This window comes from Populus alba, chromosome 14 (assembly GCF_005239225.2).
Source record: "Populus alba chromosome 14, ASM523922v2, whole genome shotgun sequence".
Lineage (NCBI taxonomy): Eukaryota > Viridiplantae > Streptophyta > Magnoliopsida > Malpighiales > Salicaceae > Populus > Populus alba.
In genome coordinates this window covers 628,392-760,034 of record NC_133297.1, presented here as the reverse complement: position 1 = coordinate 760,034, position 131,643 = coordinate 628,392, and the positions used below count along the sequence as shown (strand labels likewise).

General features: G+C 34.8%; 11 protein-coding genes, 2 long non-coding RNA genes and 1 pseudogene across 28 annotated transcripts; 5 read left to right on the top strand and 9 right to left on the bottom strand.

Annotated features, from left to right (window-relative positions):
* Positions 1–19,352: 19,352 nt before the first annotated feature.
* On the bottom strand, positions 19,353–20,030 carry LOC140954502 (uncharacterized). Its single transcript, XR_012167832.1, has 2 exons — positions 19,684–20,030; positions 19,353–19,544 (listed from the first exon to the last, which is right to left on the bottom strand). It is a non-coding gene; the product is annotated as an uncharacterized lncRNA (long non-coding RNA).
* A 642-nt stretch (positions 20,031–20,672) lies between these two features.
* On the bottom strand, positions 20,673–24,143 carry LOC118035519 (U-box domain-containing protein 34-like; annotated as a pseudogene).
* Positions 24,144–26,798: 2,655 nt separating this feature from the next.
* On the bottom strand, positions 26,799–29,545 carry LOC118037645 (pollen receptor-like kinase 4). The gene is made up of 3 exons (XM_035043694.2): positions 28,432–29,545; positions 27,707–28,324; positions 26,799–27,622 (listed from the first exon to the last, which is right to left on the bottom strand). Exons 1-3 carry the CDS (start codon positions 29,114–29,116, stop codon positions 26,961–26,963), a joined length of 1,965 nt encoding a protein of 654 aa, XP_034899585.1. The 5' UTR covers positions 29,117–29,545; the 3' UTR covers positions 26,799–26,960.
* A 134-nt stretch (positions 29,546–29,679) lies between these two features.
* Positions 29,680–35,651, bottom strand: LOC118037554 (beta-amyrin synthase). Its single transcript, XM_073404555.1, has 13 exons — positions 35,242–35,651; positions 33,190–33,375; positions 32,985–33,074; positions 32,688–32,876; positions 32,427–32,511; positions 31,602–32,317; positions 31,408–31,506; positions 31,218–31,274; positions 31,064–31,110; positions 30,637–30,958; positions 30,467–30,547; positions 30,256–30,339; positions 29,680–30,139 (listed from the first exon to the last, which is right to left on the bottom strand). Exons 1-13 carry the CDS (start codon positions 35,440–35,442, stop codon positions 30,017–30,019), a joined length of 2,280 nt encoding a protein of 759 aa, XP_073260656.1. The 5' UTR covers positions 35,443–35,651; the 3' UTR covers positions 29,680–30,016.
* A 10,395-nt stretch (positions 35,652–46,046) lies between these two features.
* Positions 46,047–48,111, bottom strand: LOC140954585 (uncharacterized). The gene is made up of 3 exons (XR_012167960.1): positions 47,875–48,111; positions 46,879–46,960; positions 46,047–46,288 (listed from the first exon to the last, which is right to left on the bottom strand). It is a non-coding gene; the product is annotated as an uncharacterized lncRNA (long non-coding RNA).
* Positions 48,112–50,633: 2,522 nt separating this feature from the next.
* LOC118037653 (beta-amyrin synthase) lies at positions 50,634–56,036 on the bottom strand. The gene is made up of 16 exons (XM_035043704.2): positions 55,560–56,036; positions 54,427–54,612; positions 54,180–54,269; positions 53,883–54,080; positions 53,712–53,796; positions 53,459–53,625; positions 53,151–53,342; positions 52,943–53,056; positions 52,730–52,849; positions 52,506–52,628; positions 52,289–52,387; positions 52,109–52,165; positions 51,824–52,014; positions 51,473–51,731; positions 51,235–51,318; positions 50,634–51,015 (listed from the first exon to the last, which is right to left on the bottom strand). Exons 1-16 carry the CDS (start codon positions 55,758–55,760, stop codon positions 50,893–50,895), a joined length of 2,289 nt encoding a protein of 762 aa, XP_034899595.1. The 5' UTR covers positions 55,761–56,036; the 3' UTR covers positions 50,634–50,892.
* A 6,356-nt stretch (positions 56,037–62,392) lies between these two features.
* Positions 62,393–68,603, bottom strand: LOC118037562 (protein STRUBBELIG-RECEPTOR FAMILY 5-like). Of its 2 annotated transcripts, none has more exons than XM_073404588.1 (16): positions 67,317–68,603; positions 66,267–66,399; positions 66,079–66,150; positions 65,915–65,980; positions 65,683–65,754; positions 65,530–65,601; positions 65,374–65,445; positions 65,240–65,305; positions 64,902–64,967; positions 64,523–64,812; positions 64,089–64,363; positions 63,691–63,962; positions 63,398–63,518; positions 63,141–63,277; positions 62,870–63,026; positions 62,393–62,791 (listed from the first exon to the last, which is right to left on the bottom strand). In XM_073404588.1, exons 1-16 carry the CDS (start codon positions 67,417–67,419, stop codon positions 62,687–62,689), a joined length of 2,079 nt encoding a protein of 692 aa, XP_073260689.1. In that variant the 5' UTR covers positions 67,420–68,603; the 3' UTR covers positions 62,393–62,686. The 2 variants fall into 2 exon arrangements, with proteins under 2 accessions (XP_073260689.1, XP_034899456.1); XM_035043565.2 differs by having other exon boundaries at positions 62,393–62,723.
* Positions 68,604–68,747: 144 nt separating this feature from the next.
* Positions 68,748–71,902, bottom strand: LOC118035367 (uncharacterized). The gene is made up of 6 exons (XM_035040921.2): positions 71,498–71,902; positions 71,138–71,282; positions 70,603–70,863; positions 70,375–70,456; positions 69,518–69,714; positions 68,748–69,262 (listed from the first exon to the last, which is right to left on the bottom strand). Exons 1-6 carry the CDS (start codon positions 71,758–71,760, stop codon positions 68,987–68,989), a joined length of 1,224 nt encoding a protein of 407 aa, XP_034896812.1. The 5' UTR covers positions 71,761–71,902; the 3' UTR covers positions 68,748–68,986.
* Positions 71,903–73,470: 1,568 nt separating this feature from the next.
* Positions 73,471–78,328, bottom strand: LOC118035313 (YTH domain-containing protein ECT4). 10 transcript variants are annotated; one of them, XM_073404589.1, is made up of 8 exons: positions 78,161–78,328; positions 77,196–77,272; positions 76,932–77,106; positions 76,655–76,731; positions 76,062–76,568; positions 74,952–75,491; positions 74,370–74,582; positions 73,471–74,058 (listed from the first exon to the last, which is right to left on the bottom strand). In XM_073404589.1, the coding sequence occupies exons 1-8, from the start codon at positions 78,207–78,209 to the stop codon at positions 73,690–73,692; spliced, it is 2,007 nt and encodes a 668-aa protein (XP_073260690.1). In that variant the 5' UTR covers positions 78,210–78,328; the 3' UTR covers positions 73,471–73,689. The 10 variants fall into 10 exon arrangements, with proteins under 10 accessions (XP_073260690.1, XP_034896735.1, XP_034896744.1 ...); XM_035040844.2 differs by having other exon boundaries at positions 77,199–77,272; positions 78,161–78,327; XM_035040853.2 differs by having other exon boundaries at positions 76,932–77,058; positions 77,199–77,272; positions 78,161–78,327.
* Positions 78,329–78,401: 73 nt separating this feature from the next.
* Positions 78,402–80,508, top strand: LOC118035361 (uncharacterized). The gene is made up of 3 exons (XM_035040908.2): positions 78,402–78,545; positions 78,811–79,128; positions 79,611–80,508. The coding sequence occupies exons 2-3, from the start codon at positions 78,813–78,815 to the stop codon at positions 80,339–80,341; spliced, it is 1,047 nt and encodes a 348-aa protein (XP_034896799.1). The 5' UTR covers positions 78,402–78,545; positions 78,811–78,812; the 3' UTR covers positions 80,342–80,508.
* Positions 80,509–88,770: 8,262 nt separating this feature from the next.
* On the top strand, positions 88,771–93,170 carry LOC118037583 (myb family transcription factor PHL6). 3 transcript variants are annotated; one of them, XM_035043629.2, is made up of 8 exons: positions 88,779–89,189; positions 90,167–90,893; positions 91,032–91,108; positions 91,231–91,270; positions 91,836–91,908; positions 92,010–92,079; positions 92,325–92,460; positions 92,581–93,170. In XM_035043629.2, the coding sequence occupies exons 2-8, from the start codon at positions 90,812–90,814 to the stop codon at positions 92,679–92,681; spliced, it is 579 nt and encodes a 192-aa protein (XP_034899520.1). In that variant the 5' UTR covers positions 88,779–89,189; positions 90,167–90,811; the 3' UTR covers positions 92,682–93,170. The 3 variants fall into 3 exon arrangements, with proteins under 3 accessions (XP_034899527.1, XP_034899512.1, XP_034899520.1); XM_035043636.2 differs by lacking the exon at positions 90,167–90,893 and having other exon boundaries at positions 88,771–89,189; positions 92,385–92,460; XM_035043621.2 differs by lacking the exon at positions 90,167–90,893 and having other exon boundaries at positions 88,773–89,189.
* A 714-nt stretch (positions 93,171–93,884) lies between these two features.
* On the top strand, positions 93,885–99,439 carry LOC118037520 (uncharacterized). The gene is made up of 11 exons (XM_035043519.2): positions 93,885–94,548; positions 94,635–94,740; positions 94,830–94,953; positions 95,261–95,338; positions 95,519–95,557; positions 96,099–96,179; positions 96,308–96,355; positions 98,093–98,143; positions 98,253–98,321; positions 98,478–98,717; positions 98,945–99,439. Exons 1-11 carry the CDS (start codon positions 94,209–94,211, stop codon positions 99,194–99,196), a joined length of 1,428 nt encoding a protein of 475 aa, XP_034899410.1. The 5' UTR covers positions 93,885–94,208; the 3' UTR covers positions 99,197–99,439.
* A 1,490-nt stretch (positions 99,440–100,929) lies between these two features.
* On the top strand, positions 100,930–111,641 carry LOC118037664 (histone acetyltransferase HAC1). 3 transcript variants are annotated; one of them, XM_035043726.2, is made up of 17 exons: positions 100,930–101,194; positions 101,571–101,809; positions 102,130–102,244; positions 102,567–102,864; positions 102,955–103,446; positions 103,572–105,403; positions 106,030–106,326; positions 106,416–106,694; positions 107,571–107,699; positions 107,798–107,998; positions 108,114–108,256; positions 108,359–108,671; positions 108,853–108,992; positions 109,392–109,470; positions 109,605–109,997; positions 110,525–110,742; positions 110,844–111,641. In XM_035043726.2, the coding sequence occupies exons 2-17, from the start codon at positions 101,643–101,645 to the stop codon at positions 110,956–110,958; spliced, it is 5,211 nt and encodes a 1,736-aa protein (XP_034899617.1). In that variant the 5' UTR covers positions 100,930–101,194; positions 101,571–101,642; the 3' UTR covers positions 110,959–111,641. The 3 variants fall into 3 exon arrangements, with proteins under 3 accessions (XP_034899617.1, XP_034899607.1, XP_073260740.1); XM_035043716.2 differs by having other exon boundaries at positions 100,930–101,334; XM_073404639.1 differs by lacking the exons at positions 100,930–101,194; positions 101,571–101,809; positions 102,130–102,244 and adding an exon at positions 102,379–102,439.
* Positions 111,642–111,983: 342 nt separating this feature from the next.
* On the top strand, positions 111,984–122,208 carry LOC118037673 (protein HIGH CHLOROPHYLL FLUORESCENCE PHENOTYPE 173, chloroplastic). Of its 2 annotated transcripts, XM_035043737.2 has the most exons (13): positions 111,985–112,849; positions 112,935–113,147; positions 113,226–113,430; positions 113,558–113,633; positions 113,770–113,905; positions 113,996–114,100; positions 120,297–120,377; positions 120,496–120,585; positions 120,662–120,727; positions 121,286–121,342; positions 121,423–121,500; positions 121,570–121,617; positions 121,793–122,208. In XM_035043737.2, exons 1-13 carry the CDS (start codon positions 112,304–112,306, stop codon positions 121,862–121,864), a joined length of 1,773 nt encoding a protein of 590 aa, XP_034899628.1. In that variant the 5' UTR covers positions 111,985–112,303; the 3' UTR covers positions 121,865–122,208. The 2 variants fall into 2 exon arrangements, with proteins under 2 accessions (XP_034899637.1, XP_034899628.1); XM_035043746.2 differs by lacking the exon at positions 120,662–120,727 and having other exon boundaries at positions 111,984–112,849.
* Positions 122,209–131,643: the final 9,435 nt, after the last annotated feature.

Here is a 131,643-nt window from a genome sequence, read left to right as displayed (position 1 = left end):
AAGATCTCTCAAATCTCTGCAGATCCAAATTAATCTGTCGGTTCCCACAAAAATAAAACGATGTCATTTGATACAGTGATTGCCATTCAATTGTCATTAATTTGGTGCTCCTCTCTTTATTCTTTGCTGTAACTTTCTTTTGCCTGATATTTGGTCCTATGGGTTTGTCTCAACATGATGATCCATGTTCTTGAACTTACATCTGAAATTATTTGCTAACAAAAGTAGAAATCAAATGAGAATAAAATAATTATATAAAAAAATTTAAATATATATATAATTGAATCTCAAAAGCATAAGACAAAAATAGTTAATTATTGTTAATTTTTTAAACCGTAACCCAAGTTATAAGACCAAAATTATTATATATGAAAAAGTATTAGGGTTAAACTTATATAAATTAACAATACAAAAATATCCAAAATAAAAAAAATACAATAAAACTAATAAGTATTAAAAGTGCAATAAAAAATAAATCAAAGGGCAACAACATGTTTTAAATTTGAAAGTTAAATTAAAAAGAATAAAAAATATTAACAAAACAAAAAAAATTAAAAGAAAGAAGATTAAAATTAAAAAAAAAATAGTATTACACTATAAACTTAGATTGATAGGTGAAATTAAAAACAATGAAACTTTTACAAAAGATGTCATGACTCGATTTCCGGATTCATAACCGGCACATATACAAAATTCATGTTCAAGGTTTCATATCTATACAAACTCAAATTTACATACAAACTTATCCTTCAAATAAGTTAATCAGAATTCCACGCAACAGTAAAAATAAAACTAACTTCATAATAATTTAATTGTCTTAATAATACAAGAGTTAGTGAATACATACACATATACATACACTACTGTGTGGAAAAGCAAAGATCCTTCATTGCTTCCTTTAGTGGATGACATCTTTTCTCTTTTCTTCCCTTCCCTTCTCTTCTTTCTATAAAGCAAAGCAACAGCATTTGCCTCTCTGAAAAGAAAGAAACTCCCTTTAATGGTTCTGTTTGTTCACCCAAAAACAATTTTTGCTCAACTAACTATATCTTCTTAATATCATACCTATCTAATCCAACTATACTTTTTTTTTTTAAATTACAACTATAAAAATTACTTTAAAAACAAATAAAATCTTTGAAGATAAAGTGAAATGTGTTTCATTTGGAATGATGAGATACGATTTCAAATTCAAAACAGAGGGTCCCTCCCTCTTTGATTGATTACAGCTGGTAGCATCTTCCAGTACATAGACTTTATTTATTAATATAAATAAATGAACTTAAACGAGGCAGAAAAAAAATGTAATAATAAACCATGCTATTGTTAAAAAATATAATAAATCTCATAGTTAATTCTTCAATAATTAATAAATATTAAAATTTGAAAAAAGTAAAATATAGATATTTATTGTTTATTATTATTTTATTATTTATATTTTATTTAATTTTAAGAGTAAAAGTTAAAATTAAAATTAAGAGGTAAGGAAATAAAGAGAGAAAAAAGAACCTGTGGAATTGAAAGCAGAGGGTCCCTCCCTCTTGACACGCGCAATGAATCTAAGAAAGTAGTGTTTTCTAGGATTTTACTTTTTGAATTTCCCCTCTAAAATGTGGAATTTTCTGTTATTTTTTTTTAATTTCCTGTAAATATTGACGATGCAATGGATGCTATTTTTTCTGGTTTATAAATTTGCTGGGCCATTTATTATGTTACAGCTCTGATTGCTTTAGGGATAATTAATATAATTTGTGAACTCATTGATTGCTCGTTTCCTTCCTTTTAAAAAAGGAGAAAATTACTCTATTCATTTTGAAGTTTTGCATGCTATTTATTGCTTCCTCTTCTTTTCCCCGTAGTTTTCAAGTATCTTAATACTAACTTGAACACCCCAACAATTAGTCAATAAAAACTTTTTTTAAAAAAGAGGATTGTTATTATAATTGATTTAATAACTAAAAAGTCCTTATAAGTTAATGTTACAACTAAAAAGAAATTTCAGAAAGTCCAGTCAACCCTATGGAACCAAAAACTTTTAACAATAAAAACTTGTTTTATATCATTTTTATTTTTATTTTTACATAAAAAGGTAAAAAAAAAAAATTGAAATAAATGATAATAAAAATAAAATTTTAATTTTTTTTAAAACACTTTTTGTTTTTTTTTTTAAAAGAAGCACTGTCATGCATGGCTAAAACAATTCCACATAACATTAGCTTCTGGCAGCGTTCTAAATATTTAAAATAAGTTTTTGCGCATTTTTATTAGTGATTAATTATTTTATCATAAATCACGACTGATTATAACCCAAGACTGAGCATGCCTTTTGTCTTCTTGATTTGAGACTTTCATGTGAGTAAATTGTTTCTGAAGATTTGAGACTTTCAAGCTTGCACTTCTTGGCAAGTTTCGTTTAGAAGAACAAACGAGGGAAAAGAAATATGAGTTGGGTGCATGATACACACACACATTGAAAACCCGAAGCAACACAAAATTCCCAACTTCATGTTTCTGCTGTCAGGGGCTAAAATTGCTTCATGTATGATATATTTAGGAGTGTAATTACAGTTATTTTTAAAGTATTTTTATTTTGAAAATATATTAAAATAATATTTTTTTTAATTTTTTAAAAGTTATTTTTGATATCAGCATATTAAAATTAATTAAAAATACTAAAAAAATATTAATTCAAAGTAAAGAAAAAAATAAAAATATTTAAATTTTTTTAAAATATTTTTAAAACAGAAAAATAAACAGGCTTGGATTCTCTGTAAAATGGTGGCCGCAAGAGAACTATCTCTGGCCTTCTTTTAGCTTTCTTGTGTTGGCTCTGAGAGTAAGATTTTTTTGAACAAGGTAATAATAATCAAGGTGACCTTTAATTTCCATGTAATAACATAATAGTTTTTAGTAACTGCTTCTGGTTTTGTTTGCAGTGGTGTTTGATTGTATTTTAGAAATGTTTTTTTTTTTTTAATTTAATTTTTTAATTTTTATTTTATTTTAAATTAATATATTTTTGATATTTTCAATGATTTTGATATGCTGATGTTAAAAATTATTTTTTAAAAATAAAAAATTATATATATTATTTTAACATATTTTAAAATAAAAAATAACTTAAAAAGCAATTATTACTAAAATTTCAAATACATTCTTATGCTCTGTTTGTTTCAAGGAAAACGAATTCCTGGAATTCGTTTTCCTGACTTTCCCATGTTTGGGAACAAATGTTAAACAGTAAGTCAACGGAAACTTAATTCCGGTCAACGTAAAATCGTTACTTGAGAAAGGAAAGTGTTTTCCTTCGGTTAAAGAAAGGAAAACACTTTCCGCACGCCTGTTAGTGAATTTTAATTCACAACTACAGTATCATCGCATTTTAATTCACTGCTACAAGTAGCAGCGAATTATAATTCAATGATACTGTAGCAGCGAATTATAATTCACTGCTACTGTAGCATTGAATTATAATTCGCTGCTACTGTAGCAGCGAATTAAAATGCAAAGAGTTGGTTTATTTTATTTAAGTAATGAGTTTTTTTATTAAATCAAAGTTTAATTAACTTTTCAATTAAACTTTTGATTTTATTAATTAAAATAATCTAAAATTTAATTAAATCAATTCTCCAATTAAACCCTTGATTTAATTAATTAAAACTAGTCAAGAGTTTAATTAAACTTTTAAACTTCCAATCATGTTGCCCTTAACCCAAATTTTAATTCATCCTTCATTTATTTTATTTTTATTTTTTCATCATCTTTTTTTTTTTAAATAATAAAAATAAAAAGATCAAAATTGGGTTATGACAATTGTAAGTGATTAAATATTTTATATTAAATATTTTATATATATTAGATAAATTTGAAAAAAAAATTTAATTCATTAATAAATTATTTTCCAGCTCATTTTCCATAACACAACCAAACACTGGAAAGTGTTTTCCAGTTCATTTTCCATAACACTACCAAACATCGGAAAATACTTTCCCGGAATTCACTTTCCAGGAATTCATTTTCCCCGGAATTCACTTTCCAAAAGGAAACCACTTTCCTGCAAACAAACGGAGCCTTAAGTGCTTGATCGGCTTTTCGGGCTTCCTAGATTTCGACTACTGTATTGCTCATCGCTTCTTGCAGAATGTTTATCAACAATATTTAGAATGAAATCTAATATCCCCAGTTGAGTTGGGAAAATGGAGAATTTATGTGCTTGCTACTACAATTATATTCTCAATACCTCCCTTTTTTTTTTTATCTTTTATAACTTCTTTCTTTTACTTTTTTTTTTATTAAAATATTTTTATTTTAAATTAATATTTTTAAATATTTTAATCAACTAATATCAAAAATATTTTTTTAAAAATAAAAAAAATATATTATTTTAATATATTTCTAAATAAAAAATATTTAAAAAATTAACCAATGCATACTCAAATTTATAAACGTTTTGAACTGATGAGATGCGTTTACTTAAAAGCTGAGGGTCCCTCCCTCACTATATTGATTGATTGATGGCAGCTGGCAGCATCTTCCACGAAGCACTTCAGTCAAACTTGGCATGCTGAAGCTCCTTTGAAAACATGAGTTTTTTTAAAAATATATTTTTTTATTAACAATTTTAATATATAAATATCAAAAATAATTTTTTTAAAAATAAAAAAAATATTATTTTAATATATTTATAAATAAAAAATATTTTAAAAAATAACCGTAGTTATATTTTAATATTTTAAAAGGACCTTCATTCCAAAATTTTTATAAAATTAATTGTGAAGAATTTTAAAAATAAAATGAAATGTTATTTTGAAATGAAAAGAACATTAAAGCAAAGAAAGTTGCATGAGGGTCCCTTCCTCCCTATACTAAATTGATGGCTGTCGGCAGCATTTTCCGTGAACCACCACTGTTAATTTATTAGGGTATTTAAAAATATGATTATAGTTATTTATTAAAGTAATTTTTATTTAAAAATCTATTAAATTAATATTTTTTTTATTTTTAAATTTTTTTTTTTGATATTAATACATTAAAAATATTAATTTTTTAAAAAATATTTTTAAAACATAAAAATAAATATATGTACACATTAGTCTCTGTCGGTGTTATATATATTTAGGATAACTATTTGCGTATTTTTATTTACATTTTTCGTAAATTTCTCACTAGATTTTTTTCCACATAACATCTTGGAAAGGCCTAACATGCATTTCCCACCTAATCTCATTTGATTTCTCATCAAAATTATAAAAGTGGTTTGAATTTAGTTTGACACAAACTCACCTCTTAATTAATAATCTTATTTTGATGGTTTTGTTTTTGAATTATTAACTTTAGTGATTTTCACAATTTTTACTTCCCTCATGTTGTGGAATTTATACTTTCCAGCCTCATGCAACTATTCGTAATTAGGTTATCACAAAAATCACTAAACATTCAATTATGAGCCTCTAATAATAATTAATATAGATTACAAATAAAAAATGACCCAAGAATGGAAAAATACTAAATGTCCAATTCCAAACTCATGGCTAAATAATAATGAAAAAAAAAACTATTAATGAATATGGATGTCTGGTTAAATAAATAAATAAATAAATACTATTAATGAATATTAAAGTCTAAAAATAAAGAAAAAAATATTTAGCATGAGCTAGAGAGAAGTATAGTGTGAACTGGTTATTTGAGAATAAATAAGGTTGTTTTTTAAAGTATATATTATTTATAATTATTTTAGATGAAATACCGTGTGTTTTGAAATGATGAGATATAATTTCAAATTCAAAACAAGGGGTCCCTCCGTCTTTGATTAATTGCAGCTGGCAGCATCTTCCACGAACCAAGGCAAAGAAAATGACCTTTCCTTCTTAGCATACTTTTAAGACCGGTTCCGGGTTTTAATCTAATTATCGGATTGGTTGGTTCAATTTTTTTATAAATTAAAATAAAATTATTTTAATAAGAAAAACAAATATCAACGGGTATGTAATCGAATCTTATCAGGTCAATCAGGTTGCCGGGTAGACCCACCGAGTCAGTCAAGTTACACCGGATTTTTTCTTCAACCTGGCCCAGTTCCAGCCCCAAGTCATCCGGGTTGACCTGCCGTGTCGGACAGGGTTTCAAAACTATGCTTCTTAGAGCATCTTGATGTGCTAAATGAAAAATTAAAAATTAAAAAAATATTATTTATATTTCTTTTACATGTAAGTTTTAAATAAAATACTAAAATATCTTTTCTCTTTCACAAATATTATTTCTATTTATCTTTTAAAAAAACCAAAACCAATAAAATTGGTTATTTGAGAATATATAATGTTGTTTTTTAAAATATTTATTATTTATAATTATTTAAAATAACAACTATGTGTAAACATAAAAAATTATTATATTAAAAATATCTAATTTTTTTTTAAAATGATTTCAACATTCATTTAGACTGCATTTGCATCTGTTTTTGTGTTTGTAGTGAAACAAACGTAGCAAAGTGTTTGGTAACAAATTAAACTGAGTTTTGTACCGCATGACTTAGGCCTTGTTTGTTTCTCGGAAAGTAGTTTCCGGGAAACTATTTTCCAAACTTTCCTGTGTTTGTTTGTCATTAGGAAAGTTGGTCAACGGAAAACAATTTCCGGTCAGCGGAAAACACTTTCTAGTCAACGGAAAATACTTTCCGGTCAACGGAAAACACTTTCCGGTCAATTTTAGTCAAAAAAAAATTTGACTTGGTTTTCAGGAAAGTGTTTTCCTTTTAGCTGTGTTTGTTTTCCGGAAAGTGGTTTCCGGGAAATCACTTTTCAAACTTTCTTGTGTTTGTTTGCCAGTAGCAAAGTTGGTCAATGGAAAACACTTTCCAGTAAAAGGAAAATTTGGCTTGGTTTTCTGGAAAGTGTTTTCCTGAAAAATTTGAGGGGAAAACACTTTCCGGAAGTTGTGAAAAATTTAGAAATGTCATTATTTGTTGATTATATCAAATTTGATCCTCAAATTTTTGATTGCTATATATATTTTGTTTTGAATATTTATTTTTCAATTTCATCTCTTAAAATTTTATTTGTATATTAACTTTGGTCCTTATTTTTATAATTGCTATTTGCTTTTTCCTTATCATTTTTTTATTGAAATTTTTTTATTTATCAAATTTGATCTTCATTCTTTTGATTGTTACTTATTTTATTTGAAATAATTTATGAAATGTTGATTATTATTATTTTAATTTCTTTATTTTTCATTTTTTTTTAATTTTTTAGATTTGATCCCTATTATTTTGATTATTATTTTTTTTATTTGAGATAATTTATGAAATTATATATTTTTTTCAATTTCATTCTCATTTAATTTTTTAATTTGTAAGATTTGTTTCTCATTATTTTAATAAACTTGAGAAAAATAAAATATTAATAAGTTATTTTCCAGCTCATTTTCCATGACATAACCAAACACTGGAAAGTGTTTTCCAGTTCATTTTTCATAACACTACCAAACATCGGAAAATACTTTCTCGGAATTCACTTTCCAGGAATTCACTTTCCCCGGAATTCACTTTCCAAAAGGAATTCACTTTCCTGCAAACAAACGGAGCCTTACTAAAAAATTGAGTTTGAAATGTAGTTTTTGTAATGCAGTTTTACATATGTTTTTAACTGAGTTTCGTAAAACTCTGTTTATTTTTGCATTTCAAAATCGTTTTTGAAAAAAATTAAATTTTCTTTTCTTTTCTTCAAATTGATATATTTTTTATGTTTTCAGATCATTTTGATGTGCTGATATCAAAAATAATTTTTAAAAAATAAAAAATATTATTTTGATGCATATCCAAATACAAAACATGTTAAAAAGCAATCACAACTATACTTCTATCGATCCTATTTTTCATTGGAGATGCTCTAATGTATTTAGTTTAACTTTTTGCAGATTTTTCGTTTCACATTTTTCGTAAATTTCTCACAACATTTTTAGCTAAGGATATTGCTAGACCTTTTGTCGTCTGCTGCATATGTAGCCAGCGAACTCCCTCAATCCTTTGTTCACATTAAACCTAGGACAGATTCAAAGATGAAGCAACTTTGTAATCTATATATATTGAATTTCCGTAATTACTCTTTCTAGAACACAATAACTCACAAGAAAAATTAAAAAATTACACTGTACGCACTATCTGTCTAATGTTATTTAAAAAATAATAATTTATAAGTCTTCTTCCAAGTCTTTCTTTCTTTTTGATGCAGCAAGTTGTTAAGGACATGATTTAAAAAAAAACAAACATATTTAATTGCATTTCCAAATCTTACGTACAGTCTTCTGCCAAGTCTTTCTTTATATAAACATATGCTTGAGTTAAAGTATTCTAATGGCCGGCCAGTTGCTTTCTAGGATTCGACTTTTTCAATCAATATGATGAGATTTGTCATTAGTGCAGTATGAAGTCATACATTCACTACTTGTTCAAGGCCCTCAATTATATTTCTCAAATGGGACAAAACAAATGGCAGACAAGAGAGCTTGCGACCTGCGCATCCGATGTGATCACCCCCTAACACATTAATTGTCAATAATCAGATTAATTATTATTGATCCATTTTTATTTAAACTTATTTGATTTCATATAAAAGAAAAACACTCAAGGTGACTGCGTTTTCCTGAATCACATGATCTAACCCCTGTTTTTAGCTGGTTTTCTTTGCCGATGGACTTTTGTTCGAGTGTTGTGATAATACATAGGTAGCACCGCTCCCTGATGTGCCTGACCATATTAATAGTTCACAGAAGTGTTTGCCATGTGATACTACGAGATGCCCCCTTGCTTTCTGCTGCAATTCTTTTTTTTCTTTTTTTTGGTCTGGCTAAACGATGGATATTCATGAACATCATTAGAAAACTAAAATAATTACTGAAATTGACATTAATCACCGTGCACCCCAACCTATATCAGAAAACTGATTTATGATATTCTTAACATAGTCTACCTAATAATGATTTTGTCTTAATTGGGTGGTCACAACTGGCAATTAGGTTTCACACTAATTATCTGTCTTGTTCTTGTGCGAACCCACCTATTGCTCGGGTCCTTCATTTTAAAATGAAGTGTGTTTTGGAATGATGAGATACATTCAACTTGATACCATAGTGGCATGAGGTCCCTTCCTCCCTATACTAATTGATTGATGGCTATTAGCAGCATCTTCCACGAACCACCGTTGTCAATCTGTCATGCCATGGCTAATAAAATCCCACAGACGCCTCTGTCGGCATATTGTATTTAGTTTAACTTTTTGCAGATTAATAAATATTAGAATTTGAAAAGTAAAATATATATATATATATATATATATTATTAGTTTATTATTTATATTTTAATTAATTTAAGAGTAAAAATTAAAAATTAAAAATAAGAGGTAAAGTAATAAAGAAGAGAAAAAAGAACCTAACAACCGTAATCTTGTTTGCTTATAATATATAAAATTAATTTTATATTTTTTTGCTGACCAGATTTGTCGCTTGAAGTCAGGTGTCAACTACTCCTTCAAGGCTCTCAATTTATATTAGTGAAACTAAAGCAGATTTTTACACAAGAAAATGGTGTAAGCACATATTATAATATATTTTTTAATTCTAATATATAAACAAAACCTGAATAGAAAGAAAAACATTTCTTTCATGTTAAGCAATGATTTACATTTGATTTCTCATCAAAATTATCAAACTTGTTTGAATTTAGTTTGACACAAACTCACCTCTTAATTAATAATTAATCTCATAAATACTAATCTCATTTTGATCAGGTAAATGGTTTTGTTTTTGAATTATTAACTTTAGTGATTTTCACAATTTTTACTCCTCCCCTCATGTGGAATTTATACTTTACAGCCTCATGCAACCATTCCTGGTTAAATTATCACAAATCACTAGACATTCATTCAGTTATTAGCCTCTAATAATAATTAAAATAAATTACAAATAAAAAATTACCCAAGAATGGAAAAATATTAAATGTTCAATTACCATGAGTTTCACAGCCATGCCTAAATAACAATGAAAAAAAACTATTAATGAATATAAATGTCTAGTTAAATTAAAAAAAATTTAATGAATATTGATGTCTAAAAATAAAGAAACAATATAAATTCCAGGGTTTTTCTTTTTTCTTTTTTTATTTTCAAAAATTATATTTGTCGATTTTATTTTTTTAATATTGAGTTGATTGAGAATTTAGTTTTGTAATTTTTTTCTTCAAAACATTGTTGATTGCTTAGTGTTTCTAAACATGGTTTTTTTTATGATTTTCTCCTAAATTATCTTATTTTATTTTATTTTTTAATATTGAGCTGGTTAAGAATTACAATTACAATATGTGAGGGAAGCACTGTAGCTTTCCTCGCAAATTACTGTGGATTGCTATAGTGTTTTTTCCCACAATTTTTTTTTTGTTTTTTTTTTAAATTGTCTTTGTCAATTTTATTTTTTTATTATTAAGCTGTTTAAAAATTACAATTACAAGTAAATACAAGTAAGACTAAATCATATGAGGAAAACACTGTAACTTTCATCACAAAACACTATGGTTGATACAGTTTTTCCTCACAAGGTTTTTTTTCCAGTTTCTTTTGCGTTTTCTTTTTTTGTAATATTTTTTTCCAAAATTATCTTATTCGATATATTTTTTTTTAATATTGAGCTAGTTAGAATTTAACTTTGTAATAAAGCTTAATCATGTGGGCAAGCACTGTAGCTTTCCTCCCAAAACACTGTGGATTGCTATAGTGTCTCTCCACATAGATTTTTTTTCTTATGATTTTTTCAAAATTACCTTTGTCAATTTTATTTTTTTAATATTGAGCTAGTTGAGAATTACAATTATAAGTCATTACAAATAAGGCTAAATCATGCGGGGAAGCACTGTAGCTTTCATCACAAAACACTGTAAATTGTTATAGTGTTTCCAGCATGATTTTTTTTTATCCCTGTTCTTTTTTGTTTTTTTAATTCAAAAATTTTCTTTGTCGATTTTATTTTTTAATATTGATATGATTGAGAATTTAGTTTTGTAATTTTTTTCCTTTAAAACACTATGAATTGCTGCAGTGTTTTCCCACATGATTTTTTTATGATTTTTTCCAAAATTATCTTTGTCGATTTTGTTGTTTTCCTCACAAAACACTGTCAGTATTTCTCTAAATGGCTTTTTTTATGATTCTTTCTAAAAGTGTCTTTGTCGATTGTATTGAGGAAAACATTATAGTTTTCCTCATAAAACATTGTCAATTGCTACAACGTTTTTTCTCATTGGTTTTTTTCCTTCCAAAATTATATTTGTCAATTTTTTTTAATATTAAGTTGGTAGAGAATTTTCATCACAAAACACTCATTTTGTTCAGTCTCTAATTTTTTTATCACCAACACAACCTCTTTTTTTTCCGTCATGAAATATTGGCTCCATCATACCTTTAGTTTCTATTTCTTATCTAGCGCTGGTTCGCAATTATAACAATATCAAGTACATTTATTTTATAAGCCTGCAGTGGCGCGTGGGCATGCCATCTCGTATTAGTTAAACTAGGGCTGAACATTTTCGGTTCGGTTCGGTTTTGGACCAAAATAAACAATCAAATCGATTTTATTTTATTTTTTTATTTTTTCAACCAAACCGAACCGAAAACCGATTCAAACCAATTAATTTCGGTTCGGTTCGGTTCGGTTTTCTCCCTTCCAAACCGGTTCAAATTGAAATTATTGACCACATTTTTCAGCACTTTCATTTTTAAAACTGAACAAACACAACACAAGGGATTTGAGAGATGAAACCCTTAAGCAAGGGATTGAATCCCCATCGAAAGATCTTGAAACCCTTAAACATATCCTCGAAGCTCTCCAACTCAAAGGCCTTTTGCGTTCTAAGAAGCCAACAAATCAAACTAACCAAAGAAACTTTGTTTTCAAAGAAACTCTAGTTGTCCTAATGAAGCCAGCTTTAATGAACTGGCCTGATGGAAGATTGGAAAATTAAAAGAGAAGAAGATAGAATCGTGGGGTCAATATTCATAATGGTTAGAATTTAGAAAGCCAGTCAATAAGACCAAGATCTACTCCACCTTTTGAAACTACAAAGTCATTCCATTCACGAAGCAAAGACTACTAGAAGGGCTCAAGCTAAAGTTCAAGGCATGTCCGTGAGATGAGTGGCTGACTTCCTTAAATATTGAGCTGGTTGAGAATTACAATTATAAGTCATTACAAATAAGGCTAAATCATGTGGGGAAGCACTGTAGCTTTCATCACAAAACACTGTGAATTGCTATAGTGTTTCCAACATGATTTTTTTATTCCTGTTTTTTTTTTTCCTTTTTTTAATTTTATTTTTTCAAAAATTATCTTTGTCGATTTTATTTTTTTAATGTTGATATGATTGAGAATTTAGTTTTGTAGTTTTTTTCTTTAAAACACTATGAATTGCTGCAGTGATTTTTCACATGATTTTTTTATGATTTTTTCCAAAATTATCTTTGTCGATTTTGTTGTTTTCCTCACGAAATACTGTCAGTATTTCTCTAAATGGCTTTTTTTATGATTTTTTCTAAAAGTGTCTTTGTCGATTGTATTGGGGAAAACACTGTAGTTTTCCTCACAAAACATTGTTAATTGCTACAATATTTTTCCTCATTCATTTTTTTCCTTCCAAAATTATATTTGTTAATTTTTTTTTAATATTAAGTTGGTAGAGAATTTTCATCACAAAACACTCATTTGGTTCAGTTTCTAAGTTTTTTTTTTATCACCAACACAACTTTTTTTTCCGTCATGAAATATTGGCTCCATCATACCTTTAGTTTCTATTTCTTATCTAGCGCTGATTCACAATTATAACAATATCAAGTACATTTATTTTATAAGCCTGCAGTGGCGCGCGGCCATGCCATCTCGTATTAGTAAAATTAGGGATGAGCATTTTTGGTTCGGTCCGGTTTTGGACCAAAATAAACAATCAAACCAATTTTATTTTATTTTTTTAGTTTTGAACCGAACCAAATCGAAAACCGGTTCAAACCGATTAATTTTGTTTCGGTTCGGTTTGGTTTTTCTTCCTTCCAAACCGGTTCAAATCGAAATTATTGACCACATTTTTCAGTACTTTCATTTTTAAAACTGAACAAACACAACAAAAGGGATTTGAGAGATGAAACCCTTAAGTAAGGGATTGAATCCCCATCGAAAGATCTTGAAACCCTTAAACATATCCTCGAAGCTCTCCAACTCAAAGGCCTTTTGTGTTCCAAGAAGCCAACAAATCAAACTAACCAAAGAAACTTTGTTTTCAAAGAAACTCTAGTAGTCCTAATGAAGCCAACTTTAATGAACTGGCCAGATGGAAGATTGGAAAATTAAAAGAGAAGAAGACAAAATCGTGGGGGTCAATATTCAGGATGGTAGTCCATAAGACCAAGATTTGCTCCACCTTTTGAAACTACAAAGTCATTCCATTCATGAAGCAAAGACTACTAGAAGGGCTCAAGCTATAGTTCAAGGCATGTCCGTGAGATGAGTGGTTGACTTCCTTAATGAAAGGCCTTGATTTTCATTTTAAAATGGCCAGGTAGAAAGAAGTGAAGATTTGAAAGCATGGAAGATTTGTCATTTGAGAGATGAAAGACAGAGATGTGGTGGCTGAGCGGTGAGAATGTATTTAGGTTTAGGTTTAGGTTTAGGGTTAGAAGCTATTTATACTTGTTTTTTTTTTTTTTAAGTGTTGTCTGGTTAAACCGGTTCGGTTCGATTCAATTCGATTTAATCGGTTTCATACTTTAGAAACCGAAACCGAACCAACTGGAATTTTTTTTGTGATTTTATAATCGGTTAATTTGGTTTTTTTTCGGTTTAGTTTTTCGGTTTTTTTTTCAATTTTCTTAATTTAATCGGTTATTTGATTTTTTTGCTCGCTCCTAAGTGAAACGGTGTATCCTAGCTAGGTAAATTGATCTGCTATTCTTTCTGCTTTATAATTTTTTTAAGCCTTACTCTATAGGAATACATTTGTTTTGTTACGTTCCAACTGCTCTAATTACTTTAGGATGATTAATATAATTTATAGATATTAATTTGAAAAACAGAAATTTATGGAAATACAATGTTTTTATTTTTGTATTAAAAATTGTTTTTAAAATCATTTTATTTGAAAAACCACACTTCTTCTAATAAAAAAGATATATTTTTATTAAAACAAAAAATATATAAATAAAGAATGAAAGTTTTGATTAAAGAGATATATTTTTTCCCTTTTAATTTAAATAATTAAAAATTCTTGAATACTTATTTAAATTACAAAGTTTTTTTATTTATTAAAACAACTATGTTGCTAATTAAAAAAAAATATATTTTTTTGTAAAATAAATAATAAATAATAGAAGAGAATTTTGACTTTTTTTTTACAAATACTTATTTTAATTATCTTAAAATTAAATACCAATAAATTTCCAAAAACACATCGTGACGCAGTAACAGAGGAAAAAGACATCTGACCGCGTGGAAAAGCTTGAAGATACAGAGGAAGTCGCAGTAAATAACCTGTTCTTAGTGGATGACATCTTTTCTCTTTTCTCTTTTTTTTCAGCTAACTTCTTACCAAGATATCAATCCATCATACATAACACTATGGTTTCATTCATGAAGTTTTTATATGAAAATTACATTATATTTTTACCGGTTATCTAAGTTGTTTTTAAATTTATTAAATTAAATAATTTATTTTGGATTAATTTTCACGCAGTTTAATTCAAAATTTGAGCTACATAAAAAAGTCGGGTTGATAAGTTTCGAAATCAAACTGTTTAATTGGATTTAATGATATTGTTAAAAAAATCTTCATGCTCAATATTTTTTTAAATTTAGAAAAACAAAATAGTCCGAACTTTAATAGAAAAAATATTATTCCTTTAATATTAGATAATGATCTACATTTCATAGCAAAACTTGATTTCTCATCAAATTCATGTGAACTCTTAATTAGTAATTTCTTTTTTGAATTGTTGATTTATATAAATGAATTTAAAGATTGGAATTTTTTTTATTATTATTATTGTAAGAATATCAATGTAGCTAAATTGTTTCCCCTTATTTGTTTTTCCCAAAAAACTATACAAAACAATAAACAATTTTTTTTTTCTTTTACCAGAGTTTGTATTTACTACATATTTTCATGTAAACTAAGCAATACGTATATCATAACACAGGAGGGAGAGATAACACATAGAAACAATCAATGTAATCGATCATACTACATCGTTATATATTATTTTAAAAAATTAATTATTCTGTGTTACTTTCCTGGAAGCAATAGAATTTTATTGTTGACTTTTATTCTGCATCCTGACCAGCCTATGATTTATTATGATCAACAAATAGCTCATTCTCTAGTCTACATTTAATTCTGTCATGGATAGATGAACGTCTTCCCATCATTATTTGTGTGCACTCTGAACTTGTAAGGTTGTAGTCTAGATTTATTTCTTTTTTTTATTATTATTATTTTGTTGCTGTTCTATTTAGCTTCTGCCTGCAATATCAGCACCTTAACTCAAAGATGTAGTTCTGCCAGGTTGGGTTGCTGAAATCAAGGCTATTTCTGCCCCCATATAAAGTCTCTTATTTATGGACTTCTCTTCTCCTGTTACTTGTAGAACTCTTCTTCTTTCTTTCTGTCCAATTATCACTGGAAAACTCCCTCTGGTTGCCGACTTATAGCAGCTGCATATCCACCCTTACAAATCTTATAATCAGTGGAGAAATACTTAATAGAGAGTGGGTAATGCCTTGCTCAGATCACAGCAACACTGCAATTTAGACTTGAATAACATTACTATTGGGATCAAACAGGCTCTATTATTCTCAGCAGCCACTATTATTCTCAGCAAATCAGAATTTGTTTTTCCCCATACAAATGCTTCTTCAGTGAAAATCTTGAGAAAGTCCCAACTTTCTGTGTATCTTAATCAAAATGATTCAACTAGACATCAAAAAGTGACATCTGAGCTTCATTTTGAGACAGTTGAATCATCAACTGTGAACGAATGGTAATTAACATGTCAAATTAGATTTATCCAAGGTAAAAATCTTCACCATCCAAGCAATAAGTTTGATTTCTCAAACTTTCTGCCCTTAAAACTGGGTTGAGGTCAACATTATAATGTAGAAGAAATGTTTTAGCAGAAACTAAATTATTGTTAATTTTTTAAACCGTAACCCAAGTTATAAGACCGAAAGTATTATATATGAAAAAGTCATGAGAGTTAAACTTATATAAATTAACAATACAAAAAAATCCAAAAATAAAAAAAAACAATAAACTAATAAGGATTAAAAGTGCAATAAAAAATAAATCAAAGTGCAACAACATGTTTTAAATTTAAAAGTTAAATTAAAAAGAATAAAAAATATTAACAAAATGAAAAAAAATCAAAAGAAAGAAGATTAAAATAAAAAAAATAGTATTACACTATAAAATTAGATTGATAGGTGAAATTAAAAACAATGAAACTTTTATAAAAGGTGTCACGACTCGATTCCCGGATCCATGACCGGCACATAAACAAGGTTCTTGTTCAAAGTTTCATACCTATACAAATCTAAATTTACATACAAACTTATCTTTCAAATAAGTTAATCAGAGTTCAACGCAACAGTAACAACAAAACTAACTTTATAATAATTTAATTGTCTTAATACAATTAATATAAATTCATAGTCGTGGAGTAAGATATAAAGAAAAAAGTGCAAATTAAAAAAAAAAACAGATTTTTTTTAGCAAAAAAGAAATTTTGAGAGAGAGAAAGAGAAAAGTATGGTGTGAAATATTAAAAGATGAAATGAAGTGTGTTTTTGAATGATGAGATACATTCAACTTTAGACCATAGTGACATGAGGGTCCCTTCCTTCCTATACTAATTGATTGATGGCTATTAGCAGCATCTTCCACGAACCACCGCTGTCAAGTTGTCATGCCATGGCTAATAAAATTCCACTTTTGCCTCTGTGGGAGGAACCGATTCAAAGCTATTGATCATGAGCATGAGGAATCGATTCAAAGCTGAATACTTTCATTATTGAGAATATGAAAGTGATAAGCAATAAACAAAAAGTGGTAGAACACTTTGCCCATTATTGCAGTAAACAAAAAGTGATAAGCAAGTAGCATCAATCCACCGACACATGAAATAGATGGAGCAGGCAAACCCATAAACGTACCCCACAGCAAACAAAGAAGGGAAAGTCACGTTCCATATAGATTTGCTCCACTGAAAGCCAGATTTAAAGGTAGATACAGTTCAAATTTCATATCTTTACAAGGGATACAAAGCTAACCTCCCACTCTGAAGTTGTAAGAGGGATGGTTGGATCAAGCATCGTAGTCAAAGCATCTACCAAAGATACTCCAGCAATTCGGATTTAATTTGGACTAAAAGGACCAAATCATACAAAATAAAAGTTCAAATTAAAAAAAAAAATACAGTGTTACATGAGTGTGATGTTTTGAAAATGAAAGAAAATAGGAAAAGGCAACAAAGGATTAAAAGCTTAAAAGTGGGTATAAATGAATAAAAGGTATTTTGGTAATGGAATAACAATTGATAAGTGTAAATAGAATAAAAAAATTAAAGATGAATTATGCATAAAATTCCAGTATAATTATGAAATTATGATATTTTTAGTTTGGTCTTCCAATTTGATAAAATTACAATTTGACCCTTAAAAATATGCTAAAATTCTAGATTAGTTCCTAGAATATAATTTGAGATTCTAGACAGAACTGAGGATGGATTTTGAAAAAAATTCCAGTATAGTTAGAATTTATGACATTTTTATTTTGGTCCTCCAATTTGGCAAATTTGCAATTTGACCCTTGAAATTTTGCCAAAATTCTAGATTGGTCCCTAGTTGTAATATTAGCTTTTTCAAACTGTTTTGATGAATAATTGAGGGTTATCTAGTGAATTATTATCAAGTCTTATTATTTTTTAGGCTTATATCTTGTTAGCAGGTCGCTTTTATTGAACCTTCATAACTTGCTCTCTTGGTTGAAATTTGTACTTTTTTTTTATGTCTAGTTAATGCTCCACAACTATGAATTTATATTAACTATTGCATTAAGATAATTAAATTATATTATGAAGTTAGTTTTGTTATTACTGTTGCGTGAATTCTGATTGAGTTATTTAAAGGTTAAGTTTGTATGTGAGTTTGGATTCATATAAGTATGGAACCTTGAAGAGAGACCTTATTTATATGTCCGTCATGAATCCGAAAATCAGGTCATGACAATGAGATAGTCCATAATAAACAAAACAAAAACTGATCTTTTTTTTTTGTATATTGTATAATATATGCCACAAACCATAAAAATAAAATAAAACATGTTTGGATCATTCAAAACATAAATTTAAAAAAAGATGAGGAGACTAAAATGAATGTTTTAACAAAATTTGCAACTTGCCCTCTAATTTGAGCTCAAAAAATCAAATCATGTAAAATAAAAGTTCGAAGATCAAAAGTGAAAACTTTTAAAAAATACAATGCTTCAATCCACAATGTTACATGAGAGAGTGCATAATAAATAAAAAAGATTAATCTTTTTTAATATATTGTATATAGTGAATTTTAACTCACGGTCAACTAATCTTGCCTGGCTTTTTTTTCCATCTGTTGGGGTGATGTTGGTGGGCTTTGGGCTGGGAGATGATTGTTTTTGTTCTTGGGCTATTGTTTTCTTTTGCTTGGGCCTGCTACCTATTGCGTTAGACTCATCCACTCATTTTGCATCTGCCTTTGACTCTGCCTCTCTTCGCCTGGTTTCCCGCCCTGCCCTTCCCTCTCAATTGAAGCCACCAATGGGAGTGCGTTTTGCATCAACTTTGATCGATGAGAATTTAGGTATTAATTTTCAGCTTGATTTGAGTCTGATTGGGAAACCTATAAAGGATTCGCTATGATAATCTATCTCTTTTCTTTACATGGTTTTGCATTCCTGCTTTCTCTCTTCTGCACAGTGGTGTAGCTCTATTGGAATTCAATTTACCGTCGTTGGTTTTTTATCATCTTCCAGGTTTCCATTTTTTTTCTCACCCATTGTCATTTGACGGTTTTTTCCCCATGTATTGTCCCGAATTTATTCATTTATTTAGAGTTGGTTTTAGCTCCGTGGTGTTATTTTCTGCTTTCTTTCTCAGGATTTCGGCTCTTTTGACGACCTTTTGCTGGCGCAACCACCTGATGTTCCATGGCTTAGGTTGCGTGATGCTGCTCCGGTTCGTGATTTGCGATTTTTCTCTATGATTCGTAGTTTTGTTTCTTTTCAGAGATCCTGCTGGTTTCTTTCTTTTTTTTGGAAGCACTTTTTGATTAGGTTTAAGAGCATGTCTGAGCTTCCTCCTATTTTTGATTAGTGGTTTTATGATGTGTATGTTGAGGAATGTTGTCTGTCACCAGACTCTGGCCCTAGCACCAAGTACAAACGTTGAACATCATCTGGGCTATGAACTTCTTCTTTCTCGACTTTCGGCCTATAGAAGAAGAATACAACTTTTCAGTTTTTCCATAAATAAAACCACTCGTGAGTGCGTAATTACATAATTTTCCATAATTTTTCCTACGCGCGTAACAATAAGTTCCATAAATAATAAAAGAGAAAGAGAGACAAACCTGAATCTCAACCTAGGCCTCACTTTTAGACTTGACTTCTTCACCTTGACCCTTTATTTTATCCGTTTCCTTATCTTGATTTCAAGTATCAGAAGAAGCTGATGAGTGCAAGACTGAGAAGTGCTGGTGTTGTTTCTTGCTCACTTTCTCTTTTCATGGCCAGTTTGGTTAAGAACAAACGAGGGAAAAGAAAAATGGGGTTTTCTTGCTCTTTTCTAGTTTACTGACGGAGAATTGAAAGGGAAAAAATAAGATCAAGTTCATTAAAATGTATGGATTGGTATAGTTTAGGACTTCTGGTGCTATGATAAATGTGTGTAAGTGAGAATTTTGATTTTTCCCATTGTTTGCCAGATTTTCAAAGTAGAGTAAAATTACAGCATTTGAGTTATGCCAGGTATATATATGGTTTGAAACCTTTTACTGATAGCAGAAAAGGTACATGTCTGAAAAAGTTGTAAAATAACAGCATTTGAGTTATGTGCATCATATATATATACATTGAAAACCCAAAGCAACACATAATTCCCAACTTCATGTTTCTGCTGTCAGGGGCTAAAATTGCTTATTGGATGGATTCTCTGTAAAATTGTCGCTGCAAGAAAACTGCCATTGGCCTTCTTTTAGCTTTCTTGTGTTGGCTCTGAGAGAAATTTTTCGAACAAGTTAATAATAATTAAGGTGACCTTTAATTTCCATGTAATAACATAATCGTTTTTAGTACCTGCTTCTGCTTTTGTTTGCCATTAAGTGCTTGATTGGCTCTTTGGGCTTCCTAGATTTCCAACTACTGTGTTGCTAATCGCTTCCTGCAGAATGTTTATCAAAAATATTTAGAATTAAATCTAATATCCCCAGTTTAGTTGGGAAAATGGAGAATTTATATGCTTGCTACTACAAAACAATGATCATGTCAAATCTTGTGATGGCATTTGTTTAATACTTCTTTCTTGAAATTTCATGTAACAGTCCCTTTTCTTCCTCATTCTTTAAGAGTGTTGCCTGGGTTTAACTTTCAGTGAGCTCATAAGCAAAGGAATTGTGTCAGTACTAACCTGAGTTATTGAAACTTGACTGAGGTTGGTGGGAGTTGCAGAAGTTTGGCTAAGGTTGGTGGGAGTTGTTGAGATTTGGCTGATGGGAGGAGTTATTGAAACTAGGCTGTGGTTGGGAGAGGGGCCGAAACCTTTAGCTAAGAAAAGGTAGTTCATCTTTTCTTCAGCAAAATCTCTCAGTCTGTTGAGCTCTGGCAAGACTTCCGTGCCAAGATCTGGCCTGTCTCAGTTCTGCACATTGGAGTGCAAGCTTTGCAAAACATAAAGTCTCTTCAATTGGCCAATCAGGCACATCTGAGTCTAGAACTTCTTTGAGCGACTCATTTTCAATTGCTTGTTCAACAATGTGAGTCAAGCCCATTGGTGGCTTGGCTGTTATGACTTGCAGAAGCAAGATCCCTAAGGAATATACATCAGATTCCACACCAAGCATTCCAGTTTGTTGATACTCTGGATCAATACAGCAGAAAGTTCCAGCAGCTGATGTCATGTGGTATTGTGTTACATTCTCAGAAGTAGTAGGAACAAGCCTGGCCAATCCAACATCACTAATCTTACTGGTGTAATTGCTGTCTAGCAAAATGTTTCCTGGCTTGAGGTCACGGTGAACCAGTGGCTCTGGCTTGGTCTGATGGAGAAAGAGCAGACCTATGGCTATCTCAGCTGCAATTCGGAACCTGATTTGCCAAGAAAGAGCTGGTGTATTCCCTCTCTTGAAGAGACAGTCTTCTAAGCTTCCTTTTGCCATGTATTCATAGACTAGAATACCATACTCTGGGCAGGCTCCTAGAAGCAGTACCATGTTTGGATGCCGTATTAAGCTAAGCACTTCAACCTGCAAGGTACAGACTAGATTTTCAATTCCATAATGCTCATTTTCTTCTCTTAAAAAATTGTCTACATAACTTCGATTCATATGCTTTGAAAATGTTATGCTCATTGTTGTTTTTCTCTTTCAATTTAGAACACTCGAGGCACTGCAGGTCAGGTGATTTTCAATAAGGTTTTGGTTGAGAAAACATCCATCTGATGCATTTACTGGTGCTTTTTAATGGTTTTGATATGTCAAAGTCAAAATCATTCAAAAGCATCTAAAAATCACCAATCTGGTACCTTTTAGACAAAAAAGCACTTTGGAAAAGCATTTCAATCGCATTATTAATCAGTTTTCTTTGTTTCTCACCTCTCTTTGAAATTGAGACCTTCCTTGGGCTGCATCAGGACGTAAAACCTTGACTGCAACTGGTGTATGATCAAGATAACAGTTGTAAACTGGGCCATAACCTCCTTCCCCAATCTTCTTTGATTCCGAAAAGTATTGTGTTGCTACTTCAATCTCCTCAATACTGTATCTCCTGTATCTGATACCATGATAAGATAGATTATCCTTTGCTCTTTTCGTTTTTGCAGCTTCTTTGAGGGTTTTCTCTATGTTGAGTCTCCTTTGCGCTTCTATTTTAGCTCTCTTCTCAGCTTCTTCAGCAGCGTCTATGGCTTCTCTGCACCTGGGTTTCTCTTGCTCTATAATCGACAGTGCAGCTTCTTCAGAAAACCTAGACTCTTCCAATCTTCGTTCTTCTTCTATTCTCCAGCGATTCAGCTCTGTTGCCTATACACATACCATTTTAGAACCTACTGGGAATCTTACTAGTGCACGTAGAAAACATGAATTCTCTGTACCTTCCGTTTTGCTGTAAGTGCTTCTCTACATGCTGCGTTGTACAAGTCCATTGTTTGCTTCAACTCTAGTTTTAGCCTCCTCATCTCAGACTCCATGTCATCCTATATGTTTCAATTACAGATTAGGAGAAAGCATTTAGATCATGCATCTGTGCTTTATTATCACACTTTGCGCAGTCTTATTGACTTTAAAGTTAAAACAACAAATGAAAGGCTAAAGAAATCAAAATATAAAATTGCTTTTTCCAATCATGGAAAGATCGATGTAAGATTATGCTACAAGCCATCATAGGATGTTACTCTATCTAAATGGACCGAATAATCTTAGCTATTTTGCAGAATTCAGTGTATAACCCAAGAGAAAAACGAAGAAAAACTTAAATTGCATGTTCTTGACAATATTCACAGTATAACCTGAATCAAACAACTTGAGGATATGATCTAACTAGATTAATTTTCCTGTTAACAGGAAAAAAATGATTAAAATAATAAATCTATTATTAAACATCCTTTATTTCCTTAGGTGTTTACAGTGTTTGATGGTTAGGTTAGCTTATTTACCTAATCATGCTATTGTCAAACGGTTAATTGCTTACCAGGCTGTGTGTTGAACCGCTATCTTGTGAAATTGATGAAAATCCGTGATGGTAATTGGAGCTAAAGAACTTTGGTCCTGAGTGTATAGATGCAAAGCTAGTGTCTGAGCTAGTTGAAAACCGAGGGGTTGCTCCAGAATCCATGAAATCATAGGTTACAGAAGACATGCCGTCTGTGCTTGGCCTGCTGGAGCTGACAAATGATATGTCAGTTTCTGACATGAGATCTGCAAATGATTTTACACTATGACCCTGTCCTCCTCTTCCAAGTAAATGATGTATCTGTTCAATGATTTGCTTATCAGATATTGCCAATCAAAGTTCAGAGTTAAGGAGAATATATAAAATTCTGCTAGTATTCTGAAAGTTGACCTGTGTGAAAACAAAGTGCTTTTCATCTGAAATAGGACCAAAACTGATGCTGTTTTGAATGCTTTTCAACGTTTTTGATGTGAGGATCTCGAAACCATAAGAGAGGACCTAAAACAGCATCAATCCAAATGCATTTTGAAACACACCCGAACCACAATACCAAAAGGTGTACACTTCAAGTAAAACTGAGTTCCTTTTGTTGGAAATAGTCTGCTCTTCCTGTTTTTACACAGATTGAAGGTAGCCTGAATTTAAATTCTGGTGGGGTGTGTGCAGGTAGAGTTGCCAAGTCAGGAGAGGGCTAGGGACTGCAAAAATACCTCATAAATCCACTCCGTGATGGGGTTCCGAGAACTACAGTCTCGATTGCTGCATGGGAAACATATTCTGTTATTGCTTTTGCTATATCTGTGCTTTCAAGTGCAACATCAAGGCAATGTACCTGATACAAAAAAAAAAAAAAAATCTGTATGTTGAAATTGAAAGGAGAAAACAAGGTACATGTGCACATCTATCTGCATAAAGGCATGAGACATTGAAAAATGATGGTTTTCTTCCATCATTTTGGATGCTTGTGTTTATAAGAGAGATTCCTATAGATTTTAACTTCTTTTATTCTTCTCATGTTCTAGACATTTTCCATGCCTAAAGGTGCATATTTATATCGTGGAAAGGAGGAATAACAATGAAAGGCTCAGAAACGTACATATTTGGGAGTACAATAGCATCGAAATGTAAGGAAGAGATCCTTTGCCATCTTAATGTAATACTTATATATAAGTAATGAGTCAACACATTTGTAATATTTTTTTATTACATTATAATCTTTTTTTTTTAAATACACAGAATATAATGAACTATACAGTACCAGTGATCAGTCACTTCTAACAATTAAACTACCAAAGAGAGTTCATCGATACAATATCTACACCCTCATTCACTCCTTTACCGCTTGACTACTAGGTGCTTAATAAATTAACTTGTAACTTGTTCATTCATTGCAAATTCTATACACTGTGGGTCGAATTAATTTTTATTTAAATGTTAAAAAAGATTAAAAGTATTAAAATTTTTTTTTGACAATATTATTAAATTTGATTGAATGGATGAATTTTTAAATCTTCCGACTCAATTCTTTACCTAACTAAAGTTACCAATTAAATCACTTGGGAGCTAACTTGAATTAAATCAATTAATTTCATGGTTTTAAATGCAATCTTGATAATTAGTAAGAACATGGTTTAGATTTTTTTAAAAAATAAACTTAAAGATGACAACTTAATTTTTTTTTTTTATTGAGATAGTGACAAATTAGATTGATCCTGGTCCCTCTACGACCCGGATTATGGACTCTACCAAGTTTAATAAATAAATATTTTAATCAATAATTTTTACTTAATTATATGATAAAAATAGATGCTCGTAAAATTAAATACCAATATAAAATAAACACCTATTTAATACGATGATAACACTATAGAAAACAAACATGAATAAATTATTTTGTTTATTTCTCAACCAGTTAAGTAAACTCTCCAAACCTGCAAACAGGGTTATGGACTCTAGTGAGATTGTAATTTATTTTTTTAAAAACTATTTTTTATTTAATTATACGATAAAAAAAATAAACAATCAAAAAATTGAACACCAACTCCAATAATAAAGGAAGAAATTGAAAAAATAAATAAATTTAGAACAATTAAAGAAAAAAAAGCATATCCGGACAGTAAGTAAACCCTCGAAACCTACAAACAGGGTTATGAACGCTAATGAGATTATAATTTATTTTTTAAAAATTATTTTTTATTTAATTATATGATAACAAAAATAAACAATAAAAAAATTGAACACCAACTCCAATAGTAAAGAAAGAAATTGAAAAAATAAATAAATTTAGAACAATTAAAGAAAAAAAAGCATATCCTGACAATAAGTAAACTCTCGAAACCTACAAACATGGTTATTAACTCTAGTGAGATTATAATTTATTTTTTAAAAAACTATTTTTTATTTAAATAAATAAATAAATTTTGAACAATTAAAGAAAAAAAGCATATTCGGACAATACCAGTGAGATTATAATTTATTTTTTAAATTATTTTTTATTTAATTATATGATAATAAAATTAAACACCAACCCAATACTGAGATTTTTCTTAGACCATGATAACCTCATAGAAAGCAAAACAAAATCAATTATGAAATTGAATTATCAATTAACTCAATATCTAAGGATAAAATAAAATAAAATTGAAAAAAAAAATTTAACTTGTCAAACTCACGAACCAGGTTAACCAACCAAACTTGTAAACATGTCTATGGATTTTATAAAAGTTTAATAACATGACTTTTATCTAAATTATTTTTTTTAATTATGAGAAAAAAAATATACACGGTAAAAAAAATCAAGGTCAATTAAAAAGATACCTTATCAAACCCTTATATTGAAGCAATCTGAGTTATTCTAGAAAATTTATAAACCATGTTAATCCTATAAAAAAGATAAAATAAAATAAAATACAAAACTAAATTCTTAATTACCTAATATTTAAAAATAAAATCAACAAAAAAAAATAAACAAATTATAATCTGCAATGAATGTGGGTGAAAGTTAATTTACCCCACCCTTTAGTTTTTGTTAATTAATGTTATTTTTCACCCACATGAATTATCATCAAGTGTATATATTTCCACCTTCAACTAGATACGCCCTGCTGGTCAAGGTGATCTCTGTAATTTAATTAAATGTGCTAATTCTTGTTCCAAATGTAATCATCAGTCTGAAAAGCATAAAGTTCTCAGTAAATAAAATTGTGACTTTTTAAATCTTCATGAAGAAATTTTTTTTTTTTTTTCATTCCTTTTTGAGGAATATCTGGTGATAAAGATTGCAACATTGACTATCCATTTGATCAAGCCCTCAAGGGCGAGAAAACCTTAACAGCATGTCATTGGAAGACTTCCCTGTGGAAAAATACTACCTCCGACTCTAGTTTGAGTTTAAGAATGATAGCAAAGCTTGAGCCTATGATGCCTTATGACAGGAGCATACACTGCAGGGAGAATTCAAATGCATCATAAACTTACCGAGAAAAGAGACAGAAAATATATGGGAGGACGAGGACATGCGTGTGAATTCTAGCAGCTGGAAATAAATTGCTAAGTTTACAAAAATCTGCCGTAGTCAGGAGTGAAGAATAACAAGGATTGTTACAAATCAGACCTGGTTTACTGTGATGCTATGAATCAGGCGTACCTATTAGTATTACTTTTCATGCGGGGAAGATAACACAAATGATGACCAAAATGATTTGAATGGAAGAAGAAAAAATATTCTTACAGGTTTCCTTTTTTCCTCTTTCCCTCTAAAACCCAAAAACATAAAATTAAAATTCTATCAGCTAATCAACCCCCATTGTTGCTTTACAACATTTTCTACAGTTAACAGAGAAAGCTAACCCTCATAACAGATCACTCCACTCTTCATGTTCTTCTTCACTGTGTGGGAGTCAGGAAACCCGTCATCCCTTGTGATATTGTTCTATATGCCTTTTACTTCATGCTCCTCCGACAATCATCGATCCAATGTGAAGGAATATCCTTCCTGGTCATTCCCTCTAACACTATATGCATTCCCTTCACTCCCGTAAAGTTCTTCATCTTCGTCTCCTTCTTTCAGTACATAAATCTTCTCGACAACTTCCTTAATGTCCAACCTTCTCTCTACATCCTCTTCACAGCAACTTAATCCAATCTTCAAAAGCTTTATCATTTCTCCTTTGCTATTTTTTGTTCCCACTATTTCCTTATCAAACACTTCACTTGTTCGCTTTTCCTTCACCATGTTATTAACCCAAGTTGCTAAGTCTGCATCACTGTTATAACATGGTGTTAGATAGTTCTCAGGGAACTTGCCAGTTAACATCTCCAGTATTAAAATGCCAAAACTCCATATATCTGTCTTGTTTGATGTCCGGCTTTGCTGTGCATACTCAGGTGACTTGTAAGCCATCATGAACATGTGGGCATGTTCAGGGTTGACCACGGGTCTTAGAGCATAATCTGTCAAGAGAGGCTCGAATGACTCGTCTAGGAGCACGTTGGAAGATTTTAGGTGTCCATGAGGAGCAATTATAGGAAGCTCATTGTAGAGAAAAGCCAAACCCCTGGCTACTCCTTTGACGATTTTCAAGCGGATGTGCCAATGAAGTCCATCTTCTTCCGGTGAATGATTTCCTGTAGAAGACAGGCAGAATGGCTGTAAGAACACAAAGACTTGACGATTTCAGAAAAAGTACAGTTGATGCATCATGAACTTACCATGAAGGTGACTAGCCAGGCTACCATTCTCAGCGAACTCCGTAACCAAAAGCTTGTCATCCCTCCTATTGTAATAAGCCGCAAGAGGCAGCAAGTTGGGATGTTTCAACCTCCCTAACCTTCTCATGTGCTCATGGAACTCTTCTCTCCCCACATTGCTCATATGCCGATACCTCTTAACAACCACAGGTTGTCCAACGACAACTGCCTTATATGAAGATCCAAATGTCCCACTCCCCAAAACTTCTGCTGAGGCTGTAAGCAAGTCTTGCAAATCAAACTTCTCAATGTCATCCTTCAGGAATGTCAACTTTCCATGATCAGCCTTCTTTGCATGAGAACTAGTCTCTGACAATTCACGATGTACATCTCTATAGTAAGAAGCCACCATTTTGTTGGAGTTCTCCTCTGGTGATGATGCTGTCCTCTGTATTCGACTTTTACATTTTTTTCGGGAAAACAAAAGGAAAGCAAAAGCAATGGCTGCTAGCATTAGCAGCACAATCAATACAATGATTACAATGTATAGAATGCTAAATTTCTTCCCATTGGATTTGGGGGTAGAAGGTGGAGAGGGTATGCATGGCCCTAACGGGGGTCCACATAGTCCTTTATTGCCTGAAAATGATTTAGTTAAGAAAGGTTTTCTCAGGAAAATGCTGCTGAAAGGTTAAAGATACATCATAAAGTCGCATAAGTAATCTGTGCTTGGATAGAAAGATTACCCGCAAATGAATGTGGACTCAATCTGCTTAGGGCTTCTGGGATTGGACCCTCCAGTTCATTGCTGGCTACATTTACTGTCTTCATACTCTTCTGTTGAAAATTAGGTATTTGGCCTTGAAATTGGTTTCCTTCAAGTTTCAATTCCATCAACTTAGACAAGGTAGCAAGTGACGAAGGAATCTTGCCTGTAAGAAGATTATTTGCCAGATACAGTCTCTTTAATGAACCCATGCCTTCAAATGCTTTGTCAGGAATGTCTCCTGAGAATCGGTTATTTGACAAATACAACGCTTTCAACTTCCCTAGTTTCCTGAAATCAGGCAACGGACCATCAAAATTGTTGTCCATAAGGCTTAGTGTTCTAAACGAATGCAAGGGAGCAAGTGCATCCAAATCAATATCGCCGGATAGTGCCATATGTTCAAGCTGCAAACCCCGAATGCTTCCATTCAAACACAGCACACCGACCCAATTTGATCTCTCCCATTCACATGGTTTCACAGAGGGATTCCAGCTATTAATAGCCTCGTTGTTCGCTAGCTGGTCCTTGAACTTTAAAAGAGCGTCGGAATCTGGTGAACCAAAGGATGTAACCACAATGGATAACACAAAAGCAAGAACAAGGGGGACTAATGATGAGGTGGTTGCGCGCGCAAACTTTGCTACGTGCGCAGCCATAACCATTAGTACAGTGCTCAAGAATTCTCAAATGTTTACTATTCTCTCCAGAATTATCAATTGTCGGAAGTTTTCATTGGCATATTTTTGTCTTAATTTCTTCGTCTTTCAGAAATGGAGAACGCAATAACCTGGACACCAACACAGTTGATGTGCAATTCCAGGAATAGTAAAGATGACCAGGATGCAGAGATAACAATGGAAAATAAAAATGGAAGTTGGTCAAGCAACTAAGATTTGCCTGCGTGACAGCGTAGAAGGGAGAGGTGAGTACAGGAGAGATCCAAGGCCAGCCTTCGATTTTATTATGATGATTAGTTGTTAGTGCTGTTATATTAGGCAGCTATGCTAATTTTAGCTTATGTCTAATGTTGGATTAATAGGTATCCTGTCTGCTATATCTATGCAGTTAATGTCTGATATATATTTTTATTTTTTCAGTTTTAAACTTGCCTTGGTTGGCTTCTAAGGCCCTAACAACAAACAAAAAGAAAACAAACCACCAAAATCCCTATTGACAGATGAAACTAGCTGGAATTGTAGGCTATTCATGCCTAGAAATGATGATCAGTCGCATCAAAATATTGAGTAGTTACATGTAGAAGATCATCCATTCTAATTTACAGGATCAGAAGACTGTATTTCTTTGATTAATATAATAAATACATGTGATTACGAGAAACTTAGTTTTTGGTTCAACTTTATACAAGCTTCTGTGAGCATATATTTATTGACTTAAAATAAGCCTGCCCCCCGCCCCATATATGCATATGGGGTCTGTGCAGTTTCAACACTCACAATTTTCCTGCTTCTCAGCACAAACAGCTATATATATATATATATATATATATATATATATATATATATATATATATATATCTTGTTGAACAAAATCCGTAGGTTGATTCAAAGCTTCTTGGAAGGAAATGGAAATTTTTTTCGGTATTCTGCCAGAGCCCATAAGGGGAAAACATTCTTATGGATAGGGTAGTGTAACATGCAGTTATTCTTGAAAACTCCAGTAATTTCCTGCCGAAAAATTCAGATAATGATAAAACAAATTCAAGTGGAAAATTCAAGGAAATGGGAGGAACCATATCCATATCAGTATAGATTGTTACAATGGCTAGGTCATGACAAGATACCTGCTGCGGATAGCTACCATCTTCAGCTTGAGAATTGATCAACAACTTAGCGGCACGGTGAAGTGGAGTTGGATCCCTGTCCGCCTATTTCAAACAAAAATAATGACAAAAATATTAATACACGAATTGAAATTCGGAAAGAAGATTAGCATAATGTATATGCAGAACCAAAGCAACTGGGAAAAGATCAACTAGTACATAAGGAACTGACCTGGCCAGCATGAATCAAACCAAGCATAGCCCAGGCTGATTGTACATAAGTTGATCGGTTTTCTTCTAGAGATGTGTATATCTGATAAATGAAGCTCAACATTAATCTTTATTCAAAGTGTTTTCCCTCTTGTCTCGGAATAATTGGATTGCAGAAGTAAAGTTAATTACCTTGTTTGGGCAAGATAGGTAGCTCTCACCCCAGCCACCATCTGGAGACTGTACCCTGAGTAGAAAATCGACGCCTCTACGCATTGCTTGGTTGTTATAGTAGGTTTTTCCAGCAGCTGCTAGACCAACAAGTGCATACCATGTGCTGTAAATGAAGCAAACTCCCCAGTTTCCATACCATGAACCATCTGGCATTTGAATCATTTTGAGATATTCGACAGCTCTTGCAACAGAAGTCTCAATTTCTTTCTTCCTATGTCCTGGGTACATCTTCATAAACATCACAAATACTTGGATTGCAGATGATGTGCACTCAGTATAGCTGCATTGTATGACAACATATTCATAATCAGAACCAGAGAAATTTAATATTTATGGTACAAAATAAATAAATATATATATAGGAAGATTGTATGAAAATTCCCACTCATGCTCGATGACTATGTTCTCCGCAAATTCCAGAGGATTGAGTTTCTAAGAACACAAAAGACAAAAAAAGGTATTCAGTTGATATGATGGTGTTAGTTAAAGACATTTTTTATTTTAAAACGAAAAGGAAAAGATGTTAGCATACAAGTTACCTCTAACCACATTTCACCTCGAATAGTCTCCCAGCCTGATAGGCCACCTCTTGGTCCCTGAATGTAATTATAGAATGAAGATCAAAATTCTGATACCATTCTAGATGCATTTCTTTGGAAGAAAAAAAAAGTGCAGAACAGAACAGAACAGTTCGTAAGATAAAGCAGCTAAACCCAATCACTAACTCACCTGTAGTGAAAGAATGATATTGACAGCTTCAAAAATCATCCGAGGATCCAATTTCTCACCAACGTATTCAGAAGGCAACATTTGAGCAAAGAGAACACACTGCACAACACAACAGAGGATAACAATCAGTGCTACTTCATTTTATAAAATGTTTTCAAAAAAGAAAATTTTAATATAGTTGATGTCATGTTAACCTTTAAAGCTTCTGCAGTACAATCAGAAACTTGCCAGCCATGATCTTGATCAGAGAAAGTCCATGATCCTCTAGAAATGTGACGATACATGCCTCTGAAGTCACCTGCTGGATTATCCACAACTTGACATTTCTTGATGAAATCAAATGCTTTGGCAAGTGTAGGCTTGATTTCTTCACCAAGATCACTACTATACAAAGCTTGAAAACTAAATGTAGCATCCCACAACTGACTACCAAATGTCTGAACCTTCATTCCATCTTCTCCAACCCACAAGAAATCAGGAACCCTAGCAAGATGCCTCTTGAAAGCAACACCATCTGGATCCTCAACCCAACATGAAAGCATGCACAGCACCTTCTCTATACATCCAATAGTAATGTATCTACTGCTCTCATCTTCATAATGAATGTGCTTCATTGTCACTTCAAGAGCCTTCTTTCTGATCAATTGGTTAAAGGGCCAGCGAGTAAGAAGGGGTTCAGACATCAAATACAGACTATCCCAAAGGAAGTCCTGAATCAAGGTATGTGGATAGTAAAGATCCTCCTTTGCACATAAATGTCTGACATGCTTCCACTTGACACTTTCGTAAGGCTGAAGGTACAGTTCTTCTCTCAGTGATAGAATCAGAGGTGTAATTGGCCCTACAAATCTTTTTCCATAGAGATATGACATTGGCATGTAAACCAATCGAGTATAGCACCACATTTTTGCTGCATTTTATCATGGGGATCAAACTAATTATAAGCATTATTAATTATATACTTACATATTAATTAACTTCCAAATCAAGCTAAGAAAACTGTACTAACAAATAAATACCTGGATGAATAGGAAGGGTTGAAGGAAGAATCCAAAACTCTGGGGGCATTGGGTTACATCCAAGCCAGTCAAAAAGACCAAGAATCTACAACGAATCAAATTAAGAAGAAACATTAACACACTCACTTAAAGTACCTTGCTTAAATCACAGATTGTACAACTCTGCATACGTCTAAAAAATAAATAAACAAATAAAAACCATCTTAGTTTTGTGAGATAAAAGCGTGTATTGTTATATGCATGATGGCAATTACAAAATACCGAAAGCCAAGTCTTGCCCCAAGAGGGAATGGAAGTGACACCACCACGGTCAAGAATCCATTTTCTTCCTCTTGCACAAGCTTCCTCATCTGTCCCTACCCCAAGCATACGTAGACAAATGTAGCTGAATGTTGTGCAAAACATATTGCTGTGACTTTCTATGTGCAGGCCCCACCCACCATCTTCATTCTGCAACATATCATGTTAATTAATATTTTAAAACTGCATAATTAATTCGATTTCTGATCAAGAAATTATTTTTTACTTCAAGTGATAAGAAATTAATTAATTAATTACCTGATGATTGTAGATGTAACGAAAGATTTCTTTGCGGTACTCTGGAGGGAACATGGTGTTGAGATGCCCAGTAATGTAGAAGCAAAACACCTACAATATGATTTGTCCTGGATAATTATTTCTCAATTGCCAAAGTCCATCCATATATAGTATTACTCTATTAAAATATGAATGAGCATAATGATATTAAAAAAAAGATACTTACAAAAGGAGGAAGGAAAAAAAGGACCCCAGAATTTTCAGCAGGCCAGTGGCCATCGCTTGCTTGCAAAGCTGAAAGAAAGTTGGCTGACCTCCTTAATGCTGTTGTGGTCTTTTCATATGTCACCTCCTCACCATCCTCAACTCTCACTGCAGGAATTGTTTGCTTGAAATTTTTCTCCCTCAGAATCTGCATGGATCATTCATGTTTTTTACTTTCACTTAATAGCCCTTTTTTGCAAAATGTTACCATAGCATATTTTTACTGCAGTTAATTATTGGTCAACTTCAGCAAGTTCCTACTTTACATCTTACCTAGCTAGGGCTGGAGTCATAGGAAAAATGACCACAGATATTACATTACATTACCAAAAGAAAAAACCACCTAAAAGAGATATAGAATTCTTTGTTCACTGTCTAACAAAATATTATGGGGTTATCGCGATTTTTCCTGACTTGATTTTGAGTTTTAAAACTTATTTGATATCATGAGATTTTAATTGTGTTTATTAAATATTTATTGGTAAAAATAAATTGAAAATGGTTTTTCGGATAAGAAAACTCCAGCCTAATTTTTTGGTCATCTCTCCGGTGACTGGAATTCAATCTAGCAGAAGATTCCTAATCCACCCATCATTTAAAAAAAAAAGGCTACATTTTACTCTTGAAGTTTTTATTTTTATTTCCTTCTATTTAAATTTAATTCCTTTAAAATTAAATGATTCAAAATATATTAGATTTATTATTTTATTAAGTTCTTAAATTAATTAAGAAAATATTTGAGATATTATTTTATTAAATATCATTGATCTTTTACTCGAATTGGATTATAACATTTATATTATAACATTAGAAAACGCTTTTTTTATACGGTCCATCATGATTGTCCTTTCATGCGACTTTCCTACAAACATCTATTTTTATAATCATATAATAATCATATAATCTAAAAAAAAATAGTTTTAAAAAGCAAAATTATTAAACTCAGTCAGGTCAATAACAAAATCATGACTGTGTGGGTTAATCTGAGTTGATTCGAGTTGATATAAGATGTCATTGTCTTAATATTATATAAAAAAACATGGCATCAAGAATTATTTTTTTAAAAAAATCAGGTTTTGACCAATAATCTATGTTGTTTTTTAATCTGCAAAGTTAATCAAGTCACATTAAATCAACTTTACATGATTAAGTTAGACAAGGAGCTAAGTTGGGAAGTCTCCAGATGGAACCATTAGCTAGATTTATTGAAACTAAGACTTTCTTGCAACAACGCGCTAGCATTATAGTATTCCTATGTTTTTTATTACACGTGTATGGAAATTGTAAGAACATTATATTTTTAGAATTAAGACTTGTGTTTAGAATAATGATAAAATATTTTTCTAAAACATTAATATTGGTTAAAAAATTTCCAAAAAAAATTAATGTTTATTAGACAAAGAAGTTTTAATTAGAGGGATTTTTTATCATTATTTTAAATTGTTTATTTTTTTTGTATTTGTTCTCATTGTTTTTATTTTTATTAAATGAATGACAAAGAATAAAAAAAAAAAGATGTTTTAAATGAAAAATATTAATAAGAAAAAGAAGAATTATATTAGGAAATTAGTTTGTCTTAATTGAATTTAAATTATTATGTTTTAAAAAATAATTATTTCCATGAAATTAAATAAAAGTGTTGAATGGGTCCATGCATATCATCAATAGTCATTCTATACCCTACTTAATTTGGAGGTTTAATGTTAATTAATTAACTAGGTTGATTAATTTAATCCTGCACAGAATCTACAAGTCAGGCCAGTAATTAAGAGGGAAAAAAATGAATGCGATGAGACTTGTATAAAGCTGTTTCGCTGTCCCCTAAAACTCTTTTTTTTTTTTATTTGATCGTAAGCCACAATATATATATATATATATATATATATATATATATATATATATATATATATATATATATATATATTGTAAGAAAGAAGAAACTCATCATATAATATCTATGGTTAAAAAATAAATATTGTTGTTGTTGTTGTTAATGGATACATGGAGTTCGTACCTGATATTGACAAAGAAGGTCAGAGCTGGGCTTGACCTTAGAGCGGTTTTTGGTAAAATTCCGGCGAGCCTCTTCCACTTGTTCACGCTCTTCAGGAGTTCCAGCATTCGGATCATACGCCCATATCTGCCTTCCAACAAAATCATTTGTGCTGAATATGTAAGGGTTGCTCCCTTTCTCTGCGATCTTTAGCCTCCACATTCTCTCTCTCTCTCTCTCTCTCTCTCTCTTTAAGACTATATATCTATCTATATAAACTAGCGACTGAAAAAATATTTTTAGCAGTGTCGGCCGTGACTGTGCAAATGCACAGTGATCTTTTTTTTTTTCTTTTAATTATTAGTTTTATTAATATAATTAATTAAATTTAAAATAAATAAAGAAAGGTTTTATTGTATCCTACTATTCATTATAATAATTTTTTTTAACTTTTTTTCATTCAATGTTTTTTTAGTACTATCTTCTAATATTAAATTTATTTTTTATTATGATAGTTTATCATCATGAAACGAACCAGAGGGATTTAGTGGGTTAATTCATTTTTTTTTTTTTTTATGGGAGATGGTTGATAGTTTGTAGGATTAAATTTTTATTTTTTTTTATGTACTATCAATATTGTTTCTAAGCCTATTTTTTATTTTTTTTAATTTCTAATTATTTTGTCGTAAGGTTGATATAATTTTTAGATATGACATAAAAAAAATATAAATCTCTGAAAAAGTACTCATCAAATATATTAATATTAAGTTTTAAAAAGGAATTTTCACATAAATTTTTAAATGGGATATTTAATTTTAAAATCTGAATATTAATCTATTTAAAAGAAGATGTGTTAATTAAATTGTTTTTTTTTTTAAGTGAAAGTTGAACCTCTGAGGATGCTAAAGCTTGAAGGTCAGCATTATTATTCTATAGGTTTTAATAGAATTACGATGATCAAGCATTAAATCCTATGGTCAGAAAATATTACGGAATAATAAATGAATCATTTTATTATCTTCTCTTTTTACAATTCTTTTTAATTTTTTTATGAAAATATCACTACCACCAATTAATAAATAAAAAATCAGACTTTCCCAATAATAAAACAAAAATATCAATATACATGAAATTTAAAACACAAATAACAAAACACCAGAAAATGCTGAAGAAGCCTCCAAGGCCACGTGGGCGAATGTACATCACGCTCTGATCAATTGACTATCTTGGACTTACTCGCGCGTGTAAACACGTGCCAAATAAAAGACCTGCAAAAAGACAGAGAAATCGTAATTTTTGGGAGAAAAGCCTTTAATTTTTTCTGTAATTTTGATTCCCCAAACCTAAGTGCCTCTTCCTTAATTTCATTTTCTTTTTTTTATTACTGGAGTTAGGGCTGGTGGCTAGATGGTGAGGGAGAGGGAGGCGATTCGGGTCTGTGGGCGTGGCTTCTGTATTTCGTGGAGGAGGTCAGACCAGTTCACGGCTGGGTTGGTTCGGGTGGTGGCTGGTCTGTATCGTTGGCTGAGGTCGGTGCTGTCGTGGGCGTGGGCTTGGAGGGAGTGGCAACCGTGGGTGTTTGGGGTTACTGTCGTGGGTATCTGTGGAGAAGGAGGCAACAGTAACAGGTTTTGTTTGGGTGATTTGTTGTTTGGGTATGTGTGGTCAAAAGGGAGATTTGGTGGTTGTGGGTAAAAGAGAGGTTGATGATGGTGGCCGGTTCGGTGGTTCAGTGGTGGCTATTTAATGGTAAGAGAAAGGAGGGTGGCTGGGCAGTAGAGGTTAGGGGGAGTGGAGATGATTTGCTGGGTTTGTTGGCTGTTGGAAGGCGACGAGAGGGCTGCTGTTGTAGTGATTCAGTGGCCAGCGGTCTATTAGGATGAGAAAGTGAGGACAATAGCGGCAGGGGAGAGGGGTTTCGGTTTGGTTTTTTTCACTAGTGATTGGCTGGGTTAAGGAGCACCGTGGGTCACGGTTGGTGGAAATGAAGGGTAGGCACTGGGTTCCAGGCACGGAGGAGATTGAATGAGAGAAGGGACGGGTGGGGGAGAAACTGGAGAAATTTCCAGTACTCGTTCATGAGGAATAGAGGATTAAGACTTTTTATCCTCTCCCTGGTGCTGTTTGTTTTGGGTTGATGGAAGGTAAGGAAGACGATGATGTTTATAAAGGCTGGGATATGGTGGAGATAGCTCATAAAGCCTGGGAGTTTGACCCCGACAATTAAACAAAATACCTATATCAAAGTACAGAAATACCTCAAATGTTATGTTTATGTTTTCTGTCTTTAAAGGTTAAAAATGTAATTATACTATACATTAAAATTTAAAAACTCCAAAACAATACCCTTATCTAGCAACACAATAATTTTTTAATTTTAAAAATAAATATGTATTTTTATTATTAAGAAACTTATGCAAAATAAAAAAAACTCTTTATTTTGTTGATTTTGGGGTAAATAAGTATTTTTTATTGTTCAAAATAAATAAATAAAAAAAACTTAATATTTTTGGATCAAAAGACACAAAGATAACTTTACTGTAGCTTAAAATATATTTTAAAGCCTTTAAATTTTTTAGGTAATAATATTGATAATGAGTAATTTAAATTACTATATAGTTGTCTTTTCCTCTTTCAATTCTGTGATTGATGACGGATTAATTAGCTAGATCTTCTAACTAATACATGTAAAGCATCAAGTTCACATATATTATCAGTCAAGTGATGCTTAAATTATGGTATGAATCCTGGAGATTGTGGCTGCGTTTTATAAACTGGATGGGTACCAGTTAATGTATGGCGCCAAACAATACAGATAAAGTCATTCTACATTGAAAAATGTTAGAGATAATATAAAATTATTACCTTATTCATTAGTTTAAACTCCTAAATTAAAATAATGTTTTTACATTATATTAATGATTAATAAAATACAAGTTGAAATCTTAGTGCTATTCTTTTAATTAAGATGAAAGGAGAAAATTAGCACAAGTTTATAATAAAATTATAAATGTTTTAAGTCTAAAAAACTAGTTTTATTTCACAAAATGTGATAAAGTTAATATAAATTATTTTTGAATTTTATCTAACAACTTCAATGCTGTCATAACCAAAATGTTTACCCCATATTTGTATATATATTAAAAAATAAATGCCAAAAAAAAAATGTATTTAGTCAATTAATTTAATCATTTAATTTTTTTTTCATGTTTGTGTAATTTTGTTTGTCAAATTGGGCTAGGAATAATCAAGAAATATCACAAAATGATTAAAAAAAAAAACAAGAAATAGTCGGGGGGGGGGGGGTGGCGGGAATGGGACCAATAATTGAGTTTCGCTTAAGTTTGGGAAGTGCAGTTAAATTCAACAATGGCATGGGTTGCAATGAGGGATTCATTTAAAGAGAAAAAATAAAAATAAAAAACTGTATTTCACTTCCTGATCATGACTCACTCTCCATGGGGATGTTAAATTGTATTTTCATTCCTTGATTTTCTCCTAAAAATCAAGCGAAGGGGGCATAAGATCAGGCCAACACCTTACCTAATTTCAAGCCCAAGTTCATCCCAATCTTCAAAAATCAATTTTGCAAGATTGGCAGCATTAAGAAAGTAACGCAAGAAAAAGAGAGAAGAACGAGTGAGAAAGGGAAGAAAAACCGAGAACCAAACCATTATAGATCAGAGAGAAACAAGAGACGCAAAACCTTAGAGCCCCCCGATCTCTCTCCTGGAACAATATATGGTGACTGATCCCATGCATTCTCTTGTTTTCTTAAAAGAAAATTAAGAAGAAACTATACAAGTATATGAACATGTTCATCCAAGAGGACCTCTCTCTGTATACTGTCTGTGTGATAATGGCCATATGGTCTGCTGTTCATGACTTCATGATCATAGTCTATGATAGTTTTTGCTTGTATAGAAAGCTACCATATAATTACAGTCTGTTATTTTCTGTCTCCAAACTTACCGATCTAATTTCTCTCTCTCTTTCTATATCTTTTCATCGTATCAACGAGTGTTAGTTGATGGTTTTCATACGAGGATGTTTCCATAGAGATTCCTCAATTTGGGGTTCAGTATCATCCATAGAAGGAGACAAGAAGGATTGGTAGGATATTAAAAAGGATCGGTATGCTCTGATACCATGACAGAATGGAGGAACAAATAGAGAGAAATCCTTCTCTGTTTTCAATATCTTTATTTACATGAATAAGGGAATATATATAACAGAATGTTGTCATAACGTAAATAACGTAAACTTTCAATTATAGCTATACATTTATGGGCTTAATTCGCTAATGAATATATTGCTGATCTTCCTCCTTTAATCTCGTAGAGGACAACTCATGCAAACACTCCCCCTCAAGTTAGTGCATATATATCTTGGATGCCCAACTTGCCAAGTGAGTTGTAGAAGCTTCTACTGCATACAACTTTTGTAAGTATGTCTGCCAACTGGTCTTTAGATTTAACAAACGGAAATCGAATTATCTTGGCTTCAAGATTTTGTTTGATGAAGTGTCGGTCTACTTCCACATGTTTGGTCCAGTCATGCTGGACTGGATTGTGAGAGATATCAATTGCAGCTTTGTTATCACAAAATTGATTCATTTCTCCCTTAGGAGTAAGGCCAATTTCAATTAATAGCCTTCAGAGCCAGAGAAGTTCACAAAGACCTTTGGCCATCCCACGAAACTCAGCTTCAGCACTTGATAATGCTACCACCTTTTGCTTCTTACTTCTCCAAGTAACTAAGTTTCCTCCAACCAACGTGAAATAACCTGAAGTTGATTTTCTATCAGAAATATTTCCTGCCCAGTCAGCATTTGTGTAGCCTTCCACTCGTAAGTGATTGTTTCTTGTAAACATAAGTCCTTTTCCAGGAGAGAACTTTAGGTATCTGAGAATCTGAATCATTGTATTCATATGATCTTCACTCGGACAGGGCATGAATTGGCTTACCACACTTACTGCATAAGCGATGTCCGGCCGTGTATGAGAGAGATAAATCAGTTTTCCTACCATTCTCTGATACCTTCCTTTATATGTTGGCACTTGGTCTGGGCATGCTCCAAGTCTGTGATTTTGAATTATCGGTGTATCTGTAGGCTTACAATCTAGTAATCTTACCTCTGATAATAAATCCAGGATATATTTTCGTTGGGAAAGGAATATGCCGTGTTTTAACCTAGCAACTTCAATTCCTAAAAAATATTTGAGTCCTCCTAGATTTTTCATCTAAAATTCTGTGGCCAATTGCTCTTGAAGTCTTGTTATTTCCTCTGAGTCATCTCTTGTAATGATCATATCATCTACATATACTATCAAAGCTGTTAGCTTACCCCGGTGATGTTTTAAGAATAAAGTATGATCCGAGTTGCTTTGTTGGAAGCCATATTTCCTCATTGTTGAGTTCAAGCGCCCAAACCATGCTCTAGGAGACTGCTTCAGGCCGTATAAAGTTCTTTGTAGTTTGCACAGGATCTTAGCTTCAGAGTTTGCTATATATCCTGGAGGGACATCCATGTAGATTTCTTCTTCAAGATCTCCATGTAAAAACGCGTTTTTAACATCAAACTGGTATAATGGCCAATCAAGATTTGCTGCTAGAGATAGTAGAACTCTGACAGTACTCAATTTTGCAACAGGTGAGAATGTTTCTTGATAATCTATGCCATAGGTTTGCGTATAGCCCTTTGCCACTAGCCTTGCTTTGTACCTTTCAACTGACCCATCGACTTTGTACTTGATGGAGAATACCCACTTACATCCCATTGTTTTTTGACCTTCTGGTAGAGAAATAAGAGTCCATGTTTTATTTTTCAGCAAAGCTTCCATTTCCTCCTTTATAGCTTGGATTTACCTGGAGTCATCCAAAGCTTCGTCAACACTCGTGGGAATATGATGTGAGGAGAGTTCATTCACAAAGTTCTTGAGAGGTTCAGATAGTTTCTTTGTCGAAACATAATTAGCAATTGGATATCTTGATCTTTGATCCTCTAGTTCTGGAGAATATCTGTTTGGTGGTTTTCCTTGATTTTGCCTGAAAGGTAACTCATAGCCAACAAGGGTATCCATATCATCAGGAATGTGAGGTGGGATAGGAGAGCTTACCTCAATAATATTCTCAGGAGATGGTTGGATACTAAAGAGTGGGGAGGTATTATTACTACTTCTGGAGATGTTACCTCAGCTTCCGGAGATGTTACTTCAGCTTCCGGAGATGTTACTATTACTGCTTCTAGAGATGTTACTTCAGCTTCCGGAGATGTCAACTCTTGATTAGATTCCTGACTGATAATAGGCTGAGTTGTATTCGGTGTCATATCAGTATCTTTGAACCAGTCAAATGTCAACCAATTCATTTCTTCTACTTGTGTCTCCCCCTGAAGAGAAGAATGGGATGCAGTAGGAGAGTAGAAATTATCAGATTCAAGGAACGAGACATCTATAGTCACATATGTGTGCCTAGTAATTGGGTCATAGCATCGGTACCCCTTTTGGTGTGTAGCATACCCCAAAAAAAGACAACGAACGACACATGGATCAAGTTTTGTGCGTTGATTCTTGTGGAGGTGAACATACGCAACACAACCAAAGATACGTGGCGGAAGCATCAATATTGTGGGTAATGACATATAGGTTGACAAGACCTGTAGCAGAGTCTTAAACTCAAGAACTTTTGAAGGCATGCGATTAATGAGATGGACAGTCGTGGCAACAACATCACCCTAGTAGTGATTAGGTACGTGAGCTCCAAGTAACAGAGCTCGAGCAGTTTCAAGAATGTGACGATTCTTGCGTTCTGCAATACCATTTTGTTGCGGATTCTGAGGACATGAGGTCTCATGAATTAGTCCGTAGTGGTGGAAATAATTACAAAACTGTTGATTCATATACTCGCCACCATTATCTAATCGAAACGTTTGGAGCTTAGCTGTGAACTGAGTCTGAATCATTTTGTGAAATGATTTAAATACATGAAAAACCTCATTTTTATGTTTCAATAGATAAATCCAAGTCATCCAAGTATAGTCATCAACAAATATCACAAACCAGCGAAAACCAGACAGAGTAGATTTTGGGGAAGTACCCCATACGTCAGAGTGAATCAAGGCAAAAGTAATATCACTCTTATTCATACTCAATGGATAAGTAACTCGATGACTTTTAGCTAAAATGCATGTCTCACATTTAATATCCAAATTCGACAAACCCGGAAATAAATCAGGAAACACATGTTGCAAATAACCAAACGACGGATGGCCTAACCGATGGTGCCAGAGCAAAATTTGTTTCATTTTGAGGTCGCTTGAATGATGCATGTGATGTGCTCGTCCAATACTGATATCTTCCATATAATAGAGCCCCCCCTCTCAGTACCACGCCCAATAATCTCTTTGGTGAGAATATCCTGAATAAGGCAAAACATAGGGTAAATGAGCACAACACAGTTCAAGGCTGTAGTAATCTGACTCACAGACAATAGCTTTTGAGATAAAGAAGGCACAAGTAATGTATGAGACAATGATAGGGCTGGTGATATCATTATTGTCTCAGCCCTTATTACCGAAGAAATATCTCCATTGGCATTTGCAATGCTAGTTCGCCTTGGAGGGGATTGCTGGGAGAAATCACCGGAATAAAAAATCATGTGGTTTGTTGCTCTTGAATCAAGTATCCAGTCATTGCAGTCAGCTTCCTGATTAGAACCAAGTAGAGCATTACCTGAGTGTGGGTCTGCTGCAGCCACTACAGCTTGTCCAGTGGTACCACCAACGATCTTAGCTGCTGGAATAAAGGAGAGATGTGGTTCTGCTGCCATTGCCACTGCAGTATGTCCTATGTTGCCACCATTTCCATCACGATGCTTCCGAGCCTGAAGCTCATGCCACCAATCAGGATACCCATGAAGTTTGAAACAGATCTCATGAGTATGTTTTGCCCCCCCCCCCACAGTGAGAGCATTTAGTGCCATTAGAGGTGGCTCGGGATTTAGAGTTGGAAGCATATTTGTTACCATGAAAAGAGAGAGAATGTGAGCTGTGTTTGAAACTTTTGGATGCCAAGCCTGCTCCAGGTAGATCATCAACGCCTGTGGTCATTACTGCTTGACGAAGAGCTTCCCTCCTAACGTGTGCATAGGCTTGCTCCACTGTTGAGAATGGTTTTATCTGCAAAACATCACACCTGATATGATCTAAATGGTCATCAAGACCATCCAAGAATACATACACTTGTTCTTCTTGAATAAGAGAATTGTAATGTTGAATATCTGTTGGGCATTCCATCGGGTTTGGACGACGAAAGTCGATTTCACGCCAAAGACCTTGAAGTTCATTATAGAACTTTTCCAGTGAACCGCCAGCTTGTTTAAGGTGTGTCACACGTCGCCGGAGGTCATACACCTAGGAGGTGTCACTGCCATCAAAACATGTAGTAGCAATTGCATCCCACACCAATTTAGCTGTAGGGAAGCGAATGAAATTACTGACAAGAGAGGGATGCATGGAATTTATCAGCCACCCTTTAACAATTGCATTGTCAGTACGCCATCGTCGAAAAGTAGAATCTGTTTGAGGAGGTTGAGATAGGTCGCCATTTATATATCCCAGTTTGTCCTTGCCTGAGATATACATCTCAACCACCTAGGACCAAAGTACATAGTTGGTGCCATCCAACTTGATGCCGATTGGTGCAGTTGCACCATCAAAAGTCTGGGTTGGGGCTGAAGTTTTGCTCAAAACTTCAGTAATTCTCGTAGTTAATTCGGCTAGGATGGAGGAAGATAGAGATTCCTCAGTTTGGGGTTCAGTATCAGCTATAGAAGGAGACAAGAAGGATTGGTAGGATATTAAAAAGGATCGGTATGCTTTGATACCATGACAGAATGGAGGAACAAATAGAGAGAAATCCTTCTCTGTTTTCAATATCTTTATTTACATGAATAAGAGAATATATATAACAGAATGTTGTCATAACGTAAATAACGTAAACTTCCAATTATAGCTATACATTTATGGGCTTAATTCGCTAATGAATATAATGCTGATCTTCCTCCTTTAATCTCGCAGAGGACAACTCATGCCAACAAACTTCATCTTCCATGCTGTGACCATTACATTAAATGAATCTAAATGATGAGATAGTCTAGATCCTTCATAGTTCTTACCATCATTTTATGCCTTTTTTTTTCATAATTCAAGGAAATAATCATGTTTAAAAAGTTGAAGAAAGCGAATTTGGGCAAAGGAGCTTATCTACCATCTTTATACAATCTAGTCTCTACAATAGTGATATATTCAATTTTCTTCAGTTTGTTCTTCCATGTAGAGAAGCACATGTAATGGCCACTCCATCCACGTAACGCTTGGTTTCTATCTCAGGATAGAAGAGACAAGACATACAGTTGAAACAAGGAGACATGAACAGAAGAGATATGTCTTCTTATCTTTCTTTTTTTATATAAAAAAAATAGAACTTTATTCCAAAATAGTCATAAAAACTTGTTCCATTAGTCTATAAAAGCATATATATTTTAGGTTATTCATATATTCTGTTTTGATTAGATCCTAATCTTACTGTGTTAGTTCCTCACACAAGTGCTCAAAACTTTCAGTTTTCACTTGCTCGCCTGCATCCCATCTTTATACAATCCAGTCTTTGTGGCAGTATAGCAATAAGGCGATATATTCAATTATCTTCAGTTTGGTCTTCCAAGTGTAGAAGCAAGTGTACTGGCCATATCTTCTGGGTAGAATTTGGTTTGCTTTTTATATCAGGATAGAAAAAACAAAGATATTTGTGACAGGGGAATATAAACAGAGAAGACATGCCCAATGTCCTTCGTATTTTGAAAAAATATAGATTCTTTCCAAAACAATCCTGGAATATATTTATTTTTATGTTTTTATTATTTTTGTATCTATTATTTATATCCTAAAATATTAATCAAACATGATCCTAATGCTAGAAATTTAAATTACCGATACTTAAGTTTATTAGTTTAATGGTTTCTTGATGTTTTTATATCTTTTTTATGTTGCACGATAATGATTACTTTTTCTGACTTGCAAGGCTGAGAGGGGACTTGCTTCCATAAATTCTCAAATGGAGAATAGAGATTTTCCTCAAGAGGTGCATTCTGTTTCTATAAATGGTTGTAGCGCATAAGCACTTTAAACTGATTACGTAACGTGAGAGCCCTAATTATATATATTCAGTGTCATCTGCTACCACTTTTCTAAATAGCTTGGAGAAAATCTGAGGGAAAAATTTCAAATTGCTTGACACAAAGTTGTAGATGTAACATCACTGGAAAAAAAAAAAGTATAAACATATGAACTTCCGAAGTAGAAGGTTGGCGTCACATCATTATTTGAATGATTTGACATGTTCATTAGAAGTTAAAACTAGAAGGAGCTGCTAATTCTTGGCATGCACGCCGCTAATTTGTCTGTTTGATGACGGGAGATGGTGGGGGTAGTCTTCAACAAGAATTGTATGATCAGCCATTCTGCCTACAGGAACATTTTCCCTACATTGGCCCTCGGAGAGTGTTGTCGCCAGGTATTGCAGGCTCTTTGAAAAGATTTGCATTAACTTATTTGAACTAGGTTTGCTGATATTACGATGCTGCATCTGTAATTTAAACTCCAGAACAGAGCATTCTGTTGCGAAAAGCAATATTGTACAAAAACCTTTATAATTCTATGAGAAAAATATTATATAGGACTCGCAGTATTCTATTTGTATTTACAACATGTCACGACCCGATTCCCGGATCCATGACCGGCACATAGGCAAGGTTCCCCTCCAAGGTTCCAAACCTATGCGAACCGAAACTTACATACAATCTTATCCTTCAAAACTCAATCAGAGTTGTTCAACGCAGCATAAACAACAAAACTAACTTTATAACATAATTCGATTGTCTTAATACAAGAGTTCATATATATTCATAGTTTTGGAGCACTAACTTGACATAAAAGGAAGGTACAAATTACAACCAAAAAGCAGGTTCGGAAGATTCAACAAAAGTGACCTGCTATCAAGCTATAAGCCTGAAAATGATAAATAATGAGAGGGTGAGTTCAACAACTCAGTGAGTAGATAACGTTCAATATACACACACGAGGTAATATAGCAATGAGAAATATATATACAAGTATGGCTTTAGTTCTTATACGAAGGTTTATCAAATAGGCCATAACAAGAATATCATATGGTAGAACTCGTCAGAAAATCAAAATGCAATGAGCATGAGGCTCCGTACTGTTGGATGATCAGTCCACACAGGTTGGTGTCTCCCCCGACCAACTAGGGTTCAGATACGATGTGCACAAAGACTAACACTACCCTGTTAGCATGGGTATTCTGACTGACATACCATATGTTCATAATCATAATCAAACAAACATATTCATATCTCAAAGCTCAACTCATGACATCAATCAAATGAGGAGCTATCAATTCAGAATTCACTTCAAAATACATACTGGTTCATATCAAGAATTCAGATTCAATAATTGATCATGTTTTATCATAACAAGGATAATAATCAATATATATTATCAAGAAGCATGATCCAATTCATATTAACAAATCAAATATTTATAGTATTTCTCATGCATATGAAAAATTATCCACTCACCTGACTCAAAAGCAAACAGAAGCCAAAAGCAGACACTGAAGAAAATCCTACTGACGTCCCGCCGGTAGAATATCAGGATTATCTGAATACAAAGGAGACATATTCAAGAACGACTCAAAAGAACATTTAACCTATTTAATACACTTAACTAAGGGTGTATACCGTAACCCTATATGTTTTTAAACTAACTAGTCAATTTTCTTAAAAACCCAAAATCTAACGGTTTTCCCGAAATCTAATCCATAATAAAAACAAGTAATAAAATTGATAATAATTCACTAAGTAACCCTTAATTATTCATCAAACTAATCTGCAAAAGTTAATATCGCAGCTAGGGACTAATCTGGAATTTATCATATTTTTAGGGCCAAATTGTAATTTTCATCTAATGAAGGACCAAACTGAAAATATTAATTATACTGGAATTTTGTCCTTAAATCATCCTCAGTTCTGTTCAGAACCTCAATTTATGCCCTAGGGATCATTCTGGAATTTTACTAAATTTTTAGGGTCAAATCGTACTTTTTGTCAAATTGGAGGACTAAATTGAAAGTGTTAAATTCTCTTATCTATACAGTAATTATTTCCATAATTCATATGTTATTCTGTTCAGAATCTCGGAATATGATCCAGGGACCAATTTGTAATTTTCCAAAGTTCGGGGACTAAACTGTAATTTTCAGAAATTGAGGGACCAAATTGAATTTTCGTCATCTTCAACCTCAAACCCAGAATTTCAACAGATCACCTACTGTTATCCCCTGATTTCTTACACAATTTCACCATTTAAACAAAATCATAACTCAAAATCATTATCCTTCAATTCAATCTCTCAAAATCAACTAATAATCAATTAAACACAATAATCAACCTCCATCGTTCAATTTAATTCATCAATTTAAACCAAAACACAAATTCTCAAAACCCTAACATTCATCAAAACTAAAATTAAAGCTTAATTAACATATTATACACATTAAACAACCTAAATCTTACCTTTTTCACTTATTTCCTCCAATTCTCTTCCTTTTTCCCTTCTTTTCTCTTCTTCTTCTTTCTCTCTTCTCTCTCACGGTTCTGCTCTCTAATTTCAGATCACTTTCCTTTTTTTTTATTTTTTTATTTATATTTATCAATTTTTGTTCAATTACCATAATACCCCTTATTCATTTATTCCAACTTTTAAGCCTCCAAGGGCTTTGTTGTAAAATCCTATCTTATTAATTTAGAAACATTACACAACAATGGGTTGAATGATTTACTGTTGAGTTTAGATTCATTTGGAAGGCAATGGAACATGCCTCTGGTATTCTGTCAGAGCCCTCATCGGAAAGATATCTCTGTTGCTGCGTAATGTAGCATGCATTTCTTCATGAAAACACCAGTGATTTCCTTTCATGAATAAGATCATAGGCTAAGGGTTTTGATTCAAGTGATTTCCTGACTAAATTGGTTTCAGAAAGTTACCTGTTGGGGAAAATCACCATCTTCCAAACGTGAATTGATTATCAGCTTCGCCGCTCGGTGAAGTGGTCTAGGGTCTCTATCCATCTGTAGCCATTGATAGGAAAAGGATTAATGTTCAAGAATTATGAGGCCATTTTCTTCAAGAGCTAATCCGTCCTGCATCAATTAGACCCATCTCCTTCAAGAGGTACATATTTCTTCTTAGGGCATGAAAGACAGCTCTCTGCCCAACCTCCATCATCTTTCTGGATGTTAAGAAGAAAATTAATACCTTTGCGTATAGCTGCACTATTACTCTAGCTCTTGCGAGCAGCTGCTAAGCCTCCTAGGGCTAACCATGTCCCATAAATAAAGCACACCCCCCAATTTCCATACCTGTATTGGAAACATTTTCTCCTATTTATTACTCACGAAAATTTAAAAAAAAAAAAGACAGAAATTAAAAATGCATCCGGGGAATGTACCATCCACCCTCAGGAGTTTGTAAGCTTTCAAAGTACGGTACAGCTTTTGTTATGAAATTATCGATCTCCTGATACAACTTCTTGAACAACAATAAAGCTTGGGTTGCTGATTCATGCTCAATTACAATGTTGGCCCTTCTAGTAAGAATTATTATTTCAAATATATGAGAAATTACATAAAATATTTAATATGACCTCTGGTAAGAATTATTTCAAATGATATTGATACTGTTTCCAAATCTAGTATGCTCAGTCATAAAGCTTTTTGGAATTTTAATAGGGGGTAATTATATGTTTATATCACTGTCTCATTCTCCACACAGTTTAGAAAGTTGATGATTAGTGGTAAAAAAAACCCCAATACTTGCAAAACAACATTTTTTGGTGGGATTTAGGGATATTCTGATGATAAAATTAGTAATTTTAAGTAAAAGATTGTAATTAATAAGAATAAACTTTAAATTTCAAGAATAAAAATATATTTTTTTATTCAGATATAATAAATGCTATGTTATTTAAAAGTGTTTGTCTAAATAATAGAAATTATAAATATTTTACCTGAATAGTTTATAGAGTATTTAAAGCTCATGGACCTTGTCATTTTTGCTGGAGTAGAAGGGTTGTAAAGTTATTTTCTATTGATAACATTAATGATGGATAAATATCTCTTACATAAATGAGAAATAAATATCTCTTGTACAACATTAATAAGAAGGGAAATTGATAGTCTATTAGAAGACTTTTTATACATCTATAAATGCAGGGAGACAAATATCATTGATATTAATATTTTGTTAAAAGTTATAAGAATAAGAAAAAAGAGTCATATGGCCCAATATGGGGCTTACAACAATCTTCTAGCCTTTAACCCTCTATGCTTGGAAAATTGTTGAGAACATGATCGTTGAGTTTGACAGCATATTAGATCCATGTCCTCTTGAGCCAAGCTACAAGTTGGGTCTAAGGACATTGGGTGTGACACCCGTGTCCCTTTAGGCTCAGCTCATAATTGGGTCCAACAATGTTGGGTTTAGGAACTTACCAAACTCATGTCCTCTTGACTTAGCATATAGCTAAGCTCAAGGATGATTAGTCTTACAACTCGCCAGACTCGTGTTCGCTTGAGCCTGGAAATGAGCTAGACTTATATCATGTAGATCTATCATACTACCAAGCAAAGATTCATAAAGTTTCTTAAACCTTCATACCCATAATACATCAATTAAACAACTATATCTCAAACTCATAATTTCTAACAAAATCATATAAAATCAACGAATTAAATCATTATCCATATCAATTAATCCTCCAAACTTTAAATCTTCATCTATCTCAATAGATGCAAAATCACAATTAATAATAACAATCATAATATATCAACTATAAATCTTATCTTAAAAATCTATTTTCTCTGCTGATCTCTTTCCTTTATCTTCCCTCTCCTCTTCTTCTTCATCATCTTTTCTCCTTCTCTTTTTATTTTCAGTTCTATCTCTCTCTAAAAAATTGATTCTTCTTTTTTTAACACACACACATATCAAATCATGTGAAATTTCTAATTTGCCCCTCAATCGGTAATATACATAATTATACACATAAGGGCAATACTGTCTTTTTCAATGCAAAATTTCATAATACTACATTCTCCCCCACCTTCAGAATATTACACAATGGCCAATGAGGAAGAGAAGTGAGACTCACAGCTTTTTGTGAGCTGCATAAGAGATAGTGCTTGTTAGATTTGATGAAATTAAGGGGAAAAAAACAGAGAGAAGGGGCAACAGTGACTGAGAGCGAGACAGCTGGATCAAATAAGACAAGCAATGCAGAAACATTTATGTTACTTTGATTCTATAAAGTATAAACATGATACAGTTCAGGGTACAGCTTTCTGCTACAGACATTCAATCTGTGTACAAAGAAGTATTATTATGCAGAAACATGTTTCTCTCTATACATGCTGGGAAAATTCTAAAAGAACAAACAGAACAGAACGGTATAGAGGAGTGCTATTTGATTTAAATTCATTATTCGGTTTGTGTTTATTTACAATGAGATAGATAGTTTGCTATTGGATTTAGATTCACTTGGATGTTGAAGGCAACGGAACACGCCTCCGGTATTCTGCAAGAGACCACATTGGATAGATATTTCTGTATGCTGCATAATGTAACATGCAGTTTTTATTGAACACGCCAGTGATTTCCTGTCATGAATAAGAATATCACAGGTTAGGAGACTTGTGAAATACAAGCTGAAGGGCAGATGCACATCAGTGATTTCCTGTCTGTCTATCACAGGACATAGCTCCCGCCCACTAAGTACTGACAGGAATCGCCGGCAGGCTGTTGGATGTCTGGTCATTTCTTCTTCTTTTTTCAATTGAAGTGGTTTTCTGACTGTAGGTTAATAGTTAGAAAGATACCTGCTGGGGAAAATCACCATCTTCCATTTGCGAATTGATTATCAGCTTGGCTGCTCGGTGAAGAGGTGTAATGTCTCTATCCATCTATAGGAAACAGATTCTAGAATCAGAAATCCTGAGGCCATTGCCTGCTTTTGTGGAGGCAGGGTCGTGAAGAAGGGAATACACAAGTAAATGAAACAACAACGCAGCCTAAAACATAGACTCGTGAATAGATGGTTAGTATGCTTATGCTAACCTGCCCGGCATAAATCAGACCCATCATAGCCCATGCAGTATGTACCAAATTTGATCGATTTCCTTCAAGAGGTATATATTTCTTATCGGGGCATGAAAAATAGCTCTCTCCCCAACCTCCATCGTCTTTTTGTATGTTGAGAAGAAAATTCGAACCTTTTTGCATAGCTGTGCAATTGTCGTTAGTCTTGCCAGAAGCTGCTAGGCCTCCAAGAGCAAACCATGTACCATAAGTGAAGCATACCCCCCAATTTCCATACCTGTGGGAATGGAAATAATTCTCCTTGTTAATAGGTTCTGAAGAATTTCCAGGAACAAATTAACAGAACTTAAAATCATCAGGGTGACCTACCATCCACCCTCTGGAGTTTGGATGCTTTCGAGGTATCGTACAGCATTTGTTATGAAACTATCAATCTCTTTCTTCCGGTGACCTGGGTATAGCTTCTTGAACAATACTAATGCTTGGATTGCTGATGCAGTGCACTCAACATATTCGTGCTCAATGACAATGTCAGCGAAAAACTCTGTGGGATTTAGTAACTGAGACAGACGGAGAACCAAACACCATCGGTTCATGATTACCACAAGTGAATATGAAAGAATAAGAAAACATTGCAAATGTTCAAGAACTTACTTCCAACCATTTATGAGCTCCAGCCGGCTCCCACGCTGCTAAACCTCCATTTTCACTCTGAAAGTTCAATAACAAAGCTTATTATGTGACCCTGGAAAGTTTACCTAATGCCCAGTGAAGGAAACAAAGTGCTACATGTTTTTGTATAGATAGTTAAGCCGAGTTTAGTTTAGTCCTTACTTGTAGAGAAAGAAGAATGTTGACAGAATCGAAGAGCCTCTCAGGCTCTAGCTTCTGACCAACAATTTCTGGTGGCATCATCGAGAAAAGTAGGCAACACTGCATATTTGATGTAATGCAACATAGTTTAATTTGGTGAGAGGCACATTCCAGTTTGAACAAAATGGCCCAGAAAATTAGTGAGTTTTAAAGTGACTCAACAAATTAAGCTTGCTACCTTCATTCCCTCTGCAGTGCAATCAGAAACTTGCCATCCATGATCTTGGTCAGAGAAAGTCCACGATCCCTTGGAAATATGCCGGTACATGCTCTTGAAGTCACCTGAAGGATTGTCCTTGACCTTTAAAATGCTAAATCAGGTAAATATATAGAATGATAATCCAAATGAAAATTAGCAGTTACTTCATGATTAAGGGAAAAGATTTGAGAAAAGTAACAAACCTGAGATTTCTTTATGAAGTCATGTCCTCTCTTGAGTACATCTCCGATTTCATCCGTAAAATTAGTAGCAAGCAAGGCCTGAATGGCAAAACCAGTATCCCATTGTTGACTTCCAAAACTCTGCACACAGATTCCATATTTTGTTAAGTTCATCATAACCTCTTTGAGGTCTCTACTCTCTACAGCTTTGTAAAAGAATGCAACCCTACTAACCTGCATTTTCATACCATCTTCGGCCACCCACAAATAATCCGGGATCCTTGCGAGATGTTTCTTGAAAGAAATGCCATCAGGATCTTCAACCCAGCAAGCAAGCATGCATAACACCTGACGTTTCAAGGTCAGAAAAGTATTAGAAATCATCAGATAGAAGTAGAAGATTATATATATATGGTGCCCATTTTATGCAGCAGCAAGTTACCTTTTCCACACATCCAATAGTAATATAACGACTGTTTTCATCTTCGTAGTGAATGTGCTTCATTGTTACTTCAAGAGCCTTCTTTCTTACTAACTTATTGAAGGGCCACCGAGTAAGAAAAGGCTCGGTGAGCACATAGAGACTATCCCATATCAGATCTTGAATCAAAGGATGGGGATAATAGAGATCCTCCTGAACCAACAGTATTGCAGAATCAATTACATCATGTATTATTTATTTGTAGCAACAATATCATAACAAATTTTCAGAATGGTAATAATTATATATCAAGTTTAAGGTGAACTCACCGCGGCACACAGATGACGCGTTTTCTTCCAATTGATTTGATTATAAGGTTCAACATAGAGTTCTTCTCTCAACTGTAGAATGAGAGGGGTGATTGGACCCACAAACCTTTTCCCATATAGATATGACATCGGCATGTAAACCATCCGACAATAGCACCACATTTTTGCTGCATTGAAGCCAATAGAAATGTTAACACGACGGCTACAGAAAGGGAAACTGAACAGATGGTGGAAATATTAGAAACTAACTAACCTGGATGCATAGGAAGAAAAGTAGGAAGGAGCCAAAATTCTGGGGGCATTGGATTACTTCCAGACCAATCAAATACACCAAGAATCTGCACATTGATTTCAGTTACAGAAAACATAAGTTTTGTTGTTCGATCGGTTCTGTGTTCTATTCAATATCGGGGTGGATGATTACCGAGAGCCAAGTCTTTCCCCAAGAGGGTATGTGTGTTACAGTACCGTGTTCATGAATCCATTTTCGGGCTCTTGCACAAGCATTGTCTTGACCACCATTAGGACCTTCTCCGAGAATTCGCATACAAATGTAGCTGAGAACTGTGCAGAACATGGTGCTATGGCCCTCAATGTGTAGCCCCCAACCACCATCTTCATTCTGCATGCAGCATAGATTTCCATGGCCATAGATATAATTTATAGCATATTACCTACCAAAAACTAAACCGTTAAGAGCAGATAATCATCATAAATTTACCTGATGATAGTAGATGTAACGGAGGATTTCCCTGCGATGCTCAGCAGAGAATACAGAATCTAAATGTCCTGTGATGTACAAACACATTACCTGCAATATTTTCAAGTAAACCAGAAGAGAAAATCAATTATATGCAAGCTGCTCGTACTAGTGAATACTGAAACAAGTCCTCAATATATATATATATATATATATATATATAGGGAAATTAAGCAAAAATATTTTTGTATAGATGCAAGATGCTCACCAAGGGAGGGAGGAAGAATAAGGGGCCAGCATTTTCAGCAGGCCAATGGCCATCACTAGCCTGTAGAGCTGAAAAGAAGTGGACAGCCCTCTTCAATGTTGTTGTTGCCTTTTCATATGTGATTTCCTCACCTTCTTCAATTTTCACTTGAGCTATTGTTTGCTTAAAATTCTTCTCCTTGAGAAACTGCATTAGTAATTATACATATAATTATTGTAAGAGAAGTGCTATAGCCCACGAGATTGGTAATCTCTTTCTTACAGTATCTGCTGAGATCTCTTAGCCATGCCTGTGATGCTGTCGTGGAATTGATTTTGCCCTCTTTTATTACTAAATAAATGGATTCAACTAACATACCTTGCTAGGGATCACCACTGTCATTAAAGTACTCTACCATACCAAAAGATATTAAAAATTAATGGGAAGAGAAATTAATATTCAAGTTGATCGGCGGAGAGAAGACTAATCAATCTTATGACTACACCCCTCATTGGATAAAAATAAGATAAAGTTAATTAAGCTACAAAAAACGTCCCAAAAAGTATACTTTTTTTTAAATAAAAAAAATGATTTAGAGGATTGTTCCATTAGTATATATAATTAATCTACTGAGTAAAAGGTGATGAGTGCTGGTTAATTACTATAATCTTTTGCAAAATTGTTAAAAAAATGATCAGGGGAAGGCAAATACTAAAAGATCATTAGTGATGTTTTTTGGAAACACAACAAAGCAATATTCTACGTAAAATGACAAAACTAAGAGCAAAAGATGCATCTATTAATTTCCTAACAGTATTTATTATAAATTTCTTATTATTTTCTATTAATGATCACAACCAAATTAAGAAAGGAACAGACTAACCAGCTAAGTAATTAGCCATGAAGATGCTAAAATAAAACTAATTAAAAGAAATTAGCAACTGCAAGATATATATCACCCTGGATCCTTCTACGTACCAATAACAGGATTCAAGAAAGCTAATCTCTCCTCTGTTAAAACACGAAATAAATAAATAAATAAATAAATATAAATATAAATATATATATATATATATATATATATATATATATATATATAAAGTACTAGCTAGGTAGGTAGCAGCTAGTACTTAGCTAATTAATACAGAATATACCTGCAAACGCCAGAGGAGATCCCCGCTGGGCTTCACTTGATAACGATTGTTGTAAAAATTGAGGCGAGCTTCTTCAACCTCAGCTCTCTCCTCAGGACTCCCACCTTCAGGATCATACTCCCATGTCTGCCTCCCTACGAACTTGTTTGTGCTGTACAAGTACTCATTGCTGCTGCCTTCTGCAATCTTTAGCCTCCACATAATATATATAGACACGCTATATATTGGTCGATCGTAATAATGCAAATGAAATGCAAAGAGGGGAGGGGAAATTGGATATGTATATGATGATCAAGAGCTAGCTAGATGAAATATATTAGCGGTCGGCTCTTGGCAACAACCTACAAATTAACAAGGGAGAATATTGTACTCTATGTACTATTACTTGTTAGTAATCACAGAAGAGACAATATAGTGATCTTTGGCAGCAGAAAACATGAACTTCTTGCTGCTTCTGCTGCTAAGTAGTATTTATACAAATAGATGAACACACAGCTAGCTTAGCTTTCAAGATTTATGAGATGTATAGTAGGGGATAGGTAGAGTTTTATTTTTTTATTCTTTTTTGCGTGTGCTGCTGCTACATCAAGGGGAAAGGTTGTCGACTAGCAGCAACCCTTTTAAATTATTCCTTTTCTCTTTCTCAAAGTAGAGAAGGGGGTAGAAAAAGAAATAGCAGCAGTCCCCATTCTATATATTCAATCAATTTTTGTTCTGCAAAGAACTTGTTGCTTCAGAATTATTGATGTTTTTAGAAAAATACTTGCGTAAAAATTAACTTATACTTGCTTTAAAGTTAAAATATGCATAATTTGAGAGGTCTTGAAAATAATTTAATTATAAGATCACATTTCAAACCCTAAATAATGCAAAAGAATCGTCTTCCTCGATCTTTGTAAGCTGTTTATATATTGTATTAATAAATTTTATATATAAAATTTTTACTCTTAAATTGAAATGATTTTCTTACTAGTCATTGTATATATATTTTGACTTCCATGTTATTAAAAAAAATATACATATTTTTTTCTCATATAAGTAAGAAATTAAGGAACTTGGCCTTAAAATTAATGTGTGTTGGTTCATGATCTAGAAAGTATTTGTTTTTGCGGTGGTTTTATATTTTTTTAAAAAATTAATTTTTATATATATTTTTAAATCATTTTAATATGTTAATATCATAAATATATTTTAAAAAAATAAAAAATATATATTATTTTAATACACTTTAAAAAACAATTATGTTCTAATTAGAAAAGCATATTTTTTATATAAATACGTGTTAACTCACTGAATTATTTGATAAATTTTTAGGAAGGGGAAGGGTGCCATATTCATATTCATATTCTTCGTCTTAAACTTTAATAATTTTCTTCATATTCCCAACAATATTTGGCCATCAATCAAATCCACCCTGCAAAAAATATGTAATACACACAATCTCAGGCAATACTTTTTATTGATTAATTCTTAGGATTAATCAATCCTAAAAATTATTGTCGCCCTGCCCTATGGACATTGCTTGAGGGCTACAATCATTCTTAATTAATTTTCTCCACCCTGCAAAAAAATATGTAATACATCCCTTCTCAGGCAATACTTTATTGATTAAATATTAGGATTAATTAGGCAAAAAGTTGTGATTTTAGGATTAATTATTGGACAAGGGCCACAATCACTCTTAATTAATTTTCTGTCTTTATGTCAGGTGTGTGTGTATATATATATTATATAAAAAAATACCAAATTAAAAAAAAATACATTAGTATACTCAAGCATGTTAGACTATTACACTCTGACCCCAAAATCCTCTAATATAGGCACGCTGGGCTAAGTCTAAGACTTGTCAGACCCAATTTTTAGGTTTGGTAGGTGCTGACAAGCCTAGCAGCTTCGTCCAGCGCCTTTTCAAGTTAACAGGGTGGGCATGACAATCATCTCTTGCAAGTGTCGAGCTCAAGACTTTTTGTCATTGCATCCCGAGCGTGGTTGCATGTTCATTTAGACCTAACATATGGCTGAAACTACTATCTCATTGGATTCAAACATAAAGTCAGAATCTAACGTTATATCTCCATAAATTTTACATAAATCTTAGAAGAATTATTTTTAACCAAATAAAATTGATTAAACAAGTCTACACTCCACCAATATCATTAAGTGTATTAAAATTCATCATGGCCCATCATGTCTCTATCTCTTAGTTGGATAAAACAAGTTGAATGCATCTCACAATAAAAAATTAATTTATAAGGGTAGAATGACCCTTCAGCTCCTCCACTCTAGTAAAAGGATAAGATTCAAGGACTATAAATACCTCCTGAAATACCAAAGAATAAATATTTACATTCTTTTCATTTTTAATATTTTTAACATATATATTTTCAAAGTTTATCTCTCTAAAATATCATTGTATTTTCTCTCTAAAAATATATTTTTTAATCATCTTAAAGCCCTCAAATCTACAAAGAAAAACCTTTTAAAGGTAACAACCATCATCCATCTTAGTCTATTAGGCACCCATTAGAAGTTATCTGTCATATTAGTTAAGAAGAATTTATCATATTGCTATAAACAATAAATTAATCAATTATATAACCATAACTATAGTTAAAAATTAATTTATTGGATTCAAACTTTCAGTTTTAAATTTATAAAACTTTATTATATTTTTTTGAATTAAGTCAATATTAAAGTACATCTTTAAAAATGTATAAAAATAAAATATGAACTCAAATAACGCGCAAATTAGTTTGAAAATACTCCTTCATCATACAACTAGACAGACAAATAATAGTGTTTTTATTATCCTTGAGCAGCAACACAACAAAACATGAATGGACTAAAATTAACATCGTCAACTTCATCATGTGATCACCACCAGCTATATACCTAACAAATGCAACTTGTGGTTAAAAAAAAAAAAAAAATTCATTGAAGTTTATATAAAATTCTTGTTCAAAGCTCGTTGATTAATTACTCCGTGACCTGATAAAATTTTAAGATATTCATTACTACCTCCAACATTTAAGTGGTTGGTTTGATAATTAAATAGATATATTTTATTTCTTTATCTTTTGAATAATAAAAAAAATTAGAGAGTTAACACGTGTAAAAAGTAGGTTTTTTTTAGAAAATTATTTTTATAAAAAATAGATTTCTTAAAAATAAATTATATTTTTATGTTTATTAGTATAATAAAAAATAAGTTATAAAATATTTTTCAATGTTTAATTATGTCATGAAAAATAAATTGAAAAATAAATTATTAATTTTTTCTAAGTTTATTAAAAAAATAAGGACTAAATCTAACAGAAAAAAAAATTGAATAAAAATGAACTTGAAAAAAAATAAAAAAAAATAATTTGAAGTAAAAAAATAAAATAAAATGAAATATACTTTTTTTTTTTTTAAAAAAAAAGGACTTAATAATAATGTGACCCAAAACGTTTTTGAAGCAGGGGGACCAACTAATTAAAAAAAAAGAGAGAAAAAAAAAGAGTAAGGAATCGTTTGGGAACACGGTTGAAATCGCGTTTTTAAAATTATTTTTTTTTAATTTAATATAATTTGTATGTTTTGAATCGTTTTGATATACTGATATCAAAAATAATTTTTATAAAATAAAAAAAAAATTATTAACATATATTTTAATACAAAAAAATATTTAAAAATCAACTACTACCATACCATCAAAGATACTCAAAAATCTTTCTTCAAATATATAGAAAAAGTGTACTATAACGTGGAATGGTACGGGTTAGCTAGAATTAATGATGTATGGAAGGACGATTATTCCGAAGACCACACCAAAAAAAAAGTGTTTGAAGTAGAGGACCCACTAAGATAAAAATAAAAATAAAAAAAAATTAAAGGCTTTCTTAGTTTCTTCTTCTCTTGTCAAGGTTTGATTTTTTTATTTATGAGTGTTTCGCGCTGCGATTTTTTTATTTATGATTGTCGTGCGCTGGGGTTAGGCAATGTTTTTTTTTTTTTTTTAAGAATTAATATTGTTTGTTTTAAATTAATTTTTTAATATTTTTATATTAACGATAAAGAATAAATTTTAAAAAATAAAAATATTAATTTAATATATTTTTAAATAAAAAATATTTTTAAAAATAATATATATCCCTGCCATAAACACTTTTTTTTTATATAAAACAATAGAAGGATAGATGATAAATGCGTCCAATTATAAGTCTCATTGAAAAGATCCATTAAAAATAGAACGAGAATTTAATAATAAATAAACACGTGGAAATTAAAAAAAAAACTTTTCAAAAATTATTTTCTATATGATAACGAGACTGGAATTTAAATTCTTCTAATTGCATTAATACTATGTCTAAGCCATCCTATAATACTCTTTACAATAAAATAAAATAAAAATAGTAGTAATCCAATTTAATTTAATTTAAATTACCAAGGGTTTACATAATTAAATTTACTCCAACTAAATTATTAACACAATTACGGGGTAAGAGCACTATGTTTGTTTTAATTAAGTTAACTTGCTATAAGTTAGGCGAAATACAGCAAAATTAGCTGTGCGTCCCATCCAACATATGCATGCATGGTTTACCTTTTTACTGAATAAACAATTTTGTGGTTTTTTTTTTTCTTACTGTACATTAGCTAGGCGTCCCATCCGTAGGTCAATTTTGTTTCATTTACCAAGCAGAGGGGAAAACCAATTTCCATTACTCTTCCACCTCCATAAAACTAAAAGGCATGGTTTTTTTACTGTACATTATCTCGTTATTTATTTTCTCACACGTTATTATGCATGAACTGTGTAGATTTTTTTGTTTTTACTATTTGGTTCTCAATTTTATTTTTGGTGATTTAGTTCTAATTAAACACCACTTAATTTTAATTTTTTTTATAAAAAGATGTGATTGAAGAAGAGAAACTTAAACAAAAAAAATTCAAATATAAGTTGCATGCCATAAATTAAAAAAAAAAAAAAAACACTTTGATCCTTGAACTTAAGAAAAACATAGATTATAAAATTTTGGTACCTTAATATTTTTGAAATTCAGTTTCGATATAAAAGTTTATTTTTGTTATTTTTGGATTCAAGAAATATAGAATTAGAAAGTAAATGGTTTTCTCTCATGTTACTTTCGATTATGATTTGTTTATAAAAGGATTAAAGAAGAGATTATGTTCTATAAGGATTTAAGTTTATGTTGTTAAGATTGATTCATGATTATTGGAGTTTAAGGTTAAGTGATTGATTTCAGGTGTATTATTAGAAATAAAAAGTTATGAGTTAATTTATTTAAATTGATTTGTTATGGGTTAGGAATTCATTTCAACTTTGCTGGAAAATCTGGTAAGAACGCTCTTGAGGTTGAAGATGATGAAATTTTATTTTAGTTCTTGATTTATGAAAATCACAGTTTAGTTCCTAAACTTTATAAAATTATAATTTGACCCTAATGTATTTTGGGATTCTAAAAGTGTTGCTATAAAGTTAAAGATGATGAATCTCAGTTTGAAAATTCATTTGGAATATTTTTAGTTTGGTCTCTTAATTTCTGGAACTTACATTTTAGTCCCTGAACTTTAAATAATATTACAATTTGGTCCCTATTTCGTTTCTGGAAAGAATTGAGGATTTTTTATAGGTAAAATTTCAGTATGGTTATGTATTTACAGTTTGGTCCTCCAAATTTGGTAAAATTACATGTTGGTCCTTGTTTTATAAAATTATCATTTTAGTCCCCTAACTTAGGAGACTAAAACTGGTTTTCTTTTATGCATTAGAATCTTTTATTTGTGTTGTTTTGGGTTTTTGTTTTGGTATATTTTGTATATTGTTATAGGTTCTTCTAATGATTTTTAATAAAATTTTCAAGTGTTTCATATGATATTCCTTTTAGTTCTATTTTTTCTGAGTGAGTGGGATGATCTTTAATATGCATGTAATATAAATAAATATGTATTTTAATTATATGATTAGTACGACTAGTTTATTTCTTGAATATTTATAAATGTTGATTTATTTTTCGAGTACTTGTCTATTCTTGAATCTATACTCGTATTTTATTGAATTAAATTCTATTCAATATGATATACATTGCTTGGATAATTATGCAAATATTTATTATGCTTTGATATAGGAATTGTTAGTAACTATATGCTAACAGAGAGTAGTTAGCCTATGTGCATGTAATATTCTGTATAACTAACTAGTGAGAGAGGCATTAGCCTATGGCGATTAATTCTCTCACAGTGATCAACTTCGAGTGTTATCTGATCACCTTCGGGTGTCATTTGATCTCTAACATATATTCTCCTACTTTATGATAATATATTTAGTATGTATATTTATATCAAGATAAATCGATTTGCAACTATTAATATCTAAAATGTATATTAAATATTATTCCCTCACTGAGTTGGTTAAATTCACCCTTTATTTTTAATATTATTTTAGGTTCTTAGTTTTTGTATAGACTTTGTTGAGTGTTCCTGTTTTTTTAATTTTAGTCAGTATGCCTTGCTTGTTTCACAAGGTTTGATTTTAGTTTTGATTCGATGTCTTAGATGCTCAATTATTATCTTATTTTAATTAAGTTTGGATTTTCACAATGTAATTATTATAAATTATTATTTTTGTTTTAATTACTGATGAAACGTTTTGAACTATCATTTGGTTTTATTAGTTTTGAAAAATATAATATATTTTTAAAAATTATAGAATGCTATGTATTTTTAAATAATTTATTTTTTTGGTATGTTTGTTTAAAGGTTTAGTTTAGATAAGATGTTTTTTCTACATCGTTCCTACATTATTAGTCATAGACCTGATATTCGAATCATGACAAATAACAATAGCATTGACAAGCAACTTGGAGGCTACCTCGCTTAGGAGGATGAATCTCTCCATAAAATCTTATAAAAAGAAAAAATCTTCAAAAGTCCTAAGCAGCCAAGCCTACTAACGAAGAAATATTCAAGAGGCATAACCAAATAAGAAGAAATTAATCTTTTGATCTATATTAGTCTTGATAGAACACAGCACTAGTAGTCAGAATCCTCCATCTGACTAGAAATTGTGATATCGTCTCTCAAGTTCATACTCGATCGCTGAACTAATCGCACCAATGCTTGGACTACCTCTGACATAGGTGGCCGAAATTCAGGCTCCGCCTAGTAATACCAAAAATGCAACGCAAAATATTACTTCTCTTTGAAGAGTTCACCAACCTTTTGAATTTCTGAGAAAAAGAGAGAGAGTAAATCTATCCTGCACTAACATTTCCTTGGCATGGAGGGAAAACGAAGCTGGTTCTTACCTGTGCACAGAGGGCAATGATATCAGCAAATCGAGATACTGACTTCGGAGGGTATAGCCCACGCAATGCAGGGTCAACCATTTTTTCCAATGAATCAATGTCATGCAGTTGCGGGGTGGCCCATCGGACCAAACATTGTTCTGATTTGGGTCTCGAACTGTAAGGAAGTAAAGAAATATGACAGCTTAACTAGTTATGATATGGGGATTACATTGACTAACAACACTAGCAAATGGTGAATAAAAAGATTGCAGCAGTAGTGTAACCATACCTGTCGAAAGGCTTCCGACCAGTCAATAGCTCCAGCATCACCACCCCAAAGCTGTAAACATCACTCTTCGTTGTATAAGCTGGAGGCTTAGTGCACTCTGGCGCATTGTATCCTACACCAAGGTTTTGGCTTGTCCGCTGAAAAGGAGAAAAACTATAATGATCAACATGGATTATGTTAATTTTATGCGCCGTTGAAATTCATTTCCAAACTATGCTCGCGGTAAGGAGATCTTTTATGTCTCAAGAAATACTAACATGATGAAAGTTTTCCAGCCCGTAGTCGCAAAGACATGGGTTGAGCTCATTGTCAAGCAAAATATTTGATGACTTGATGTTCTTGTGGATGAAGGATGGAGAACAAACTTCATGGAGGTACCTGATGTGAAAATGTACTTACTTCGTTAGAGAAAAGAAGGGAAGGAAACAGCTATGGGGAATCATTCTGCAGGTGGGAGTACATCTGCTCCCTTACTCTAACAATCTAAGCATTTAGCCACTATCCATTTCAGGTAATCGAGTTGCATGAGCATGTGTTTGTATTAACTTACTCAACAGCGCGGGCCATGCCCAAAGCTATTCTAACTCTGGTGTTCCAAGTTAGTGGTTTACTGTAGTCATCTGCTACATGCAGGAAGCCATGAAGTGAGCCATTCCTGAAATAGTCATATATCAACATGTTATGCCCTTGTTCTGCACAATAACCAACAAGCTCAGCAATGTTCGGATGGTGAACTTTTGAGATGCTTGTGACAATTTCTGAAAAATCCTCTGGCTTTGCACCTTGAAGAAGTGATAAATCAATCGTTTTGACAGCTAAAACCTGACAAGCAAAAAGTAAATTATGTTTCATGAATGCAAAATCCAAACTTCTCGTTGCAAATTGTGTTTGATTCTGTGTAAATCCAGTGACAATTAAGCACATAAAATATGAAATGACTGAGCATACCTTCCCATCAGGATATTTTGCCCTGTAGACGCGACCAAGGGAACCCTCACCAATAAGTCGGCCTGGTGCAAAATTTCCAGTAGCAGTCTGCAAATCTGTCAACGAAAAAGCTACGGCACGAACAGAGGTGTTCCTTCCTGGATTTAGACAGCTTGCAAACTGGTTGTCATTTATAGACTGAGAAAAATTGGAAGGTGGAGGCTTGCAGCCCATGGAAGCAGCTTTTTGGAAAGTCTTTATATCAATCGGACCAGATGAATTGAGTGACTCAGTTTCTGTCACCAGTAAATCATATTGTTAATTTCACACCAACAGCGCCATCAGAATGCACAGTTGGCACGAGACATCATTAAACAGTGACATTATGGTGCGAGCAGAAAGCATAGCAAAGTTGTCAACCATAAAATGATGCTGGAAGTCGGTCAAATAAATACCTTTAAACTCTTTCTTTATGGAAGCAATCGTGTGATTGGATAGTTCTTGTGATGAAAGGGGAGTAAATGTTCTATGCCGGCTACCTTTCTCCTCGTCAAGAAAATTTGAAGATGGAGATGACCTTTTTCTTGAAAATAGTAATAGGAGAAGTACAAGAACAACCAGTGAAGCCAATACTATTAAAACTATAGCGAGTCCACTCATGCCCTTCTTTCCACCTCCCTTTTCATGGCCTGAACTAGATTTACCACGAGGAGCATGACCAGATGACCACGAATTCCCCCCGGTTCTTCAGAAAATAGAATCACAAAGTCAGCGAAGCATTTTCTTACAACCTACATCCTCAAAAAAAAAAATGCTGATTTAGAGTGTTCTTACTCCAGATTATCAATGCCCTCCAGCGAATCAGGGACCCAGCCAGTGAACTCGTTGTCTTCAACATTCCTGCCGGTGGAACAGTGTATTCATGTAAGTGAGTCCTTTACTCTCCACTAACATCAACTACTGTATTTAAGTTTCATCATTCTTATACATGAATCAAGTGAAGTGCTGGTTTTCCCAACAAGTGCAAAGTGAACGCTACTCACATATGCTGTATCCAACTATCAAATTAATGCAGTGATTGAGGACTTCTGAATTTTGTACAATTATCAATATTTCTCACCTAAACTCAAGAACTAGAGCTGCTTAATTGAACTGTGCAGAAGGTAACTTACAAATCTTTAAGGGGGAGTGCGGCGAGGACATCTAAGGTATCAGTGAATTTATTATCTTGCAAATGCCTGTACAAAGGCAAACAATCACAACAAGAAACTAAAGGCACATTAATGAAGATTTTATAACCTCTTACAGTGTGCTGAGGCTTTTGAGTGCAGAAAAACTTTGAGGCAGATTCCCAGAGATCGAGTTGTGGGATAGATCCCTGTCATTCATCTCCATGAGTGTGGACCATAAATTCAAAAAGAAAAAGAGTCACAACCTTTTGATTTCGGTTAGTAGTACTTACATTGTTTTGAGTTTAGTGAGTTTTTGAAACATATCACTCAGCAGTCCATTGATTTTATTATGATTAAGATTTCTGGAGGAAGCATCAAGCAATGAGTATTCATTCTGAACAACTGGAAGGTTTGGTAACAAAGGACAGACCAAGTTTGCTTACAGGTATTGAAGTTTAGTCATCTGTGAAATTGAGTAGGGCACATTTCCAGTGAAGCCATTATTAGAAAGATCTCTGCATATTAAACCTTACAAGATTAATATCAAACACATTGTATTCAATCTTTCCAGTATAAAAGTGAGCTAGGGTAAATAAAAAAGGCTTGTTTTATCTTGCTCCAGATAAATTTGTTGGTATATTCAATATTAATAAAAGAAAATGTCAGGAGACTTACAAGTTAACTGTATTGGGAGGAAGTTGGTATGGTATATCATTATTGAGGTTGTTTTTGCTCACATCACTGTACTATCACAAATAATACAAAAAGCATTGAGGTTATGTTCCTTCATCAGAAAAAAGTAGTGTAAGAAGTGCTGTGATTTAGAAGCTGGGCCTCACAAGTAGGTGACAGATTTCAAGTTTGATAGCTGGTAACCCAGTGATCCAGTAAGTCCAAGTCCAGATAACTTTCTGCAAAATTTTGACAAATAGAAGGCAGCATTCAGAAATTTCAGGGTTATTCCTGCTAAATTTATGAAATGTAAGATCTGTTCACTGGATATACTTGGATAAGCAAATCTAACTACATTTGAGTCACAGATGAGCCTGAGCATTGGATCCCTTCCCATGAGTCTCCACAAGGGTCTCCACCTCTTGATTTCCATCCACTCAGTTTTGAAGGAGAATTTAAGCTTGTAAACATCACATTCAAAGCCGAAACTGCAATCACAATATTGGAAACATCAGAATCTTTAAATACAACTACATATGAAAGTAACTTATTATTTTCTAATCATATAGATACTCAGCAAATTATGATTATGTGATTGAAAATCATAAAAGAAGGGTTCACAGTTTTAATGCTGTCCTCAAATATTTGAAGCTTTTAAGCCTACTTGTATCCAGTTTTGGTCCAAACTTATAGCTAAAACAACCAGTTCTTCAGTGGAGCACAAGGGATCCAATAACCAGATTGAAATACTTCTAAAGAAAAGCTTCTATTTTCTATAACTTAAACCCATCGGTTCGCATTCCATTACAGGTTCCGCTTTAAACCTAGACCATTGGACTATTGGAGGTGAAAATTGAGCTTATGGTTTTCTTCTATTATTTATTTAGCCTCAAAAAGGGTTCAACTTGATTCAAACATTACAACTGTATATTGAAATGAAATTTTCAGCATAGTTATTTTCATATTGAATGTGTTTATCTAGATATACATGAAGAAGTAGTTGTAAATATGCCTTGACAGATCCAATCTATGAGAACTAAGAACACCCCATCAGAAGTTATTTTTTGCATTTAGAGAGAATAGCTTTCACTATCCATTGATTAAACAACAAATGGTTATGGTATTGATAAAGGCAATGTAGATCATAGATCACCCTTGAATGGTGTTAAATAAATCAAATTACATTCTCTCCTGAGGTTAAACATGCACAGAAATTTCAACCTCTGATCAACCTTAAGAGCCGACATATATATTTTATCTGTGAAAGGAACCTTACAAAATGTTACATAGTTCCTAAACACCATTACCTCATTCAACTATGGTAATTACCAGGAGAATCAAAACAAAATGTAAAGTAAAATCAATTAGAATTTCAGTGCATCCACAAATGGTGTACGGTACATACCATCATCAGAATCAGTCTTTGAATGGACCAAGGTGGTCAGAATTCCAAGAGAGACAATCAAGAACCCTACAAGACTATGGTGCATTGTCCTACACCAAAACATAAACCAATATTTAAGCAGAAGAAAAGAGTGATGTGCTTATAAAAGCAACAAGTTATTCAAGCTATCAAGGGGATGGCGATGAATAATGACGTTTCAGAATTCAGCCAACAACAAGAAGTTCCTGGCCGTCTAGGAGCAACAAGGAAATGGGAGTTTTCTCCTGCATGTTCTTTGTTTATTATTTCTTCGGCTGGGGAAGCTTGAGGAATTTTCTTTTTTGAAAAAAAAGAAAGAAAAGAAAAGTTGGCTATTTTTGAAGGAAGAGGGCTAAAAAAGTGAGTGGCATTTTTGCAGAGAAAAAAGGAGAGCGAATGATCAGGAGAAATGAGAGTGTCAATGTTTTCCAGCCTTACAAGTTATTGCCGAGTAATAAAGCCTTCTATTACAGTCTTCCTTCCTTTCATTAGCCGTTTTTCTCCGAGCCTTTTTCATAATCCATGGTTTTTTTTTTTTTTTTTTCCTACTATAGTTACGTATCCTTATATTTTACGGATGGTCAAAGGTATCTTCAAGCCAATTTGCGCATAAATTACAATTATTTATATGAGAAATTTTATGGTATTTAAAAACTAAACAGTCACATCTTCTTAGTTATTATCTATAATTTTTTTTTTTTTTTAAAAAGGAATCTTATATGGTGATAGTGTAATTTCTAAAATCCCTGAAAGTTTTACATAACATGGCAAAGCACAATTCTCCATTCCATTCGTATCAATATAATCTATTTCATTCATATCAATATATTCTAACTGAAAGGATGACAATAATTATACAGGAGTAAATTAATGAAAATTTAGGAATGTGGAAAATCACTAGGAGAGAATGTCTCCTGTCAATAAATACTCCACAATTTGGTAATTGCCATATCAAGCTTTGTTATGATCATTTTATATGATTCGTACCCTTTTCAAGCTTGCTTTTTGTGCCCTTAATTCAGTGATGGCAGCCTTGAATTGAATTTTAGGTCAAAAGTCAAAACAAATTAAGGCAAATAAAGAACAAAAAAAGGTCTCCTATATTATGTTTAGTAATTTATAATGTGATTAATAATACAGTGAAAGTGTTTTTTTAAAGTATATTAAAATAATATTTCTTAAAAAAAATTTGTCAGCCAAAACACAACTTAGAAAACACTTTCAAAGGCAGAAGCAACTGCAGTGACAATCGAGCACGGCCCAGCAATTTCGTCACGGCTAATCTTGATACTGCAAATCTCGAGTCTTCAAGAGGATACAAGATGAGAGCTCTCTACATTTAAGCTTTCCAAACTTTTTGTGTTGGCTCAATCTTCAAACCTTGGTGTTGGCTCCTGACTTCCTGAAGATGGCTTTAGTGGAAAATGGTAATAAGAATAATTAAGTCACAACTTTTCTATACACTTAGTATTCAAGGAACCAAACTACCACTGGTGAGAAAGAAATTCAGCTCACTCCTACACGGACTAAATATGCACTCTCCTTAAGATGCATAAATGTCAGATTTCATGCTCTAGTTAACAGAATATGCGGAAACAAGCTTTATGAGGTCCACCACCATTAGTCTTGGTCATACAATGTCATCATGTACATCATCTTTCCCTTTCTTGGCCTGACGAGGCATCATGTTTTCTCAGCTTTGTCAGGATATATGCCATGGCAACTTTAGCACCAAGGCTAGAGTGCCCACGGGACAGGAAGATTACACCCCCTAGAAGAAGCAGACCATTTGCGACAATTTTTTTAGATGGCCTTCTCAGGAATTTCTTCTCTTTGGCTTCGCCAGTATCTAGTCCCTGTGAGGCAATCAATGTTGAAGTTGCCCGAGTATCCACAACAGTGTTCATTGTTTCTAGTTCAGGTGGAACCTATGCCACAAGAGAAAACACAAATTTGATGATCTCAATATAATGAAGCAAGTAATTTTTTCTTTTTCAGTAATTTTGGCAGTTTAATCACCTACCCAAGGTTTTGGAAACTGAGTCATTTACACTACATATTTTGAATATTATGTGTAATGTTCTTCAGGAAACCTTGACTTCACCAGTATTCTATTGATAGGCTGTGCTAAGTCAAAAATATTTTCTTTAACAACACCGGTATTTCAAGATGCTGGTGCTCACCTTCTGGATAAGAGTCACTGCAGTAACAGCTGGACCTGTCCAAGGATGACTCATCAGAGAGTATTTGCGTAGTGCATCATTCATCTTGCATACATAGCTCCATATGCCCCTTGAGAAAGCCAACTTTGCCATCTCCAAATTCAAACCAGCATCTTCTTGGTGAAACATTTTGATCTGACAAGCGTTTCTACCAGGGACTGTAAAATAAAGTGATTGAAATTACAAAATAATCAATAAACAAGTAAACTACTTCCATTTAGGAAGAGTTAAAAGAATAGGTAATAGACAATCCAAAAATAAACTGTTTTCATTTAAGAAGAACTAAGAGATCAGGCAAATTGAAAATCATGGACATAGTCTCCAAACATAGACCAGATGATGAATAGTACCAAACCAAAACAAAAGTGATCAATATCTTGCATGAAGAAACGTTCAGTAGCACCAAAGGATGTTCCATTTCTAACTATATGAATAGTAATACAAACTCCAGAAGAAAACATGATATAAATCAAACTGAGTCTGAGCTAAATACTTCAAGCTGGAAAGAAACATGCAAGCTCTCTAAAATACTAAATTCCAAACAAATATGAAAATAAAAGGCCCAAAATCAGTGTCAATAAAGCTCAATATGAGACGTTTCATTCCTTGTTTGTTTGTTTTTTATGTTCGTCTACACTGCAATGTCAGAGAGATGATTTGTAGAAAATACTGAATTCCAAATAAATATGAAACTTAAGAGCTAAATAATGTAAAAAAAAGTTCAATATGACAACGAGACACATCATGCTCTTTTTTTGTTTGTCTGACCATTTTGCAATGACAAGAAATCACTGCAAAAAGCCAGGTGAGGAACTTACCTTTACTGATTCTCCAACCAGATCTAAAGAACTTCACTCGTACAAACCTCCTCTGTCTTACAGCTAAAGGGTGTTCGCATTCCTAGACATGATCATCAACATCAAAATATAAATTAAGAATTAGCCATCGAGATGATGAACTCATGGTAGCAAGTCCATGCAGGTAAATCACATTGTAAAATGCAACAACTAACTAATGCTTTCAAACTGATTGCAGTTGATCATTACCTTAATAAAGCAATAAAAAGTTTTATCTTTTCCTTCCCACAATCTCCATGCTAAAACATATTCCCTTGGCGTCAAGAGAGGAAATTTCTTTATTGTGCAACCAATTTCAGTTCCATTAGTTCTATCCACCTGCAGCTGCTCATGTTCAACCACGGTCTTATCCCACTGCTTTCTGTATTCATTGTCCATGTAAAAGTCCCTTAGCACCTCCATGGTGCAATTTTCAAACACCGTCAAGCTCAAGTACTTTATAGGAGCATCCTGCAAATATGCAACAAGAAAACACCACGTTTCATTAATTCACTCTAATAGCACTCTCCAGTCTCCACCAATAATAACCGATCCCGATACAAAAAAGAAATCAATTGGTCACGCCCCGCCTTTGTACCATAAGTAATATGAACTCATAAAACACATTAAAAATTAAACTCTGAAATGAACGCAATTAATATATTCAACCAACCAAAAGGAGAAAACTTTTAGCAAATTGAAAACAGTACAACATTATTAGTATTAGTAGTAGAAGGCAACTAACCTTAGGTTTGAAACATTTGGCGGTATATGCTAGAAGATTGTTTCTCTTATTTGTAACGTTTTCCCATTTCTCATTCTCAGTTAGCTTCTCATCCAAATTCTCAATCAAAAACTTCAAGTCAGCTACTGAAACAATCTCTGAAACCCTGCATAAGCAGCAGAAAATAACAGAACTTGCATGTCAGTGACAAAAATCCACCCAAGATTGAAACTTTGATTCAATTAAACCAACCCCAATTCAACACAAACACCAAACAATAACAAAAATGAAAAATAACCAAAAAGAAAGCATCAACGTAGAAGAAAAGAAGAAAATAATGATTTTCAACAGGGACCAGATCGAATAAGAAAAGCTAAGTACCTGGAATTAGAGGAGGCAATATCAGTAGCAGAAGCAGCTGGAGAAGAAGAAGAAACGCTATGTCGCCTAGAAGAAGAAGAAGAAGAAGAAGAAGAGAAGAATCTGAGCAGTCTTGTGGAGAAGTTGTAAAGGATAATGCAAAGAAGAACAAAGAGAATAGCACATCCATAACAAAAATTCAGTCTTTCATTTTGGAACCAAAAATCCATTGAAGATTTTAAAGAAGAATAGAGTGATGATCCATTGAAACCAAAGAAACCCATCTTTCTTTAGCAATTCTAAGTAAAACCCATAATTTCTTTTGGCTGATAGAAGAAAACAAAGGATGGAAGATCGGTCGGTCATTAACGAAGTTCACAGCTTTGCTTCTTTGATTTCCCTGACTTTTCTGTCACGACATTTTTTTCTCTCTCTTTATTTATTTTTTTAAGTAAATTATTCTTTAGTCCCTGTTGTTTGAATTAAATTATGACTTAATCCTTTATATTTAAGAACCTATAACTTAATCTCTTTACTTGCTGAGTGTTGTTAGGCTTTTCTCTAATCTATCACCATGTGGGTTTTTCTCTAAGAATTTAAATCATGAAATGACTACGTTTTGGATTAAGGAAAAACCAAATAGTGTCCAAACAAGACAATGTTTAGCAAGATTCTAGGGGCTAAGCTATACATATTAAACATTGAAGGACTAAGGAACACTTTACTCTCTTTTCTTATTTTCCTTCCTCCTATTGGCTGTTAGTTGTTACTACAATTTTCTTGGTTGGGAAAATTAAGATAATCACAAAAGTTATGAGTAGGGCAATTTTAGTTTATTATTGTTAATGTATCCATTGATTATTTGATTTCTAACATTGCCCCTTACTATGTTGAGATTCTGTCTGATTTTGGACGATCCACAAAAGTTCATATATTTATATTACAATTTTGAGTGCAAGTTGATGAAAATATTTGGTTCTGGTTAAAATATTGAGAAAAAAGGGAATTGTACTTAATTTTAGTGGAGAATCTTAAAGGATGTGTCATGTCAGGGTCACTTGAATATCCACCCAATCCAATCCCTTCTTAGAATAATGCCAAACTATTTTACTAGTAGAAAGATGCCACTCTCAAGTTCATGGATAAGAGGATATGCATAAGCTACAAGATCACGCATAGACTCAGCATTGGCAACTATTTCCATCCTCTCCAATTGTTAATAGCAATTTATTGGTGAAAAGCCTCTAAAGGGATACTGCAGACATAGCAACCATTCACTCCCCCTCTTGTTCTCACTTTTCTGCACCAAACCAATCATAGCGATGAAAATGACATGGCATGAATAATTACCGCAAATTTAAGAATAATTTTTTTTTTTCAATGGCATTAAATAAAAGGTTTTGCATAAATCTCTTTCTTTTGGATCACGCTTTCAGTTCATCAGCTTGTCAGATTTACTATACTGCCTTCAAGATGATCAGTCCCTCTTAGAAATTGAATAGTGCCCTTATCTTGTCTCTTAAAGAAGAGAGTTACACCCTAGACGAGGTTCTAAAGTGATTTTGCTTTGCTTGAAAACAAAGTAAGCAGCAAGTTCCTTGTCCTCAGCCACACTGCACATGCTGTGCACATAAAAGAGTTAGAATCATCAGTTCGTAGGTGACTTTTTTGTTATTCATTCTCTTCGTCTTCCTTCCACTAATACAAAATATCATTTGTTCCACTTTGGGTACTTGGTGCCAAGTGCTGACAGAATCCGACAACTTTGCTGTGTGACATCATTGTCATGATTCTTTCACAAATTGATGAATAACATGAAATAAATGAATTCGTAGCTCATTATGGAGAAACAATAGAATCAATGCGGTTCTTCCTTCAACATCTTTTGCTATATTTCCCTTATTTGCAAATGCAAGATCTCAACCAGTGTCTCCACATAGTTATTCTCACCCAAACTGCAACATTAGGACCAGGAAAACAAAAGGAACACTGAATACAAGTAGAACGCGACACTCAAAAAACCATGTATTATACATGCAGCGCATCTGCCCCGCAAAACTCATAAGCCCTTCATCCAGTTATGGATGTACTCCAATCAATTCTGAGATATAACTATCTACCTTCACAAGATAATGGAGAACTAGAAGATAGAATTAAAGTTCATGTCACATACACTACCAGGCACTGCCAAATCTTGCAGTATTTGTTTCTTCCTAACTGGTCTGTGAGGGGGAGACAGTTGTGATACCATCTTCCAATTTAACTCTAGTTCCCACAGAACCATCAGTGCCAGAACTAGCTCGATCAGTAACAATGCCTTCTTTGCTAGACTCATCCAAGCAGATAACTTGAGCAAAACTCTTTGACATCTGCTTGATAATATCAGTTGGCAAGGTAACTGCATTTCTGTGCTCACTTTCTCCGACTACACCAACAGCCAGCAGGCTGGCTTGCTGTCTGGCCTTCCTATCTTGCATGGCTTTCTGTCGATCCTCGTAAAAATCAAAATCATCTAAGATAGATGTATCAGTTTCATAATTCTTAAAGATGTTCAACATCTCAACACCCTGCTCCAATTTCACCTGCAATAAATCAAACTTTATATTAGGTACAAGAGAGCTGAGAAAATACATGTTTCGGAATTTCTATTTACAAAAGTGTGAAAAGAAACCAAATAATTTCCTAGAAAAGAAATAGCCACATTATCATTAAAATTTTAAGCTTACATATAGCCAGTGACATCACATGAACTGCAACTGAGTCAGAATAAACTAACTACCTAGACTCCTGGAATTGGAATTTCAAGGACCAACAAACCACTGGTAATTTCTTGTTGTGGACCAAAAATACCTAAAGCACTAAGAAATTTTTTGTGTTCCAAATGAATCCCTACCTCCTGCGTGTCTCGACTGTTAGTGACAGGCTTGTTGTCATTATTTTCCAAAACAATGTGACGAAACTGGCTGTTCGGGACATCTTTAATAATGTGCCATTTGACAGGGAACTGCCCACTCCACTTGTCCTGCTGCCAGTAATCCACACTCTTGTCAAAGTCAACAGGTCCAACCATTTCAGCCACCCCACAGAATTGAGCACTAGCATTCACCTGCATATAAGAGTAACAGAGAGTACATAAGCAAGAAAAAACAAAATTAGAAGTTCAGAGGCAATAATAAAGATTTAGCATTCACCTGCTATAAGATTAAAAAAAAAAATTAGAAGAATATAAAGGAACCATAGAAATTAACAAAGAATTAGAAGTTCAAGAGGCAGATATGTTGCAGGAGCTTTGGTTTCCCTCCAACATTGGATAGGAGTAAATACAGCACTAAGACATTGATGCATTTAAAAGAAATGTAAACATCACCAAAATCTCTAGTTCAGTGATATATATCAAGTTCTTTCTTTTTGGCCCAAGGCAGTGGTCTGGCTTCCAAGTTACTAATCTTTGAACACTGAAGAATCAGGTATTTACCGAGAATAAGAGAAACACAGGACAAGGATCTTGCTTGTCCTTAGCTTCATGATAGGCAGTATCCAATTTTCTATTCCCATTTGGAGTGCTGGCCCAAACACCATATTTGATGCTCTTGTGAACATTATCTTCACTGTATGACTTGATGATGAAGAACTTAGCATCCTTGTATTCAGTCACAAAATCTGATTGGTTGTATGACTCATCATGGATCTTGGCAGATGGTTTGCTATGTTTCTTATCATCAACAGAAGGACCATGATCAGCTGTATTTTGAGCCTTAGACTTTGAGGCCCTTGGTCCTCTGTTTTGCTCGCTAAGAATATCAAGACTACCGTTGCAGCCACACAAGGAAATACTGCTTCTTCCTCGCAATCTGCTGTTTTCAAGGGAGAGCCAGCCCCGGCTGTTTGTCCCCAAACTAGAAATTGATGCACTTCCAAAACCAGATCCCTGATTGTAACCACTCTGCAGATAGGCTCTTTTGTAGGAGTTTGAACCTGATTCAAGGCCATAAAATGATCTTTGTTGATGAGATGCCTGCAACAAAAAACTTGTCAGCTAGCTTTAATACTAAAAGCCATAATCTGCCTCATCAATTGTTATGACGATCCCTGGTGCTCATCATAACATGCTAATCAGTAACAAAAATGCACACTATTTGTACATTAAAAATGTTTGCAGTCATAGCCAAAATTTATGGCAGTGCAAATGTAAGCTAGGGATGTTATTAGGCCTCTTATACCATGTTTTGGATATGGGTAGAAAAGAAGGATAAGGTTAGTAAAAACCATGTAATAAATTCTTAAAAACATCAGCTGGCCTACTATATTTATAAGGAAAAAAGCAAGAGCCTTCAAACAATCATTTAGTCATTTATTGGCAAATAATAAATAAGGTCTTTTGCATGATTGGTTTGCTAGGGCTACAAAAATCTTGCATAAATCATCATTTAAAGTTATGATAAAATTTCCAAATACTAAGCTTATAAAATTGATCTCGGACAAAACAATCTGCACCATTAATTACAGTAACATCTTGTAATGAGAAAAGGTAAGTGGCATCATGTATTATCTACAGAATATTAAAAAAAAAGGTAAGAAAACAAACCATTCCAACATTCTGCCCAAATGACCCAAGCATGCCAATAGGCTGTGGAGAAACTGCAGGTGAAAAGGGGGACAAGGGCCTATTTCTATCAGAGGGCTTTGACCAAGCTGACCAAAGTCCTCCAGATCTCAATCCATCAAACCCATGCTGCAGATCATGGAAACCATGTTTTCCTGGAAAACTGCCTCCACTAATTGATCCCACAGGAGGATAACTAGGCCTTGGGCCGAAAAGCATGTTATCACCTTGTTGGTCGATGTTTGCCAATGTGTTGAACTCTGGTTGTGAAATGGGTGATGGTGAGGTAATATATGACATATTAGGAGGACCTAGATGCTGATAATAAGGTGGCCCAGAAAATGGAAATTGCTGAGGGGAGTACAAGTGTGCATCACCACCGACAGAAGGTAAAGGAGTGGTGACTGGAGAATAAGGTCCATAGGGCATTTGCGGACTATATCCATATCCAGCATGAAATACAAGAGAGGGATTATCATTGTAGACACCCTAAATAAGATTAGAAAAAAAAAGGTCAGGGAATAATAGAAAATGTGATCTAAGTAAGAAAATGATGCAATGGAGGGGGTGCTTACAGGTGACCCAATTTCTAACCCTTCAGCATTTATGTATGGAGGATATTCATCCCATTCACCACTCGCATTGTCATAACCTGATTGACAACATGAATAAAATGGCCCCTTAATTAATTTACCTAAGATATCAAGAATCAGAAACTAAAACAGAAAAATATTGCAGTTACATGCATTTGACGTCTAAACATTAATGCTTAGTGTCATCTGTGTGACATCATTGATCGGTGTGATCAGTGACTGTCAAGTTCAGGGCCCTAAAAAGGACTGTGAGACTAACCCCTGTAGTAGAACGCCTGTGCCTGAGGGGCATAAATATTAGGTGGATAGACAGCATGATCTCCAGGAGAACCAAAAGCTTCAGATTGACCTGTGTTATCCCTTGGATGACCTAAAGGAGCTGTATCCTGAGAGGAATTAGAAGAAACTGACGTCTCATTTTTTGCTGATAGAGTCTGAAAATAAGTTACAAACAAGGCTTATTTTAAACTTGTGAGTATGGAAAGAAAAAAAAAAGTTCTGAGGATTGAAGTTTATGTATAACTACCCGCTCCATGTTATCTGATTCAGCAGGTTTCTCTTCTGCATCCATGATCAGTATGCTCAGTGACTTAGTAGAGTCTTAGAAACACAGGCACTACAAATTTATTGACCAATCAAAGCTAAAATTGGAGATACGAAAACTTGAAGCTATGAATATGTGCGCACAAATCCACACATTCACACCTATGCACATATGATAAATATAAGAACGTGAATACTTAAAAAAAAAAAAAAAAAAAAAAAAAAAAAAAAAAAAAAAAACAAACAAACAAACAAAAAAAAAACCAGTAAGATCTATTCGATACAAGAATTAAACAGGCTACCGCCATACATAATACAAAACAATGAGCAACCACTCATTAGTAACCAAATTCTATACACTATAACCATTCTTTGATCAGTCAAAGATATCAGCTTGACAACAATAAGTTAGCTCATAAAAACAGACATCGCCTTGAATTCTCAAGCATGTCAAACATTTTTCTTTTCATGCCACTGGCTCATAATTCCAGAAAGCAACCATGTCAAGAAATCAATTAAGCTTCTTGAACCTTCCCTTCACAATACTTCACTGAATAATTTGCTATACATGACAAGCAAAACGGAGAAGTTGCAATAATTAAGGTCACCTCACACAACCCAGATCTCAGATCTCAAAATGAAACACCCAGCACAGCCCAGATCAAAGCAATTTAATACCTCATACATGTTTACAATATCTCAGCGTACAAAAAGACAAGGATCCTCCAAAAACTAAAGAAAGAAAAAGAAAGATTGACTTTTTATATTCAAACGAACATGACCAAACAATCCACAAGCCAATTCATCCTATAAATGACTTAATCTCCATCAAATCAAAACACCCCATCAACAAAAAGGAGACTTTGAATTAAAAACAAAAAGGAAAGAGATAAAAACTGTATACAATTATGATGAAGATAAGAAGCGGGGCAGGTAGAGAAGTACCAGAGGGACAATCTGGATCAGGTTGTGATAGTGATTGGGTTGCCGCCATATGAATGAATCAGAGGAAGATCTCTTCAGAAATGGCACCAGAATCTAAGTCAAAATACCAAAAAAGTATATATCTTTTTCCCAACATAGTTATATAGAGGGAGTGAACAATTTTAAAATTAAAAATAAATAAGTCGAGTGGAGTAGAACTCTATCAATGTTTTTTAAAAAAAAAATATTTAAAAAATATTAAATTAATATTTTTATTAATATTTTATTGTTTTAATGTTATTTTATTATTTTATACAAGTACAGGGACAAAAGGAGTCACAATCCCTCAATTTATAATGGAAGCATCTAAAACTCAAATTATAGTTACGACAAACATCACCTTAAGGTATCCCTCTCTCAAGGAAGATTTATTTATTTATTTATTTATTTTGCATATATAGGAGTAGAACTCAACAAAATTTGCATGACATGCCACTCCTAACAATCACGACCACAGACAGGCATAAACACAAATTCTCAAACCAAACTGCGGTCTTGGTTGTAAAATTTGACTCTTCAATTTTGTGTCCACAAACTGTTTGACATAATATCCCAACCATTTTTATGATATTACAAATGCTTTAAACAACTCTTCTCGTTTTGTTAACTAGGCATGGAAGTGGCACAGTGTTATCTAGATGGCAATGCAGACGCAGTAGAGTTTTGTACGCATGAGCCATATCACAATGTTTTAGCAGCTGCAACTTACACTTTGCAGGAGGGGGATAGGCCGAGTCGAACTGGTAGCATTTCACTTTTCGATGTAAATCCTGATGTGGGTCGGTTTGAGTTGTTTTACCGCGTGGAGACTGTGGGGATTTTTGACATTAAGTGGAGTCCTGTTGTTGGGAATGTGGGTCCAATGCTTGCGCAAGCTGATGCTGATGGTTACTTGAGAGTTCATGGATTAGAGTGCTGTTCTAATGGAGGTAAAAGAACTTCGATTTTGAAAATTTAAGTTGCGTGGCATGCGCGCGCGTATTTATGAGTGAAGTTTTGATTCTTGAAAAATATGAAGTGAAAAAAGGAATTTTGCCCATGAATAATGTTATTGGTGTATAGTTAATCTTACAATTTTCCATGTCCTTAAAAACGCATTTTCTTGGAAACAAATGATGGTGGCCCTTCTTATTTCCTTCTTACATGTTAATATCATGGGTGACTGCTAAGTTAGTAAGTTTATAAACTCTTTTGGTGTTGCCCTAAAAAACCCGGGATTTCGTACTTGTGATAGGAGGGATTCAGAAAGGGGAAGGGTTAACATTGATATGTAATCTAACAATTGGACAAAGTAGGAAAATAATGGTTATATGGACTGAAATTATAAATTTAGTGACTTGACTACGAAATCTATGCTCTTGTTGTCCTGTTTGCTTGGTTCTTAGGAGTTTTTTGTTAATTCTTGATGCAGGGGACTCTCTATCTCTAAGAGAGATAGTTGGTGAAAAAATAAGCTCCTCTATGTGTCTTTGTGTGGACTGGAATCCATCAACCACATCTATCTTAGTGGGGCTTTCTGATGGTTCTGTATCTGTAGTGTCCTTTTCAGAGTCCCAGTTAAATGTAATTCAAGAGTGGAAAGCACATGATTTTGAGCTATGGGCTGCATCATTTGACATTCACCAACCTCAGTTGGTATACACTGGTTCGGATGATTGCAAATTCAGTTGTTGGGATTTAAGGGATGGTCCTTCCAATTTGGTGTTTCAGAATTCTAAAGTCCATAAGATGGGTGTCTGTTGCATTGCAAAGAGTCCTAGGGACCCTAATATCTTACTCACCGGTAGTTATGATGAGTATCTAAGGCTATGGGATGTTAGATCAATTTCCAAACCAGTCAATGAAACTTCAGTTTGTTTAGGGGGAGGAGTTTGGAGAGTCAAGCACCACCCATATGTACCAGGCGTGGTCTTAGCAGCTTGCATGCACAATGGCTTTGCAGTTGTGAAGATTGATGAGGAGAAAGGAGAAGTGATGGAAACCTATACCAAGCATGGCTCACTTGCTTACGGTGCAGATTGGCAGAGGGGGACTTTATCTCATAAGGTCAAACAAAACAGCTCTGTAGTGGCTACTTGTTCCTTTTATGATCGGCTTCTTCAGATATGGATACCAGAAAGTAGCGTTGTTAAGCAACTTTAATGCAGTTAAATATATATGTGAAATTAATGACTGAGAAATATTTTTTACATTCAGACAAGAGAAAGACTGAAAAGTTTTATACTTTCAAGGATATTATATTTTTTAATATGAACAATTATTTTAGATGGAGAAACATGACAATTTATCATATTTTTTAGGGCTTAAAACTTTGCTAGTCTTGAAAATTTTCAGTCCCTGATAAGATTTGAAATTACTTCATGTAGAATCCCCCCCCCCTCTTACTTCCATTATTTCTTCTAATCCTTGTGTCCTTCTATACCACATTAATTTTTTCAGTCTTATTTCCCTGCAAAACCCGTTTCTGATCTTTAATTTAAGACTGTTCTAAACACCACAAATGTCTCTCATTGTCTTGTAGATTTTAGCCTCTACATGGTTCAGTCATCAATTTAGACTCTTTACAGAAATGGGTTGGCCCAAGCTTTCATGGTTGGTTTTGCTGTGTTGGGTTCTTTCATCTCTGTGCTTTAGAGCTCTCTGTGATGATGCAGAGGTATCTGTGAAGTTCTTGATGGCTCCCCATGCATTCTCACACTTGAACATAGCTGCATTTGAGTTTTATATCAACAAAACTCATCCCTAGAAAATGAATCTGGAGAAAATGTTTGAAAATCCGGTTTCCTTTCTATTTTCTGGTTTATTGTCGCTGTTGGTTCATTCATTGAAACTTGTCTTCTTCATTCTCTGTTAACTTATTGTAATTGAATAACACGCATGCAGCTGGATAGTGGCTCTCAATCTGATTGTGGAGCTAGTAAGGTTTCCTACCAGGGCTTGCAAAATGGGAATCATATACATTTGAGGCCTGCGTCAAGGGGTCTCAAGGAGTTGGCTGTGCTACCTATAACTGGACTGTTGGTTAAGAAACCTTCTTTCATTCTTTTTGAGTAAATATTGTGAAATTTCTTTCATTCTGTTGTCACAAAAAGAATGATTGAATTATTAAACATGTTGTGGACCTCAAGATCAAGTGAATTAGGCAGAAGAAAATATTACCAGCTAGCTAGTCGTGTTCCTAATCTCGAAGAGACATGCATGCATGCAAATGGCTCAACAGGGACTGGTGATGAAACTTTCACTTCAGTTTTCTTCATAAGAAAACAAACTTGCTTAACATCGATCCTTACAATACTATATAGCACTGATCCCAAAATGACAACAACTAATTAAATATAAATATATATATATATATATATATATATATATATAAAACTCTTACGAATACTGATTTAAGTTTTCTGAAAAAAACATGGATTACTTATGAATAGGAATGATTAAATTAAGAGATAATTAATAGGTTATAAAGGAAACTATCTTTTATGATTTTTTTTTTATTTGAGTATTTACGCTGATTCTTTCAATTTATTTGACTGAGTGCACTCATCAAATATGATCAATTACATCAATTTTATTACTGGAATATTGATTTCGCTGTCGATTCTCTATGAAATCACCAATCTAAGCTGATATTATTTTATTTTTCAAGGATAATAAAATATCAAGTACTTATGTTTTATACTCATAATTGTTTTACAAATACCAAACATATAAATTTGAATAAAATATAATTAAAACTCGATGTTTCCAAAGTTGCTAACAAACAAGGTATGTACGTATAATGCTCCTAACTTTACATGCTCTTCTTACAGTAATCGTGATTCACACGTCCATTGCATCATGACAATGCCATTTTTTTTCCCTCTCCAGCTAGCCAGATTGAGAGGGCGTACTCTTAATAAACACTGTACAAAGGAAGGAAGAGTCTCCCTGAAAATAAAATTAAGTTCATGCATAAAGCAATGGTCTCTAAGGCTCTTCTTGTTTCACAGCCTTGATATGTTAGGGAGGACTTATCTGACAGATCAAGCTAAGGCTCTTCTTGTTTCACAGCACAGCCTTAGGTTTTTCGTTTTTTGTACTAGATATACTGTCAGTCAGTTCAAGGCCTTTGGTCTCAAACGGAAACAGCAGAACGCAGCATCCTGCTACAAATATTATGCACAGGAAAAGAGTAAGTGCTGCTGTCTGATGACATCCTTGCACCAGACTTACTGCCACAAGCGGGCAAATCATCCCTCCAATTCTTCCCATCGAACTTGCAACTCCAATGCCTGTTGATCTCACTGATGTTGGGTAAATCTGGCAAACAAAAAACCATATTTTATCACAGACAAGTAACTTGAGTTCAATGATAAACAAAATGGTGGGATATTCAATGCGTGAAGATTCAACTCCTATAGGCCATGTGTGCTATTGACTGCGAAATGTAAAATTGCTCGCAGATTTCTGCCATAAGTGGGATGAAGTACAGGTTTTAGTTATAGCTAGTACCAGACGGGACTCGCGTGCTATGACGCAGGCCTCTCCAAATTTTTTAAAAGTAAAAAAATAATATTCAAATAACGATAACCTCAAACATATTAGATTAATTTTTAAAAAAATTAGTGGACTGAGTTAAAAAATAATATTCATTGGGTTATGATGATAACGTGAGACAAATCAGGTTTAAAAAATAATATTTATCGTTCTAAGTTGTAAAATTAAGAATACCTGTAAAAGACAAACATAAAAAAACCACACGAAAAAATTTCAAACCATAAAAAAATAAAAATTTAAAATAACTAAAATTAAAACAATAGGACTAACAATGCACAAAAATAATTGAAAGAAACTAATAAGGAACTAAATTGAAAAACATAATAAATAAGGAAAAGGATAAAAAAATGAGGACCAAAATGGAAAACCAAACAAAATTAAATCAAACTCCCAATGACATAATTAAAAAAAAAATGAAAAAGGAGAAAAAAAATAGAAATAAAAATAATGAGGACTAGATTAGATAAGAAAATCTAATTAGATTAAATGATTAGAGATGAAATTAAAAACAAAACAAACTTAAAAAGCATTGACTCTAACAAAAATAAAAATAAAAAAAATGAAGACCAAACCCAAAACAAATAAAAACTGAAGGACACAAAGAGCTCTGCATGTATACCAAGGCAAGAGAGAGAGAGAGAAAATAAATGGAGGAGAAAAAAGGTCAATCGTTGCCGCACCACCGCTCATATGCCAATATACACCACTCTAAAAGATGTGTCACTATCTTTCGTGTTGGATGAGCAGGCGATCAACCTTTTTTTACCACTATACGTGCCTCAATGCGCCACCCAAATGGAGTAGGGGACGACGACATGCCTACATGTGCATGGCACGCGTAGGCCAACATTATCAATTTATTAATATTATAATAATGCAAATTACTAAAACGATCTTAAGGGCATACAAATATTACAAAAAAATCATGATGCAAATACAAAAACACCTTCTTAAAAGCCTTTAATTTATCGAAGTTAAAGGGAAAAAACAAAATTTAATTGTACATAAAATGTGTAAAGACATAACAACCCCTCACTTAAAGGTCAATATTTCTCGGACATGAAGGGCACGAAAGTTATTTCACTGTACAAATAAACTTGTAAAGAAGCAAAATCCCCTAGACCAAAGGCTAATTTTTCCAAGCCCTTGGGGACAATATACTATTTTTACTGTACATAAAGTACACAAAACAAAATTCTTGCCCCCAATCCATTTTCGAATGACATTTGGATCCCATGGGAAATACGATTTTACCCTCACTTCAAAGGCAATTGTTAAGAATGAAGAGCAAAATAGTAATTATACTGTTTGAATCCAAAATGAATCTCCTCACATGCTATAGTAAAATATTGAACCCTTTCAGTGTTTTTTTTTTGTTAATACACTAATAGTCTTGGCTTAGTTATTGTTGATTTTCATTGTTCATACACACACACAAAACACTAGACTTATTGTTCATTTTCTAACAATTCATTTTAGTTTTATTTTGTTCAATTGATCCCAATTGAAGGCCAATTACTTGTGATCTCTTGGTCATACGTGAAATTGAAAGAAGGGGTCCAAAATAAAAAAAAGTTGTCAAACATGGATGACATGTCAGAGATTGCATAAAAAATACTCATAGGTCCTCAATCTTTCAAAATAAAGCAATTTATACAATTTAGGTTCGTTGAGATTTTAAAAAATCCATTTTGATGCACAAGTTCATTTGTGTTTGTCATAACCCATTTTTGGGTTATTCCCTAAATTTAATTTTTTTCTCAACCTAAAAAAAAAAACGAAACAATGCCTTTTTAAATGACACTATTCTCCTTCCCCTACACACGAGGCAAGGGAAGAAGGGGTTTATTCCCCTGTTTTTTTTTTGGCTTTCCCTCTCTCTCCTGAAGATCCAAAACCGACATGACCCACACCCATTGACTTGTCAAAGATGAAAAGGCAAAGGAGACAAGCTCTGTGGCACCTTGGAACGACTGTCTAGTGGTCGCCCAACCACATTACCCATTTGACGCGATTGGACTGGGTAGGGGTGGCTCTCTCCCCTGACCTCCTATAAATACAGGAGAGGGACAAACGAAAAGAGGGGATGAATGTAAGAGAAAGGAAAGAATTGTTCGAGATACAGAGAAGGTGAAGAGCAAAAAAAACAAAAAAGAGGGATTTCGAGGAAAAATAATAATTTTGAGATGAAACATAAATGAAAAAGAAAGTAAAAAATAGAGGCAAACAAAGGGGGTAGAAAAAGAGAAAACAGGGGAGAGAATGTTTGAGAAACAGAGGGAACGAGAAAAAAAAAACAGAGAATGACAATTGAATTTTGAACCAGGGGACGTTTGAGAGGACTAGAGAGGGAGAGAAAGAATAAAACAGGGAACAAGAGGAAGAACATAACAGAAGAAATAAAAAGCATAAGGGAAACGTAAAGAAAGAAAGAAGAACCACTAGCCAGTCAACGCCACAGTTCGCAACCGCAACACCATCCATCGCCACCTGCAGCATCGCTAAGCCGCAAATCTACTTCTTCCTCTTCCTCCTCTTCTTCTTTGTCTTCTCTAGGCCACTCCACTGTTCTACGTGAATAGTGGAGAGTCTCTCCACTGTTTGTTTTAGTTTTTTAGTCCAGACAGTGTCGGCCCAAACCAAAGTGGTTGGGCCGGGCCCAACCTAGTAAAAAAAATAAAAAAAATTCAAAAATCTTTTTTAAAAAATTTATGATTTTCCCGTGTATTTTCCTATCAATTTTGCACAATATTAGTTTGTATTTTTATACTGTAAAGATGCAAATCCGATATTAAAACACCTACTTTTCTCCGAAATGTTAAAAAAAAAGTCTTGTTTTCATGCATACAACCAAGTCTTTTTTAAAATTATATATCATGTTTTTATACAATTTTTTTTTTAAAATATCTGTTTTAGAATAAAATTTTGGCTTTAATAACCAATTTATCAAAGTCATGAGAACTAGGCTAATATTTCAAAAATTTCAAAAAAATCATTTTGTTTTCTTTTAATATTAATGATTTAAAATGTATTCTTGATATTAAAAAGATAGTTTTCTTTAGTTGACATAGAACGATTAGGTTTTACTTGATGAGACAAGAATCTCCATACTGACGAGAACTTTTCTTAAACCATATACAAACCCATAATTAGAAAACACGACAAAACCTTAATTTTTATCAGACAATTAAATAATACAGCTTACCTTAGGTAGGACGTATTTGAGATGCTAATGCTTTTCCTTTACACAACTAGTCCCCGTGCCTGATCTCTGAGACCAATTAGGGTTCCTAGTGACCAAATACTAGGTGACGATTCTCATTCCTGCTTTCCATTGATAAAAGACAAGAATTTATTGTCTCCCTATGTTTTCCAAATAGACAAATACCCATACCTGAGAGTGGACGATATCGTTGACGCCGCACACATGCGACAATGTTATTTTTCAGTCATTGGTTAAAGAGATGATAAAGAGGGGTTGTCAGATTATGATGAAGAGAGAGAAAGTCACCATCCACTCTAGGGTTTCATGGTGGTTGTTTGGAACCTCAATGTTAGATTTAACCCGACATAGCAAAAACTATTTTGGTTTAATTTCATGTTTTTGGGCTATTTTTTGGTATTTAGAGTTGATGGAATGGTTTGAGGGTGTTATAAGGGTGTTGATAATGTGTTTTTGGATTAAAATAACTTTAAAATTAGGTTTTTTTTGTTAAAAGAGTTATTGCCCTAATTTTTTGCCAACATTGTGGTGATCAGAATCTAGACTTACAAACAACACATCATTAACAAAAAAAAGAGTCAGTCAGCATTTTGAATCACAAGTGTCTAACTTTCACTAAATTATAGGATTGATTACTAGCTATCCATTAACAACAAATGAATTTCTTGACGATGAGATAAACGCTAAAGACTTGTTCTTTCAAAGTCAACCAATGTAAGTCTTAATTAAGAATAATAAAGACCATAAAACAAGCAGATAAATGGGGAACCAGTGGAGAAGGAAGAACAGACCTTAATAAATGCAGATCTTTCTTCTTCTTCTTCTTCTATATGGAATTTATTCTTTTGATTCTGAAACAAAGAATTCCAACGATAAGAAATAGAGTCAAAGAAGGAGAACCCATGTTGAGGGGTTGGCGACCTTCTTGCTGATAGGTCTGTTGTTGTTGTTGTGTTTCCATGTTGGTTGCTGCTCATCTTTTTTATGGGTACAAAAACAAAGGATTTGCATCAACAAATCAACCAATACAAATCTTTAAACCAAGCATACATTCTTAGAGTTTAGGTTGACAAGGGTTTCTCTGTTTTCTTGAGCTAGTTTTTCAGGCATCGTGGGGTATGAGTTTTGACTCTTCCTCTCCCTGACGTCTACGTGTCTGTGGTTGTACAGCAAGCAATGGTTGTGACGAATTTATAGTGGATTATATGTTCTTATTCCAGTTTTATATTAATTGGTTGCTATGTAAGTTTAGGGTTGGTTTTTAATTAAAAAAATAACTTTTTTCCAAATAGTTAACACCTAATAAAAAATTAATATATAAAAATAAATTAATTTTAATATAAATAATCAAAATATATATCTTATAATAATTTTATTGTAAAAGATTAATTATTCTAGATAAAATCTCCCTTTTCCCCTTTATTTCCCAAAGAGTGGCCTAGCTACCACTTGACAATTTATTAACTTACTTGGTTTCTTTCTAGGTGGGTGCTTAGTTATGTAGTCATTTTTTTACCCCCCTTTTCCCCTTTATTTCTAGGTGGGATCACAATTAATCTTTTGCTACTATATATTTAACATACAGATTGGATTATTGGACTTCAAGCAGGCTTCAAAATCAAGTTATAATATAGGTTAAATGTTTAGTAATATTTGATTGCTAAATTAGTTCCTCTCAACAGTTTTCCACCATGTTAGGTTATAATATATATAGGATTATATATATAAATGCATAAGCAATAATGAAGGAACAAGAAAGTAAAAAATAAAATACCGCAGGAGATAATTGGAAACCATCAAGGAATGGTAAAGCAAAAATGGAGGAGATCATAATGATAGAAACAAATTAAGAAGTGGAGTGGGGGTGGGGTATTGATTAATTAGCTTAATTAGGATGTGATGATCAAAACAAACAATGATAAATTAAAGCCATCAACAAGTTGCATTCATGTCGACAACATAATCATTGAGGTTAGTAAATTAATATTAGAGATCAAATTAATGCTACGGGACCCTTCTTGCATTTCATATTTTGGAATCGCTTATTACTTTCCATTACACACAATTAGCACTAACGAATTAAACAGTGTAAATACCACGAGGTGCATGCCCTAAACCCTAAATCCAACGTGAAATTTGGAACCTTCTGATCTTATGAAAAATCACTTGGATTTTGCTATTTGATTTGTGGGAGATTGATTGAAGAATATTCCATGCTTAAACGAGAGTACTGTTATAACTCTATTCATGTTTGGCCATTTGGTAGGGGGATTTTGTGTCTAAAACAACTGCATATATAGACACTAGAGATTACAGTGCCCTTAATTGGGGTGGCTATGGAATTTGTCTGCTTTGAAAACTTAGGTGTGGTTTGGGAAAGAGCTGCCTTTCATTTTTAAATGTTTTTTCCATATCAAAAATTTTAAAAAATTATTTTAACATTTTTTTAAATAAAAAATATTTTTAACAAACACATTACATTACAATAACCAAAAAAAAAATAAAAATCCAACATGATTGCATGGAGTAATATATTAGCAAGCATTTTTGTGAGATTCCCCGATGGTTTTAAATAAATTAGAGAAGATCAAACCATGAATTTAATTTGTCTGCTATGCATAGTACTGTAGTAAGCATCATAGCACTTGAGCAGTAATACTGGGGGCAACAGAGTTTAACAGGAGTTACAAATGGTAAAAAAAAAAAGAAGTAAAGAATTATTGGATCAGATAAAAACAAGATACTGCATAATAATTTCATCAAAGGCAATCACAATCACAGTAGATATTCCATCGCTTACTCGTTTCACAAACAAGATTGACTCGAGGATGGGATGGGATGACCTCAGCTTTAGACAAAATTTTCCAATTTTAGATGATGTAATTAAACCCCACTTGACATTTCTTCAGAAAGGACAGACAACCAAGATCCACCTGACATTGGTGCGTGTGCTTCACATACATTCCAGGCCTGTGAAACACTGTAACCCTCACAATGCGATCAATCATTTTCTTATAAACTTTTGTTTCTTATAAACTGATTCCCCGGAGCCAAATCCTTCTGCTACTTTTGGTTTCTTTAGCATCTGGATCCTTTCTTTTCTTTCTTTCTTTCTTTATCACAGTATGCAACGTTTAGACTCAAAGCACCTTAGTAACATTGTTGTTAATGTCTGTCTTCTTTTCTTCCTTCAACAAGAAAGAGAGAAAAAAGATCTCGTATTCTCAGGTTAGTTTAATTGCAGTCTTTTTTTCTTTTCTTTTCTTGATGAACTTTTCTCTTTCCTTCCTTTTGTACATAGATATCTGATGAAATCTTATCTGCTGCTACTCTTGAGGTTCTTTTATCTAATTTCTTTTGTGGATGACTGACTCTCATGACATTTGTTTTTTAACCATATATTTTTCTTTTTTTCTTGCTTATTAATTAGTCCCCTTCGAATTCATTTGCTGCTATAGGATCTTAAATCTATCTGGGTTTCTCTCATTTTGTGTGTTTTTGCCTTTTCTTTTCTTCTTTTTTCTTTTTGAATTCCTGTTTAAGAAAAAGAAATCTTTACTTATTTTTAGTGGCGGGAGAAACTTTGGGTTCTGTTTTATGGTGACATGTCTGAGGTTAATATTTAGATTTGTTCCTTCATGCTAAGTGTTTAAGAACTGTAAAATAATTTTAAAGCTTTTTCTATATATGTATTGAAATGGTGAAAAAGAAGGTGTCAGTTTTTATATGGTCGGAATTTCAGTTAAAGAGTGTGTTAGAGCTTGGTTCCTGTGTGCTTTTTTAGTGGCAGTTGTGATGGGATTTAAGCTTAAACAGTTAGTGATAGAGATATAGGTTGTTTGAGTTTAGGTTTCAGGTAGGGGTTGACAATGGCAAGGAATTTCTGATGCTTAGAAGTTGTACGTGTGGACTCCTACAGCGAGTCTGTTTTCGGTCATCGATGTACAAGTAATTCTAGATATTATTTTGTGATAGAACTGTGCTTTGCCTGGAGGCAACTTAGGCATGCTGCACTTGCTAATTACTGATATGGCCATCATGTGTGTTCTTGTCCTATAATTATTCTATACAATTGATTGCCTAACAACTTAGACCTCTGTAAGTGGTTGAATTGTCTTGTAACTTGTATACAATTATATTTACCAAGAAAGAACTTTACAATTTCTTCCGAGTGTTGATCAATATACTGCTTCTCTGGTTTACAGGTTTCTCAGCACAGAATCATTTGCATGATTTACTTATAGACTTGATGGAGATGCCTTCACATCAAGATCTGTGTAGATTATATGGCTTAAATGCATGTCAAATTTAGCAGATAACTGATTGGCTGATCTTGTTGCTGAAATAGGCTAAGAATCATAATGAAGCTAATTTTTGTTACAGAAATGTAACAGTTCAGTGCTGATTAAAGAGAGAAAAGTGTTCCGTACATAAATGTTGCGGCTGACTGATTCTGTTGGTGGATTTGGAACTTGATTAAACCTTAAACTTTGACCATATGTCTTTCCTTTGTTATGCCCTCAAATCTCAGAATTTCTCAATCTCAACAGAAATTAATATTTCAATCCAGTATATCTCTCGTTCCATCATTTCTATCTGTAAAGGTTTTTTTACTAGATTTTGGCATATGATTATGGGAATGGTAGATAAGGTTAGGCTATCATCATGAATCACCATGCTGTCGTATCATTAACTAAAGGGGAGTCCAGTAAAGGAGTCACACAGCCATTTTCCTTCTATTGCCAGTCACAGGATTCGCCTGCTATCAGAATTTTCCTTCTATTGCCCCACCTGTTGATGCGCTTTCAAGTCAACCCTCTCTTGGTTCATCCACTGCACACAAGCCAAGAATGAGATGGACACCTGAGCTTCATGAACGTTTTTTGGATGCTGTCAATAAGCCAGTCACGTTTTTTGTTCTTTTCATTGAAGGTCTCTATTGTGATATATATTAGGCTCGAACCACTTAATCATCTGAACCATAGCAAATACCTCAAGCGGCACTTTTAACATTGTTATATATGTATATTCTTTCTTGTATGATGTTTCATGGATTGCTTTGAAATGTAGAGGCTACTCCAAAGGGGGTGTTAAAGCTTATGAACGTTGAAGGTTTGACAATCTATCATGTGAAAAGCCACCTACAGGTATCCAGTCTATATTATCTCTCAACTTGTTCATCCAATCTGAATTAGTCAGCTTTGAACTTAGCTGTGCGTGCTTTAATTGTATAGATTTTTACCTTCTCCGTGCTTTTTTCTCTTTTCAGAAATACCGACTTGCCAAGTATTTTCAAGAAAAAAAGGAAGGTAATGAATTCATAATGCAAAGAAGTCATGTTTATCATTGCCAACATCATCATTACCAACATCATCATTACCATATCTTTTTCAGGAATAACTAAAAAAAGGTTCATATGATTTTGTCCGTGCTATAGTTATTCGTTCCATCTGGCATGCTTATTTATTCTTTTCATTAGAACAATTTTCTACCTCAATTCTGAAGATGGGTGGCAGTGTTTCTGGGTTACCTGATCTTTGTTTCTTCTTATTTTTCTGCTGATACGTGATTAGTTCAGGATCATGGGATCCTATTCTGCATGGGATATCCAGAACTTGAAGAGGGAATCAATTCGACCCTTATATCATATTACTCTCACATTAGAGAGGAAGCCCCATGGCGTGGACTTAGATTACAACTGTTCATGACTCATATTTATGCTAATCTTAAGATTATTTTAGAGACTTAAAGATTACGTACAAGAATAATTCCAATAGTGATCTGTTTTTGTTTTTATATATGCATGAAAGGTTTTTTTTTTTCTTTTTCCACTTTGTTTCTGAATTGTTGAGATTTTACTCCCTTTCTATACAGAGAAGAAAGCTTCTTGCTCTGAAGAAAAGAAAGCGGCTTCAATTATCATTGATGATGATGGGAAGAAAAAAGGGTTAGCACTGATATATTTTGCCTTTTCAATTCTATGTGGACATCTTGCCGTTTTGTTCTATCAATTTACGTATAAAACTTTCTCCATCTTTTCATGTCTAGGACAATTCAAATCACCGAGGCTCTTCGCATGCAAATGGAAGTCCAGAAGCAGCTACATGAGCAACTTGAGGTATGTTGTACAACTAACTTATGACTTCCATTTGGTTTCTATCTGCTTTCTCACTTGGTTAATCTTAAAAATTAATCTGCGCCTACTCGTGTACTTTCTTCTCTGGGTCCTGGGAATATATCTGATAGCTTTTGCGGAATGTTTTGTGTCGAGGGCTTAAAAAGCCTCTCAATTCTCTCTACATGCAGCGGGTTATTATTTAAACCCATGTCTGTTTTATTCAACTGATTTCTATAGTGATCCAGAGGTTACATTTGGCCTGTATGGTAGCACACCAGCGCACTCAACTTATAATAACATTTCAGCTTGACGAGTATAGACATGCTAGAGGTGATTTTGAAGAGGGGAGAGCAATTGCCGAAAGAACCAATATTTCTCCAGGTAAAGGCTATTCCTTCCTTTGATTTTATCTACCCCCATTCCCTTTAATCTTGATTGCATCATTGAGTTGGTCATGAGCGAAATTTATTAACTTTGATGTCCCTATAAATTCAAACGCAGCCCAATGGTGGTGTACCTATGGGAAACAATGTCCTGAGCTGCAAAGATTTGCCATCAGAATTCTGAGCAGGCTTGTAATGGTGCATCTAGGAATAACCTGAAGAAGAGTATGGCCGAGAAGCTTCTCGTGGATGGAAGGAACCGTATCGAGCAACAAAGATTGAATGACTTGGCATTTGTTCATTATAACTTGCAGCTGCAAAACAAACGATATGCTGTTGGAAATAATGTTGTGGGTGAAGAGATTGGTGCCATGGATGATTGGGTCGTGGAAGAAGCACCGCAGGAGACTGCACCAGAAAATGGTGGCCATGGATGATTGGGTCGTGGAAGAAGCACCACAGGAGACTGCACCAGAAAATGGTGGCCCTGGATGGATGGACTCGGACTGCAGTGGAGCCACTAAAAATGTTGAAGTTGTGGAATTCAAGTAAAGGAGTAGACCGTCGATGATGCATGAACACGAAAATGTTGCAGGTCTTTTGTGTTTTCTGCTCTTGCATGGGATAGAACCATGACATCCTCTCTGCAATCAGCCTTTTGTTTCTGAAGTCCTTATATCAAAATGTTATGTAGGTGGTTTTATATTTTATTCTCCTCCTCCACCTTTCCCCACTATTTCCCCACTATTTAGGCGGTCCTGGAATACAATTTAAGATAAAATGCTTCGATGATCAGAACCCCATAACATAAAGAGAAAATATTGATTTAACTATGTCTCAAAACTCCTAGTAGCTAAACTCTAGAGTGTGTTTGTTTGAGAAAATGTTTTTTTTTTTTTCTAATTTTGAAAAAATAAAAAAATATCATTTTGTTTTATTTTTTTTTAAAAAAATTGAAATGTAACCACTTAATTATGTGGGAGTGCTAATTAACTATGCATTTTTCTAAATTTTTGAAAAAAAGTTGAATTAATATATTTTTTTAATTTTTAATTTTGATATATTAATATAAAAAATAAATAAAAATATTATTTTGAATAGCCCATCAAACTTTATTAAATGACATTATTGGTATTGTGTTAACATTAATTTAATTTTGTAGATGTAAATGGTGACCTGTTAATTTAATTCTCTCAGATAATCTAATCTTTAATTGATTTATGATGTTCTAGGAGAGCGAAGACTTACCTAGATTAAGATAATAAGTAATTTTTTTTTAAAAAATAAAAAAATAAATAGAAACAACCATTGCTTTACATGAAATTTAAAAAAATCCAAGGGATGGAAAATAACATATTTGTCACCCAACCATAAATCAACTTGATCCCCAAACAAAGAGCATTTGTAATTGGATCCCTCACCCGTGATATCCAGACGAATGAGAAAAACAAAGGCAAAAAGTGGTCCCAATTCGAAGTTGGAACCCTAAACGCCTCCCTCGCGATAGCCAGTGACGTCCATCAGTCGCATCTCACCATCTTCTTCCTTTCTTTCTGAAACCCTAAATTATTCATTACCAGTCCAATCCATTACATTACCTTGCATTACCGTACTCTTCTCCTTCTAATCAAAGGCGGCTTCTTTTCTCCTCCCGTCAGAGGCCTGAGCAAACCCTAGAATTCTACTAAGAAGAAGAAGAAGAAAACAAAACAAAATCCCCCAATCAATTTTTCAAAAAAGGAAGAAATGAGCAGACTTTCGTTTCGACCGCGTCCGCTGGACATTCACAAGAAGCTGCCTATCGTAAAATCTGTTAAAGAATTTGAAGAAGATGACAACAACACTCCGAATTCAACACGCAACTCTCAGCAGCAGCAGCAGCTTCTCCTCCGCATCTCTTCTTCACTTGCTTCTGCTCCAACTCCTGATATTGACCAAAATGATGTCCACCAACACCACCACATTATTCCTTCAAAGAAAGTTGCTGCCGAAATACCTACTCCCCAGTTTGTCGTTGTTGATACCTATGAAAGGGATTATGGTCGCACTTTTGCTCCCCCCACTTCCTATCTTCGCGCTAGGGGAGGTGAGTTTCTCATTGCCTTTTGCTTTCTTTCTTTCTTTGAACAAATCAAATTTATTTTATAATTTCTTTCTTTTCTTTTTTTGCAGCTCGAGCTGAGCTTGGTGAGTTTGTTGAGTATGATTTGGATAATGAGGATGAGGATTGGCTTCATGATTTCTACAAAAAGGATAGGAAGAATCTTTCGCCTGAAAAGTAAATTAATTTTCCTTTTTTAGTAACGAGGAGGTTATTATTGCTGCTAACTGTGATTTTGTCATCTAAATAAATATGTTATAATATAGGTTTGAACTTCTGCTTTTCAAGTTGGAGGTGTTGGATCATAAAGCTCGGGAAAGAGCAGGGGTTATAACGCCTACTCTTGCTTCACCAATCCCTGTACTTCTACAATTTGATGCAGCTCTTGAGGTTAAATTTTGTGTCCATTCTTCAATTCCTCTGTGTTGCCATGCTTTTAGTCATGTGCAAAAGCCAGTAGCTTGATCATTTGTCTTGCAATTTTATTGCTTCCTTTAACACAGGCTTTCCTACTAAATACATTGATTGTAAACCTTATTGGGCCATGAAATGGAGTTAAAAGTTCATGTTTACAATATTGATACTTCTTGTCTCTTAGTTATGATGCTTTCATATGGAGTGTTTTTTTGTCTAATCAATATATATACAGCTCATTGCTTTTGAACCTCCTTTTGGTTTTCATTCCTTTTATTTTCAGGCCTTGCAAGCTCAACCTCAAACTCAGTCCACCCGTTATGCAGTTTTCCAGTCTGTCTATAATTATTGGAAAGATAAGGTAATGGTTGCATGGAGTTATGATAAATAACTTCAGTTGCAGCATTCTGCTTTGAATTCTTATGATATTTCCAGTAGAGATTTAACATCAAGTTATGCTCAGTGAAAGAGCTGACAGTTGTGATATAGCTGTTCATATCATTGAATATTTATCTTCTTTTTTTCCTTTCTCTATTGGTAGCGTGAAAGATGGAAGAAACCAATTCTACGGCGTTTGCAGGTTAGTTGCATGAAATCAATATTTAAATTTTTTGATGATAAATAATACTTCTGGAAACTTTATCAAGACACTTTGAACTAATAGATATTAGTGGATGTGATTGAGCGTTGTAAAATTATTACAGAATTGTAAATTTTTGGAGAAAGGTTTAGTAAAATTCATTCAAAGCACACTGGCCAGTCTTTATAAACTAACATTACCTGTCTGGTCATCATGGCTGCAAAAATGTTGAAGATGCACTTAACAGAGCTGAGACTTTTAATTTCAAGAAGATTTTTCTGAGGATGATTTGGAAGATTATGGCACCAAACCCACCATCCTGTCCTCATAGATTTCTTTTTATTGTTGACTTCAATTAACTTGCTAAGATTCTCTTTTTTTATTTTGTTAGTGAAACTGGTTTGGATGACAAGCGGTAAATAATGTTAATAATCAGTTTTTATGAAGATCAATGTTTATGCTTGACTCATTTTTGCGTGTTGATTGTCCGGTCTTGGCTTTTTTTCCTCTCTCTATCTCTGTTTTTTTTTTTTTGGTACAGCCTCCTCCGCCAGTTAATGATACCAATCCTTACAATGTGTTTAGACCAAGGGAGAAGGCCCACAGGCTGCACACCAGAAGGGTATAAACTTTTGCTTTTGTTTTTTGATATTTAAGTGAATTTCCTACAAAAAGATATCCCTTGCATTATCTTTAAAGAATAAGGCAATTGTTTCTAGGTTCCTAAACTCTTCCTTCTCTTTTCTGCAGATGCAAAGGAGGGAAAATAATGTGCAATCATTTGACAAGCTTCGCCAGGTGAGCTCTATTATTTCTTTACTTATTGTCGATACAAAATTCTCATTCAAGATTGACATTTTATTTCCTTGGAAGATATCACCAGTCCAGTGTTTTATACTCTACTAATTCTTGCTTCCAATATTTGCAAAGAACCATGAGATAAACATGAATCTTGTAGTGGGTCTGTTATTGGCTAAGGTAGAAGCATGTGCTCTCATGCTGTACGTGTGCCCGCATTTTTTTTGGTCTATATCAAATTTAGGGAAGAATTTTGATTAGTCACAAGATCACTTTAAAATAACATGTGGTAATGTCATGCCACTTGAGATTGCACTTTAGTCTAAAAATAAGCATTCATGGTAGTTTAATTGACTGTTTAAGTATTTAGCTGGTTAGAAAATTTCATCTTTGGTTAATCTAGATCTATAAGTTTGTATAGTTGTTTTTTTTTTTTTTGGTCTGAATAGCAGGAATTTATTTTTCTTGCTTTGAAATTGAGTCCTATTAGGATTGCTAAGCCTTTGAAAGGCCTTGTGATTTCAGTAGCGTGTATTTGATTGAGATGTTTTGTTGAGGCTTGGTGTGTAAAGAAAAGTCAGTTCTCTTCTCCTTTCCTGCTTCAAAATTTTACTGCTACGATGTCTTAGCATACTGCTCACAACTAGCGACATTTACCTTATTGATTCATTAGAATTGTAGTTATGTACCCCCTTCTTCTCGTTGTACCAACATCCTAAATCATCTTCAGAATTTTCACCAACTGAATGAATTAACCCTCCAAAATATAACTAAATCATAGTTAACGTTGTTGCTCAAATTTCCAAACTAACAGTTCTTTCTAGCTGGCCCTTTTTTAAATCAAATCCCAATTAACTTGAACTCAAATTGTGTTTAACACCTCAATTACAATCCCTTAAACTTATAATTGCAAAAAGTTTGCCTACTATAAACATGCTAGTGGTCAGATTATCCACCCTGCCCCTCATCTTTCTGTTGTGTGTGTACTGATAACCTTACACATTCATAGCATCCTTGTTGTGCTAATGGAAACTGAACTTCTCTTTTAAATAAGTGACTGTAAGTCACTTCAGCATGGAAGAAGAAGGTTGGTATGAGGTCGGGGTCATGCGTCAGTCAATATTCCCCTGGGAAAGCAAATGATCTTTTTTGATTTCTGCATGGTGGATGGAGTTAGAATCTGTGTAATTCACTAACATGAGGAATTGGGGATAGCATGGGCAGGGTAGGCAAGGCATTAAATATAAGTTGTTGATAGAGAACAGGGTTATTTTTCATCACTTTAATTAGTGGGAGAGCGGATTCAAGGAACATCTGTCAGATGAGGCTCTTATTGTAAGCGAAACATTATAGACAGGAGCAGTATTCCACTTTCGCCTGATTTTAGAAGAACAGTTCATAGCATATGGTTTTTCCTTCTCTCTTTTCAACTTGATACATCTTTTCTCTTCACTAACCATGCCTTCAAATGCCCACTGACCTTGAATGCAAGGAGAATCACTCAGAATAATTCTTTTCTGAAGTCTAATGGGTTGGTATGCCTGCAAGTTTCTTATTCTAAACGACATAACTTGTGAAAAATGGATGAAGTGAACTGACATAGGTTTTTTGTTTGGAAAGTTATCTGGTTTGTGAGCAAAATTTGAACAGCTCTCTGTTGTAGTCTGTTTGATAAGTCGTATCATTTCCCATATCTGTTCTTCAACATGTTTATTTTATTTTATCTTGTATATTCAGGTCAGACGCAACCTTGAACAAGCCAAGACCATACTTGAGGCTCTGATTAAGGTGGGCTTTTTTCTGATGAAAACTCAATGAATATATGGAAAAATGCAAGTCATTGATTTTTCATATTAAGGGAAGCACTCATTGTCTGCCTATACATGTATGCATGCAGAGAGAGGAGAAAAAGAGAGAGGCGATGGAGAGTGAGGTGAGCCTCCAAAGGATCCAAATGAAGTACAAGGTATGTCATGTACCTTATGGTTGGTTCTTTGTTTCCTCTTTTCCCTTCTTTTTATTGGATCATCTATTATTCAACATATCAATTTGTTTATTTGGATGTATGTTGTGCCATGTAATTTCTGTGTTTTGTTTGCAATTCTTTACTTCATTGGTGCAGCATGAAACTGAGCTCCTTGAAGACAGCTTGGCTGTTCCTGGATTCCCTCTCTCTTCCAAGTTCGCTTCAAGTGAAGATGAATTTGTTGATTCAGATGACCATGCAAACAGCCGTCCGCGTAGCAGACCTGCACTTCAAAATCCACCTGTGACGGACTCCAATCCGCTGGCAGCTCCAGCTGTAACCGTGAAGCAAGAGTTTAGACGGCGGCATACACCACTTGGATGGCTCAATAAAATGGTAAAGGGATGGATTCTTTTGTGAATAACCTGTCCTCTCTCTCACTCTCTGTTTGCCTAACTCCCAAAAGCAGTAATCACAAGAAATAGTCACTGCTACACTAGTTGATTAGTTTTTTGTACTAATCAATAAGTTGGTGATATGATGATGATAAATTGCGCATCCATCTGTCCTTTCTTGAATATGAAATATGCTGTTAAATTCTTTTATTTTATGGATAAACACAGGACCCTCTTGAGCCAGTGCTTTTGTTCACAAAGCCTCTGGTTCCAGAAAAGTTGGCAGCTGCAGGCATTGTACCACCAGCAGATTCGTCAATGAAGAACGATACATCAATGCCACCATATAGATTCCATGGAAGAATTGGCCGGGGTGGGCGAATTGTATTTGATAGATGGAACCCATTGTTACAAACTCCAATTGATCTTGGTAACTCTTTTTATATACCACCAAGACCGAGGCCTTCAACATACAATTGAAATGTTTACTTGCTTTAAATCCCACACCCAGCTGTGACTGGTGAACCCACTGGGAAGAGAGATCCATTTGATGTATTAATTGTAATGATACAGTGGAACGGAGGGAAGCTGCAGGAATGGTGAATATAGCAATGAGCCTATTTGCCAGTATTTTAGGCTGTGGCTGGAAGCCACACTTATGATGTATCATCGTTATTTTTCTGCATTTGTTAGAAAAAAGATCACGTCTCTCTTTTTCTCCCATCATTCCCTCCCTGCATCGCTCGCTTGCGGGTGTGCTTTTTAGAAAGTGCTTCATTGTGGTGAGAATTGTGAAGAATAATCAATCAACGACATGATTTAGCCTCCATCAAAGAAGTTGAAGAACCTCTTGCAACATTAATCAAAACCACCAAATCCATCTCAATCTCAGATTGTCCATGCTTATGTTGCCAAGCAAGGCAAAGACCCGGGACACCAGCCTGCAGACCCATCTTGATGGATGTAAATACCCCAAGTTAGTCTTAAAACGATGAAACCACGTGCTGCACTCGTATAAAAAAATTAACACTAACAAGTCCAGGATTGTCCTAGCTTAACCAAGGTCTCGAGTTCGAGCCTTGGGTATGCAGTGGCGCTATGTGGGAGAGCTTTGCTGCCCTTATGGGTCTCACCCGGCTCGAATCTGGATTAGTCGGCAGTGACCGGAAACGGATGGTTATACCAAAAAAAACAAGTCCAGGATTGTGTTTACAAGCACCATCTCACAAGCTTTTAAACCATTCTCTAACAGTAATAGCACGATTAGACGTACCTGCCATGGATATGAACAGTAGGTGACAATCAATGATTCTTGTCATCTTCTGCCTCCCAGCATTGAGTCAAGTTATCAATCAACTCACACTCCAAAGAACCTAGCATGACACTTTTTCAAGATGAAAGTCGAACTCGCCTGCCAACGATCTCGAAGAAAACGAAGAACATTTTCCTTGATGCATGGACAATCAATAAGCAACGCAAGGAGACTCGACAACATAACAATGATAGTGCTACAAACCAGTTTTCCTTTAAAGTTTTTGGGCAACAAGCTATAAACAACCCTTGTTTTGTTGAGTGTCATCCCATCCAAGGCTTGCTCCAATTACGTTGATCAAGATCATAAGCTGATTTAGAAGAGAATTCACCCTGAACAACAGCTATTTTTAGCATTATGTCCATAAAAAACAGCTTCCACAGAGATGATGATGTACAAGGTTGGTTTGACAGAGAAGATTAGGACCACATTCTCATCAACTCGACTCTTGCACCTTGAAAACTTAACTCATAAATAATTATATGGTGTCAATCAACCCACTTGGGCTTTGTGACGATGGAACCAGTCATAATATTGAGAAAAAAAATCCTTATATTCTTGGTGCATATTTACAAATGATTAATCATACAAAAAAATAATTATTAGAAAACAATTAATAGAAAATGGGAAGAGAAAAGGGAAAAAAAGGAAGTGACAAAGATGAGAGAGAGAGAGAGAACTGAAGTAGCGATGTACATGCACCGGAAAGAGAAACAACAAATGCAGTGAAAATTGAAGATAAAGGAAGGGGTACTTATGTCACTTCACACCATGATTTATCAAAAATAGACCCCCAAACTATTGGGGAAGTACCAATTTTGCTCCTAAACTATATATATTTCTTTTTGTTTTGACTGAAATTATTATTATTATTATTATTATTAATATAACCATCTCTCTTTCTCTCCCCCTCAAACCTTTTAGACTTTTTAACCTTGCGCTGTCGCCTCTCTCTCTCTCTCTAAAAAAAGAAAAAGAAAAAGAAAAAAAGAAAAAAAAAAAAAAAAGAAAATTCAACTCTTTTGATTTCTTTCTTTCTTCCTCGCCCAACCGAACAAGAACACGAACCAGAAGCAGAACTAAATCACCAAAATCTCCTATTCATTATATTTTTACTTTTAGTTCCGATTTCTTTCTCCTCAATCCCTCTGCCCTGCCCTGCTCTGGTGTGTAAAAAAATAACGATTGAATTTTCTTTAATTTTTTTAAATTATAGAAAATAGCGATTGGACGATCAATTATCGAACTCGAATCCCAATATCAAAACCTTCTTGCTGCGATCTCTTTCTTTCTATTTCAGCTTCAGGTTTGGTTTGTTTTTTTTTTTAGGTTTCGAAAATTTGATCGATTCTATTCTGTTCCAATTCGGTACCTAATTCTCTAATTTCTTTAGGGTTATGCTTCCTCACTCTTCGAATTATCTTTCCCCTCTTTCAATCTCCCCTTTTTCCTTCGATTTTTACTCATCAATCAATGATTTTTTTTAAATATTTTTTTCCCAAATTAGTTTCCTTTTATTGATTTTCTGTTTGTTTGTTGCAGTTGGAGAGCATGAGAAGAAGTACAAGTACACTTGGTGGTAAGCTATTGGTGTAAATTTAAAGAGGAAAGGAGATGAATGTGCAAGCGCATCTGTCCGGGCAGGTTTCTAATCAATTGCCGCCGCAACAGAATGGGAATCAGCAGATGCAGAATTTAGCAGCATCAGCTAATGCTCCTGCGAATATGTACAGCATTGACCCTGAGCTTTGCCGAGCTCGCAACTATATACACCAAAAAATGTAAGGCTTTGACTTTCCTTCTCAGTTTTAAGTCTCCAATTGTTTCGGAAATTTTTCAGTTTGATTGCTATTTCTAGAAGCAACAATACAGTCTGCAGCTACATTCCATTTGGTGATGCTTTCCAAGTGAAGAAAGCTTCAAATTTCACATTGCATTGCCAAACACACACTACATTTTGCTATTTATTGAAATTGAGAGAATAATATTTTAGTTATTGATTCTACTTACCACTTTACATTTGCACCCTTGTAATACCTGTTTCATAGACGGAATATTGAAGGACTGATTTTTTAATTTTTTTTATATGTATTCTCTCTAGATTTGAATTTATCATGCGGCGGCACTCTCAGCCGGTGGATGATTCACAGAAACAAAAGTTTAAGGGCATTGCCAAACGCTTAGAAGAGGGTCTATTTAAAGCTGCTCAGACTAAGGTTTTTCTCCTTATCCATTTAATTCTTATTTACGTGTGTATTTGGACTGTTGTTTTTGTGTCCACATATCAAATCTTTAATGGAGATATTATTTTATTCTGCTTTCAGTAAGAAAGGGGATGGATTGATTGCTGAAATCATGTTAACTACTTTAAAAGACTGATTTTTTTTTAATCCTCAGAACAGCTTTAAAATGTAAATCACTAAACTAATTCTTTATTTCTTTACAAATTTGCTGGATTTCATTCCTTGATTGTTCTTCAGGGTTTTGTTTTTGTTATTTTTTTTTTCAATTTATGCTGCTATCGATTTTGTTTTGTAGGAGGATTATTTGAACCTGAATACCTTAGAGAGTCGTCTGAGTAGTCTGCTCAAGCGCTCCTCTACAAATAGCCACAACCAACGGCATCCGCAGCTTGTTAATTCTTCCTCATCCATTGGAACCATGATACCAACTCCTGGTATGTCAAACAGTGGGAGTTCGAATATGATGACTTCTTCTGTAGATACCATGATGATTACTTCCAGTGGATGTGATACCATAGCACCTCCAGCTGTCAACACAGGGAGCCTGTTGCCATCTAGTGGCATGCATGGAAGTTCCTTCAGTAGATCAGATGGTAACTTTAAGCCTTGTGGTGCTTTTAATCTTCCCTGTTAATGATCAATTTATTTACTTTGTGACCATGTCACACAATCTATGTTTGCAGGAAATCTGTCTAATGGATACCAGCAGTCACCAGCCAATTTTTCCATTAGTTCTGGTGGAAACATGTCATCTATGGGCGTGCCAAGAATGACAAGCCAAATGATTCCAACACCCGGATATAGCAATAACAACAATAATAACCAGTCTTACATGAATGTGGAATCTACTGCTAACAGTGGTGGCTTTTCGACTGCTGACTCTGCTATGGTATCACAGACACAGCAGCCAAAGCAGTACATTGGCGGTCAGAACAGTCGCATACTGCAGAACCTTGGGAGTCAAATGGGTAGCAATATTAGGTCTGGCATGCAGCAGAAATCTTATGGGTTTGCAAATGGTGCCCTAAATGGTGGTATGGGGATGCTTGGGAATAATTTGCCCCTTGTTAATGAGCCTGGTACCTCTGATGGCTATATGACTTCCACACTATATGCGAATTCACCTAAACCATTGCAACAGCAGTTTGATCAACATCAACGTCAACTAATGCAAGGTAATGCCCCTCTCTCCCCTCCATCCTCTCTTTGGAGATTTATCATGTAACAATTAACTTGAGATTTTTTATTTTTTATTTTTTGGAAGAAAGCAATGTCTAACTGCAGATGAATATCTTACCAGGGGATGGATATGGGATGAGTAATGCTGATTCTTTTGGATCTGGCAACATATATGGTGCTATAACATCTGTTGGATCGATGATAAATGCTCAGAATTTGAGTTCTGCAAGCTTGCAGTCTATGTCCAAAACTAGCTCTTCTCTTGTAAATAATCAGTCAAATTTGCATGTCGCACCTCAAGCTGGGCATATAAGGCCTCAATCACTTGACCAGTCTGAAAAGATGAATTTCCAGTCTTCACTTCAACAGCAGCAACTTCCGCAACATCCTCTCCAACAGCAACAACTCCAGCAGCAATTTCAACAGCAGCAATTTGCTCAACATCATCGTTTACAGAAACAGCAAGGTCAGCAGCAACAGCATCTGTTGAACAATGATGCTTTTGGTCAATCCCAGCTCACACCTGATCCTAGCAGTCAAGTGAAGCTTGAGCCTGGAATGGAGCACCATAATGATATTTTGCGCTCTCAAACCTCTGAGCACTTCCAAATGTCTGAATTGCAAAACCAATTCCAGCAAAATGTGGTTGGAGAGCATTCTAAGAATGCACCAAATCTCAGTCATCCAGCTGGACAGCATAACATGTACTTGTCATTGCCGCAAAATTCACAGCAAATGCAACAGATGTTGCATCCACATCAGTTGGTTTCAGAGTCTCAAAATAATTTTAACAGCCTTTCTGTTGGGACACAATCAGAATCGGCATTGCAGGATCAATGGCATCCACAATCTCAGGACCGGACTTGTGTACCAGGTAGCATGTCACATGAGCAGCATGTCCAAGAGGATTTCCACCAGAGAATATCCGGGCAAGGTGAAGCTCAGCGTAATAATGTGACTTCAGAAGGATCCATTGTCAGTCAAACAGTACCTCCTAGAAGCACTTCAGAGCTCCAAAATTCAAGTGGTGTCACCTATAGATCTGGAAATGCTAATCGTGACCGGCAATTTAGAAATCAGCAGAAGTGGCTTTTGTTCTTGCGGCATGCCCGGAGATGTCCTGCCCCAGAAGGTCAATGTCCTGACCCTAACTGCACTACTGTCCAAAATTTGTTGAGGCATATGGACAGATGCAAGTCAACTCCATGCCCATATCCTCGATGTCAGCACACCAGGATATTAATTCATCACTTTAGGCACTGCAGAGATGCATGTTGCCCTGTTTGTATTCCTGTTAGAAATTATCTAGAGGCCCAAATAAAGATACAAATGAAGACACGCACCCCTCCAGCCTCAGATTCTGGTTTGCCAAGCAAAGGCACTGATAATGGAGAAAATGCAGCTCGACTGATTTCAAGAACTCCAATTGTTGAAAGCACTGAAGATCTACAACCTTCTCCGAAGCGCATGAAAATAGAGCAATCTTCCCAAATACTGAGACCTGAGAGTGAAGTTTCTGCTGTATCAGCATCTGCAGTCAGTGATGCTCATATAGCCCAGGATGTCCAGCGCCAAGATCACAAACATGGTGATAATAGACTGCCAGTTAAGTCTGAATACATGGAAGTGAAGCTGGAAGTTCCTGCAAGTTCCAGACAAGGAAGTCCTAGTGATAGTGAGATGAAAAGGGACAACATGGATGATGTCAGAAGCCAAATACCTGCAGATGAATCCATGGTACATGATGAGCCTGCCCGTTTAGCCAAGCAGGAGAGTCTTAAAGTTGAGAAAGAAACTGATCCACTTAAGCAAGAAAATGCTACAAAGCCTCCTGAAAATCCAGCTGGAACCAAGTCTGGGAAGCCAAAAATAAAGGGCGTATCATTGACTGAACTGTTTACACCTGAACAAGTGAGGGAGCATATAACAGGCCTCAGGCAGTGGGTTGGCCAGGTAAGATTATGCATCTGACTTGTATGCTTCTCCTTAGTTCATTTACTTCACAGTTTTCTGTATGTTGTAAAAACAATTGTGAAAATATCTGCCTGCAATTTTCTCAAACATCATCATTAGATGATCTCTAGAGGAAGTAAGGCTTGTCCTGACATGGTGTGTAATTTCTGCTCAACCATGAAGCTAGAAATTACTTTGACATACACTACCTGTACTATATTTTATGGTGTATTTAAATATTCAAACTTTTAGCCTGTCCTCCCATTTTGTCAACTGAAACTGTACTGTTTTGGAATGTTTGGTTCTGATTGCTGTTGAGATCTTAGTTTCACTTATGTGTTTATGTTCATAGTGAATGAGTCTTAAGCTCCTTGTATTTATATGATGTGCTAGCTTTATGACTTTCTTGTTTGCTGCTTAATGTGCTACTGACCTTCTGTTGTCCACAGGCTCATCATGAAAGAACATTTGATCTTACTTACAGGCTTTTATTGCTGTTAGTAATGATGCAGTTCTCTTTTGCATGCACATGGGGTTTTAGAATTACCATCTGTTCTGCGCATAGTAAATATATTGGTCGGATGATAGTAGTTTTTGTTCCTGTTTTTCCACTTTGCTTTGTACAGAGTAAGGCAAAGGCAGAAAAGAACCAAGCAATGGAGCATTCAATGAGTGAGAACTCTTGTCAATTGTGTGCAGTTGAAAAGCTTACTTTTGAACCACCACCAATATACTGTACACCCTGTGGTGCTCGCATTAAGCGGAATGCAATGTATTATACCATGGGAGCTGGTGACACACGGCACTTTTTCTGTATTCCATGCTATAACGAGGCTCGTGGGGATACTATTGTTGCTGACGGGACTACTATTCTAAAGGCAAGACTCGAGAAGAAGAGAAATGATGAGGAGACTGAAGAATGGGTGCGTTTGTCTGTGGTCTTGTATTTGTCCTTCTGCTACTTGGCAGTCTCAAATAATCACTTACAATTTACTCTTTCATGCTTGTGCAGTGGGTTCAATGTGACAAATGTGAAGCTTGGCAACACCAAATATGTGCATTATTTAATGGTCGAAGGAATGATGGTGGGCAAGCTGAATATACTTGCCCTAATTGCTACATAGCAGAGGTTGAAAGAGGAGAGCGCAAGCCCTTACCACAAAGTGCGGTTCTGGGGGCTAAGGATTTGCCTAGAACAATACTTAGTGATCATATAGAGCAGAGGTTATTTAGGAAACTGAAGCAGGAAAGACAGGATAGGGCCAAGATGCACGGGAAAAGTTTTGATGACGTGAGTTACATATCATTCTGTGGCCTGTGTTCTTCTGGTTGATTTTTAAAATCTAGAGTTTATTTTTATTCTGCTAACATATGGACTGGTAATGATGAAAATATGCTTGCAATGCAGGTTATATGGAAAGGAGTTTCACTTTTATATAGTCTATGCTTATGAAATTGACATGGTTTAGAGTTTGTTAAAATTTTTATTTGAGTTCCTATGCTTTAATTTTATACGAATTCCTATTCTCTTAAAAAAAGACCAATCAAGTACACTTGTTCTGACAATATCCTGTATAAGAGTATTTGGACAATGGCACATCAAAATGTGTTTTTGGAGTAAATGTATCTGAGTGATTGAATCTCTTAAAAATATAGGAACTCAGAAGGGAAAAAAATGAAGTATAAGAATTCTAATAGAAATTCTACTGAAACATAGGTGCCAAGTCTGTGATTTTCTCTAGAATAAAGCCCCTATTCCAGGACTAACAAATACTATGGGAAATAGTATGATCTGAAATTGTCTGGCAATTGACTACACGAGCTCTTTTTTTGTGACGTTGAAACAAGTTTCTATGTAGCTGATGTCATTATTAATTTGTAAGAACAATTAGTTTCCAGAAATACCATCTGGTTGTTTCAATGTGTGTGCTGTGTCTCCGATCCTGTTGCAAGTTTATTTAGTTGCCAGACATTCTTGCTCTTTGTCTAAAACTTTAGATGAGTGTTCCTACAACAGCATATTTTTGACTGTTAAATAGTTCACCACCCTGGTAAATGTCTACTTTTGCTTCCTTGAAGACTTGAGTTTGTCCTAGGTGCTTGAAAATTAGAGCATCAATGCATGTTAATTGGCACAATCTAATCTCTTTAAAAATCTATGTTTTAGGTTCCTGGAGCGGAATCACTTGTAGTTCGAGTAGTTTCATCAGTTGACAAAAAGTTGGAAGTGAAACAGCGTTTTCTTGAGATATTTCGGGAGGAGAATTATCCAACTGAATTCCCGTACAAGTCTAAGGTTTGCAGGATACCACGTTTGAGACACACACTTAAGCTTCTGAAAAGCTCTGGGTGCTAAGTATTTCAGAAATAATTCACTGGAATTTTTTCTTTCAGGTTGTTTTGTTATTTCAGAAGATTGAAGGTGTTGAGGTATGCCTATTTGGCATGTATGTTCAGGAATTCGGATCAGAAGCTCAGTTTCCAAATCAGCGCCGGGTCTATCTTTCTTATCTCGATTCTGTGAAGTACTTCAGACCTGAGATTAAAGCAGTGACAGGAGAGGCTCTTCGTACATTTGTTTACCATGAAATTTTGGTTAGCTTCAAATACTTATCTATCTTCTTTGCAAATGATCCAAGAATGTGAACAGTTCATTTGGTTAGGAATTGTAATTGGAGTTTTTGGCAATTATACCTATTTTATTCTGCAGATTGGATACCTTGAATACTGCAAGAAAAGGGGTTTTACAAGCTGCTATATATGGGCTTGCCCTCCTTTGAAGGGTGAGGATTATATATTGTATTGCCATCCAGAAATCCAGAAAACACCAAAATCTGACAAGCTCCGGGAATGGTGAGCAAAAAAAAAAACTTCCAAGGAGAGATTCATAGGTTGCTTTACTTTTTTCCTCTCAAACTTTATAACGTGCTTCATTGAATGTCTTTTGGTTTCCAGGTATCTTGCAATGTTACGAAAAGCTGCGAAGGAAAATATTGTTGCTGACCTCATTAATTTGTATGACCATTTCTTCATATCTAGTGGTGAATCTAAGGCAAAGGTCACAGCAGCTAGGCTGCCCTACTTTGATGGGGATTATTGGCCTGGTGCCGCTGAGGATTTAATTTATCAGCTTAATCAAGAAGAAGATGGGAGAAAACAAAATAAGAAGGGAACTACCAAAAAGACCATTACAAAAAGGGCACTAAAAGCATCTGGCCAGGCAGATCTTTTTGGTAATGCATCAAAGGATCTGCTACTGATGCATAAAGTAATTCCTATCCCCTATTTCTTACAGCTTAACATTGTTTCCCAATCAGCTGCTGTTTATCATGATGTTGTTATTTGTGTTATTGTGCAATTTCTGCCACCAGAACCTTGGAGCTTGTTATGATGTCTTCATATTAAGCAGTTATAATTGATTTTCTTCTTACAAAAATATATCTCTCCAGCTTGGTGAGACAATTTGCCCGATGAAGGAAGACTTTATCATGGTTCATTTACAGCATTGCTGTTCGCATTGCTGTAATCTAATGGTATCGGGCACCCGTTGGGTTTGCAAGCAGTGCAAAAACTTTCAGATTTGTGACAAGTAAGAATCTTTAATCTTCACCTGTATTGCTGTTTAGTGAATTTTATGTAACCTGAACATCTGTATTCACTAGCTATTGTAACCTTAACATTGTGTAACAGTAAACGAGAATCAATGGTAACTACTTGGGTGAATAAATGCAGAATTACAATAGCATTATTTCCTTATAAGCTCTATATATGTGTACAAGCTATTTAAGGCCTTAGTAAACAACCATTATTTGATAGGTAGTACAAAACAGATTTCAAAATCTACGTAGTGTTTTTTGTGTGTGGGTTACAACAGAACAAGCAGGTGTTGGTCTTGTTTCAATTGATGGCTCTTGAAAAGGTGCTTTACATTTCCTAAACTCTTGTGATGATTTTTAAAATTTTGGTTTCTGTGCTTGTGTTTCCTTAGGTGTTATGAAGCTGAACAGAAACGTGAAGAAAGAGAGCGGCATCCTATCAACCAAAGGGAAAAGCATGCACTCTATCCTGTAAGTTGCTTGGTCCTAGGAACACTTCTATCTAATTTAGATTAAAATGCCATTACTTTGAAATCCTGTATGGGTTCTGAGCAGAAGTCTTTTCCTTTTCTTTGAATATAAAATAACACTGCTAAATTCTGCAGGATGAAATCACTGATGTGCCTGTTGACACAAAGGATAAAGATGAAATTCTTGAAAGTGAGTTTTTTGACACAAGACAGGCATTTTTGAGTCTTTGCCAAGGAAACCATTATCAATATGACACTTTACGCCGGGCTAAACATTCCTCAATGATGGTCCTTTACCATCTTCATAATCCAACTGCCCCTGCATTTGTGACAACGTGCAATATATGCCATCTTGACATTGAAACGGGTCAAGGTTGGCGTTGTGAGGTTTGCCCTGATTATGATGTATGCAATTCTTGTTATCAAAAGGATGGGGGTATGGATCATCCTCATAAGTTGACGAATCATCCATCCTTGGCTGAGCGTGATGCACAGAACAAAGAAGCTAGGCAATTGAGGGTTCTGCAGGTACATAACCTTTTTTTATAGTCTTTAGAGTTCTGACTTGGATCTTGAAAATACAGCTGCTTGTTCCTGGTAAACGGTTCTTCGTTTGTTAATTTGTTATATATGAAGAGCTGTGAACCAGTTGCTTTACTTAATCTTATGGAATAAGCAGTGGAAGATGTTGTGAAGTATTTGTCAATTGGCATGTACCTAGTTACAAGTGATTGCAATTTCTCTAAACAAATTCAGTGTACTTCCCCGACCCCATCAAATGATCTATACCATTCACAACCAGAAGAATCTGAACAATCTGACTTCATTTATGTGTTGTGAGATTTTCTATCACAAATGATTTTGTGGAATATATATGTTATGGTACTGATAATTACACTATGTTGAAGAATGAATGTTGGGTTTGACTACTGTGAAACTTAACTTGATGATCCAACACTCCATGATATTTTCATCTGCCAATGTACCGAGTCATTTTTCTGCTAAAATCTTCATGTCCTATAGTGCCTGATGTAATTGTTTATTTGACATTGCAGCTAAGGAAAATGCTTGATCTTCTGGTGCATGCTTCGCAATGCCGCTCTCCACATTGCCAATATCCTAACTGTCGCAAGGTGAAAGGTCTCTTCCGTCATGGGATACAATGCAAAACTCGTGCATCTGGAGGCTGTGTTCTGTGTAAAAAGATGTGGTATCTCCTTCAACTTCATGCTCGGGCTTGCAAAGAATCAGAGTGCCATGTTCCACGCTGCAGGTTTATGCATCAACCTTATCTTAAAATCTACAACTTCCTTGGGGATTATTATATTATAAATTCTCATAAATGTATGTATGTATGTATGTATATTTGTCCAGGGATCTGAAAGAACATTTGAGGAGACTTCAGCAGCAGTCTGATTCACGACGAAGGGCTGCTGTGATGGAGATGATGAGGCAGAGAGCTGCTGAGGTTGCTGGCAATTCTGGGTAACCTTTTCTGTATATAATATGGTTGTTTTTGGAGAGAAGGGGACAATAGATTGTGCTGCTCTGAGGTGTCACACAGCTGGAAATGAGGAAGTGAGAGAGTTAAACTTCCTCCGATATTGGTTGTTGGTTCAGAAGGGGAAAAATATACAATAGCACGACATATTGGTTTAGCATCACAGCTGTTAGGGAATGATTCTTTTATTCATGCGTGGGGTGACTTGCTTTACGTTTCCCCGTTGAAGAAAGCGAGTGAAATTCATTGACAGAAAGCTTTCCCAGTTCAGCAGCAGCAGCAGCAGCAGCTAACTATTTCCCTGAGTCAGAATATATAGGAGTACTGATGTGATGTGTGTTAGTCATTGGCCCATTTTGGTGATTCTTTTATTTTATTATCTTTTTATTTTGTTTAAAATGCCATTCTCGGTGGCGGCGACTGTACCACCATGTAATTGTTCTAATCTGTTTAAAATGATGTTCTTACAAAGGAGTGTGGGTGGGGAAAAAGGCAGAGGAAGAGATTAGTTTCAATTTCTTCTCTTCTCTTCTTCTTCTTTGCCTCTACCCACACCCTGTTAAGTTTTCCCCCTTCAGAGTTGAGAGCTCAGATACTTGACCACCCTTTTTGTAGAACGTCATGTTATTTAAAGATGGTGAAATAAGTAGAATTCTCCAAATTTGCACCAATTCGTTATATATATATGTGTGTGTGTGTGTGTGTGTGTGTGTGTATTCTCATGAGCAGAGTGAAAATAACATTTTAATTTATTGGGATTAGTAGCTGCCGCTAGAAATGAAAGGTACACGGATTCATTTCACTAACTCTTCGAAAATCAAGGCCACAGGAGAAAATTTGATAAAGAAAAATGAGGTCAGTATTCAACCAAAAAAAAAAAAAGAATGAGAGGAAAATGGGATGTGAACGTGGCAGGTTTTGTGGCTCTAATTGCAGCTGTCGGAAAAACCTCAAATAATATTATGTGGTCTCCATTTTTTCTTTCTTTTTGTCATTTATTTGCCCTTATGATTTTGATCTCTCAAGCCTCAAACATGAAACACCAACCAACCCTTTTTTTTCCCTTTTTTTTCCTGGTTTTTGTAATCTTTCTTGTCACAATTATCCACTCATAAAATCAATTTCTGCATATATGCATGTAATTAAGAATTTTTTTCTAAGTTGTCAGAAGAAAACGAACAGTTGTCCGAGTTCTGCCATATACAGAAGAGGAGTAGCTACCCTACTATATATTGCATGTTGAAGAGACTTGGAGAATCATTTGTTGATTATATCATAAACCAAATTTAGTCAGTAATAATTAATCAGTGGTAGCAAGAATTTACAAGAAAAGATGAGAGCAGCAGCAGCAGCAAGTGCAAGTGTGACTCCAACGACAAATGCGAGTGCCAGTTTGACGAACAGCAATCACTTCAACTTCACCTCACACCGCAATATTTACACATCTCTCCCTATCTCAACAGTGAAGAACATCCGCAAGAAGAGCACATTAGTTGTGGTGAGAGCAATCAAGGACAGGAAGGAGATGGAGACAGAGACGGAGACAGAGACGGAGAATAAGAAAGAATATAACAAGGAAAGCACAGCAAAGCAGCAGCAACCACTGAATTTGGAGGATGTAAACCCTGTTGGACTTGGAAGGAAGTCAAGGCAGATATTCGATGAGGTGTGGAGGAAGTTCTCAGGGTTGGGACAGATATCAAGAACAACACGTGCAGATGACAAGGAAGCTCTTGATGCATTGCTCATCAGGGAGGGTCCCATGTGTGAGTTTGCTATCCCTGGTGCCCAGAACACCACTGTTCTTGTTGTTGGTGCCACCAGTCGCATTGGCCGCATTGTTGTTAGGAAACTTATGCTCAGGGGTTACACTGTTAAGGTCTTTCTTCTCCCTCCCCCTTATTATTGGGGTTAATATTCTTGATTCCTTAATTCTTAGTATATTAATTAATTAATTAATGCAGGCTTTGGTGAGGAAGGCAGATGAGGAAGTTGTGAACATGCTTCCCAGGTCAGTGGAGATCATGATAGGGGATGTGGGAGATCCCTCTACCCTTAAGGCAGCGGTGGTGGGCTGCAACAAAATCATATATTGTGCCACTGCTCGTTCTTCCATCACTGGAGATCTTTTCAGAGTTGATCACCAAGGGGTTTCTAATCTCACCAAAGCCCTTCAGGTAGTGTCTCACATTCATTTTCAGCTGAGTCAAACCTCCCCTGTCATGTCTGAGTAATTATACATTAAAAAATTGCAGGACTACAACAACAAACTAGCACAACTACGAGCCGGAAAAAGCAGCAAAAGCAAGCTCTTGCTTGCAAAGTTCAAATCCGCAGATTCATTGAATGGCTGGGAAGTTCGTCAAGGAACTTACTTCCAGGATGCAGTTGCTTCGAAGTATGATGCAGGAATGGATGCTAAATTTGAGTTCACCGAGGCTGGAGATTCAGTTTTCTCAGGTGAAATATGTGCTAACATAATTGAGAGAGACAACATTTACATTGACGTTTAGTAAAGTTTTGTATATACAACTGCTAAATGTTCTATGCATGCTTTCTTTTGCTCTGTTATTCATCTCGCCTACAGGGTATGTTTTCACTAGGGGAGGCTATGTTGAATTGTCAAAAAAGCTATCGCTTCCTTTGGGTTATACTCTTGACAGGTACGTGATACATAAAAATCAATAGCTCCTTATATCACTAGTAGCTGGATGTTAATAGATTTCCTGTTGGCTTATTCTTTTGCATCCACCTTGAATGCTTATCACACTCCTAAAATAAAATTTTCCTTGGGGTTAGGTATGAAGGTCTAGTGCTCTCTGTTGGTGGAAATGGAAGATCTTATGTTTTGATACTCGAAGCTGGTCCTTCAGCTGACAAAACTCAAAGCAAATTGTATTTTGCAAGAATTAGCACCAAAGTAGGATTTTGTAGGGTGAGCATCTCTGATACCTTTCTTTTAGTGCTATACAGATCCAGATTCCAATTTCTTCTTTTAACAGCTTCTGTTTTGTGTAAATGGCAGGTAAGAGTGCCATTTTCTGCCTTCCGCCCTGTAAAACCAGATGATCTGCCATTGGACCCATTTCTTGTACACACAATTACCATCCGCTTTGAGCCCCGAAGACAGGTTTGTCTATTAGTGAATTGTCATAAAAATACCAAAGAAATATTATGCTGTTTCGTTTTAGAATGAAAAGTTACATTAATATGAGATTTCAGCATTCATTTGCTTTCAATGGTTGTGAGATGATTGGTTTTTTTTATTTGCCTTGGGTCTTTATATCTCAATTCTTATTTGAATTTGGCTTAATTGATTGGGATGAGATGTCTGATAGAATGGTTATTTCTAAGGAACCTACTGGGATGGAATCCAGTATTTGGTAATGGTTACGTACAGAGAAAGTAATGGTTTACAGTAGAAACAATAGAGTAAATGGCATCTCCATTCATCATGCTTTCATTTCAATTCTTCAATGCCCAATCTGTTACAACCGTGCTGCATATATATATGCACAACTTTACTAGCCTAACGACTTCCTTTTATTTAGAACTCACAGCACACACAAACCGTGTGCTTTAGAGTTAGTTATGGGAACAGTGGCGCTAAATGAAACGGTGCGTTTAACATTGACTATAACGACTATAACGGCTTTTTAACAACTTAAATCTACCCGCCTTCCTTTGCATGTAATTAAGTAATACATGTAACAGGTAGTCCCCCTTCCAAAGCGACCTTGTCCTCAAGGGAGAATTCAGGAAACCGACACCTAATTTCATCAGCAAACGCCCACGTAGCATCAGATGGTGCAAGACCCTTCTAGTGGAGTAGAACTTGAGTAGTGGCCTGGTTACCCCTCTTTACCATCCTGCGATCCAAAACTGCCTGTGGAATGATCATGGGAGCTGAAGAAGTAATTGGCAATGTGGACTGTACGACCTTGTTCCCTTTGTGTTTCTTTAACTGTGATACATGAAAAACTGGGTGGATAGAAGCTGTGGGTGGTAACAACAGTTTGTAAGCCACCGAACCAATCTTTTTTAAAACTGAATAAGGGCCATAGAACTTTGAAGCAAGTTTCTGAGAAGTTCTGCGTTTTAAAGAGTTCTGACGATAAGGCTGTAGCTTGAGGTAGACTAAGTCCCCAGGAAGAAATTGTCGGTCACTGCGTTTGCGATTGGCAAGTTGTACCATTCGATGTTGAGCCTTGAGTAAGTTGTCTCTGACTTGGGCAAGCATCACTTCCCTCTGTGTGAGCAGTTGATCAACAGCCTCCACTGTGGAATCCTTAGGGAAGTAGGGAATATGCAGGGGAGGAGGAAAACCGTATAAGATCTCGTAAGGGGTAGACTTCGTGGATGTGTGATAGTTGGTGTTATACCACCATTCAGCAAGAGGCACCCATTTGGACCATTGATGAGGACTTTCCCCAGACATGCAGCGTAAGTAATGTTCCAAGCACCTGTTCACCACTTCAGTTTGGCCATCCGATTGTGGATGGTAAGCTGTCGAATGATGTAGATTTACTCCCTGATGTTGGAATAATTGCTGCCAAAAATGACTCAAGAAAACCGGATCCTTGTCACTGACAATGGTAGCTGGGAGCCCATGCAGCTTATAAACATTATCCATAAAAACTCTAGCCACTGAAGAGGCTGAGTAAGGATGAATTAGGGACATAAAATGTGCGTATTTGCTGAATCGGTCCACCACCACAAAAATAACTTCTTTTCCTTCTGATTTAGGGAGGCCCTCAATGAAATCCATGCTGATATCAGTAAATGGAACAAGAGGAATAGGTAAAGGTTGTAGCAATCCTGGTGTTAGCACATTCTCATGCTTATTTTGCTGGCAGATACTACACTCTCTCACGAATTGTCTAACATGTTTCTGTTGTTTCTTCCAGTAGAACAGACTGCTAACCTTTTGAGCTGTGACCACCACCCCTGAGTGGCCCCTTGAAGCTGTGTCATGATACAAGGCGATCAGCTTGTTATGAAGTGCAGGATTGTGGCCTACCACAATTTTGCCCTTCCGGTTCAAATGGTTGTTGACCCACGTATAGTGAGGATGGGAACTGGGGTCATGCAACAAATCCTGTATAATGTGCTTGAGACTATCATCCGATGCCCAAGTCAATTTGATTTCGTCCAGGATAGGAGTGGAGATGGAAGTCATGACCATGGTGCATAATTGACTGCTAGGAATCCTGGACAAAGCGTCTGCAGCTACATTTTCCTTCCCCTTGCGATACTCAATCTCATAATCAAACCCAAGCAATTTAGTGAGCCAGAGGTGTTGAGAAGGATATGTTACCTTTTGATCCAGCAAATGCTTAAGGCTAACATGGTCAGTTCTTATGCGAAAATGCCTTCCCCAAAGGTAATGTTTCCATTTAGCTACAGCCTGAAGAATTGCAAACATCTCCCTTTCATAAGCCGATAGAATTTGTTGCCTAGGACCAAGAGCCTTGCTGAGGAAAGCTATAGGATGCCCTTCCTGCATTAGCACAGCCCCCACACCAGTGCCTGAAGCGTTAGTTTCAATAACAAACAGCTTGGTCAAGTCGGGTAAGGCCAAAACTGGAGGATTTGTCATAGCTTGTTTTAACCTTTCAAAAGCCATCTTGGCCTCTTCATCCCATTTGTAAGAATCCTTTTTGAGGAGCTGAGTTAAAGGTTTACAAATGGCCCCATAACCCTTGACAAACCGCCTGTAATACCCTGTGAGACCAAGAAACCCTCGCAGCTGTTTGATGTTTTTAGGAAATGGCCAGTTGATAATGGCTTGGATTTTGAGTGGATCGGTAGCTACCCCAGACTTGGTGATCACGTGGCCCAGATATTCCACTTGAGGGCTGCCAAAAACACACTTACTCTTCTTAGCAAGGAGCTTCTGATTCCTGAGTATCTCAAACACAATCTGTAGTTGCTCTACATGCTTCTCCAAGGTAGGACTGTACACCAAGATGTCATCAAAGAAAACTAGAATAAATTTTCGTAAATGCCTTCTGAAGATGTCATTCATCAAGCTCTGGAAGGTTGCTGGTGCATTAGTCAAGCCGAATGGCATGACCAAGAACTCATAGTGTCCATTATGGGTTCTGAAAGCTGTCTTGCGTATATCCCCTGCCAACATCCTTATTTGGTGATAACCAGCCCGTAGATCAACTTTAGAGAATACTGTAGCCCTGCCCAGTTCTTCCAACAGTTCTTCTACAATTGGAATTGGGAATTTATCTTTGATGGTCATGTTGTTGAGAGCCCTGTAATCCACACACAACCGCCAAGTGTCATCCTTCTTCTTCACCAAAACCACTGGGGAGGCAAAAGGACTGGTGCTGTGTTGTATAATGCCAGAATCCAGCATTTCGGTTACTATTTTCTCCACTATATCTTTTTGTAAGCCTGCATGATGATAAGGCCTGAGGTTGACTGGTTGAGATCCCTCCTTGAGAGGAATAACATGATCATGTGCTCTCAAAGGAGGAAGTTCTGTTGGTTCTTTGAAGATGTCCTGGTAGGTATGTAACAATTCATCTATAGCCGTATTGCTCTCCAGGCTAGGTTGAAGTGTTGTTGTCATTGAGCTGATGAAATGATACTCTTCACCCACTACCCTGAGACTGCATAGATGGACCTCCACGAGCTGGCTTGGGCTATTGATCAGACTATTGAATTGTTCAAAACCAATGGTTTGAAGCTTAGCTGGGATGTCCCCTTGTAGCACTATGTCTTGCCCTTGCCATACAAAAGACATCCATAATTCATTGTAGTTGGATAAAATATTACCCAATGTAGCCAACCATTGTACCCCCAGCACCATGTCACAATTGTTGAGCTCTACAACAAAAAACATCTGTAGAGAACTGGACTCCTTGCATTTTCCACAGAAAATTCTTACACACATGAGTGCAATTCATCTGGCCACCATTTGCTGCTTCTACTGTCAATGGTCGAATTGAAGTGAGAGTGCAGCTCAACCGCCTTGCCACCTGAGTGTTTATAAAATTATGTGTGCTTCCCGAGTCTACCATGATAAAGAGGGAAGTCTTGTCAACCTTACCAGTCACTCGCAGGGTCTGAAAACCTGAAGTGCCTTCTAAAGCATTGATGGATATTTGTGGTGTAAATATGTTTGGATCATCCTCACTGCCTTCCTGGGCCTCTCCCTCTGAATTATCCTCATCGTCCACAATACATAGGGAGTATACCTTTTTATTTTTGCATCGATGGCCCGGTATGAATTTCTCGTCACACCAGAAACACAATCCCTTCGCCCTCCTCTCATCTAGCTCTTTATTTCTCAAGGTTTTTGTAGGTTGGTATGGTGTATTTGGAGATTTCTGGTGGTAAGGAACCGGTTTGGTATTGTTGTTTGTGTGGTAGAGATTTGGTTTTGTGTTATTCTGGGCAGTGAAGGGCTTCGGTGGGTTAATACTAGTGGTGTTATATGTGTTTTTTGAGTAGGAATGGTGTGGATGTCTGTGGCTGATGGTGTTCTCTTGTAGCCTAGCTAGATTGTAGGCTTGGTATAGGGTCTTAGGCTCAAACATTTTAACCATGTTTTTAATCTCAACTTCTAAACCTCCCAGGAAGAAAACCAATGCCTGTCTTTCTGTCATTTCTGCTCTATTCCACAGGATATCAAACTCCTGTATATAAGTTTCTAAATCAGCCTTTTGCTTAAGATCTTTTAGTTCCTCTAATGGATCATTCTGACCTCCAAAACGACAGCACAATGCATCGATATATTCACTCCACAGGACTTCAGGTCGATGCCTAACAAAATTCTGATGCCAGTATAAGGCTCGGTCATCCATGTAATAGGATGCTTGTTTGAGTTTTTCAGAATCAGTCATTTCTGTAATTTCGAAGTACTGATGACATTTGAATAGCCATTGATAGACATTGTCTCCATTGAAACTAGGGAAATCACGGCGAGGTTTATATACCTGTTGAGGAGGTTGATCTGCATCTCTGGCCCAATGGTTCCTGTTGACTCCATTTGAGCATCCTGGCTGTTCATGGTTAGCAATTTGTTCACCTCTTCCTGAGCTCAACCTCTGTAGGAAGGAGTTTTGCTGAAATGTTAAGCCATCAATTAAGTCCTTGATCTCCCCAAACTTAACCTCATGGCTCTCCATTTTCTGGCCATATACTTCTAATAACTTGGTTATTTGCTCATACTTGGCTGCATGTTCCTTGTTGGCAGACTCAATCGTCTCCTCCAAGCGCCTTAGATCCTGTGTTCTGGTGTCTGGAGGCATAGCTGGTGTCCAAGGTTCGCAAGCTCTGATACCAGTTGATACAATGGTTATTTCTAAGGAACCTACTGGGATGGAATCCAGTATTTGGCAATGGTTACGTACAGAAAAAGTAATGGTTTATAGTAGAAACAATAGAGTAAATGGCATCTCCATTCATCATGCTTTCATTTCAATTTTTCAATGCCCAATCTGTTACAACCGTGCTGCATATATATATGCACAACTTTACTAGCCTAACGACTTCCTTTTATTTAGGACTCATAGCACACACAAACCATGTGCTTTAGAGTTAGTTATAGGAACAGTGGCGCTAAATGAAACGGTGTGTTTAACATTGACTATAACGACTATAACGGCTTTTTAACAACTTAAATCTACCCGCCTTCCTTTGCATGTAATTAAGTAATACATGTAACAATGCCACTCTTTGTTAAGATTGCCCCAAATTGGATAAAATACAGTTAAAGCAACTACGTGACAAGATTTAATCACATGAAAATCACTTTTCCATGGAGGAGAATTCTTCATTTTTAAAGTTCTTTTGGAAACATGCTGAAATCCTTAACTGGATCCACAATTTCCAATTTTTCATTGTGGTTGTCACTACATAATTTGTTAAGAAGTTGCTCGAGAATTTGGTCTAAAAGCTTAAGTTATAGGTCAGCAGATCCATACATACTTCATGCACAATAAGTACGTGTTGGTAATGTAAGGCATGTTAGCTAGTTATGGCTTCCTTTTCAAAGTAACATGTATTTTCTTGATGGGATTGCTTATTTGTATTACTGTTTGAAGCATTGTTTGTCACTATAATTTGGTTTTGCCATTAGGATTATTTTTTATAGTGAATTTGCTAGTTTGTCTATTTTTTTTCAAGAAATGGAACTTTGCATTTTAATTTTTCTAATTTTTGGCGTGAATGAAAAATTGGATTTTCCAGAAAAGATGTGGTCTAAAGGATTTTTTTTATGATGTGCTTTACAAGCATGGACCTTGTGGAGTTGCATTTTTTTTTTGGTCCAGCTACGCTGATTCTATTCAATATTCTTGCTACAGAGACCTGTTGAAGCACCTGCAGGAGCGAAGCAAGACCTGAGAAGCTTTAAGCTTATATTGGAATACATAAAAGCTTTACCTGTAAGTGCTCTGCTACTGCTGCTCAAAAAGACATCTAGATAATCTTTTCTGTTCTAAGAGATATATATGGAAACTAGAAGTTATCCTGTTTATTAAGACTATTATGAATGTTATGCAGACTGGGCAAGAAACAGACTTTGTCTTGGTCTCATGTACAGGATTAGGAGTGGAACCCACAAGAAGGGAACAAGTTCTGAAGGCCAAGAGGGTTAGCACCATTTTCTGATTTTGTCCTTTCTTTTTATTTTCTTGCCTAGTCACATTTGTGGTCAAACATTTTCCAGGCCGGGGAAGACTCGCTGAGGAGATCAGGGCTTGGATACACAATCATTCGCCCTGGTCCCCTACAGGTAATTAGTGTTCTTGTTCTTGTCTGCAGAATTCTAACATTAATTAGCCATTTCATGAGGGAAAGTGAAAAAATTTAAAAAACAATACAGCAGTGGATGACTGACCTCTTTCAAGATCAACATTAGTGCTTACAAGCATTGCTGTTTTTTTTTTTTTTTTGTCTTGACTAGCATGGTGTTGATATCCAACAAACTCATATCTTAATAGCATTTGGTTTCTGAGAGGAAAAACTGTTATAGAGTTTGTGACACCAGTATGTCAGTGTACATAGAAAGACACAAGTTCGATTGCTGCTTTTCTGTGTTGTAAACTGATCTGAAGAAATATTTTTTGTCAATAGCAGCTTCTAATTAATATCTCCTAGTGTCATTGCAGTCTTTTTTTGATGTCGTGCCTAAAGTTGTCCTAGATAAATCTCAATGGACAACCGGTAGTTGTAGAAGTAAATTGTTTAATGTATAGTTATTCGAGTTGCTTTATCTCTAGCAAATTAGATGTTTGAACAGTCAAAGCCCAGCCCCAACATGGAAAACATAATGAAAGGTTTCTTTTGGCAGGAGGAGCCAGGTGGTCAACGTGCACTAATATTTGATCAAGGAAATAGGATTTCTCAGGTGAGAACTAATTATTCTTCGGCATAGAAGAGGACATTATTGAACTTAATTCAAGATCCTAATATTTTTTCTTAAATTAGGGGATTAGTTGTGCTGATGTGGCTGATATCTGCGTGAAGGCATTGCACGATTCAACTGCAAGAAACAAGAGCTTTGATGTGGGTAACATTCAGTTTAGGTTTGAGATTAGCTAAAGTTAGATGGAAGACTGAATTTTGATTGTGCAGGTCTGTTACGAATACGTTGCTGAGCAAGGGAGGGAGCTCTATGAACTTGTAAGGAACATACAAATATAATAGCTTTTTAATGCAAAAGAATAAAACTATCATATATATATATATGATAGTTTTATTCTTTTGCATTAAAAAGCTATATATATATATATATATATATATATATTCGTAGGTTTGGATAGAATTTAACACACTGCAATATGTATTTCTTGTGCAGGTGGCGCATTTACCTGACAAAGCAAACAACTATTTGACACCAGCACTATCTGTTTTGGAGAAGAACACTTGACTGACTATGCTTCCTGCAAGGAAATATCACTCTCTCTGCTACCGCCCTCGGAGAAAATTTTTCTTGTTCGACCTCTGTTTACTTGCAATAAAAACATACTCGTTCTGTTTCCTTTGCTATGATTCATGTCCATTGTATGGTTTTCATAGTATATATTGGTGTATAGCCTCGGATGATATAGTAAACTGTATATTTCAGTGCAACCTGATGATCTTGATTGAAAAAGAAAAGGCAATGCACAACATGGTTCGTTTGATGGGTAGGGTAGACAGTGTACAAAATAAACTTTCCGATCGCCCTTTTGTTTTCTTTGACAGAATCATTGATAACTCAGATTTGTTACATTTGGTCAAAGCAAGCTTTTCCTCTGCAAGTAAATAGTTTGCCGAGGGAGGGGGTGTCATTTAACTGGGCAGAGCAGGCATGACCTTGTTTCTGTACTCAATGAAAACACTAAAAAACTTAAATCGGCTGGTAAGCCTAGTGAAATTGAGCAAGAACTTCCGAACATGTATATGGTTAATCCATATTAAGAAATTGAAAGTGGATTAATTCAAGTTGTTTAATGCTGTCTCATGTCTCTAGTCTTTCTTTGCATGACTTTTAGCTAACAAGACAAAATAGACAAGTGGGATTAATGGCAGTAGGATCAGTGACATCTCCAAGCCACAGAAATTTTGACCGGTGGAAACGACAGGGACACGGGATTGGTGTCCCGAGAGGATCCCCACATCGGCTAGGAGCACCTAGCCAAGCCAACACCATCTTGTATTGTAATTGGAAGTTGTAGAAAAGGAGAATTTGAGACAGCTTGGCGTGGAACTGGGTGGTCTCTTTAATTAGGATGCTTCATCAAATTTTAAAGCCGTTAAATAAAAAAAAGGATGCTTCATCAATGTTGAAAAAATTGAAGCAAACCTAACTGCATGTGCATCAACAGTAGCTAGCTAGTTAGCATAATGCTAATTTATGCCGCAAGTCCACCTGTTTTTAGTAAATCAAGCACTTTACCATGTACTCTTGCTGGAGCTGTCAAAAGCAGTCCCACCATCAACAAGAGCACAGGTTATCTTACCAGATGTTTTAGAATTTGGAAACGCGGTTCTACCAGGGTTTTTTTAAAAATTATTATTTTTATATGTTTTGAATTATTTTGATGCGCTGGTTTCAAAAATAATTTTTTAAAAATAAAAAACATCATTTTAATGCATTTTAGCAAGAAAAACACTTTAAAAAATAACCGCAACCACACTTCTAAACAGACTCTACCAAGAGGCAATGGTGAAGCCATAGGAAGACAATAGAGGGGGGATTGCCCCCTTAATATATATATTTTTAATATTTTTATATTAAAATATTAATATATTAGTTTAGTGAATTGTTGCTACATAGAAGAAAAGTTATTATTGTTTATTAATGTTGACTCATATGTTAATACACACACATAGAGCTCATTGCCCTAATTTTTTTTTTCATTTTTCCCTTTTCTTTCTTTATCTTTCCTTGACTAACAAAGAGTTCTTTTTGTTCTTTTCATGGGCTGTCGTTCCCTGCCTCTCCCATATGCAAATTTCTCATCAAGTATAATTAAGCAATTAATCTTTTTTGCTTTTTTACTTTATGCTTTAGATAATTTTTTTTTATCTTTTCTATTTGTTTTATTGTCTAATTTTAGTTTTCTTCTTTTATAATTAGCTATTAAAAACATTAGGGTTTATGATAATTTAGGGGTTTTGATATGAATATGTTCAAAATAAATGTTTAAATCTGCTAATTTAATCAATTGAGTGTTTCTTTTTTTATTATACAGGAATAAATTAATATTCATGCAAAACCACTATTCTTAGCATCTTTTGCATTGCATAGTAGTTTATTGAAATTTAATATTTTCACATGATTTGTTTGTAAGTAAAATATCAAGTAGAAAGCATGATTTTCAAGTATTGTTCCTCTTATAAATACACTAGGCATTGTTCCTCAATAAAATATCTAGAAATGATTAAGTATAATTTAATCAACATACTTATCTATAATAGGTTTTGATTTTGATGAATTGATGTGTATTTTGCTATGAATTTAATATGAAAGATTTAGAATTATTGTGTAACTCAATTGACTTTTGTTTAATAGTGAATTATTGTGTAGTTGTGTTAATTCTTATGTAGACACTAATGATGATAAAAAAATCCAGCAGGTTCATATTAAATTAACATGTCACTAGACAAGTATTTCAAGCGTAAATCCCTTAAGAACGAAGAGTCAATCAAAACTTCAAGTCATGTAACTCAACCAAGTTCAAAGAAAAGTCATATTGAAATCAACCCCGACACTCTCCTTGCTGACCCTGGCTTAAGAAGACCAATTTATGAATACCATATAAATGATAGGTATGCAATCCGAAGAGCTTATCTAAAAAAGGTCCTTGTCAACCTTCACACTATGATTTTCCTCAAAAAAACATTTGGAAATATAATAACACTAGAACGCTTTAATTCAGCTTGGTTTGGTGCATACCCAACATGGTTAGAATACATCATATCCAAAGATGCTGCCTTTTGCTTGTATTGTTACCTCTTTAAGTCAAAAGAGGGTGTTGATTTGTTTGTGGGTGATGAGTTTTCAAATTGTAAAAAAGAAAAGATTTGATCTTCATATTGAAAAGTCTAATAGTAGTCACAATGCAGCTCTGATAAAATGTAAGAGTTTGATGAATGAAAAACAAAGTATTATGACTTTGTTATCTAAGCACACAATAAAGAGTTTAAGTGATTATCGAACTCAATTGAATGCTTCAATAGAGTATGCTCGTTTTTTTTGTTGCACCAAGAACTTTCATTTCATGGCTATGATGATGTGAATGTTCAAGCAACCAAGAAAATTATCTAGAGCTCTTGCATTTTCTTTTAAGAAATAATAAAGCTATTAAAAGAGTTACTTTCAGTGAAGCTCCTACACATAATAAATTGAATTCTCCAGATATTCAAAAATACATTACTCAAGCTGCTGCAGAGGAGATTACAAATGTGATTATCAAAGATCTAGGTGACTCATTATTTTCAATTTTAATTGATGAGTCACGTGACATATCAATTAAGGAACAAATGGCAGTTGTTTTACGATATGTGTCAGATACAACTGTTAATTCACTCAAGGCAGCTATTGAAGCTTTGTTTTCTAAACATAGGCTACGTACATCAAGATTGCATGGTTAGGGTTATGATGGAGCTAATAACATGCGAGGTGAATTCAATGGCTTGAAAGCACTTATTCTAAATAACAATCCAAGTGCATATAGTTTACATTGTTTTGCTCACAGACTTCATGTAACGCCCGATAATTTCGTAAGCATTTATAGTTAATTTCCTACAATTTGGTATGTAAAAAAAATAGGGGTAATTTTTTTTTGGGATTTATTTTACACTATAACGAAATTTCTACCGAAATTTCGACAGTCTCCCCTATACCGAAAGGTCCCAAGTTATCGATAACTCATCTTGTACATATCTCATGTTCATTCCATCATCAACGCATATCCATATCGCATCGCGACCATATTATTATTAATCATAATATATTGCAAATCTAGGGATTCATTTCAAACTTATAATTTACAACACAAACTTAATTTATAACGTTAATATTACGAGCATAAAATCCTGAAGGTCTATAAGATTAAGATAAAGGAATACTAACATCGTTCCTGTCATATAATTATCTAAAGAAAATACAATAACATCCATTTCATCCTAGGTTCACACAGAAGAAATAAGGATGTTAACCCTAAGTCATACAAAAAAATTGGAAATCCTAATTCCCTAATTCATACAAAAGAACTAGACACCTAGGACACTACTCCTGACGGGAATGAGAAAGACTTGCAACATCAAAATAAGAGAATAATTATATTAAATAAATAAAATACAACCAGATAATGGAGGGTCACTACTACATGTAACTACACATATATGTACCCACTCGATAGGGCATAATCATAGTTGATCCGCAAAAGAAGGTCATTTACTTTATCTAACACCTATCCTTCCACAACCTACTTATGGTTTTCTTTCCGATTATCACACATCAACTTTTGTCTGATTTACCCTTTTTCTTTTTCGCCTAAAATTCTTAGGCAGTCGCTGCCGACACTAATAACTTGTATTAGTATCATCAGTCACCCATACACGGATAGACTAATCAATTCCTTAGCAATGCTTACACCAACTTAATTGATCGATGCCATTGAGTTATTTCCAACCCGAAATAGTCAATCAATTGCTCTCCATCACACTTGGAGATGTTCTTGAAAATACCGATGCCAAGTTCTCTTGACACCATTAATTTCCTTCTTAGGAAGTTAATTAAGTTATTATGGGCTTGCCGATACAAATATTATTCGCCAGTATCATTAACTATTCATGACACAAATAGTTAATCAAGTTCAATATTCATTATGTTTCCATCAAGGTCATGCTGATGTTAACAATATTTGTTAACATCATTAGCCGCCCCTATTCGGCTAATCAAGTCCATAGGCGGTCATTTTCTTTCTTTTTCTTCTTTTTTTTTCTTTTTTTTTTCTTTTTATATACATAATATAGACCCATATCCAAACTCTAAATCCCGGAGTCTATGACCAAAATTCAGATTTCAAATCCATGTCCGTTTCACCGTGTCTTTCATTTCTTTAGTCATATTCACCGGGTGGACATATTCATATAATAATATTATTCCTTCTGCTTTCCTTTTTTTTCATTTTTTTTTCCAGCTAAAGCACAACAACCTCAACATCCTCTTCACCACGGTAAGTCATAGAACCCATCATTCTCATACACCTCACCCACTGCACTATGGTGACTACTCCCCCTGATCTAGGAGCTGTACTGGAGGCTCTCGCTACCATTTCTACTACTACAACTCTCATTATATGATCTATAGAAGTGGGATCCAAAAATGGGTTTGACCCGGCTATTAGTGCCACTGATGGGGGTATATTATCTCCCCCCATATGTTTGATACATCGAGCATTGTTACCCCAGCCTGACGGGATAACGAATCACCTTGACGTCTCACTGACTCGCCCTTTTTAGAGTATACTGATGTTGCAGGTACATGTGATGAAGTGTCTGTCAAGGGATCCCAATCTGGATCACTTTCATAATAAAGACTCTGATCACTTCCCCGGATTGGGAATGGATCAGTCCTGGCTCCTTGCCTTGTTCTCACCATTTTGAACCACATTTCAAAACCTTTCCTATCCTTGGAATAGAAACTTGAGCTCTGATACCAAAATGTAACATCCTCATATCCGGGATAAAGCAACAATCTCATGTTAACTACTAAACAGAGTGATTACTTATTTTTTTCTATATCTATTCATGGTGTTTGTATTGAAGTCTACCAAAATTTCGATGGAGTCTCTTTTATTCCGGGAGGTCCCAAGTTATCCATATATGACCTGTTTACACTTCTCTATTTAAGTTTAAACATCAATTATACAAATTGAGTTATATAAAAGTTTTAATATTACCAAATACAAGGGTATACTCTCTAGAACCTAAATTACAAAAAGTGAACCCAAGCTAGAATCTACTCCTATCGTGCATGCGATAGCCCTGAAAAAAAATACCTATTATTGAAATATGAATATCATAATAATATAGCAATACAAATATCCAGCAATTTAAAAAGGCAAACATACATTCATATTTTATTCATTTCTCCCTTTTGGTTTTCATTGGAAACTCTATCTCCTTTAACTACTAAAAGCCTTTTTCTCTTCCATTATCAACCTCCATTTAAGATCTCATAAGACCACCTATGATTATTTTTGCTTAACACATTACTGATACCAATTTCACTGTTATCATCATCACTATGTAGGAGTTGATGCAAGATGATCCGTTTACCTAAGATCCTAACATACACTAAATGTATGGTAGTCAAATACATGGTGATCCCCTTATCCAGGATCCTAACATACACTATATGTATGCTAGTCAATACATGGTAATCCCCTTACCCAGAATCCTAACATGCACTAAATGTATGCTAGCCAATACATGATTGATCCCCTTACTCGAGATCCTAACATACACTAAATGCATGCTAGTTCATGCCCCAAATCATACTTTTCATAATTCCTTTGTCAACGATAATTTCATCACTTGGCAATTCAAACAACAACCGTTCACCTTGAGTACACATACATTCAGAATACTATCCAAAATATCGACATCATTACGCAAACTTTCCTCCTTTCCCCTAATATCCAACGTTCAGTAATTCACATCTCACATCAATACCATATTAAATCATATAATTTAACTGGAAAGTATAGGTACGGATCACCTACCTGCAATAGAAGCTCTACTTGTGCTTCCCTATTACTGCTGTTGCACCACACCTGTGGTCCCACCTGCAACTCATAGGTTTATCTCACAAATTTTCCTTACTCAAGGATATGTTTTATAATAAACATATCAACAACCAATAAGTCTTTCTTTCAGTCATATCTTAATATTTTAAGTTTTTCTCATTTCACCTATTAATATTTTTGTTCTTTTTCCGACCATAGTTAAGGGTTTAGGGTTAGGGTTTAGGGGTTAGGGGTTTAGGGTTTTGGGTTTATGGTTAAGGGGTTAGGGGTTTAGGGTTTTGGGTTTTAGGGTTTTGGGGTTTAGGGTTTGGGTTAGGGTTTTAGGATTTCGGGTTTAGGGTTTCGGGTTTTAGGGTTTTGGATTTTGGGGTTTCAGGTTTAGGGTTTGGGGTTTTAGGTTTCGGGGTTTCGGGTTTCGGGTTTCGGGTTTAGGGTTTAGGGTTTAGGGTTTAGGTTTTTAGGGTTTAGGTTTTAGGGTTTAAGGTTTAGGGTTTAGGGAAAAAAAATGGATAGAAAGAGAGAGAGAGCTGCAGCCGACCTATAGAGAGTTTGCTGTCAGAGCCATTTTTTCCAGCCGGTCACGTCCAATGCCCCCACACACCTTGCCATCTTGTTTCCCATCCTCACCCCTCACTTCTAACCGAGCAGTTTGTAGTTACAAGATCCAACAACCTGTCACGCCGTCCCAACCACTCAACCAAAACTTTTTCCTTTATTGCGCTATTCTGCATCAATCCATCCCCATGCACAAAAGTTCCTTTATCATTACCAAAACCATCTCCGTCCCTGTCAAGCCTACCTCTAGCACCATCTCATACCACATCCCAAGAGACCCTAGCCTACCCCATCTTTTCAGTTTCAGTTTCTTCTTTTTCACTTACCATGAAGAACAACAACAACAAACCGTCTCAAACCAACCCCACAAACACATGGGCCGACAGAGTTAGAGTCACAAACTCTAGCACCAGATTTACATTAGAGCATCTTCAAAGGTAACCAGTGGGAAGTCGATTAAAGATTTCTAAAGACATGCTTTTAGAAAATGCTGAACAATGGCAACGATGCATGGTCGAATTCTTTCATGGCTTCAAAATTCCATATCACATAGTGAACACTATAGCCTCCTGAGTCTGGAGGAAATGTGGTATTGAAGATGTAATGACCACAGCAAACGACTACATGTTATTCCGCTTCAAATTAAAGGAGGAGATGCAGGCAGTGTTAGAAAAGGGCCCTTGGATGTTTGGGGGAAAAACTCTTCTAGTCTGGATCCGCATCCATGGTTTGCCATTTCCCCTATGGTCTAAACAAGGACTGAGTTTGGCTGCCAGCATGGTGGGCAGGCCACTATCTTGTGACGAACAAACATACAAATGCACCAGATTAGAGTACGCTAGGGTGTGTGTAGAGATTGATGCCTCTCTCCCATTTGTGCACCATTATGAGATTGACAGCCCACTTTCCCCAGACCCCATCTCCATTGATGTGGAATATGAATGGAAGCCATCCAGGTGTGACCGCTGCAAGATTTTTGGTCATTCATGTTCCACTGAGCCAACCCCTCCCCCTCAAGAAAACAGCCAAGCACAAAAGCCCCCAATTCAGTCCCCAACCCCACCACCTCAACAAAGAGCTCTGATTGTGCACACTCATATTGCATCTCCACTCGGCTTCCTAGCTGTAACCATTTCCAAGGCAGGACAAATTCCTGAGCAAACCACACCAACACTTCAGCCCAAGACCACACAACCACCAACAAACACCTCACACCAAAACTCCAACATTCAACCTACTGCCAACCATACCATAACTCCCCACACAAATACCCAAACCCCTCACAATCCCCCCCTTATTCCCCCAAAGACCGCCCTCTTACAATCATAGAAAGTTGCTAGAGTTCCAGCCACAGGGAACCATATTATTGCTCAGGATTCAGGTACTGTTCTCCCAGCCCTTGAAACCTCATATCATTCGGGTTTTAATCCTATACCTTGTATAGAAAGCAAAATGGACTCCTTTCATAGTCTTAGTGCTTCCTCCTCTGCTGCTAAAGAGGAATATGCTGAGACCTCAACAACTTCTATATCCTCCCCAGAACACCATGATATATCCCCTCCACCTTCCCCAAAAACTGTTAGGAAAAAGAAAGGGTGGAAGAAACGTAAAGAGGCCAGGGGTCTCTAGTTCAATTTGTGTCTTCTTTCATTGCTTTGAACAAATGTTCAATATAGGTAGCTGGAACATACGAGGCCTCAATGGTCACCTCAAACAAAAAACAGTCCTTGAATGGGCAACCAAAAACAATCTTGACATTTATGGTCTTATTGAAACCAAAATTGCAGCAGCTAATATGGCTACAATAGAGTCCAACTTAGCCCCCCACCCATGGAAATATATTTCCAATGTCAATGCCTCCTCTCCCTGCCGTATCCTAGTTGGCTGGAACCCCATCAAACTCAACCTTACTTGCACCCACCAATCCCCTCAATGGCTGACTTGTGAAACCACCTCTCTTTCCACCAATGCCCCCCTCAAAATTTCTTTCATTTATGGTTACAACACCCCTGCTGATAGGACTCTTCTGTGGCAATACATTTGCTAAGAGAGTAGTATGAGCGCCTCTATTCCTTGGATCATAATGGGAGATTTTAATGCTATCATGCGGCCAACTGACAGACATGGAGGGGACACAACTTGGCATCACAGACATGGAGGGTTTAGGGTTTTGGGTTTAGGCATTCTTCTACAAATCAATCACAGCTTATCCTGCAACCATAACGAAGGAAACATCAAGGGCTCTCTGTTGGAAATTGATTTCGCTATAGTTCACGTAAATTGTATGTAAACAGGAGGAAAATAATTGCATGTCTACTATTCACGTAGTGTTAATTGCATGTCTACCAATCCCCTCAATGGCTGACTTGTGAAACCACCTCTCTTTCCACCAATACCCCCCTCAAAATGTCTTTCATTTATGGTTACAACACCCCTGCTGATAGGACTCTTCTGTGGCAATACATTTTCTAAGAGAGTAGTATGAGCACCTCTATTCCTTGGATCATAATGAGAGATTTTAATGCTATCATGCGGCCAACTGACAGACATGGAGGGGACATAACTTGGCATCACAGACATGGAGGGTTTAAGGTTTAGGATTTTGGGTTTAGACATTCTTCTACAAATCAGTCACAACTTATCCTGCAACCATAATAAAGGAAACATCAAGGGCTCTCTCTTGAAAATTGATTTCGCGACTTTTCTCTCATGTTACTTACTTTCTGGCCACGGTCTCTTGTTAATTTTATTTTCCTAGGGGTATGCCCCTAGTACTCATGTAGAGAATTCTTTTATTTATCCACATTAATTTTCCAAAAAAAAAGTTTAGGGTTTAGGGTTTATGGTT

Coding starts and splice junctions, on each gene's coding strand:
- LOC118037645 (XM_035043694.2), bottom strand. CDS start 29,116: ATGGTTATGGCTGCGCACGTAGCAAAGTTTGCGCGCGCAACCACCTCA. Junction 28,325..28,431: donor GAGTCCACATTCATTTGCGG/GTAATCTTTCTA, acceptor AATCATTTTCAG/GCAATAAAGGACTATGTGGA. Junction 27,623..27,706: donor CCTGGCTAGTCACCTTCATG/GTAAGTTCATGA, acceptor TGTCTTCTACAG/GAAATCATTCACCGGAAGAA.
- LOC118037554 (XM_073404555.1), bottom strand. CDS start 35,442: ATGTGGAGGCTAAAGATCGCAGAGAAAGGGAGCAACCCTTACATATTC. Junction 32,318..32,426: donor AACCCTTCCTATTCATCCAG/GTATTTATTTGT, acceptor GATAAAATGCAG/CAAAAATGTGGTGCTATACT. Junction 30,340..30,466: donor GTTTGATTCATGCTGGCCAG/GTCAGTTCCTTA, acceptor TGTTTGAAATAG/GCGGACAGGGATCCAACTCC.
- LOC118037653 (XM_035043704.2), bottom strand. CDS start 55,760: ATGTGGAGGCTAAAGATTGCAGAAGGCAGCAGCAATGAGTACTTGTAC. Junction 52,850..52,942: donor AAGATGGTATGAAAATGCAG/GTTAGTAGGGTT, acceptor ATCTGTGTGCAG/AGTTTTGGAAGTCAACAATG. Junction 51,319..51,472: donor GTCTGATTTATGCCGGGCAG/GTTAGCATAAGC, acceptor TGTTTCCTATAG/ATGGATAGAGACATTACACC.
- LOC118037562 (XM_035043565.2), bottom strand. CDS start 67,419: ATGTTTTGGTGTAGGACAATGCACCATAGTCTTGTAGGGTTCTTGATT. Junction 66,151..66,266: donor GGCTCATCTGTGACTCAAAT/GTAGTTAGATTT, acceptor AAAATTTTGCAG/AAAGTTATCTGGACTTGGAC. Junction 65,446..65,529: donor CTCACTAAACTCAAAACAAT/GTAAGTACTACT, acceptor GATGAATGACAG/GGATCTATCCCACAACTCGA.
- LOC118035367 (XM_035040921.2), bottom strand. CDS start 71,760: ATGGGTTTCTTTGGTTTCAATGGATCATCACTCTATTCTTCTTTAAAA. Junction 70,457..70,602: donor CTTTTTATTGCTTTATTAAG/GTAATGATCAAC, acceptor GATCATGTCTAG/GAATGCGAACACCCTTTAGC. Junction 69,715..70,374: donor TGGTTGGAGAATCAGTAAAG/GTAAGTTCCTCA, acceptor TTTATTTTACAG/TCCCTGGTAGAAACGCTTGT.
- LOC118035313 (XM_073404589.1), bottom strand. CDS start 78,209: ATGGCGGCAACCCAATCACTATCACAACCTGATCCAGATTGTCCCTCT. Junction 77,107..77,195: donor CAGATAACATGGAGCGGGTA/GTTATACATAAA, acceptor ACTTATTTTCAG/ACTCTATCAGCAAAAAATGA. Junction 74,059..74,369: donor ACAGTCGAGACACGCAGGAG/GTAGGGATTCAT, acceptor GATTTATTGCAG/GTGAAATTGGAGCAGGGTGT.
- LOC118035361 (XM_035040908.2), top strand. CDS start 78,813: ATGGAAGTGGCACAGTGTTATCTAGATGGCAATGCAGACGCAGTAGAG. Junction 79,129..79,610: donor AGAGTGCTGTTCTAATGGAG/GTAAAAGAACTT, acceptor TTCTTGATGCAG/GGGACTCTCTATCTCTAAGA.
- LOC118037583 (XM_035043621.2), top strand. CDS start 89,087: ATGCAACGTTTAGACTCAAAGCACCTTAGTAACATTGTTGTTAATGTC. Junction 91,271..91,835: donor TTTTCAAGAAAAAAAGGAAG/GTAATGAATTCA, acceptor CTTTCTATACAG/AGAAGAAAGCTTCTTGCTCT. Junction 92,080..92,324: donor AGCTACATGAGCAACTTGAG/GTATGTTGTACA, acceptor ATAGTGATCCAG/AGGTTACATTTGGCCTGTAT.
- LOC118037520 (XM_035043519.2), top strand. CDS start 94,209: ATGAGCAGACTTTCGTTTCGACCGCGTCCGCTGGACATTCACAAGAAG. Junction 94,741..94,829: donor AAGAATCTTTCGCCTGAAAA/GTAAATTAATTT, acceptor GTTATAATATAG/GTTTGAACTTCTGCTTTTCA. Junction 96,180..96,307: donor ACAGGCTGCACACCAGAAGG/GTATAAACTTTT, acceptor TCTTTTCTGCAG/ATGCAAAGGAGGGAAAATAA.
- LOC118037664 (XM_035043726.2), top strand. CDS start 101,643: ATGAATGTGCAAGCGCATCTGTCCGGGCAGGTTTCTAATCAATTGCCG. Junction 107,999..108,113: donor TTGTTTACCATGAAATTTTG/GTTAGCTTCAAA, acceptor TTTATTCTGCAG/ATTGGATACCTTGAATACTG. Junction 108,993..109,391: donor AACTTTCAGATTTGTGACAA/GTAAGAATCTTT, acceptor GTGTTTCCTTAG/GTGTTATGAAGCTGAACAGA.
- LOC118037673 (XM_035043737.2), top strand. CDS start 112,304: ATGAGAGCAGCAGCAGCAGCAAGTGCAAGTGTGACTCCAACGACAAAT. Junction 113,431..113,557: donor TGGAGATTCAGTTTTCTCAG/GTGAAATATGTG, acceptor TCTCGCCTACAG/GGTATGTTTTCACTAGGGGA. Junction 113,634..113,769: donor TTGGGTTATACTCTTGACAG/GTACGTGATACA, acceptor CCTTGGGGTTAG/GTATGAAGGTCTAGTGCTCT.